Raw genomic sequence first — 144,179 nt, 5'->3', positions numbered from 1 at the left:
ATCACAAGTGGGGAGACAAGAGTTGCTATTGTACTCATGTCCTTCTCATGGGCTTCCCATAGTCATCTGGCTGGCCACTGTCCCAAACAGCTCATGATCCATCCCAGGTTTATATTTCAATGGGGCAACGACGGGTGGATCTGTACTCAGGAACAAAAGGGGGAAAAACCCACTATGTAAAAATTACATCAATTTTTTCTCTCTCTCCAGCACCATCTGGTGTTGCATGTTTATAATGCATTCAAAACATTGTTTTTTTGACTAATGTACTGCAGCTGAGTCCCACGTGGATAAAATCCAAGTGGCTGCCCCATTGCATCAGTTGGCCTTTGGGAATTCTGACTAAGATGCTACAGTACCTGTTAAAAGTTTTCCGATTGAGTGCTCTATAAAGCTTTACAAATATAATAAAACATATAACTCGCCTCCCATCACCATTTTCTCACAGCCTCGTGCAGAACACACATGGCATCAGTTTGCTGTGCTTTGCCCTGCCTCCACCTCACATCTTTGGCTCTTAGTCACACGATATAGCAAATTCATACCACAATGACATGGATGTTCCAAGAAGTGGTAATTCAACTGTTCTGGGAAAGATAGCAAGGTCTGCAGTACCCAAAACCATTCATCTAAGTGGAGAGAGGATTAATTGTATACCCCCATTTATGAGTGTACATAATCTGATACGATGTTGGCGGGAGGTGGTTTGTAGTTTAGGGGCTAGAGTGTTGGACTGAGACTTGGGTTCAAATCCCCGCTCAGTCATGAAGCCCACTGGGTGACCTTGGGCCACTTGCTGTCTCACAACCTCAGAGTTGTTGTGAGGCTGTAGAGAAGTGTACACCATCTTGAGCTCCATGGAGGAAGGGTGGGGTAGAAATGCAATAAGTACATAAGAAATAAAAGTCCTATATCTGATTTAAATGTCACCCAAAGTTGCGGCTTTTAAAACTCCCTTTTAAAAAAGAAAAGAAAAAGAAGAAAAAATAAATTAAATTAAATCTTTACTTCCATTTTTCATTGAATGATCCATAAAACACTGGCTGCTCTGGAGGGATGAAAGGGAGATTTCTCCTCATGCTAATTATAAAAATGCCAGGCTTGGAAGGGTGGGGGAAGAGAGTCAGGTTATGATTTCTTGCATTAAACAAATTTTATAGCTGCAAAGAGTTTTAGTGGCTCTATTTGCAGATTTGGACGAGTGCCAGCTTGCTGTCATTAAATCTGTCGATCTTAAGTCTCAGCTGCACTTATTCAAAGTGGATATAAATAAAACTTTGGAGCCTATTAAAGGAGCCAGTCATGTTTTAGGGTGGCCTTCAAGACCACTTGTTGGGGGCTTTTCTTTCTAAGCCTGGCTCAGCGTGGATTCAGACAACCCTCCTTCTCTTTACAAATGTTTCATTCAGTGGAAAGTGCAGTCTGTTCATCCAAAGAGGTTCAGTGATGGATTGTTCAAACACCACTTATAGGTACCATTGGGTGTCAGGAGTGGCATTCCAATTTTCCTGCCACTCAGAGTTTGCTAGTGACACATAGTGGGACGCAGGTGGCACTGTGGTCTAAACCACTGAGCCTCTTGGGCTTGCCAATCGGAAGGTCGGCAGTTCGAATCCCCACAAGAGGGTGAGCTCCCGTTGCTCTGTCCCAGATCCTGCCAGCTTAACAGCTCGAAAGCATGCTAGTGCAAGTAGATAAATAGGTACCACTGTAGCGGAGAAGGTAAGCAGCGTTTCCATGCACTCTGGTTTCCGTCACGTTGTTCCGTTGCACCAAAAGCAGTTTAGTCATGCTAGCCACATGACCCGGAAAGCTGTCTGTGGACAAACACTGGCTCCCTCAGCCTGCAAGCGAGATGAGCGCTGCAACCCCATAGTCACCTTTGACTGGACTTAACCATCCAGGGATCCCTTACCTTTAGTGACATACGACAGAAAGAAGGAGACAATATGGAGAATTAAAGTTAGAATCCACTCATGCATTTTTTAAAGCATCGAATCTGAAGTTTGGTCATTGCGGCATTGGAAAGCACTGATTAATTTCCAATTTGCTCATGATATTGCAACCAGGTTACAATTAGGGATGCTTTGATTATTCCCTTGTTTTGCTTTTCAGGGTAAAAAGAAATCTGCTCAGCAGTACTTTTTCCTGAGAATAACTTTGTACTGCTGAGAACGTTCAGGCTTCTATTGCCATTTTCTCCCCCCCCTCCCCCCAACTACTCTGTTGTTTCTTTGATGGCACTTTCAGCCCTGAGTAGGACTTCATTCTCCTTCATAGGATGATCAAACCTCACTGGAGATGCCCAATGACAGAATTGTAGAATTGGAAGGGACTCTTAGGTTCATTTAGTCCAATATGGAATATGTAGCTGTCGAACCTGCAACCTTGGCATCATCAGCACCACATTCTAACCAGCTGAGCTATCATGCACAGCTGTCCGTGGACAAACACTGTGGCTACCGCCTGAGCTTGCAGAAGGTTAAATTAAGCTAAATTAAATTAAATTGAGAAGTAGAGACATCACCTTGCCAACAAAGGTTTGTATAGTTAAAGCTATGGTTTTCCCAGTAGTGATGTATGGAAGTGAGAGCTGGACCATAAAGAAGGCTGATCGCCGAAGAAATGATGCTTTTGAATTATGGTGCTGGAGGAGACTCTTGAGAGTCCCATGGACTGCAAGAAGATCAAACCTCTCCATTCTGAAAGAAATCAGCCCTGAGTGCTCACTGGAAGGACAGATTGTGAAGCTGAGGCTCCAGTACTTTGGCCACCTCATGAGAAGAGAAGACTCCCTGGAGAAGACCCTGATGTTGGGAAAGATGGAGGGCACAGGGAGAAGGGGATGACAGAGGACGAGATGGTTGGACAGTGTTCTCAAAGCGACCAGCATGAGTTTGACCAAACTGCGGGAGGCAGTGGAGGACAGAGGTGCCTGGCGTTCTCTGGTCCATGGGGTCACGAAGAGTCGGACACGACTAAACGACTAAACAACAACAACAACAAATTAAGCTAGCTTGGAGTGAGGGCACAGATCACTGGAGGCAAAATGTAGCTAATTTAGAGTGAGGGCAATATTTCCTGAACAGGTCACAGAAGTGATACTAGTCAACCAGGAACAGGAGAGGAAGCACTGCTTTGTGAATAGGCCACCACTTTAATCCTTTTTGCAGCAAAGCAATTCCAGAAAAATCACTGAAAGTGATGTGCTTTTCAATTCTGAGACCAGTCTTTCTGACAACCCCCTCCCCTTTGATTCAGCCAAAGTTACAATAGTTAAAGTGTTTTTCTGTCATGGTGCCAGGTATGACAGACAAGAACTACTTCGGTGCTTGCAGAAAAATTGATGACACAGTTGCCGAAAGCTCTCTCAGGTGAGGCGAAATATATTTTAAATGCCAAGTAATGAAATAAAAAAAAATGTTTTTGTTCTTAAAGGGATGAGGAGAGAGGGAGAAAGCTTTAAATTAAAAATGAGATTTGAGCATAAAGTGAGGGCAAACATCAGCATTTAGTAACTACAAACATTAAGGCCAGCCCAAGATACCAGCCGCCTTATCCAAAATAAGATCAATGGTTTGGGATGAATGGATTTGTCAATGTTGGTTTCTCCTTTTTCCATCTTAGATTTGTGAACATTTGTGCACGAGTGTGTTTTTTAAAAATGTCCTCATTAAAATTCACCACCAATTTTCTCCTAATATACACATTTCCACAAGGAGATTTCCTTAATGTAATGTATTTTATAAGTTATGTTCACTAATGTATGGATTTTTATGCAGACTTTCCCCTAATGCACACATTATTTGCTTTGAGAACTGACTGCAAAATTTAAAGAAGTACAGTGGTACCTTGGTTCTCGAACGTAACCAGTTCCAGAAGTCCATTCGACTTCCGGAACATTTGAAAACCAAGTCGCGGCTTCCGATTGGTGCAGGTGCCCCGGAAACAATAGCCGACAGTCACATCGGACATTCACCTTTCAAAAAACGTTCAAAAACCAGAACACTTACTTCTGGGTTTTTGGTGTTCAGGAGCAAAAATGTTCGAGTACCGAGGTGTTTGAGAACCAAGGTTCCACTGTACAGATTTTAGAAGAATATCTGTGTTTCCATTTGCATATTGCTTCAGAAACTGCAAATTATGTAGTTTCACATTAAAATCCACATTGAAATGAATTTCTCCATTACCAATGCTCCAAACAGCTAGAGTCCCATCCCTAACCAAAGGCACCAGGAATTGAACCAATGACCTTTTTGCATGCACAATAGATGCGCTACTATTGAGCTATGGTCTTTCCCCTTGATATTTTTCATGTACATGAGGGAAAGGGAGTCAAAGAGACGGGACAAAATGAGAGGCAGTCAGTTCTGAGGGATCCAGTGAAGGCGTCATCGAAACTTGGTGCCAGAAGGCTGGATTCACTAAGGCACAAATCCATTTCATTCAAAAACCAAGCACTCGTTTCTTCTCAAACTCTCTCTCCAAGACTGGTGTGACCTGCAAGAGGTTCTGGATGAAGGTTCCATACACATATTTTTTTGTCCCTCTAATCAGGAATGAAGGAGCAAGATGTGCCCAAACAGAATTGAACAACCCCTTTCAGCCCAAGGGTTGCATTCCCTAATGTGCAACCTTCTGAGGGTCACAGGACATTGGTGATGGTGCTGGGGAACCAGAGTAGTGGATGCAAATCTGCATACAGTGGCTCACTCCATGCATGAACAGCTCTCTTCATCATCTATTCAAGCATTATCATACTTTAATGATACATTCCAGAAGAAGAAGAAGAAGAAGAAGAAGAAGAAGAAGAAGAAGAAGAAGAAGAAGAAGAAGAAGAGGAGTTTGGATTTGATATCCCGCCTTTCACTCCCTTTAAGGAGTCTCAAAGCGGCTAACATTCTCCTTTCCCTTCCTCCCCCACAACAAACACTCTGTGAGGTGAGTGGGGCTGAGAGACTTCAAAGAAGTGTGACTGGCCCAAGGTCACCCAGCAGCTGCATGTGGAGGAGCGGAGACACGAACCCGGTTCCCCAGATTACGAGACTACCGCTCTTAACCACTACACCACACTGGCTCTCCAGCCAGACCAATACACTCAAGGGAAGCACCAGACCCTCCAAGTGTCCCCATTTTCCAGGGACAGTCCCGGATTTACAGAAGCCATCTTGGTTTCTGATTTGATCCCAGAATGTCCAATTTTTCCTTAGGATATCCCTATTTTGAACAGAGAAATGTTGGAGGGTATGCATTTTTCCAACTCTCCAACTCTCCAGCCATTATTTGTAAAATAATAATAATAATAATAATAATAATAATAATAATAATAATAATAATAAATGTTGGAAGCTGCCCAGAGTGGCTGGGACACCCCAGTCAAATGGCTGGGGTATAAATAGTACAAATTATTATTATTATTATTATTATTATTAGTAGTAGTAGTAGTAGTAGTATTAAAGGTAAAGGTACCCCTGCCAATACGGGCCAGTCGTGTCCGACTCTAGGGTTGTACGCCCATCTCACTTAAGAGGCCGGGGGGCAGCACTGTCCAGAGACACTTCCGGGTCACGTGGCCAGCGTGATGAAGCTGCTCTGGCGAGCCAGCACCAGCGCAGCACACGGAAACGCCGTTTACCTTCCCGCTATAAAGCGGTACCTATTTATCTACTTGCACTTAGGGGTGCTTTCGAACTGCTAGGTGGGCAGGAGCTGGGACCGAAAAACGGGAGCTCACCCCGCCGCGGGGATTTGAACCGCCGACCGTACAATCAGCAAGTCCTAGGCACTGAGGTTTTACCCACAGCGCCACCCGCGTCCCATATTATTATTATTAATGACATCCATATTTTCATCAGAGAAATGCTGGAGAGTATGAGACATTGAGCAGGGCAGGAGAGCATTGTTGTCTTGTAAGTGGGGACATGTCCTGGAAAGAGTTTCAAGGGCCAGATAGAAAGGTCTGGAGGGCCACCCCTGTGCTAGAGGTTCCTTATGTCTCTGTTTCATGCGATGCACCAAAACCATGTCTTTATTAAATCGCATCACCTGCAACACATGCAACCAGCTGAAAGCCAGACTCCCCCCCCCATCAGAGCTTGTCATCCTACTGAGGTCATGGAATCCCCCCAAGCCACTGAGCCTCCATTGTATGGCTTTTATCTTTCGACCTAATGGCCCCATCTTCCCATGAAGAGTTTTGACTTCACAAGACCTCTTTGCTGGCTGGGCAACAAGATTGGAGAAGGGAGCTGAAGGCACAGTTTCTGCAACTTAGAAAGCGAACTGTATTGAGTTGGTGGGGGGCAGGAAAGAAAGTAAGACATTATCACGTGACCAGTTCCTTCCAGGCCTTGGTATACGCTCTACAGATCATGGGTAGCCTTAAGGCCCCAGCTGGAGAGCAATCCAGTTTACAAACAAGGAAACTGTACATGCCCCCAAAGTCTTTGTGCATTATTGAAAAGGGCATCGGGCACCACACTGTGCCAAAGTAAGGAGACGAGATGTTTTCAAAGCTCCATACCCCTCAAATGGGTTGCTAATTCATGAAGAAAGCTACCTAATGCTTTGATCTCAGCAGACAAAAACATAACTGACTGAACAGTGTTACGGTAGAGCTTCTCTTGTGTGTCAGTCATAGAATCATAGGCCTCTGATAGAGCATCGCTTGCCCTCATTACCTTACAATGGCCCTGCTGCTTCAAGAGATATCTCAGGAGGCCTTCTTTCTTAGGTACCCCAACTTAGTGCCCTCCAGATGTTTTGGACCAGAGCTCTCATCACCCTCAGCCACTTTCAGATGAGACGAGTTGTAGTCCAAAATATCTGGAAGTCACCATGTTGGTGAAGGCTGCCGCAGGGTTATGTGTGTCAACTGGTTCACTGGTCATCCACAGCCTCAGGCTGCCTTGAAGGTGCGTTCTGCCTCGAGTGACACAGCAGTATCAACCAAACAGCAATTGTGTGTGTTCCATCTCTGAGCAGCTCTGCAACAGAGGCCACAGGAGCCCTTAAATAGGGCAAGGTGAGGGGCCACATCAGACGGTGCCAGGTTTAATATTCCACACCGCCAGTGGAAAGGATTTCAAATAGTAGGGGCCCCAATATGTGCCTTGCATCTGTGCATTAAAAAAAAGAAACATCAGTCTGTTTTTGTGCTGCTCTTTGCTCATTCTCCCCTCCCCTTAATCACCTTCATGTTCTGAGCCGCTCTATTTAAATGTAGTTCTGTACTACATATTCACTATAATGGGGAATCGCAAAACTGTTAAAACTTTTTCACCTTTTGGCCAAAGTGGATGAAATTTACAGGCCCAGAGTTCCTCCAGAGTGGATTAAGCCAATCAATACTGGATCCAGTTTCAGTATTGTTTCGTTTTATTTTAACATTGTTGAGGAGAATGATGGGTGACTGCCTTTATCCCCCATTATAAATTAACATTAGAGTTTCATTCAACATTAAGAGAGATTCTGAGGGGGGCGGGGATTAAAGTATTTTGCCTCCCTCTCCCTGGTCAAGAATATTAAGTGAAATGCTGCCACCCATTTTCACTACCCAAACTAGCATGGAGAATTTTAGGGTGCTATTTTTCACTGTCTTTCAGGGAAAGTTATCCAGTCTTCTCAGCAAATCCAACACCCAAAAACCCTATCAAAAGGAGAAATCAGGCAATGTTGAGGGGTGAAGGAGATAAAGGCCAGCTTGCTCCCCCTATCCCAACAGTGCAAGGCCTCCATCCTAAAATCCCACATCAGGTCCCAGATTGAGGAAGCTGTGCTCAGCCCTACAAATTAATATATATGTATCATTCTTGTCTTCGATCCACAACTTGTGCTTTGGGGTTACCCAAAGCAAACAAAACAACAGGATCATCATTCATGTATTCTGAGTTCCTCTTTGTTCCAACATGATTCATTGAGGCAGGGTTATTACATTAATCCTATCAGCAATCACTGGTACTATAGAGGTAGGTGTTTGGAGTAGAGCTCCAGGACCACCCTAAACAGAATGACCAGGAGGATCCCCAAATGAAGAAAAGACAGCTGCCTTGCCATATTCTGAATATGCATTACCACCAAAGAGCTCTCCCAATCTCCACAGTAGGACCATTAAATCCAGGGTCCAGAATTACCTAACTGCACCATGGTCAGCAAGATTGGTTCATCACATCACAAAGAATTCAGTGGGATAAATAAGCATTTACCTAACTCTTTAGCGGCCAGGACGTGGGTGGCGCTGTGGGTTAAACCACAGAGCCTTGGAATTGCCGATCAGAAGGTCAGCGGTTCGAATCCCTGCAATGGGGTGAGCTCCCATTGCTCGGTCCCTGCAACTGCCAACCTAGCAGTTCGAAAGCATGTCAAAGTGCAAGTAGATAAATAGGTACCACTCCAGCGGGAAGGTAAACTGCATTTCCATGCACTGCTCTGGTTCGCCAGAAGCGGCTTAGTCATTCTGGCCACATGACCCAGAAGCTGTACACCAGCTCCCTTGGCCAACAAAGCGAGATGAGCGCTGCAACCCCAGAGTTGGTCACAACTGGACCTAATGGTCAGGGGTCCCTTTACCTTTACCTTTAACTCTTTAGCACTGAAATCAATGAGGTTTAAAAATGTACTTAACATATGCAGCATCAAGACTATTTTCATTACAGACCAGTTTTTCCCCAACCTGGGCTCTTGAATTTTTTTTTGGTACTACAACTCCCATCAGCCCTAGCCAGCACAGCCATGCTATCTGAGGCTGATGGGACTTGTAGTCTAAGGCATCTAGAAGACACCAGGCTGGGGAAGGCTGATGCAGCCCTTCATAACAACAGACTTTATGGAAACACTTTGCTGTTTAATTAAGGAAGCCTTTTATTTGTTTTGCACATTGCTGTTTTTAATGGAAAGCTTGCACGCAAACACTCATTCACATCCTGCGTCTCCCAGAGCATTAAATCACTGCCGTGACGGCCAAGTCCATTTATTTAAACAAGAGAGCAGAAGTGGGCTTCAAGGAGTGCACCTTGTTTATGAGATACAAAACCCTATTAATTCCAGTAGAAGGTGCTCTGTGCAGTTAGTGGTTTCAGACTTTCACGATGGTACTCTCATATGGCATAGCAATAATTCCAGCGATAATTGCAGGAATGGGGTGAATTGTTCATTTGAGATATCAAGGCTAGGTTCTGCTGCGAAACTGTATGAAGTCACGCACAACACATCTCTACTTGCAAATCCAGAAGTTATTTTTTAAAAAAATTGCTTTTTAAATTTTAAATTCTATTTATAGACTAAAGGATCTTGAAGCTGTTCACATACACGATAAGTACCAAAAAACAAAAGAAACCCCACATCAAATTATTCACATAACAAAACACATAGCCAATATCCATATCCAAAAATTGATTTATTGATTGAATTTAGATACCGCCCTATACCTGCAGGTTTCAGGGTGGTTCCCAGGGCGGCTCATACACATAATATAAAATGAATATAATAATAATAATAATTTTTTATTTATACACCACCCTTCCTGGTTTGGAAAACCGGACTCTGGGTGGCTAACAACAAATTTAAAACACTTAATTGATGCAACAAAAAACAGCATGAAATTCAGTATAAAACATGAATAACAATAAATTCAGAATTCAATAATCAATTTAGGGGGGAAATCCATCCAATAAACATTAGATGATCACCAGGGCTAACTGGCTAAATTAGTCCTATTTGGGCCAGCGAGGAGACCGGGGGAGAATTAGCTGTGGGATCCCAAAGCGGGTAATCTTCATAAAAAGGGGAGGGGGAGGGAAGGAGGGGGCATAAAAGATCAGGCTAAGTTCAAATTGAAAGCCAGGCGGAAAAGCTCTGTCTCACAGGCCCTGTGGAAGGAAGTTAAATCCTGCAGGGCCCTGGTCTCATGGGACAGAGCGTTCCACCAGGTCGGAGCCATCACTGAGAAATCAGCAGTGTGATATAAAATTTCAAGCACCACAACATACGGTCATCCAAACAGTCTCACTCATTTCACACAGCCACTACTATAATTCACTACCTCAAACATTACCTTTATCAACCACAGATACCCAACAATACTACAACTCACATACAAAGTGTCACTGTCAAGCAAACACAATAAAATACACTTCTAATATCTGAAGCAGTCATGGTCACCTACCTCATTCCTATGTTTTCCAGCTCCTACCTTTTCCATGCAGAAAGCTTGTATCTCTTGTGTTACTTTTCTTTAGAGTTCAGTTTAGGTTCCACCCATTCTGAGGCATTATCAGATATGATTATCAAATGGACCGGTCTCCTAAGATGCATTATCCCACAGTTTCCAGCTCATTTACCCATCACTTTCCTTCAGGGAAAATAGGTTTGTTATAGAGGACCTCTCAATAAACTAAGATTGTGCAACCATAATTTGCCAGTATGTGACTGACTCCCACACCAAAATAGCAAGAGTCTGGAATAATAATAATAATAATAATAATAATAATAATAATAATAATAATAATAGATTATTTATATCCTGCCTTCCCCAGCCGAAGCTGGGCTCAGAGCACCCTCGATCAGTTCTCTCTGAAGAGCATGAGAAGATTTGACCTTCTCGTATGCTGTCTGTGACCATACATCTCTTTGAATGACTCAGAGAGAAGAAAAGGGTTGCACTGTACAAATATTTGTTTTAAAGGCCATCTGGGATCTGGATTTGATGCTTCCATTTGAAGGTGGAGGTGCTGAAAGCAGGACATGAGCAAACCAATACCTGTTCTCAAGAGACTGTGCCAGGCATTGTTAAAAAAAACAACACATATTAGCATGCTTCGTAGATTTTGGCCAAAGCAAGGAGAGGTGAAAGAGACTGACGTAGCTGGACCAAGAAGCAAGAGGGTTGTTTAATGATGTGCTGGACTATGCAGGGGAAATATGGAAAAGGAGCAAATCAGTGCCTTGGAATGAAACTGTTTTTTGATTGATGCAAATCTAGACTTCCTTGGGGGGGGGGGAGAATTGCTTTGAATTTCTCCAGCATACGTGACCCCTCCAGAGGTACTAACAGTGTATAAACAATACTGGTGAACAGTATGTTGTAGAAATAGCAGCAATATGAGGAGATGTGAACCCTTGTCTCTCTTATATTAATAAGCATCATTAAGAGAGAGAGAAAGCCTTCATATTGAGCTATATAAGGTGCTGGTTTGTAGCTGGATAAGGTTTGTCCATGGAGATAGCTGGCACCATAAGTCCTCCTTTTGGGAAGCTAATATTTAAAGCCAACAGAGGGCAAGGGCTCTATGTGTTGGAACACATGCTTTGCATGCAGAAGGTCCCGGATTTAATCCCTGGTGTCTCCGTGTGTCTGGGTAGAGCAGGGAAAGACTCCTGCCAGAGACTCTGGAGAGCCGCTGCCAATCAGTGTTGGCATTACTGGGGAAAATGGACCAGTGATCTGACTAGGTATAAGGCAGCTTCCTAAATTTCCATTTTCTAATCCAAGCTTCATCATTTCAGGACCAAGGACAGGGACCATAATGTGTTGCACCTAGTGAGGTCAATCCAGTAATGTTCTATATTCCATCACAGTTAAGTTCTAAATTCGATCACAAGACTATTATCAATTACAGACAGAAACATGTCATGCTTTCTCTCCCCACCCCATTCCAAATTTTGCTTAACATCCAGCTTGATGAGAAGTTCTGGGGAAATTGAAAACTTGTGCATGGCTTTGTGTCTTTTTGAGCCTAACAAAAGTACAGTGGTACCTCGGGTTACATATGCTTAAGGTTACATACGCTTCAAGTTACAGACTCCGCTAACCCAGAAATAGTGCTTCAGGTTAAGAACTTTGCTTCAGGATGAGAACAGAAATCGTGCTCCAGTGGTGCAGCAGCAGCAGCAGGAGGCCCCATTAGCTAAAGTGGTGCTTCAGGTTAAGAACAGTTTCAGGTTAAGTACGGACCTCCAGAGCAAATTAAGTACTTAACCCTAGGTACTGTATTAACAAAATGTCTTTGGGATTCCCCACCACCCACCCAACAGAACAACATTCAGTTGTGTGTGGAACTCCTGGATCCTTTGTGTAACTTATGAATCCATCTAATTTCACCCCCCCCCTTTTCTTCCCCATCTTTTTTCTTTCTTTTTTAAAATAATTATATTTTATTAATTTTCCATACAATCGTACCACATTACAATTTCTGTTAAACTTTTCAGTTTTTGACTTCCTTCAGCTTCTCTGCCAATCAATCAAAATCTAATTTCTTTAAATGCACATTTCCGAATTTTGATATTGCCTTTACACCTGCCCCCCTCTTATATTTTGCTTTTTTACAATATTTCTTATTTTGTTACAGAGCTTCTCTAAATGCCACTAACTTCCCCATCTTTTTTCTCCCCCTTTCTCCCATCCACCACTGAGAGCCAGTGTGGTGTTGTGGTTTGAGTGTCAGACTGGGACCTGGGAGACCAGGGTTCAATCCCCACTCAGCCATGGAGCTCACTGGGTGATCTTGGACCAGTCACTGCTTTCCAGTCTAACCTACCCTATAGAGTTGGTGTGGGGATTAAATGAGAAGGGGGAGAACCATGGATGCCATCTTGGGCTCCTTGGAGAAAAATGTGGGATATAAATGCAAGAAATAAATCTAGACATGAATTTCAACTTGGTTTCCAGGTCTTCTCACATACATATGTGGTTCAAAGGTTTATGTCTTGCTTCATTCAGTGCAATGTGAATGGAACATGCTGCTTGCAATGCTTATTTGCATTGCAGATTTGCACTGTTCTGCATGAACAACCACTGTTCACATATCATCATCTGAAACGTCAAAAGCAATTTAAAGATGGAGACGACTGACCATATTATCTTCAGAGTTGAAGGAATTTGAAAGAAGAATCATTGCTGGTTTTGTATACAGTCATCCAAGTTTTCTCTCTAGAAAACAGGTGTTTCAGGTTTCTATATTGTTTCCAAAGCCTGAAAAACCTGTTTAACTGGAAGCAACATGACAAATAAACAGGTATGTATATTGTATATCAAGGGACATGGGTGGCACTGTGGGTTAAACCACAGAGCCTAGGACTTGCCGATCAGAAGGTCACAGTTCGAATCCCCGTGACGGGGTGAGCTCCTGTTGCTCGGTCCCTGCTCCTGCCAACCTAGCAGTTCGAAAGCACGTCAAAGTGCAAGCAGATAAATAGGTACCGCTCCAACGGGAAGGTAAACGGCGTTTCTGTGCACTGCTCTGGTTCTCCAGAAGCGGCTTAGTCATGCTGGCCACATGACCCAGAAGCTGTACGCCGGCTCCCTTGGCCAATAAAGCGAGATGAGCGCCGCAACCCCAGAGTCAGCCACGACTGGACCTAATGGTCAGGGGTCCCTTTACCTTTTATATTGTGTATCGTAGGAAACAGAGACTCTCTCAAGTCAACCCTTTTCAACTCTACAAGCTGTCTCCAGTCTAAGGATGCAATCCCATGCACTCTTATCAGGAAGTACCGGTAAGCTCCATTGAACTCAATGATATATACATGCATATGATTGCTCCATGAGTCTCATGTACAAAAATGCTCTTACAGTCTGAACTGATGCCTGTTTACATAGAAATATGTTCAACTGAGTTTAAATGGAGTACATCCTATTAGATTCAGTTAAACTTATTTCTATGTAAACATGTATTGATTTAGACTCTCAAGTAAATGTGGATAGGATTTCAGCCTTTGCCAGTCTCATCCACCCCAGGTGAAGGTAAATGTTTGAAAGACACCTGTATCTCTTTCTCCTCAAGCTGTCTGCCTATAAGCCTTAAAAAATGCAAAGGATTGACCTATAGGACTTTGGAGGCAATCTTTAGAGCACTTATTTTAGAACAGCCCCATCGACTGCTCTGAAATAAGTCACCTGAGATCTGCAGTATTTGGCAGAGAATGAAAACAAGGCGATCTCTCATTCCTGCAAAGTTTTGACTGGAGTTTGCTGCAGAGCAGCTCCTGCACATTCCCTGGAATAATATCATAAGCACTAAAGCAGGTAAAAGAAATCCACACATGAAACTTATTCCCATGCTAAAGGTAAAAGTAAAGGACCCCTGACAATTAAGTCCAGTCGCGAACGACTCTGGGGTTGCAGCACTCATCTCGCTTTACTGGTCGAAGAAGCTGATGCTTGTCCACAGACAGTTTTTCCGGGACATGTGGCCAGCATGACTAAGCCACTTCTGGCAAAACCAGAGCAGTGCAAGGAAATGCTGTTTACCTTCCCGCCGGAGTGGTACCTATTTATCTACTTGCACTTTGACGTGCTTTCGAACTGCTAGGTTGGCAGGAGCTGGGACTGAGCAACCGGAGCTCACCCTGTTGCGGGGATTCGAACTGCTGACCTTCCGATCAGCAAGCCCTAGGCTCAGTGGTTTAGATCACAGCACCACCTGCAGTGGAGCATTTTGAAAAGTTTGGGAGCCAAGGACTTATTGCCACTGGCCATGTTCCCTAGAGGCTGGCTGGCTGGCAACTCACAGATCCCCTGGTTTAAATTAGGATAGAAAATCTTGCCCTCACTCTCGATTGGCTTCGTGCTAAAGCTATAGATGGTGTTGCCGCATGGTAATGTAGCATCATCACAAAGTCAATCAGAATGAGGGCAATGCCTCCTGCCTTCAGTGTAGGGCAGCATTCTCCAACCTTGGATTCCTATAAGCTGTTGGGCCCATGACTAAGTACCAGTGATACTGAAATAGGACAAAATTAGCTGCTCATCCCACCCTCCACCCATCATCCTAAGCCAGCAGAACTAATGAGACATATGGTCCAATAATCCCCAGAGACCCAAAATTCAGAAAAGCGTCTCTGGAGAGAGCTATTTTCCACTGCCACTGTTGGAGCCAATACTCTGAATGCCAGTTATTGGGAATCTTAAATTGTGTTCAGGTTCTGCTGTCAGGCTTCCCATAGGCATCAGGTTGACCACAGAGATAACAGAGTGCTGTGCTAGAAGGACTTTTGGCCTCACCCAGCAGAGCCCTTCTAGTGTTCTTAACTTAGGGGACTCTGGGGAAGGAAAGAGTAGTGCCAGAGACCAAGATTCTTGGAAGCACCATAGCTGCCTCTGGTAAGACATTGAAACATGTAGTAGCAGTGAACTGCTAAGCCAAGAGGTGTTTTAGGAAAACTTCCCATCCCAGTTTTCTGCCACCACCTTCAATTTCCCCCCAAAAGATCCAGCAGAACCTTTTGACCCAGCTTTACCATTGCCCCATTTTTCAGGAGGACAGATGTGGAAAGGACAATGCTATTGCCCCAACAGCACAGAAGGAATCCAGGCTACAGCAGTTCTAGTAACTAGAAAACTGGCCCTCAGTCATCTACCGTATTTTTTGTGCTAGATAATATTTAAGGTTGAATCTCTGCTATTTTATTAGCATCCTAGCTGTGGTTGGAAACACAGACCTTGAGTTCATTCATCCCATTGGTTTTATGGAGAAAATAAGGAGTTAGGATGATATGAGGTTCACCACTAAAAATTTGCCTTCATCTACTTTACCTTCCTTTCCTTTATTTGCTTCTCCTCATACCTCTGTCATCACCAAGAAGAATTTTCCTGGGCAGACCTCAGATACATATATAATGCTTGCAAGTTTTTATGCCAGTGCTTAGACGTGTTGAGAATACACTGGCCAATGCTGGATTTATAATAAGGCAAAAGATTACTGGGAAACATTTTTATATAAAAAACCCCCAGAAGCTTTTCTTTGGGGAATTGTAGGATCAAAGTTACCTAAACAATATAAAAACTTATTTATGTATGCAATCATGACCACAAAAATGGTATTTGCCCAAAGATGGAAGGAAGAAGTCCCAACGAGAGAAGATTGATTACAGAAATTAATGGACTATGCAGAAATGGCGAAACTTCCTAAAACTCAAGACGACAAAGTCTTTAATAGGGAATAGAAATCGTTTACTGAATATTTACAAACTTATTGTAAACAAATCAAGACATTAGCAGGATTAATGTAAAAACATGCAGTTTTTTAAAAAAAATTATGAAACAGATGGGAAAAATATGGAAATGCAGGGGGGAAAGAGTAAATATAAGGAACGGCAGAAAGAGGGGCAGGGAAGTCGAATTATGATATGTGATGACCATTTTGTTTTTGTTTGAATTGTTTATTTGTCACAAATGAAAACTCTCTCTCTCTCTCTCTCTCTCTCTCTCTCTCTCTCTCTCTCTCTCTCTCTCACTGTGTGTGTGTGTGTGTTATATTGCAACCTCAACTTCCCCGTCTGGAGTCAAACAGGATCCTTTTCTTTTTCCTTTGGCTAATCTGCATGAAACTCTTTGAATGTCAGAAACGCACCTTGTAAATGCTAAGTATTATTCATGCAGGTGACTGAGAGCCAGACTAGATGCTATGCAGGAGGGAGGGCACAAAAAGGGAAGGGGCTCCCCCTCAATGAAGATGATAGCTAGCACTGTAGATGGCTTTGAAAGGGGATTAGGCAGAGAGGGAAAGATAGGTTGTAGATACCTGTAGATTGTTTTATCTCAGGTTTTACTGCCCCCCTCCTCCTCCAGTTGGTTCATGTTTGATCTTTCGTTAACCTCCTGACTCCATGATGACCACATATAAGGTAATACAGTAATCAGAATGGATTTGTTTCCCAGGAGTAGTAAACTCTAAATTTCTTTGTTTTTTTCCAGCCAGCAGTCTTACTAGACTATTTGTTTTCTGCACTCTGCTGCAATATATACCAAGTTCCAAGACCAGGAACACAAGAGGCTGTCTTATACTGAGGTCAGTATTGTCTGTGGTGACTGGCAGAAGTTCTGCAGGGTTTCAGGGATGAGTTCCTCCCAAACCTACCTGGAGATACCAGGGATTGAACCTGGGACCTTCTGGATTAGCTGTAGTTCCTGAGTCTCCTTCAAAGGTATCCCTTATACATAAGGAAGCACTGCTTTCCACATTAAGAATGTAAGAAGAGCAGGATGGATCAGGTCAGTGGTCTACTTAGTCCAGCATCCTGTTCTCTTAGCAACCAATCAGATGTCTGTGGGACCCAAACATGAGAACACTCTGCCCTCCTATGGCTTCCAGCAACTGGTTTTCAGACGAATGAATGAATGAATGAATCTTTATTTGCATCAGCCATGGGCCATAGCAACAACACAGCAATGCAGTATACAAAGAACAGAAATAAAAAGTCGATTATATAAAACGCACTTTAGGGTCAGTAGTCAAATAGTGGACCTTATTCTGATTGCCCCAGCTAAAAACCTTGCAACCTTTGCTGTCATCTGCTCCTCTTGATCTTCCAGAAGAAAGGACACTGCGGCAGTGGTTGGGCGACCCAGAATGGACAATAAGAGAGGGGTGATAATCTCATTCCTCAAGTCTTTATAAAGAGTGCAAGCCAGAAGGGTATGCGCCACTGATTCGGTACTGCTATCTCCACAGGGACATAAGCGTTTTTCATGTGGAATCTGTAGGAATCGTCCCTCAAGTACAGCCGAGGGCAATACATTCAATCTTGCAAGAGGTTTTCAGAAGCTTTGATGCCTCCAACTGCAGAGGCAGAGTATACCTACTCTGGCTAGTAGCCACTTTTTCGTCCATGAATTTGTCCAGTCCTCTTTTTAAGCCATCCGTGTTGGTGGCCATTACTGCCTCCTGCGGAAGCCACCGTTTAACGACGCATTGCTTCGTTAGCATTACGCCATTGCTTTCCCCCATCGATGCATGAAGTCCGGGAGGCTGCATTCAAATGCAGTCACTTGTTCCTGCAAGGCAGCTGCGTAGACCCAAGGGCAAATGTACGTGCATTTCACTCAACATGATGTAATGGCTGGAGAGATGCAGCGCCATATATCAAATCACAGAAAGTGTAATGTCAGCTGAAAATTCTGAAAACATTGTCTTGTTTTAAAAGGACACACTGTCTTTTAAAGAGCTTGCTCCCTCTCCCTCTTGCTTATTCTCTCCCTCCCGCCGGTACTTAGGAGGTGATTCATAGACCACTGATCTTGGCATTGTCTGGAGATGTCACAAAATCATCCTCTCATTTCTGTTAACTGCAAGGCTGCCTTGCTGCCCGGGCTCTAGGGAGTCGCTGGAATGGAGGTTCTTGTGAACTGTTGCTTCAACCTCTGAACTCCTTGCCAGTTTTCTGTTTTGACAGAAACGTTTGCCCTCGGTGAAAGGCAAGTTTGTCCTATTCGCCTTCTGAAGCTGAGCCTAGGCCCATTTCCACATGTCCTTTATCTGTTCCTCATGTGTCTGCCTGTCTTCTCCTTGTGTTTCCTCCTCAAATGACATTTAGATTGTCAGCTCCTTGTGGAGAGAAATCTGTGTACATCTCTCTCTCTCTCTCTCTCTCTCTCTCTCTCTCTCTCTCTCTCTCGTGTGTGTGTGTGTGTGTGTGTGTGTTTGTGTGTGTGTGTGTCCTTATTTTATTCTGAAGCAAGAGGTGGGGAACCTCAGGTCCAGGGACAAAATGTTGTTGCTGTTTAGTCGTGTCCGACTCTTCGTGACCCCATGGACCAGTTCACACCAGGCACTCCTGTCTTCCTCTGTCTCCCACAGTTTGGTCAAACTCATGCTGGTAGCTTTGAGAACACCGTCCAACCATCTCGTCCTCTGTCGTCCCCTTCTCCTTGTGCCCTCAATCTTTCCCAGCATCAGGGTCTTTTCCAGGGAGTCTTCTCTTCTCCTGAGGTGGCCAAAGTATTGGAGCCTCAGCTTCAGGATCTGTCCTTCCAGTGAGCACTCAGGGCTGATTGCCTTAAGAATGGATAGGTTTGATCTTCTTGCAGTCCATGGGACTGTCAAAAGTCTCCTCCAGCACCAAAATTCGAAAGCATCAATTCTTCAGCAATCAGCCTTCTTTATGGTCCAGCTCTCAGGGACAGAATACAGCCCTCCAAACCTCTCTCTCTCGGGACTGTCTCCTAGCTGCACCCTTCCCCAGGACATCTGACCCTCTCTCCACACCACCTCCATCACTGATTCTTCTCAACACGCATCTCAAATGCATTTTCCTGGGTGGAAGGTGTCCTTGAGCTGTGGTAATGCTGCTTACTTGCCTGGCTGGAGAAAGCTGGGTGGGTGTGTAGTGAGGCTCTTAGAAACAGCTGGCTTTTGCATGACCAGGACCCCATCTGCACTGTCCCCTGAAGCAGTATCACACCACTTTCAAAAAGCCATGGCTTCTCCCAAGGAATCCTGGGAACTGTAGTTTGTTAAGGGTGCTGAGAGTTGTCAGGAGACCTTTCCCCATTCCCCTCACAGAACTACAATTCCCAGAGTTCCCTTGGAAAAGGAATTGATTGCCCTTAAAGCTCTGTAAGGGAAGAAGAGTTTGGATTTGATATCCCGCTTTATCACTACCCGAAGGAGTCTCAAAGTGGCTAACATTCTCCTTTCCCTTCCTCCCCCACAACAAACACTCTGTGAGGTGAGTGGGGCTGAGAGACTTCAGATAAGTGGAGGATGAAGAAGAAGAAGAGGAGGAGGAGTTTGGATTTGATATCCCGCCTTTCACGCCCTTTAAGGAGTCTCAAAGCGGCTCACATTCTCCTTTCCCTTCCTCCCCCACAACAAACACTCTGTGAGGTGAGTGGGGCTGAGAGACTTCAGAGAAGTGTGACTAGCCCAAGGTCACCCAGCAGCTGCATGTGGAAGAGCGGAGACTTGAACCCAGTTCCCCAGATTACGAGACTACCACTCTTAACCACTACACCACACTGGCTCTCAGTGGATCTCTGAATCGTCCCTTTACTCTTGCAAATAGTTATACTGGCTCTCACTGGATCTCTGAATCGTCCCTTTACTCTTGCAAATAGTTATATAAGGATGAGAAGCTGTTCTTTTTTCAGAGGTACAAGAAATGGGGGGGGGGAGAGTGGGAACCAATGACTGCGGCAGGCTGCCAATAAAATGTATGAAGGCAATTTCTGCGTTTAAGGCATTTCCTCGTGGAGGCCACTTCAGTGCATTGGTTTCTTGTCACAGTCCATAGTGAGGATGACAAATCTGACTAATTCATGTTCCCCCAGTCAAACGACTTGTCAGTGTTCTCATAATAATATATAAGCCTCTGAACCAACATCAATCAGCATCTGCAGGCTTCTTTCTCAATCTTTCCTCTCGGAAGGGAGGAAATGCAGCAGAAAGCATGGAGCTGGGATCTGAGAGCCATCGAACCAGCTGATCGTACATGCAAGGCCAGGAAAGGGAAAGAAATGCATTTGTGAATGTGGAGGAGAAGATGGCATTGCGACGGCAAGGCAGTAGTCTGAGAGGGGTGTATTTTCCACATTTCCAGATTTAATATACTGTGTATATATATAGGAAAAGGTCCCAGCTATTCTCCCATGCAATCATTAAATCAGAAGGGTAGATCGGGGACTGGGGTTCACTTTATTCTCCAGTCCAGTAGGAAGAAGTATGTGTATTTGGCCATAAAACTCAGTTCCTCACGGCTGTGAACTGCTTGGCATTGAGGGATTCATAGTCACAAATCATGATGGGGGAGGGAAAGCATTTAGTTCACATTTTATTTTATTTATATAAAAAAATTACATAATAAAGGTAAAGGGACCCCTGACCATTAGGTCCAGTTGTGGCCAACTTTGGGGTTGCAGCACTCATCTCGCTTTATTGGCCAAGGGAGCCAGTGTACAGCTTCCGCGTCATGTGGCCAGCATGACTAAGCTGCTTCTGGCGAACCAGAGCAGCACACAGAAACGCCATTTACCTTCCCGCCAGAGCGGTACCTATTTATCTTCTTGCACTTTCAAACTGCTAGGTTTGCAGGAGCAGGGACCAAGCAACAGGAGCTCACCCCGTCGTGGGGATTCGAACCACCAACCTTCTGATCAGCAAGTCCTAGGCTCTGTGGTTTAATCCACAGCGCCACCCACATCCCATATATATATATATATATATATATATATATATATATATATATATATATATATAATATATCATAAAAGTATTGGCATGTTTACAACAATTATATGTAAAGCCATACAACAGAAACCATGTAAGAATGTGAAAATCAACTGTCGATTATGGAAAGGTGCATTCTTAATTGCCTGCAAAAGCCTGAAGGAATAGGAAAGTTTTCAGCAGGAATTAAAAAGTTGAAACAGAAGGCAACCGTTATATTTAAAGGAGAGCCTAGCTAATGCACACTATCCTAAAGACTCCACAGACCAAAGCCCAGCCATCTCTCAAAATTCACATTTTTTGGAATGTGGCATTGTGGTCCTCCAGCCAAGTAGTGTTTACAAAACTGTATATACTGGGGCAAAGTGTGCATAAAAATGTATATATTGGTAAAAATAACTACAACAGATGCATTATATTAAGGAAAGTTGCTCTGCCAAAAAAAGTATGTTCGGTAAAATTGCATGCAAAAGTTGTATGTTACAAGGAATTTATAGTAAACTCTGAATTTTCATGTGGACTTAATATTATTAAAAAAATCACACATTATAAAAATGGGGAGAATTTATTGAGAAACTGTAATTGACAGATTCACAGACACCTAGTTACAAATTGTGTTCATCTGGGCTGACCCAAACCAGCTGATTGTTTTTCGTGAAGATTCTCAGCAGGACAAGAAAACCAAAACCTCATTTTATAAATGTTTTTTCAGCACTCTGAACAAACATTTGTTTGTTGAAATTGCTCTCACTCTCCATCGCCTTGATTCACCCTCACTGAAGTCATAGCACAATCAAATCTGATTGGCCATTTAGCACTGCAGGCCATTTGCAGGCCATTTAAGGGAGCTGGGCATGTTTAGCCTGGAGAAGAGGAGGTTAAGGGGTGATATAATAGCCATGTTCAAATATATAAAAGGATGTCACATAGAGGAGGGAGAAAGGTTGTTTTCTGCTGCTCCAGAGAAGCGGACACGGAGCAATGGATCCAAACTACAAGAAAGAAGATTCCACCTAAACATTAGGAAGAACTTCCTGACAGTAAGAGCTGTTCGACAGTGGAATTTGCTGCCAAGGAGTGTGGTGGAGTCTCCTTCTTTGGAGGTCTTTAAGCAGAGGCTTGACAACCATATGTCAGGAGTGCTCTGATGGTGTTTCCTGCTTGGCAGGGGGTTGGACTCGATGGCCCTTGTGGTCTCTTCCAACTCTATGATTCTATGATTCTATGACTGTGGTGCTGTCCTGTTCGCTATGTGATTCCTGATGGGGGTGAAATCCCTCGTGCAACTAATCTGGGGCAGAGAAAGAAGATGTCATGGAGGAGAGGAAGTGCTAAATAAGCTTCAGACAGAGGAAACAATGAACAAGGTCAAAAAAAAGGTAAATAGTTTTGGGCACTGCTGGCCACTACAATTGGCAGATATTCCAGATGAACTTCTGGAATGGCATAGGTAAAGGTAAAGGGATCCCTGACCATTAGGTCCAGTCGTGACCGACTCGGGTTGCGGCACTCATCTCGCTTTACTGGCCGAGGGAGCTGGCGTACAGCTTCCAGGTCATGTGGCCAGCATGACTAAGCCGCTTCTGGCAAACCAGAGCAGCGCAGGGAAACACTGTTTACCTTCCCACTGGAGCGGTACCTATTTATCTACTTGCACTTTGACATGCTTTCAAACTGCTAGGTTGGCAGGAGCTGGGACCAAGCAACAGGAGCTCACCCTGTTGTGGGGATTTGAACTGCCTACGTTCCAATCGGCAAGGCCTAGGCTCTGTGGTTTAACCCACAGTACCACCTGCATCCTTGCTTAGCAACTTCTTACAGAGCTGCTCCACTGGATAATGGACACTCCAGCTCTGATTCTGAATCCCCATAGTTGTCCTGGTTCTAATAACAAGGCTGGGTCAAGTCAACCATGTTTTTCTCCCCTTAAAGATATGCGGGATAATTTCAGGGATCCTCTGGAAGGGAAGTTACAGCAACAAGTTATCTGGTGCTTTGTACCATTTTAATTAAGTTTCCTAGAACAGTGCTGGTGAGACTGGGATCCACTGGTAGATATTTGATTGATTAATGCAGGGGTCAGCAAACTTTTTCAGCATGGGGCCTGTCCACCATCCCTCAGACCTTGTGGTGGGATGGTCTATATTTTGGAGAGAGAGAAAAAGAACCAATTCCTATGCCCCACAAACAACCCAGAGATGCATTTTAAATCAAAGCACACATTCTGCTCATGTTAAAACATACTGATTCCCAGACCGTCCATGGGCCAGATTGAGAAGGCAGATTCTGCCCCCGGGCCTTAGTTTGCCTATCCATGGATTAATGTTTCGCCAAAAATTGAAAAGGGCAGGAGCAAAATGACCCCTCTGCTCTAAATTATACTGTTGAAATTAAGGTTTGGGGTAGCCAGGAATGGATTTTTGCATGGAAGTGGAATACCAGTTCTGGTATTCAGAACAAAGTGTTGGGCTCAGACACTTTAGTTCTATGTCTTTGCACCTGGCCCTGGTTGATGGATCTTGGGATTCTAGCAAAAAATGAAGTAGATTGCACAAACCTGAAAGTCTGCCCACCTTATGGATCCAAATTCAAGATGGTGCCTGATCACCAACCATCACAGGCTTCTATCAAATCTATGCATGGATTTCTAAGAGGAAAAAAACATTATGGAAGTGGTCAAGATAATGGGACCATTCAAATTGCTCCTTAAAAGCCTTACCCCTTACATGCAGCACCATCTTCTGAAAGGCTCAAATCATGGGGAAAAAGATAAGGGTTAATCCCTATCCCTATCCATTGAGTCCCGCTAGTTTTAGTCATTGTCTTCTCAAAACAGTAGCTACTAAGAGAGTGTCACAAAAACAATGGGGTCGCTCCTCCCGCCTCATTCCGTCTTCCATATTTGAAGCACCATCTGAGATGCAAATCCACACAGAGGACCTTCTAGAGAGCAACTTGAATGTTTCCATATTTAAGATGGTGCCTGGGAGGGGTAATTTTTGTGGCCTGATTTGGCAGGCTGGAGGGGCAGAATATAATGTCCCCTATGCTATTTCCAACCATCCAAGCATCTACACACGCGCACACACACACACACACACACACACACACACACACACACTTCTTTTTAGTCTTTGGTGATCACTCGTGGCTGGGTAAGACTGTCTTCCATAAACACAGTTTTTACAATGAGTCCGCAAGTGACAGTGGAGGCCAATTCTGGATCCACACGTCCTTCCACAGTGGGGACATTGGTTTCAGGGTGGGAGTTGACCCTTCGTTGGACTGCTCATGTTGTGCGGGTGCCTGATTATCGTCTTCCAAAGCAACTACTCTTTTCTGAACTTAAAAATGGAAAGCATAATGCTGGTGGTCAACAAAAGAGGTTTAAAGACACACACACACAGGAATTGGCACTGAAGAGCAAGCTTACCTTGAATGATTCAAGAAGACTCCATATTATTTTTTCGAAATGCTGACTTGTACATTTCCAGCATTGTCCAACTGTTAATACCTTTGGCACCAATTATCACTTCATTGCCAGAATGATAACTTTACATCCGTGCATGCACATTGTCCTAAGAATAGGATCAATGTCAGAACGTTGCATAATGCATCTTGCAGCAGAGTTGTGCTAGCGCGAGTCAGTAAAACTTTCTACTAATGCGTTTTACAACGTATCCGATATTAGAGAGATGAAAAATGTGTCTGCATCCAGTAATAATTCCATTAATTATGAATAAAGCATTTACAAATGACATCCTTATTTAAAAACGGTGATGAACTCATTTGGTTTTAATGCAAAAGGCAATATGTAATTTGCAATCCCCGTCGAAAGCATTGCTTGGCGGATGGGGGCAAGGCGGTTTATGAGCATTGCACCATTAAGGGAGGAATATATCACTGGATGGCGACGTGAGGGGGGGGGAAGCAAATGGCAGCAAAACAAGACCAGTGATGTTTCAGGTGCAGGACAGAGATGGACTATTTAAAGATGTTGAGGGGAGTTTGAAGGCTTCAGCTTGTCCCAGCCGCTGACCTTAAAACTGGGACCGAGGCCAACAAAGCACTATCTTAAGCCCATTTTCTGAAAAAACAAACTGCTTTGTTTTTATCTGCAAGTGTATTATCAGGTGGGTTACTCAGCAAAAGAATATTCCATTAAGCACTGCACATATTTCATTCATCTCAACGGGGCTTGTGCTGGATCCCCATGGAAACTCAAATGATTTGAATGGAAACCATGAAGACGCCATCTTGGATGGAAAGTGTCCCAGTTTTCTTGTTGGTTTTGCTTTCGTAATAGAGGAGATTGGTCTGTAAACTGCTGTGGTCAGCTGAAATGGAAATAACCCACTGCCTTTATCCAGTCATTTTTTTCCTAATAAAGGGACCTTAGAGGTTGTGGGATGTTTGTGTGTTATTTTTAAATGCTTCATTACTACTGGATGTGAAGTGTTGTAGGGCAGAGGGACTTACTCATGCACCACTAACACTGAATAATCCAGTTCCTGTCCCAGTTCTAAATAACTAGAGATGGTCTTTTTCAACCATTCAGGGGTGTGGTTTTTTGGAGGGGGGGTGGAGTAGTGGAGAATGAAACCCTCCTGGAAAATCAGGCAGATGGAAAATAAATTTTTTGGAAAATTTCAGTAGAGGGTTATTGCTTGAGGTGCTGGGCCCAGGGGTAACCCATGAAACTGTGTAACCCATGAGACTGGTTCAGGACTGGTCCAGAATCTGAAGATTCTGCTAGGAGTCAGTCCGACAGAGCCAAGGCAGGACACAAGGCAAGGACAGGTACAGGATCTCAGGCAGGATCTAGCATACAGCAATGTTGCTCCCGCAACCTGGGGCAGAGTCCGACAGCCTATTATCTTTGTTGGGGTAGCAGCCAGTCCTGATCCCCGGTGACTCACCTCCGTGTTTCGCCCGAAGGTGAGCACTCCTCCTGCGAGTACTCAGGTCTCTCCTTCTCTTAGACCTTAGTCTCTGCAGCTAGGGAGACGTCAGTAGGCTACTAGACCCAGGGGCCACCTCAGCCTCCCCAACCAAACTGGTAGTGGAGCAGCTGTAAGTGATAGCTCAGCTGAAGGCAACGAGGTAATCCCCACACCTGGAGCCAGGGCAGGCTCCAGCCCCTGACTCGGCCCAGCTGGTGTTTGTTGCAGGAGAACCTGTGCAGACTAGGACTCTTCAGGATCAGGCCCCAGACTTGGTTCAAGTGATGCCTGAGGCAAAGGACCCGGTGCAGACTGAGTCTCCTCTGGTTCCGAGTCTGAGCCCGAGTCCCAGGCCATCACACTTACCTTCCTTGACCACACAAAGTGGCCAAGGTTTTTTTTCTGATTCCCTCCCTGCTTGCTTTGAAAACCTTTTAAAAATTCCACTCACATTAGTAGATGGCTGGCCTCACAGCTTCCCAACAGCCAGTGGCCACTTTAACCCATTGGGACTAGCAGGCAGGGGAGTAGGAAGGGGGGTGCAGGGTTGCAGTCTGCCCTGGGTGTCATCCCTGAGAGGGTGACAAAATGGCACACCGTGGGGGGTGGCACTTACCGAGGGGCCTGTCCTGCAGCATGCCCAAACCACTAGTCTCTCCTGGGAGTGATGTGGTGGCTTGGGATCCCCTCGCTGCCCAGAATGGCAGTGTGGGGCTTGCGTCCAACAGGTGGACTCCGTGGGCAGGGTAGAAGGAGGGAGACCAACAGTCAGTGGAGCCGGAGCCAATAGCCAGAGCCAATAGCCAACTAAATCTAGTTTAGTCTTCCCTGCTGAGTTCTACAAGGGAAACCCTGAGACTAAGGAGGAGAAAGATGTTGACAACCTCTGGGTTGGCTGAATATAAGAAGGCAGGCTGATAGGGCTTGTTCAGCTGCAGGTCAGCACAGATACTCAGAGACGAGTTAATTCCTTATTCAAGGAAACAGAATACAAACAACAAAACCTACCAGCAAGACTGGCTCCCAGTAAAGCAGTTGCCAGAACTGATGACCTGTGCCTCCCACGTCCCATCCAGGTGTTTAAATTCCATCGAGGAGGGGGCCCCTGTGCTCTTTGTTCTGCTACATGCAAGGTCCTCCATCCCTTTGGAGACAAGGGAGGAGAATAGTTTGATGCAGTAGGACTGGATGGCTCCTGTGACTCTGCTGCAATCTCTGTCCCCTCCTCCTCCTTAGCTGCCTGTTCTGCATCTGCAGTGCTTTCTGCCTCTTCTTCCTCTCTCTCACTTAAGCCTGTTGCTTGTCCAGCACCCAACCATTCTGCCCCATCTTCATCCTCTGACCTGTCTTCAGTGTCCCACCACCAATCTGCTGGCTCTGGTCCTTCCTCCTCTGAGGCTTCCCTTCCCACCACTCCTCACATCTAGCCAGTCCCTGACACTTGGGTGGGTTGAGGGTAGACTGAGGTAGAATGCCTTGGGAGTGTGCCATATGACACTGAATTGTATCTTTCCCAGTACATTCCAATAAGTGTTGATGGTACAAGACTCCAGTACTGGTTGCACTCCCCAGTGAAAACTACCAACTCCCTTTTGAAAATCCTGAGAAATTTATTTTTCCGTCCTGAAGAAAATAGCAGAAAGTCAATCTGATGTTTTGCAGGAAGGGGAGAATATTTTGAGGAAACTAGGGCAGGAATTTTTGACCAGCTTTATAAATAACAGTGCTAATAAATAAAGAAGTCATTTGTGATAAACAAAAGAAACTCACAGCTTCCACCTGAATGGAAATTGCCCATCAGAGGCTTATTAGCCTGATGTTCTGTTAAGATGGTTCACCTTGTAATTTCTGTTAATCGTTACTAATTTGCAGATCATTCCCCAATTAATTGGCTGCAAGCAGTACAACATTGTCAGGGTACTCAGGATGCCATAAAATTAATTATGGGCAAAATGGCAAAATTGTGGAGATAGATACCTAAGAGTGGCAAACAGGGAATGTGTGTTGATTGGACAGTTGCTTACTATCAAGCGCCACAAAACTTCTGTTCTGAAGCTTGTCTCAGCAATAAGCACTCAGTTATGTGTTCCATGATCATCCCACCCTTTTAAAAACAAAACAAACAAACAAAACAAAAACATGTTCTGAAACCTTCCAAAGATCTTCTAGAAATTTCTCCCAAAGAAATGAGATCATAGCAATTTAGTACATTGGCCTTCAACTGATGGATTATTGTTATACGACCAAGTTATTTATCGGTGGCAATCTAAGCCAAGATATCTGCAGAGGCAGATTTAGGGCAGTGCAACCAGTTCCGTCACACTGGGCATTGAGCCTAAGGGAAGCCGCAGGGTGCTGCAGCTATGACATAGTGAATTGAGCAGAATGGAAGGTGAGAGGTGGGAGGGGTGCTAACTTTTGGCCTCCCAGAGGGCACTGCTGAAGTCTGAAAGACCCAAGTCCACCCCTGATATCTGATTGAAGATATATTCAGGGAGGCAAGTAGACTAGAGGATGCAATAGGAAAGTGAACCTCATAAACTAAACCTAAATGGAGCCAGTGTGGTGTAGTGGTTCAGAGCGGTGGACTCGTAATCTGAGGAACCGGGTTCACGTCTCCGCTTCTCCACATGCAGCTGCTGGGTGACCTTGGGCCAGTCACACTTCTCTGACGTCTCTAAGCCCCTCTCACCTCACAGAGTGTTTGTTGTGGGGGAGGAAGGGAAAGGAGAATGTGAGCCGCTTTGAGACTCCTTAAAGGGAGTGAAAGGTGGGATATCAAATCCAAACTCCTCCTCCTCCTCCTCCTCCTCCTCCTCCTCCTCCTCCTCTTCTTCTTCTTCTTCTTCTTCTTCTTCTTCTTCTTCTTCTTCTTCTTCTTCTTCTTCTTCTTCTTCTTCTTCTTCTTCTTCTTCTAAATTAAGAGACCAGTGGGGATCTCCAATGCTTTGTGGAAACAGCTCTCTCTCTCTCTCTCTCTCTCTCTCTCTCTCTCTCTCTCTCTCTCTCTCTCTCAAAAGCCCTAAAATGATGCTGCAACCAGGGCATTCCAAGATTAAGAAAATGGGGACACTTTGGTTGGAGGGGAAATTCGGTTCGGTTTTCATTTGAAAAACTGAATCTTCTCACTTCACTGCTACAAGTGAGCAGACCCCTATCTTTCTCCATCCCTTGAAAAGTTCAGAGAAATGATCTTCCCAACTTCATCACCAACTTCATTGCCCATTGACCAACTTCATTGGTTTCACATCTGTGATGTTAGATCTGTGGTGGCCTATTGAAACAGCTAATGAAGGCTGGAGTCATCAAATGAGAGGCATCCATGTGGGAATCTGGCCCAGGTATTGAGTTAACAGATTCTGAGAAGTCAAGTGATGATCATGAATGTGTGAACTAGACAACCCAATTCATCTTGGCTAGAAATCTATATCCAGAACCAGAATTTTCCTCCTCCTCCACCACCACTACTACATTATTATTTGCAGATATTCTGTGCCTCAGTGTATCCTCTAAACAGTTATTTCCCCCCAATGTTTCCATATATTAGGCTCAAATTACTTTCATGCTTCTCACTCTTGTTTGAAAATTTAAGTCTGCAAAATCTCTTGATGCTCACACTAACCGCTGAAAATCAATGTCCACTGATTTGTTTTTAAAACAACAACAGCAAATGCAGCAAAGAAATAAATAAAAATTGTAGGAATTGTTTCTGGTTTGACTGAAAGAATTTTTGCATAAACTCTTGTGTCTGCTTCGAAGCTGAAAGCAGGTAGGTGCTTGTGCAGTTCTGAAGTCCTCCTTCACATGAAATGTCTTTGAAATGCCAGATATCCCCATAAATGGGGAGCAACCTTGCTCCATGGCCCTTGCTGACACAGGATTTATTCATCAAGGTTTTCAGCAACTTACTGAAGCACCTGTGTGGCAGTCGTTGCAAGGGGGTTGTAAAAATTCTATTTCCTCCCACTATCCAAAGTGAAGCATAAACCATCCATTTGAAAAGTGGAGTATAACCATTTACATTTTAATCTCGCAGAAAACGATTTAGTTTCTGACAAACTGAGTTTTCTTGGGTGTATGTTATGGAAGGAAAGGATGGGGGGAGGGAAGGGGGGGCACACTGGATTGTGGAAGAAGAAGAAATTTATGGGAATAGATTGGAAAGCAGGTTGTTCCATGAAAAGAAAATGAGAAGTGAGACTTTGAACATGACATCATATATTTGGTGTTTAGTAATACAGGAGAAAGTTTGCATTTGTCAATAAGAGAGTAGCTGAGGGATGGATTAGCCTGTTTCAATTATTGGTCAGTTCTCTATCATGAGTCCATTCCATCTCATATTTTGCAGATTTTTTAAAAAAATGCATCAGAACATTACCACGTTTTTCCATATATAAGACGACCCCCTTTTTTTAACCCCAAATTAAGAAATTAAGTTGTTTAGCTTTAGGGGGGGGGAAAGGTCACTTCCACCAATCGCTCACCCACCTGCCCGCCACTGCCAATCACTTGCCACAGCCACTGCCAATTGCACACCTCGCCGCAGCCGCCAATTGTCTGCCCGCTCGCTGCCACCAACAGCCCACCTGCCCACTTGCCTCAGCCACCAATCGCCTGCCCAATTGCCACAGCCAATTGCGATCTGGCCTTGCCGCAGCCACCAATCACCCGCCCAATCACTGCTGCCAATCTCCTGCTTGCTGCTGCCATTAATCACACATTGTGCCCCCTCTGCATTAACTATTTGTGTATAAGACGACACCCAATTTTTGCCTAATTTTTTTTTGCAAAAAGCATTGTCTTATACACGGGAAAATACGGTATTGTACAAATACATTGAAATTGTTCGTTTGCATGGGGTATTATTTTCAGACTTGGCATATGAGAAGGATCGGTTTGTGTGTTCACATTGTAGCTCTTTCGTTTCGAGTTGAAAGGTCTGTACCAGCTCCTTGGAAGAGCCTGCTGCAAGCTATGAATTATGCATGGAAACGAGAGAGAAAAAAGGGGAAGAAAAAGGAAGGAAGGAAGAATCCCAGCCCTATACACAGAGGGAATATGCAAAGTGCAAAGCAATCACGTCTTTGGTGTACTATGATATTTGCTTTGTGATCTTATGCAACACTACACAATAGCCAAACAACCCAGTGCTCAGTCACAGGCAGTTAAACCTCTTTAATCCCACACAGTGCTATAAAAAATCTTGCAAAATATATGACCCACCAACAAAAGGAAAACACTGGAAATTTTCATATCCAGCCCCCTTGAAAGAGAGTGTGTATATGTATATAATTTCCTTTACTTTGTAGATAGCTGTGTAAAGACTCTTAAGGGCCGTATTATCAAACGCCCTAAAGGCTGCTCTCTCGCTCTCTCTCTCTCTCTCTCTCTCTCTCTCTCTCTCTCTCTCTCTCATCTTCCCTATTCTTTTTCTCTCTCATACTCGTTATCTATTCATATTGAGCATACTCAAGACCTGCTGCTGTTAATAGGCAGTACAATAGGTTGCCTGGGGTGGCAGATTCCCAGGCACCAAGCTGTCCAAAGTGCAGATTGCACTGAATGTGTGGGGCATCCGAGGTTTGCAGAGGCTGGGAAGATTCTTACTGGGAATGCAGTGCAGGGAGGGAAAGTTTGCCTTTTCACTCCTGAGTCATGGTACCAGAAAGCCTCCCTTACCACCATGTGCCACATTGAAGATAGTTGCCCACTGGCAACAAACGGAACTCCCCTGCCCCAAGTGATGCGGCAGCTAAAAAAGCCAATGCAATTCTGGGCTGCATCAATAGGAGTATAGCATCTAGATCAAGGGAAATAATAGTGCCACTGTATTCTGCTCTGGTCAGACCTCACCTGGAGTACTGTGTCCAGTTCTGGGCACCACAGTTCAAGAAGGACACTGACAAACTGGAACGTGTCCAGAGGAGGGCAACCAAAATGGTCAAAGGCCTGGAAACGATGCCCTATGAGGAACGGCTAAGGGAGCTGGCCATGTTTAGCCTGGAGAAGAGGAGGTTAAGGGGTGATATGATAGCCATGTTCAAATATATAAAAGGATGTCACATAGAGGAGGGAGAAAGGTTGTTTTCTGCTGCTCCAGAGAAGCGGACACGGAGCAATGGATCCAAACTACAAGAAAGAAGATTCCACCTAAACATTAGGAAGAACTTCCTGACAGTAAGAGCTGTTCGACAGTGGAATTTGCTGCCAAGGAGTGTGGTGGAGTCTCCTTCTTTGGAGGTCTTTAAGCAGAGGCTTGACAACCATATGCCAGGAGTGCTCTGATGGTGTTTCCTGCTTGGCAGGGGGTTGGACTCGATGGCCCTTGTGGTCTCTTCCAACTCTATGATTCTATGATTCTAAGTAATCTAGCCACATTGGAGGGTGAGGATCTGTCCATTTCAGTCTCTCGTTTTTTCCCAATCTTACACTTCTCCACATTCCTACAGCAGTTAGTGACATATTTTGTAAGAGTCCTTGTGAAATTTCATCAGCGTTGTAGCATGAAACTATTCTAATGCATGCATATCCATGTGCATTTTCGTCCAATATATCCATTTTTGCAAAACGATCTCACCCAGTATAATGGAAGGTATGGGAACTATCTAGGACCCACGTACCTACGGGACTGCTTCTCCTGGTATGCCCCATGGAGGACCTTAAGGTCCACAAATGACAACATTTTGGAGGTCCCAAGTCGCAAGGTGGTTAGATTGGTCTCAACTAGGGCCAGGGCCTTTTCAGTACTGGCCCTGACTTGGTGGAACGCTCTGTCACAAGAGACTAGGGCCCTGCGGGACTTGACATCTTTCCATAGGGCCTGCAAGACAGAGCTGTTCTGCCTGGCCTTTGGTTTGGACTCAGACTGACCCTTATGTTTTCCTCCCCTTGTGGTCTTGATTTATGGGCTGCTTTTAAAATGAGGTTGCATTTTAAATTGCATTTTAACCTGTATCTTAAATTGGTTCCCCCCCCATTATGTTTTTTACTGTGATTTTATTGGTGGTAAAGGTAAAGGGACCCCTGAACATTAGGTCCAGTCATGGCCAACTCTGGGGTTGTGACGCTCATCTCGCTTTATTGGCCGAGGGAGCCAGTGAACAGCTTCTGAGTCATGTGGCCAGCATGACTAAGCCACTTCTGGTGAACTAGAGCAGTGCACGGAAACATGGTTTACCTTCCCGCCTTATCTACTTGCACTTTGACATGCTTTCAAACTGCTAGGTTGGCAGGAGCAGGGACCGAGCAACGGGAGCTCACACCGTCACGGGTATTCGAACCACCGAACTTCTGATCGGCAGGTCCTAGGCTCTGTGGTTTAAACCAAAGTGCCACCCACGTACCTATTGGTGTTATTGGTGTTAGCTGCCCTATTATTATTATTATTATTATTATTAACAAATGCTGCACAGTGCAGTGGTTAAACAACTCTAGGCCTGAGCAACAAGTTGCTACATCAAGACATCATCTGGGAAAATTGTTTAGCTCTCTACCCTTCATGCAGTTGCCCTTCATGCAGTTCCAAGGTCCAGTCCCCAAGACCTCCAGCTTAAAGGTTCTCTGGTGGGGGAAATGGGACCCTGTTGCAGGCTCCTCACAGGCATCTGGTTGGTCACCAGGAGGACAGGAAGCTGGACTAGATGGACCCCTGGCCTGATCCAGCAGGTGCTTCTTATGTTCTCATATCCCGCCTGATCCCTAAGGTATTTTGGGGAAGCCACTGTTGATTAAGGAGATGGAGCCATGCTATTCTAAGCTGCATCAACAGAAGTCTAGTGTCCAGATCAAGGGAAGTAATAGTCCCACTCTATTCTGCCTTGGTTGGACCACACCTCGAGTGCTGTGTTCAATTCTGGATGCTGGACCATGTGCAGAGGAGGGCAAACAAGATGATGAAGGGTCTGGAAACCAAGTCTTATGAGCAACGGTTGAAGGAGCTGGGTATGTTTAACCTGGAAAAGAGGAGACTGGGAGAAGATATGATGGACATCTTCGAATATCTCAAGGGCTGTCACATTGAAGAGGGAGCAAGCTTGTTTCCTTCTGCTCTGTTCAGGAGTTACAAGAAAGGAGATTTCAACCGAACATCAGGGAAACACTAAGAGCTGTTTGACAGAGGAACAGTCTCCCTCGGGAGGTTGTGGACTCTTCTTCCTTGGAGGTTTTTAAGCAGAGGTTGGATGGCCATCTGTCATGAATGCTTTAAGTTGAGATTCCTGCATTGCAGGGGGTTGGTCAAGATGACCTGTGGGGTCAATTCCAACTCTACACTTCTATGATTCTGTGATTCTCCATCTTATAAAATTAGAATTCATGGGCAGCCAATGAAATTGCCTGTTGGAAGATGAAAGACAAATGAAAGAACTTACTTCTTCATGCAGCACATAAACTATGGAATTCATTCTCACCGGAAGCAGTGATGGCCAGCAGCTAAGGTAGCTTTAAAAGAGGATTGGACCAATTCATGGAGAAGAAGGCTAACCATGGCTACTAGTCATGATAGCTATCCTCTATCTGGAAGCAGTACTACTTCTGAATATCTGTTGCGGGAAGCTAATTTGGGGGATTGCTCTTGTATGTGGGTCCTGCTTCCAGGTTTCCCACAGGTATCAGATCAACCACTGTGAGAACAGGATGCTGGACCACATGGGCAATTGGCCTGATCCAAAAGGCTTGTCTTATGTTCTCATGTTGGTGGTCTCCCATAGCTTGGATGCATAGCTCATATCCCCAGGGAAACTTGCATTTAGTAGTATGGGCCCTGTTTTACAGAACCCCCTTCCAGTTAAGGTCAGACAAGTCCCCTTCCCTGCTGAACATGTTTGTGCAATAGATTAGGAGTTCTGAAAATCCTACACGTATTCCAAATAGACAACTGCAAGAGAAGGATCTGACTTCTAGGGAAAGAATTGGCATGATGGCGCCAAGGGAAGATGAAAAAAAGCAGATTCTCCTGTTGAAGCTTGCTATTAAAGCTGGCTTCCCCATTCATTCCCTTTCCACAATATGCATTCAGCTCTTTGTCTGAATGGGGAGAGGGGAGGGGGAATCCAACATGTTTTTCCAAAAGAGATATGTTGTGTGCAGAAAATTCTCTTTTAGGCTAAAGGTCATATTCACCGCCCAGAATTGGCTTTGAATAGGGAGATGTTAGGGAAATAATCAGGCACAGGTGAACCTCACATTTGATCTCAAAAGTCTACTTATTATTTTGGGCATGTCATTTAAATGCTATTTGCCGGAACAGCTTGATTCCCTCTAGGAGCTGGCTGCAATGTGCTCCTTGGTTTTTGTTTTCTTTGAAGTTGGGAAGTAGCGCAATAGAATAATACAAGTTCCTATATGCCTGCGTTTGCCCAATATGTTTTACTTGCATAGAAAATGTAGAACTTCTGGGATTTGCTTATATTCCTCAAGTTTTTCCGAGCCACAGGCGAAGCAAAATAAGAAAGACATTTTCATGTATCACAATGTGGCATGCACTGGAAATATATTTATGTCTTGAGACACTCAAAGTATATTCAGAGAGGCTAACTAAAAAATAAAAATCCATACTGATCATCATTCCCTAAACTCCAAAGACCTGGCTGTGGAGTTAATAAGTCTGTAACATGAAGCGTCTGTAACCTGAAGCATCTGTAACCCGAGGTACCACTGTAAAGGATTCCACCCAAGGCCATAAACCGCCAAAGTTGTGATGAATTGCTACGGGGAAGACAAAACCTTCCAATGCAGGAAAATTTCTTCCTGATCCTTCAACAGCAACCAGTCAAAGACCGTAGCAGAGCCCTCTAAACAGGAATAAAAAAGTTAACCTGCAAACAATAAACATTAAACAAAGGGAGGGGAGGGAGGGTAAATCTCCAGAGCCGACTGCCTGCCTATTGTCGGCTCCACCCCCTATTTATAAATGGGGCTGGCCCCACCTCCCAGCAATGAAACTTGATTACTGAGGCTGGGCGGGAACCTCCAAAAATTAACCCTGAGAGGCAAGCCAGCCCCTGTTTGTCAGTAAGCTTCCTGGGAACTGTAGCACCACATGTGATCCCTCAAAGGGCACCCACAATTGCATGTGGTAATTGGGCAGAAATGGCATTGGGCAGCACCAGCATGGTGAAGGGGACCACAAAAGGGGGCATAAGGCAAATCTTTAAAAAAATATATTTATTTATTTTTACAAAGTTTTACATAACAAATTTAAATTCAAACACATCATTTGATTTAGGATTCTCTGAATCCCCTGATTTCCCTCTGCCCTTCCATGGTTACCATTGTCAATCTTTTTTGTTTTTTCACCTGCTTATCTTATTTTCTCTAATTTGTTAAAAACAACAATAATCCATTTTTCCATAGTTTTTCGTACATTACAAGCATTACTCAAATCCTGCCAAAGTTTTTAGTTGTTTACAGTGTTCTCTTAAGTACATTATAAATTTCTCCCATTCCTTCTTAAGATTCTTCTCTTCCTGGTTTCTGATTTTCCCAGTCAATTTCGCCATTTTGGGGTAGTCCATCATCTTCATCAGTCATTCCTCTCTGGTTGGAACTTTATCTTCTTTCCATCTCTGGGCCAGTAGTATCCTCACTGCTGTCATTGCGTACATGAATAGTCGTTTCTGCTCCCTCGGAATCTCTGTACCTAAAATGGCTAACCAAAAAAGCCTCTGGTTTTTTTCCACAAATGTAATTTTAAACATTTTTTTCAACTCATTGTAAATCATTTCCCAGAATGCTTTAGTTATCTTGCACGTCCACCACACATGGTAGAAGGTGCCTTCTTTCTCCTTAAATTTCCAGCAAACATTGGAAGCAGTTCTATACATTTTTGCTAGTTTTACAGGTGTTACATACCACCAATACATCATTTCCATGTAGTTTTCTTTCAATGCACAGCAAGCTGTAAATTTTAAGTCTTCCCTCCATAATTTTCCCCAAGATTATTCCCAATATTATGCCCAATATCTTGTGCCTATTTTATCATTACTGATTTGACTTCTTCGTCCTTAGTATGCCACAGCCAAGGCAAGTCTTAAGCTTGTGTTAGGGTCTCTGGCTGGCTGGCATCTCTCACTCTGGTCACACCTGAGACACCCTTTTTGTACTATGTTAGGGTTCAACGCCGGGTGATTCCCATGGAGGGCGTTTGAGCACTTCCCAGTCCCAATGGAGGGCCATTCCATCAGCAAGCACTGAGAGGAATGAGGGAATGGTCCTTGCATTACTGCCATGGCAACCCTGCTTCCCATTGTAGGCAATAAAGCAGGCTTCCTCAAACTCGGCCCTCCAGATGTTCTGTTCCACCTAAACAGATGTGTAGAGCTGTTGTACGTCATGAGTCTGTTTACATTCCAGCACAGCTTGCTGGGAACTTCCGTTTGTGTATTGCTTTTGCTCTGTGCTTACTGCTGTTTGCTTGGACACGAAGGGAAGCAGACATGTTTTTCCTTTCTCCTGCTGCTGAATGAATGCTTGGAAATATGCTTACATATGCCTCTGTCCACTACTTCCGTTGCAAAGAGTTCTTATCTCTGCTGGCTTGCATACTCAGTCTCTAAAGGTTTCTAAGGCTTGAGTCACAGTTTTGATGCTGTTCCGAGGAACTGGAGTTCGCCCGGCTGCCAGCCGGTGGCTGGAGCCAGCTGGGGGTCTGCCAATTGCCCTCGTCTCCCTGGATGCATCCCAACAGTTTTGAGACTACAATTCCCATCATTCCTGATCACTCGTCTCCTGCTAGCTAGGGATTATGGGAGTTGTAGGCCAAAAACATCTGGAGGGCCAAGTTTGAGGAAGCCTTCAATAAAGATTTGGCCTGATTTCAACCAACACCTGTGTCCTACCTCAGTTATTTCACCACTTTTTTGGGGTCGCAGGTTGCATGTGCTGGGCCAACCACTATACCCATAGAAGCACAAAGACCAGCTGGAATCCCTGAGTAGTGTTATGGAATCATAGAATTGTGGAGTTGTGAAGGGACCCTGAGGATTGTCTAGTTCATGGGTAGGCAAACTAAGGCCTGGGGGCCTGATCCAGCCCAATTGCCTTCTAAATCCAGCCTGCGGATGGTCCGGGAATCTGCATGTTTTTACGTGAGTAGAATGTGTCCTTTCATTTAAAATGCATCTCTGGGTTATTTGTTGGGCATAGGAATTCATTCATTCCCCCCCAAAAAATATAGTCAAGCTATGAGGGACAGTGGACTAGTCCCCTGCTGAAAAAAAATGCTGATCTCTGGTCTAATCCAACCGTCTGCAATGCAGGAAGATGCAGCTGTCCCATGCGGGGATCAAACCCACGACCTTGGTATTATCAGCCCCACGCTCAAACCAACTGAGCTATCCCGGCTGCAGACATTATGCATGCTTGTAAATCCCCCTAGATTTTGATCCCATATTCCATCCACACACAGCACCTGAATCCCCCCCCCCCATTTCTATTTTATGTGGAATTTGGCAGCAAATGTAATTAGGATAAAGTGGGGAGAGGTGGTGTGGGTTCACAAATATTCAGACTCCTGGAGAATAGCAGTCAAAAATGCAAAAGCTACGAGTTCTTCAGAAGGCAACGGAAGCATGTGGCAAGGAGAGAAAGGAAAAGGATGGTGGAAACTTATAAATCACAGCTATTTTAGTTCTGAGGGTTGGGGATTGATTAAGCTCTGGACCAGGAAAGATATTATAGATTTGTAGGCTGGAAACTCACTCACTTTCTATTTTCTTTTTTTTCCCTCCCCCCTGCCCCCGGCTGACTAGACCAGTCCTGCATGTCAGCATTTTCACTGAAAAGTAATCTTCTTCTGTTTAGCATCATTGCAGCCTATTAAACAAATGGTACTTATGCTGCTGCTCAGCCTTGCATCTAGGTGGCTGTTGGACTGGTCTGCATGGCAGTTTCAGATGAACATGAGCATCTGGAGTGAAATGCTTTATGGGCCGGCGGAATGACAGGAGGCAACCTTATAAGAGGGAGGCTGTTTGAGAGCACTGAGGCATCACCCCTGAAGCAAGCTGGCCATGTGTAAATAAGCATAAAGGGCACTATGATCCCATCATCATGTCTGCTATGAAGGATTTTCCTGTAATACTAGAACTCAGGGACATCCAATGACGTTGAAGGTTGGAAGATTCACAGCAGACAAATTGAAGTATTTCTTCTATGCTGGCTTCGTCATGTCTACAGAAGGTGCCAGGAACCCCAGGGATGTTCTCTTCAGGCACCAGGCCCTTTGGCACACCAGCTGTGCATTACAAAGATGTTTGGGATTGTGAAATTGTTGGCTGGCAACATCAACCCCACTGGGAGAGACTCCATCAGGCAAGGCCTCCTTCCACCTGCTTTGCCCCACCCTCTGGCCCTAGGAGTCCTCATAAGGGAGCTGTTCCTGGAGGAAGAACTGTGAGGGGAGAGACTCCATCAGGCAAGGACTCCTTCCACCTGCCTTGCCCCACCCTCTGGCCCTAGGAGTCCTCATTAGGAAGCTGTTCCTGGAGGAAGAACTGAAGGGAGAGACTCCATCAGGCAAGGCCTCTTTCCACCTGCCTTGCCCCACCATCTGGCCATGGGTCTTCTCATAAGGAAGCTGGTCCTGGAGGAAGAACTTGAGGGGAGAGACTTCATCAGGCAAGGACTCCTTGCACCTGCCTTGCCCCACCCTCTGGCCGTGGGTCTTCTCATAAGGAAGCTGTTCCTGGAGGAAGAACTTGAGGGGAGAGACTCCATCAGGCAAGGCCTCTTTCCACCTGCCTTGCCCCACCATCTGGCCATGGGTCTTCTCATAAGGAAGCTGGTCCTGGAGGAAGAACTTGAGGGGAGAGACTTCATCAGGCAAGGACTCCTTGCACCTGCCTTGCCCCACCCTCTGGCCGTGGGTCTTCTCATAAGGAAGCTGTTCCTGGAGGAAGAACTTGAGGGGAGAGACTCCATCAGGCAAGGCCTCTTTCTACCTGCCTTGCTCTACCCTCTGCTTCTCAATGTGTATTGTATTGTTTTATGTACTCTGGCTTGCCATTGTTTTATTGATTATAGTTTAGATATTATTGTAACTGTGGAGTGGATTTCTGCTTAACTTTTATATGTTGATATTATTATTTTATACTATTCTAATGATTGTTGAATGTTACTTTTTTGATGGAGGTTGCCTATTTTAAAGTTATGTTTTATTATCACATTTTTGTATTGCATTAGATTGTTGTAGGATGTTCATTTTTTGTTTCTTCAGCTTGTAAACCGCCTTGAGTATTGTAAGATAGAAAGGCGGTATACAAATTAAAAATGATGATGATGATGATGATGATGTGTGGGAATCCTTTGCAGATGACCGCAGTGCCTGGAAACAGACAGTCAGGTAATGCATCCTTAGCAGTGACCAGAGGTAGAATGACCTCTGGGAGGAGCACAGAGAAAAGAAATGTCACACTGCCTCTGTATCAGCACAACCAAATGCCTTCATTTGCCCCAGCTGCAACATAACGTGTCTCTCCCATATCAGTCCCTACAGCAGGCACTGTAACCTTCAAACAGTTTGACTTCAACTCCATTGTTTCTCCATTGTCTCCTGAGACAGATGGATGCCAATCAACGTCCAACTGCGCATAGGCAAACTACCACATTCATAGTAGTGCAGGGTGCCAACTTGGAAGGCACAAAATAGGGTGAGACAAACTCATGGCCCTGGGGGTAACCCGAGGAACACGGTCCAGGTCTGTTCTAGAATCCGAAGGTTCCGCTAAGAGTCAGTCTGATGGGGCCAAGGCAGGGGGCGAGGCAGGAAACCAGGCAAGGACAGGCTTTAGATCAGGATCAGCATAATGTGTGCTAAATGAGTCAGGACCACAATACCTCAGGGACCACCTCTCTCCATGTGAACCTATCTGGACCCTTCAATCATCATCTGAGGCCCTTCTTCATGTGCCTCCTTCATAAGACGTCCAGAGGTTGGCAACACAAGAACAGGCTTTTCAGCAGTGGCTGTTTGTGGACTGCTCTCCCCAGGGAGGCCTGCCTGGCACCTTCATTTAGGCACCCATGGTGTGTTTTTTGTTTTTTTTTGGGGGGGGGTATTGGTTTGTTTTGTTCTTGTGTATTTTGTGCTTCTATCATGTATTTCTTTGATAATAATAATAATAATAATAATAATAATAATAATAATAATTTATTATTTATACCCCGCCCATCTGGCTGAGTTTCCCCAGCCACTCTGGGCGGCTCCCAATCAGTGTTAAAAACAGTACAGCATTACATATTAAAAACTTCCCTGAACAGGGCTGCCTTAAGATGTTTTCTGAATGTCAGGTAATTCTTTATCTCTTTGACATCTGATGGGAGGGCGTTCCACAGGGCGGGCGCCACTACCGAGAAGGCCCTCTGTCTGGTTCCCTGTAGCCTCACTTCTCGCAATGACGGAACCGCCAGAAGGCCCTCGGCACTGGATCTCAGTGTCCGGGCTGAATGATGGGGGTGGAGACGCTCCTTCAGGTATACAGGACCGAGGCCATTTAGGGCTTTAAAGGTCAGCACCAACACTTTGAATCGTGCTCGGAAACGTACTGGGAGCCAGTTCAGATCTCTCAGAACTGGTGTTATGTGGTCCCGGCGGCCACTCCCAGTCACCAGTCTAGCTGCCGCATTCTGGATTAATTGCAGTTTCCGGGTCACCTTCAAAGGTAGCCCCACGTAGAGTGCGTTGCAGTAGTCCAAGCGTGAGATAACTAGAGCATGCACCACTCTGGCGAGACAGTCCGCGGGGAGGTAGGGTCTTAGCCTGCGTACCAGATGGAGCTGGTAGACAGCTGCCCTGGACACAGATTTGACCTGTGCCTCCATGGACAGCTGTGAGTCCAAAATGACTCCCAGGCTGCGCACCTGGTCCTTCAGGGGCACAGTTACCCCATTCAGGACCAGGGAATCCTCCACACCTGCCCACCTCCTGTCCCCCAAAAACAATACTTCTGTCTTGTCAGGATTCAACCTCAATCTGTTAGCCGCCATCCATCCTCCAACCGCCTCCAGGCACTCACACAGGACCTTCACCGCCTTCACTGGTTCTGATTTAAAGGAGAGGTAGAGCTGGGTGTCATCTGAATCTCCCTGCAACCTAGGGAAGAAGAAGAAGAAGAAGAAGAAGAAGAAGAAGAAGAAGAAGAAGAAGAAGAAGAAGAAGAAGAAGACACCTACCAGCAGCCTTGCTGCAGTGCTGTACTGTATTCTGCTTCAGTTGCAGCTTCCATACTATTTTTAAGCTAAGCCCCATATAGAGGGCATTGCAATGGTCCAATATGGAGGTTCCCAGAGCATGGATCACTGTGTCTAGGCTATCGCTATGCAGGAGGGGTTGTAGCTGGTGAACCAGCAAGAGCTGAAAATATGCACTCTTAGACAACATGGCCACCTGTGCCTTAAGCAACATAGATGGGTTAATGAGTATCTTCAGCTACTCATATGCTTCCTTCAGGACACTGCAACCCCATCCATAGCTGGCCATCTCTCTACTTCTGAGCAAACATCCATAGAACTCAGACTCCTTGAGTTGAAAACGGGCACTCAAAAATTCAAGGGCAGATCTTTGCATTTGCCATTTCCCAGTCAACTTTGAATGGTTGAAATTGAAAATGTGAGCACTTTGCTGAATATTTATGAAATTTGTCTCAGATCTGCTCCGAGAGCAAAATATTTGCAAACCCCAGGAGAAGGTTACAGGAGGTCAGAAGAGGAACCCTGCTGGATGGGATCAAAAGCCCCTCCAGCCCCTCGCCCCCTCAAGGGGACAACATCCCCTAATTGGAGTCTCCAGGCTTACCTTGTTACGGCTGCTAAATTAGTGGCGGCTTCTCCTCGCACGGCAAAACATTTCTAAGTAGATTTGAGAGCCGCTCAGCTGCCCTGCTGACTAATACAATGTCTATCCTTATTGATTCTTACCCACTTCAGATTACTTTTGTATTGAATTATTTCAAATCATAATGCAAAAGAAATCGCAGGCTCTAGCTAGGCAGAGCAAATGCCATGATGAATGAGAATCCCAGGCTACCGTAGAGCCATCAGGATGCCGTTCCTTAATTGGTGCAATCAGAGGGGTGGAAAATAATTAGAAATACATAAAAGAGAGGTGGAGCGTAATAATGTTTTTCCTAAGTGACGTAAAATTGGCGAGAGGAAAAATGATTAAACTACCTAGTTTACCAAGAAGGACTGGAGTAAATGAGCAGCAAACAGGAATGGGAGAGGCTAACTCAGAGATCCGTTTTTCATTGTAATCAGTTACAGAGGAATTAAGTGTGTGTATTAAAAGGGGTAGATGTGTAGTTCTCACTAGCCGGGCTCAGAAATGGACTATGGAGCAGCTCATGAAAGCATCCTGCAAATGACAGGTGAGCTTTTAAAGCTCTGAACTGCTTTTTGGCTCAGATGAAGCCAGAACAATTTTCCTGGATTCCCATTGTTATCCATTTCTGCTAGCCCATTGCTGAAGAATTGGATCCATATTGTCTTCACGGCTTGGTGGCATCACCCACCTGTCATTCACCTGACATCACAGTGACATCAGGTGACCAGTGTGATGCACGGTGCTTTGAAGCCCCAACAAGCAGCTGATAGATGGGACTTCAAAGTGCCGCTCTCAGCTAGCACCACCAAACATTTGATCATTAGGACTTGCAAAGAGTTTTGTGGGGTACTTTGTGCACAGGACTTTGCAGGTGCCACTGGTCAGCTGACTGCTGATGCCTGAAAACTCCTTTTGGCTGAGCTGCAGCTATATCTGCCCCACAAGTGACATCATACATGACATCAGGTTGCGGCAGACATCTGAACTGGCCAAAATGGCCTTGTGGGTTAAATGTGGAGGACCTCATAAGAACCAACTGTCTTGCGGAGGCTGCATATAGAGTCTCCTAGTACTTGGCATGGGGTGGATTTTAATTTGTGATGAATACTTTTAATTGACAAATTGTACCAATTAATTGATTCTAGAACTGGGGAGCCAGTCTCTCAGACTTGGGCAGCAGTAGCGTTCAAATTTCCGCTCAGCTACAAAACTCACGGAATGCAGTTGGAACAGGCCATGGGCAAGGTCTCCTTGGCTAGGAATGAACTGGCTCAGAAACCAATCAAGTTATTCATGCCTGCCGTCAAAATTTGAGAATTATATTGGCTTGTTTCTGAGCCATTTTAAGTTTGATTGGTGCACCCCTCCACTGACCTAACAAAACTCCACCCCTTCCCTCCCACTTTATTTTGCAGCCACAGCTTTTCACTTACAGAGCAGTTACTATGCAGTCACAGAAGTGGTTTCTGTGCTACGTAATCTTCTGATTGGCTTCTCCCTGATTAACTGGATTGACGTTGTTCATCAGTCTGAATTGTAGGTGCTAGTGTTGTAGTGACCTCTAAAACTTCCTCATGTCCCCAAAGTGCAGTCCAGCTCAGTCTAAAGTTGGCCATGTGAATCAGATCTTAATTAAAATTCTTCCAAGGAAATAAACTATTGGACCACCCTAAAATAGCTTCTGACTGAGCTTGGCTGCAAATGTCAATAGCCCCTATTACAAATTGTTGCATGCCACCCCAATCTCTGAATGATGCGAGATTCCAGGGGTTTCAGGTGTTCACCCAGGGTTAATGTTTCCTTTTGGAAATGAAGCACAACACAGGCTGTGGTGTCTTTATGATATATGGTTTATTTACACAGATATACAACCTGAGCCTGCAATTAAGGGGTTAACAGCATCAACACCTCAAAAGAGTCTTGTTTCTCCCATAGCCACAGCCTTGGATTCAAGCAGAGATCTGGAGTGGTTTTTTCTTTCTGCTTGTCTTGCTTCTAGCTCTTTCACACTCATTTTTAACTTGGAACTCTGTGTTTTGTCCTTCTAACTATCTCAGAGCTGGAGGAGGGGCCAGTGTGGTGTAGTGGTTAAGAGCGGTAGACTTGTAATCTGGGGAACCGGGTTTGCGTCTCCGCTCCTCCAAATGCAGCTGCTGGGTGACCTTGGGCTAGTCACACTTCTCTGAAGTCTTTCAGCCCCACTTGCCTCACAGAGTGTTTGTTGTGGGGGAGGAAGGGAAAGGAGAATGTTAGCCGCTTTGAGACTCCTTCAGGTAGTGATAAAGTGGGATATCAATATTCCACCATGCAGCACAAAACCTCCAGATAAAAACCTGGCGAACCAAAGGCTTATATCGCCTAATAGACTTTTATAAAAATAACAAACCCTTGTCAACACAAGAAATACAAGACAAACTAGAAGACACCCAAATGCCCTGGTTAACACAACACCAACTACATGCCCTCTTAAACAACCCAACAGTAAAATCAGCAGCAACTAGGCCCCTGACAACCTTTGAAAACCTCCTCCTAACAACAAAGGGAAATGGTAAAGGGATGGTATCCGCAATATACAAAATACTACTCCAAAGTCCCGCATTTCCCCTAGACGCAATCAAAAAACAATGGGAGAATGACATAGGCTATGAGATTAACCCCACTCAATGGACCAGAATGTGGTCTAAACCCCCCTTTAAATCCATATCAATGAAAAGAAAATAACTCACTCTGAAACTCACCTACAGGTGGTACCTAACACCAAGGAAACTAGCGCTAATACACCCAGGAACCTCACCAAAATGCTGGAGAGGATGCATCTCCACAGGCACATACCTTCACATGTGGTGGGAGTGTCCCAAAATCCAACTATTCTGGACAACAGCCATACAAGAAATATGTAAAATAACTAAGCAAGTATTAGACTTCACCCCAGAATTGGCCCTACTAAACATCTTCCAAGACAACAATGCCCATTTACACCACAAAGAACTCATAACCCACCTACTTTCAGCAGCCAGAAACACCATAACCAGACACTGGAGAGACCTGTCAGGAGTAAGCATGGACCAATGGTACCAAATAGTATGGGAAACAGCCCTACTAGAAAAATTAACTAATAAACTGAAACTGACACGGGGACAAACAGAAGAAGACACCTTCACCCCGGTATGGCTCCCCTTTATCACATACACAGCCCAACAGGACAATGACATTAATCCACCAACAGCATACAAATCAATATGGCTAACCTGATCCAAAACACCCACCCACCCCACTCACACACAAAAACAAAGATCACCACAGCCAATCACAAACAAACAATCACATCCTAGGCCAACCCCAACCTCTCTCACCACCAAAGGAACACAAGTGAACAACACAAGCACGCTGACACCAAACTACATACATTAAGCATAATAGAAACACCGCTACCCGACCCCACCCCCATCCATCTCCCCTCCCTCCACCCCCTTTCTTTCTTTCTTTCTTTTTCTTTATTTTTTTTTTCTTCTCCCCCTAATGCCTCAACAATTGAAATGGATTTGTAAAAATGTTACATGGGGGAAAAAAATAAATACGAGGCATTACACTTACACTGTAAAACAAGAAAACCCTTAATAATAAAAAAAAAACTAAATCTAAACTCCTCCTCTTCTTCTTCTTCTCACATTTGCTATCTGGCACAGAGCTGCCTTGTTTTCTTAATGTCCCATCATTCTAGGCAATAACCTCATCCAGAAGATAGCCTGGCTTATAGTGTAACACCTGCAGGGGTTAAAAGGTCCGTCAGGCACCCACAAACTCATAACAATAGGAATAGGTTATAGAATTGAATCCAATGAGCTTGAATATATAGGCTTGAATCCAATGAGCCTTTTCACCATTTCTGTGAAGCTGGACCCTTGAGGAGCATCACATACTGCAACTCTGCCCCTCTGCAGAATTTGAGGGTGACCACAAGAGATTGCAGCAGGAAGCTCCCTTGGAAAGCTCCATCATGTGATGACAACTTTCTTTATGATTCCAAGAACCCAAACCTATCTGTAGAATTAACCCTAGATTTCAGCAAACCTTTGGGAAAGGTGCTCTGAGTAGGCCCACATTCTGGCCACTGTCATCATTGACCATCCGCTTGTCCATTGCCTTCACTGACCATTCATCTTACTTCTACCTCCAGCTGCTACTCCTTCGCATTGCATAGCCACAACTCATGGGCTTGAAGAGGCAGCAAGGCTGAGGAGAAGAGCCCATGGACTCATCAGAGTCAACAGTGAGCACCATGCTTGGGGTGTAAGCCATGATAGATGCCCAGTGATGCCAGCTCCTGGCTCTGGCTCCATCCAGGTGTGCAGCAGCATCTCACGGAAGCGACTCATGTTCAAGCACCTTTGGACCTCCTTCAGCTGATGTTCACCTTCCTCTCCATCTTATCTATTCACCCTTGGAATCGCCTCCCGGGCTTCTTACCTCTACCACACCTACCATCTTCCTCTTGTTGCCATTGCTTGCTCTGATTTTAACAAGCACAGAGACAGGACCGCCATGGTCCAGATGGCGGGGGCCATGTGGTCCAGATGTTAAGGCCATGTGGTCCAGATAGGCAGACCCTATGGGCCACATCTACCCCATGGGCTAGAGTTTGCCCACCCCTAATGGCATAATGGGACTTGGCAGGAAACAGTTCCATTTTAGCTGCCTATTGTCTTTAACATTGCAAAGAAATTGCAGGGCCTAAAGCCAGGCATCTAAAAACTAAGGGAGACTGGGTGGACCTTAGCATTTAAATTCTAAGGCCAGCGAGCAATTCTGGAAAGCGAACAGCATAAGTATTACCTACAGAATGACACGGGCTTTTCAAATAATACCCTGTGGATGCAACTAAGCAATTTTGGAGCCTTCAGTGGAAACCGACAGGCAGGCCTTAGCTGCTTATTGGAATGTGATCCTCTTTTTACACTGTTGTTGAATAGATTATTTTTGTCACATAGCCAATGTGTTTAACCCATCATCAAAACCCACGGAATGTTTGTTTTCCAACTTCTAACACTTCAAGCGGTTGCTTCCTGAATTAACAATGAATTACGGAGTTCAGAACTCCCAGACAGCTGATGTTAACAAAGAAAAACGGTCTGTCTTTTGCAGAGAATAGTACGCTGGGGGGGGGGGGGCTGGAAGACGCTGCTGGTAAACTAAAAAGCAGGAAAGATCATCCAAGCAAATCACAGTGGAACTATTTTTGAGTGAAAGACATATTGCTTGCTGGTTGCCAGCAGGGATTTCTTGGACACTAAACTGAAACAGAAGATGGGGGGTGGGGCTAATTTCATGGCAAACTTCGTCAGAGCAAAATGAGGGGCCCTTTTATTTTATTTTCAACCAGCCGGCTAATCTAGTTGAGGGTAGCCAATAGATCTCAAACCCTTGGTGAGTTACAGACTTGCAAAGATAGGCTTCAGTAGATTGAGCAGATAAGACCCATAGCGGGTTCAATGCTCAAGAAGGCAAATGAGCTGGTAGAGGGAAATGAGAGGCAGATGGGGCTCATCAACCTGGGAAGGTAGCCTATCTAGCAGCAGGAAAACTCTGACCCAAAACCTCCACTGCCTTCTCTTCGTGAGTCAACCTTATACAAATCCCAAAAAGAAGAAGAAGAAGAGTTTGGATTTGATATCCTGCTTTATCACTACCCGAAGGAGTCTCAAAGTGGCTAACATTCTCCTTTTCCTGCCTCTCCCACAACAAACACTCTGTGAGGTGAGTGAGGCTGAGAGACTTCATAGAAGTGTGACTAGCCCAAGGTCACCCAGCATCTGCATGTGGAGGAGCGGGGAATCGAACCCGGTTCACCAGATTATGAGTCTACCACTCTTAACCACTACACCACAAAAAGAGCCCTGCAGCCAAAGAAAAACTGGCTTTGCTTTCCATTTGATCACATCAGAGAGGCTGAGAGAGGGATCTTCTTGTTTAAGCAGCCCAGGACCTCCATACATTGCCCAGGCTTGCACCCCCAGGGAGGTCACTTAAGTGCTACAAATGCACCAAAAACAATACAGGGAAGCAGTGGTTACAAGTTATAACTTCATCCTGATTTGCACAAGGTACGAATGCTACAGGTCACCTTTTTTGGTGGGAGAGATCATCATGTAAACAAATCTCTCCCGTATTGGCCTCTACAACTGTGGGCACAGCAGGTGCTGCAACCTTCCAACAGTTTGCCTTCACCCACAAAGGCACACTCCTCCACTGTCTCCTGAGGCAGATGGGTGCCAACAACAATATTACGGAACAGCCGAGGTATTGTTTCACTCTCAAAGTGATCTCTGATGAGTTGGGATCAACCATATGGCCAGGACAGGAGTGGGCTTCCTGTGCCCTCAGTGACATCAGCACAAAGCTGCATTTGATTGGCTATCCTGCATAGTGCTCTGGTGTCATCACATCTAGTATGTGGTCTCAAAGGTTACTTAAGGAGGAACAGTGTGTGTGTGTGTGTGTGTGTGTGTGTGTGTAGGGGGAAATGGCCACTGAACCTAGCAGAGAAAAACAGAAGGGAAAAAGTGGCTTCATACAATTGTAAGCAGCCCTGAAACTGTCAGCAGGAAATCGACACGGAAGCCTTGATTGGAACTAGGGCCCCACTCCACAGTTATCATTTCTTTAGGATAGAACTGGGAGCCAGTGTGGTGTAGTGGTTAAGAGCGGTAGACTCGTGATCTGGTGAACCGGGTTTGATTCCCTGCTCCTCCACATGCAGCTGCTGGGTGACCTTGGGCTACTCACACTTCTCTGAAGTCTCTCAGCCCCACTCACCTCACAGAGTGTTTGTTGTGGGGGAGGAAGGGAAAGGAGATTGTTAGCCGCTTTGAGACTCCTTCAGGTAGTAATAAAGCGGGATATCAAATCCAAATTCTTCCTCTTCCTCTTCCTCCCTGTTTAAAAGGAGGCGTGGGGAATCTTCTACAGCCCAAGGGCCAAGTATTCTTGTGAATAAACTCCCAGTGGTTTGCTGGTGCCAGGGCTGAAAGTGGGTAGAGCAAGAGTCAATGTGGGTGGGACAATGGATATGAATCTGATAGTAGGCTAGATTCTACCTTTGCAAAAGTCAGAGATTTCAACACACACACACACACACACACACAATTCTCCTTCCAGGTAAGCAAGAGACATCACCATAGTCTGACGATGTTGGAGTTTGGTGCCTATATTTTGAAGAAATAAATAATCTGGTAAGATTGCTGGCTGGAGGAATAAAGAAGGCTTATTACTTTTGGCAAACAAAGCCATACTAAGTACAAGCTTTCTGCGGGCATGACAGAAAAGGAAGGTTTAATGCTAACTGATGGAGGGGGAAGGAAGGAAGTAAAGCAAGAGAGAAAGAGAGAGAGAGAGAGAGAGAGAGAGAGAGAGAGAGAGAGAGAGAGAGAGCGCACAATCTAAAAGTAGTTACTCAAGAAGGAATCAGTAAGGAAAAATAGGTTGCCTTTCTGTCTATCTCCCCCAACTGGTCCAGGCAATGTATTACAAGCATTGCTGCTTTACCCCCAACATAAGACCGATTCCAAACAGCCAAAAGCAGCCCAGGAGAGTCCCAAGAGCTGGAGAGAGAGGCCTGGCAGGCCAGATTCTGCTCATGGGATGAAGGTTCCCCACCCCTATTAGAAAGCATGAATAATGTAATGTGTAATTTGGCCGTCACTCGAATTGCAAGGGAGGTATTTCTTCTTGAACAGCTGATTGCAAGAAGCCGCTTCACCGCCTAAAACAAACAGGCCTCTCCTAATAAATAAAGCTGACTCGCTTGCCATGAGATTGGAGCCTGCCACAGTCTCCAGGGAAGGATTATGAACAACGTGTTAACAGCTCAAAACATTTACATCTTGCCGTGAGTTCTAAATAAACCATAGGAATGTGTGCATGGCTGAAATCTTCCTGGAATGAATTTTCGTATTCATTTCTTATTAATGAGGAAGAGAAAGGCAAGGCTAAGGTTGGATTTCATCCTAAGTAATTAGCAATGACCTACCCTGCTGGGGCCAGAGGAAATCATTCTGCACCGTGAGCTATAAAACACACAAGCGCCATTTCTTCCCATTTGGTAGATGCGATAGTTACAGCTGTCTTCCCACTGGGGTTTTGCACTTTGGCCCTGACCTTTTGGAGCTCGAGTTTAACCGGGATGCATTATTAAGTTCATGATTTCCTTGGGATTCTGAAGCTATTCACTGCAGGCTTGAGTGATCTTTGAGCACCCTAGTAAAGTCTCACTGCTCTTGGGATCACTTCCTTCAGGGAAAGGACCACAGCTCAGTGATAGAGCATTGCATGCAGAAGGTCCAAGGTTCACTCTCTGGAATCTCTGGCTAGGGCTAGGAATGCCCAAAATCCTGGAGGACCAATGCCAGTCAGTGTAGACCAGAGTTTCTCAAACTTGGGTTTCCAGCTGTTTTTTGGACTACAACTCCCATCATCCCTACCTAGCAGGAACAGGGGTCAGAGATGATGGGAACTGTAGTCCAAAAACAGCTGGAGACCCAAGTCTTGGAAACCCTGGTGTAGACAATACTGAACTGGAAGGACTAATGGCCTGAATACTGAGACAAGCTATGGCCCAAAGGCAGCCCACGCTCTTTCCAAGTCTGGTGGAGAGCCAGTGTGGTGTAGTGGTTAAGAGCGGTAGTCTCATAATCTGGGGAACCGGGTTCGCGTCTCCGCTCCTCCACATGCAGCTGCTGGGTGACCTTGGGCCAGTCACGCTTCTTTGAAGTCTCTCAGCCCCACTCACCTCACAGAGTGTTTGTTGTGGGGGAGGAAGGGAAAGGAGAATGTTAGCCGCTTTGAGACTCCTTAAAGGGAGTGAAAGGCGGGATATCAAATCCAAACTCCTCCTCTTCTTCTTCTTCTTCCCAGACCTCAGAAGACCATGCTGGTCACTTACAACTCAAATTCTAAACTTGTGATAGCTTGAATGCTGAGTGTCTAGCCGTGTGGCAATTCTGAAACCCTGAGGCTGGTAAACATACACAGTCAAATTGAGGAACTTTGTTAGGAACAAAGGTGGGAGAAGGCAGGCAGAAGGTCACAGAAGAATACAAAATAAACCTGAGTACTATGGCACCACAGCTGAACCTAATACTAGCCAATTCACTGCACTCACTGTTGTTCAAATTTACTGACAAAGAATGAGCAATGCTGGTCAGCTTCATAGAAGATCGTGTCCTGGATCTCTGATGCTGGAAAGGGAATTGGATCCCTTGATGTTGGTAGGGGGGGGAAGCTGCAATAAGCAGTTCAGCTTTTTTAAAGGCTTGCTCCCCTCTAATTGGGGTGGTGTGTCTTGGCTTGGCTGTTCCTGGCAGGCCCCCCCTTAAGTACCCATCTTGCATATAATGAGGACTGGCCAGAGATATGCTTAGAGAAATGGGATGATCAAGGCTCTTCTCCACCTGTGTGGCTTTCTCTTAATTGCTTTGAATATACTGAGTATAGTAGGAGCCCAGAATAATTTCTCCCGGTTCTCTCTGAGCAATCCAGGATGGCCTTGCACAAGCCAACGAAGTTGCTTTACATCAACCCTTTGTGCGCAGGAGCCAGATCTGAAGGATATATAGCTCCACTACAGTGGTACCTCGGGTTACATACGCTTCAGGTTACATACGCTTCAGGTTACAGACTCAGCTAACCCAGAAATAGTACCTCGGGTTAAGAACTTTCCTTCAGAATGAGAACAGAAATCGTGCTCCGGCGGCGCAGCAGCAGCAGGAGGCCCCATTAGCTAAAGTGGTGCTTCAGGTTAAGAACAGTTTCAGGTTAAGAACAGACCTCCGAAACGAATTAAGTACTTAAGCCGAGGTACCACTGTATAATCACACTGGAAACAACTGGCAGAAAAGTGACTTCTGTTCCTTTAACAGTTACATTGTAGAAGAAGGAATCATAGCTGAGTGGCTGCTGCTTTGGGAGACATGAGCCTCAAATGAAGAATAGCACTACGACACCCATAAGCCCCAGCAAGGATGGTCAATGGCCAGGGATGGCTGGAGCTGTGGTTTCACAGCATCTGGAAGGCCAACAGTTCCCAACACCTGTGCTATGCCGTAGCTGCAAGGTTGCTAGCCATGGTCCTGAACTCACTCCATAAATGTTGAGGGCATTACCTGTACCATGTCTAGGGTTCTGAAGCCACCCCACTCTAGACCAGTGACAGCCAAACACCTTAAATCAGGGGTGGCCAATTCCCAAGAGACTGCAATCTACTCACAGAGTTAAAAACTGGCAGTGATCTACCCATTTTGGGGGGTTCAGATCAAAGCTGTTGAGCTTTATTCAGGAAGGAAACCCTGTTTTGGGGGGTCCAGGTGTTTTTTTTAGGGAGGAGGGAAGCCCCGTTTTTTTGGGGGGGGGCTCATCCTACACTTGAATAGGACCCTGGCAGAGACACATGCCCGACTGGCATGTTCTCTCCCTCCTGGTCGATCGTTCGGGAGCTTCAAAAGCTTTCTTCAGCCCAGACATCACAGGCACCCTACTGGTGAGGATGACAGTGACAAGGCAAACCCGCAAAAACCAAGATGCCAATGATTGGATCTGACATGTGGGTTCCAAAGTCACAGAGCGATACTCTCGGCAAACATAGTTTGCAAGGTCTTTCCCTGGATTCAGACAGAGTTTCTGATGAAACAAAAAAAATTCCTTCCAGTAGCACCTTAAAGACCAACTAAGTTAGTTCTTGGTATGAGCTTTCGTGTGCATGCACACTTCTTCAGATAAACCTGGAAAAAGCCAGGATGCCAATGGATGGGTCTGACATGTGGGTTGAGACTTCACGAGGCAGGAAGCATAGATTCTTCCTCGGGTATGGTGATTGGTGATGGCTTGTACAGCGTACTAAAACCTAATACCAAGCTGATTTTACTCACTGGGGATGTTGAGTGCAGAGAAGAGTGGGAAGGAAATGTGTGTATTTTCCTAGGCTACCCCATTGCTGAAGACTTAGATACTAAAACCAACCCTCGGTTCTTCCTCTGTGGCACTGGGTCTGTGGCCCCGATCCCTGGGCCCATGACCGTTGTCAGGAGCTCGTCCTACACTCCAGTAGGACCCTGGAGGGAACATGCCAAGTGGGCATGTGTCTCTACCAGGGTCCTACTCGAGTGTAGGACAAGCTCCTGACAGTGCAGGTCAGAGTTTTTCAGCTTTTTTTTAGGGAGGAAGAAAGCCCTGTTTTGGGGGGTGCAGGGCTTCTTTGGGGGGTGCCAGTGATCTACCAGCGATCTACCAAAGACGTTCAGTGATGTGCAGGTAGATCACAATCTACCTGTTGGACGTGCCTGCCTTAACTCATGCCCTCTCCATTAAACCATTGGTCCACCTAGATCAGTATCTAGTCTGACTGGCTGGGGTCTCCAGGGTTTTGAGCAGCTGTTTCTCCTATCTGTACCTGGACAGGTTAGGGATTGATCATACAGGCTTCTGCATGCAAGTCAAATGCAATGCCATTGAGTTATGGCCCTTTTAATTTGGACCCCCTTCCCTCTCCCTCTTTTTTCTGGGGCCGGGGTAGTTCTTCAGTATTGAAAGACGCTGAAATGAAACTTGCCACAGCTGCTTTGACCCGCAGCCTGTGCTTTGTCCATGACATTTCTGCCCTCAGCCTGCCCTTCAAGTATACCCTCTCCTTAGTTGCAACGTGTTTTGGGACTGGCCAAGGCTGCCCTCTTCCGACACACTGGGGTATTTCAGGTCATCTTTAATGCAGCATTGTAGCTTTGCAAATATGAACGTTCTTCCAGCTACAGACTGAAGGCGAAAGACTGCTTGGAACTGAGCTCCTAATGACAGGCTCCCTGCAAATATTTGCCTTTTGGCACAGGATCAATCTCAGTTAAGTTAATGGAGTGAGTGACTTGACAAAAGTATCAGGATCGGCTAAAGAAGGGCTGGATGATTTTCAAGCTTCTGAGTTTAACTTTGCTTTTTAGCAGAATCCTGTTGCAAAACACATGCACTTCTTTAAGCATTTTTTATTGTTGTTTATACATGGTTTAAGGGAACCTACAGACTATCAATGTTTTTAAATAGCATTCATTCGCATACAGTGGTACCTCGGGTTAAGTACTTAATTAGTTCTGGAGGTCTGTTCTTAACCTGAAACTGTTCTTAACCTGAAGCACCACTTTAGCTAATGGGGCCTCCCGCTGCTGCTGGAGCATGATTTCTGTTCTCAACCTGAAGCAAAGTTCTTAACCTGAAATACTATTTCTGGATTAGTGGAGTCTGTAACCTGAAGCGTATGTAACTTGAAGCGTATGTAACCCGAGGTACCACTATACTAGAAAATGTTGTTGCAATGCTGCTGCTGCTGCTGCTGATGATGATGATGATGATGATGAAGATGATGATGAGGATGATGAGGATGATGATGATGATGATGATGACGACGACGACACACATCTGACTGGAGTGCCCCAGCCACTCTGGGCGGCTCCCAACAAAAAATAGTAAAAACACAATACAAGATAAAACACTAAAAATCACATAGCTGTTTACCTGTTTGACATCTGCTGGGAAGGTGTTCCACAGAGCGGGTGCAGCTACCAAAAAAGGCCCTCTGCCTAGTTCCTCACTTCTTGCAATAAGGGAATCACCAGAAGGCCCTCAGAGCTGGACTTTGTATGGGAAATGCATCTGGAAGACAAAACTTATGGAGGAGTTAGTGATCTGACATTACCCTTCCTGCCTCTGTTCCTTCCCCCTCCCTCGCTCTTGTTAAGTTTTTTGATGGTGTGAGAACAGTCTTTAATGTCCTGAGAATGTTGGGAGGAGGTGAAGTCCCACACACAGCTGCCTTAATCAGTTGTGGAGGATAATGCTGGGTACCTTCTTTGATGTTGGACATCGTTTTGAGAAAGTGAGGCATTGTGGGGGTGGCTAATAAATGATCTGCGTGTAGCCAATCTTGGAAACCACACTGTCTATCTATAAAATTGGATGATTTGGGCAGAGCTTCTTTGAAGCTCGTGCATGGACTGATTGGCTGCAGGGCCGTGCAAACTGAGGTTACCTGGGGGAGCTGCTTTGTCACTTCTTGGAATGGCTTCCAAGTGGCAAATTGAAGTGCTTGCTTGGTATGTATACATTGCTGATTTAGAATAAAATCTTTAATCTTCTCACTCACTTGTGTATTTTCTACTGCTTCTGAATCACATTTTAAGAGATTTAGGTAGGTAGCCATGTTGGTCTGACGCAGTCGAAATAAATAAAAAAAATTGTCCAGTAGCACCTTAGAGACCAATTAAGTTTTTGACAGAATTACAAGCCTGGTATATGAAGGGAACGCAGTGGATGTAGCCTACCTTGATTTCAGCAAGGCATTCGACAAGGTGCCCCATGATATTCTTGTAAAGAAGCTGGTAAAATGCGGTCTTGACTATGCTACCACTCAGTGGATTTGTAACTGGCTGACTGACCGAACCCAAAGGGTGCTCATCAATGGTTCCTCTTCATCCTGGAGAAGAGTGACAAGTGGGGTGCCACAGGGTTCTGTCTTGGGCCCGGTCTTATTCAACATCTTTATCAATGACTTGGATGATGGACTCAAGGGCATCCTGATCAAATTTGCAGATGACACCAAACTGGGAGAGGTGGCTAACACTCCAGAGGACAGGATCACACTTCAAAACGACCTTGACAGATTAGAGAACTGGGCCAAAACAAACAAGATGAATTTTAACAGGGAGAAATGTAAAGTATTGCACTTGGGCAAAAAAAATTGAGAGGCACAAATACAAGATGGGTGACACCTGGCTTGAGAGCAGTACATGTGAAAAGGATCTAGGAGTCTTGGTTGACCACAAACTTGACATGAGCCAACAGTGTGACGCGGCAGCTAAAAAAGCCAATGCAATTCTGGGCTGCATCAATAGGAGTATAGCATCTAGATCAAGGGAAGTAATAATGCCACTGTATTCTGCTCTGGTCAGACCTCACCTGGAGTACCGTGTCCAGTTCTGGGCACCACAGTTCAAGAAGGACACTGACAAACTGGAACGTGTCCAGAGGAGGGCAACCAAAATGGTCAAAGGCCTGGAAACGATGCCTTATGAGATACGGCTAAGGGAGCTGGGCATGTTTAGCCTGGAGAAGAGGAGGTTAAGGAGTGATATAATAGCCATGTTCAAATATATAAAAGGATGTCACATAGAGGAGGGAGAAAGGTTGTTTTCTGCTGCTCCAGAGAAGCGGACACGGAGCAATGGATCCAAACTACAAGAAAGAAGATTCCACCTAAACATTAGGAAGAACTTCCTGACAGTAAGAGCTGTTTGACAGTGGCATTTGGTGCCAAGGAGTGTGGTGGAGTCTCCTTCTTTGGAGGTCTTTAAGCAGAGGCTTGACAACCATATGTCAGGAGTGCTCTGATGGTGTTTCCTGCTTGGCAGGGGGTTGGACTCGATGGCCCTTGTGGTCTCTTCCAACTCTATGATTCTATGATTCTAAGTTTGTGCTGGGTATAAGCTTTCATGTGCATGCACACTTCTTCAGGTGCTACTGGACATTTTATTTATTTATTTCATTTTAAAAGAACCACCTTGCCTTTGGCAAGACAGACCTCAGTGTCCATGCTGAACAATGGCGGTGGAGACACTCCTTCAGGTCTACAGGGCCTCTATGAACAGCTTGAGTCCAAAATGACTCCCAGGCTGTACACCTGATCCTTTAGGGGAACAGTTACCGCATTCAGGACCAGGGAGTCCTCCAGACCTGTCCGCCCCCACCCCCATCTTCCCAGAAACAGTACTTCTGTCTGTATAACATATCATTTTCAATGATCATTTAACATAATTTCATATCCTATACAATTTTTTGACTTCCATCAATCACATCTGAAAAATTTTCAATCTTTTTCACTTAATTTACATTTCTTAATTTCACTACTACTTTTAATAATCTTAACTAATAACTCTCCACATAAGCTTCCTTGCAATATTTCATATGTTCCTCCTTTCAAAACTTCTTGTAATCCTACCAGCGTAATCTGTTGATTACAATTTCTTTTCAAATAGTTCACATATTTATTCCAGTCCTCTGAGAATCTCTGGTCCCGCAGGTTTCGAATCCTTCCTGTCATCTTATCTAATTCTGCAGGGTCCATTAATTTCGTCTGCCATTCGTCGGTAATTCTTCTTGTTTCCATTTAATAAAAAAATTTAAAAAATAACAATACAAAAATGTATATATGTGTCTTGCCAAAGGCAAGGCGGTTCTTTTAAAATGAGATTCAGAAGCAAAACAAAGCACACAAGTGAGTGAGAAGATTAAAGATTTTAATTCCAAGAACAGCGAGCAAAGTATACACACTAAGCAAGCTCTGCAATCGGCCACTTGGAAGCCCTCAAGAAGTGACAAAGTGGCTCCCCCAGGTAGCCTCAGTTTGCATTACCCTGCGGCCAATCAGTCTGTGCATGAGCTTCAAAGAAACTCTGCCCAAACCATCCGATTTTATGGATAGCCAGTGTGGCCTGCCAGACTGGCTACATGCAGGACCCGCCCCCTCCCAATGCCTCACTTTAAGATATGAAATTATGTTAAATGATTGTTGAAAATGATATGTTATACAGACAGAAGTACTGTTTCTGGGAAGATGGGGGTGGGGGCGGACAGGTCTGGAGGACTCCCTGGTCCTGAATGCGGTAAAGCCATTTCTGACCCCATGGGGGAAGAGAGGGTGTTGCGGTCTTGCCCCTCCCCCCAAGCGCGGGGGCTGGCCTGCTGCCCCCGCGAGAGTTGGGGGAATCCCTGGGCGTGCCTTCCACCCGTCCGCCAATCGGCCGGCTGGGGGAGGCGTGGCCTTGGCATACTTAAGGCCAGGCACGCCCAGGGACCACCCTCTTTACTCCTGGCCAGCTGAGAGGTTTTGATCTCTTACCTGGTCTTCCTCAAGCCTGTTCAAGCGTCGTGGCGAGCTGAAATCACTAGCGGGACCTCGGTCTTTGCTGGAGCTGGAATCATGATCCCACGCTTGGAAAGGGTAACACGCGCTTGCCGGGTCTCCCTTCTCTGTGCGGTTCATTTAAACCTCCTTGCTCTTTGGAGCCGATTCCTCCCCTTGCCTGCTGTCACTTCCCCCTTACCTCTGCGGATCTCCGTGCTGGTTGCTATAGAAGCTTGTGGGCGTCACGTGGTGAAGGCTCAGAAGCCATTTTAGCTAAGGTGCCCAGGGACCACCCTCTTTACTCCTGGCCAGCTGAATGCGGTAACTGTTCCCCTAAAGGATCAGGTGTACAGCCTGGGAGTCATTTTGGACTCAAGCTGTTCATAGAGGCCCTGTAGACCTGAAGGAGTGTCTCCACCGCCATTGTTCAGCCTGGACACAGAGGTCTGTCTTGCCAAAGGCAAGGTGGTTCTTTTAAAAGGAAATAAATAAATAAAATGTCCAGTAGCAGCTGTAGAAGTGTGCATGCACATGAAAGCTTATACCCAGAACAAACTTAATTGGTCTCTAAGGTGCTACTGGACAATTTTTTATTTATTTCGACTGCGTCAGACCAACATGGCAACCTACCTAAATCTCTTAAAATGTGATTCAGAAGCAGTAGAAAATACACAAGTGAGTGAGAAGATTAAAGATTTTATTCTAAATCAGCAATGTATACATACCAAGCAAGCACTTCAATCTGCCACTTGGAAGCCATTCCAAGAAGTGACAAAGCAGCTCCCCCAGGTAACCTCAGTTTGCACGGCCCTGCAGCCAATCAGTCCATGCACGAGCTTCAAAGAAGCTCTGCCCAAATCATCCAATTTTATAGATAGTGTGGTTTCCAAGATTGGCTACACGCAGATCATTTATTAGCCACCCCCACAATGCCTCACTTTCTCAAAACGATGTCCAACATCAAAGAAGGTACCCAGCATTATCCTCCACAACTGATTAAGGCAGCTGTGTGTGGGACTTCACCTTCTCCCAACATTCTCAGGACATTAAAGACTGTTCTCACACCATCAAAAAACTTAACAAGAGCGAGGGAGGGGGAAGGAATAGAGGCAGGAAGGGTAATGTCAGATCACTAACTCCTTGATACATTTTTGTCTTCCAGATGCAAAAACAAAAGCTATCACCTCTGTGCTGTGTTGGTGCTTGGGACTCAACAGTCAAAGGACTCAACAGGAAGCCTCTGATTAGCGGGGGGGGGGGCTCTATTTACAAATGGAACACACTCAGCAGGGAGCAGAACATGTTCAGCTTCCAAGGCAAAGTTCACAAACCAAAACCCTACTTCCGGGTTTGCAGCGTTCTTATTCCAAGCTGTTCATAAACTAAGCTGTTCTTAAACCAAGGTTGTTGTTGTTTAGTTATTTTGTCGTGTCTGACTCTTTGTGACCCCAGGGACCAGAGCACGCCAGGCACTCCTGTCTTCCACTGCCTCCCGCAGTTTGGTCAAACTCATGCTGGTAGCTTTGAGAACACTGTCCAACCATCTCGTCCTCTGTCGTCCCCTTCTCCTTGTGCCCTCCATCTTTCTCAACATCAGGGTCTTCTCCAGGGAGTCTTCTCTTCTCATGAGGTGGGCAAAGTACTGGAGCCTCAGTTTCACGATCTGTCCTTCCAGTGAGCACTCAGGGCTGATTTCCTTCAGAATGGAGAGGTTTGATCTTCTTGCAGTCCATGGGACTCTCAAGAGTCTCCTCCAGCACCATAATTCAAAAGCATCAATTCTTCGGCGATCAGCCTTCTTTATGGTCCAGCTCTCACTTCCATACATCACTACTGTATAAATATGAACCATGATTTACTTCTTGACCAGTAGGTGGCAGTCACAACAGAGCTTCTACCTATCTATTCTATCTGCAGAAGGGTGCATGCACACGAAAGCTTGTAGCAGAACCAACTTAGTTGGTCCAAGGTGCCACTTGACATTTTTAAATTTTTTTTTTCAACAGAGCTTTATGCTACTAAAGTGCAGAAAAAAGATGAGAAGCATTTATTAATTGTAAAAGGGTGTTTATACAGTGCATGTTGATGATGAGACAAACCTGCCCTGTGCAGAAGGGGAACCATCCAAGTAGCTATTTCCCCAGATGCTGAGCATGGATATATTTTTTAATTTATTTATTTTGCAGAAAACTCACATGGAAAGCCTAGATCTATGGTTATCCTATGCTTAATAGCCCGGGTACCAAGTGCCACTGAAATCAATGACACTTCTGAGTAGACGTAAGCTTGCACTGTAATTGCAATTCTCTTTCCAAAAAAGAGTACAAATTCTCAAGTTTGATTCTTGTATCTTTCTGAGCATCAGGCAGATGGAGGCTTTGGGGTGGAAATCGACAACATGTTGCATCTCCATTCCTATCACAACAGGTGGGTGGGTGGGTGGGGTGTCACATTGGCTTTGTGGTTTTTGTGCAATCTGGAGACACTCTCCTCTAGGTTTCTGCTGAGTCTGCTCCCCTGCCAAACAGCTCTTACTGTCAGAAAGTTTCACAACCTGTTTTTATGCATATCAGACCAAAATGTGACACACCCACTCAGTGTAGAGCTGCCAGCTAGTGTATTTTGCACAGAAAAAAAGGCCAGGAAGCATTTGTAAACAAACACAATTATCAAATTATGTCTCGCTCTTGCTTTGTGTATGTATTATTTTTGTGTGGAAGAGTTTTCAACAGAGTTTGAATGGCCACCTGTTGTGTATGATCTGTCTGAGATTCCTGCATTGGATGCGGTTGGACTAGATCTCTTCCAACTCTATAATTCTATGACATAGCTGTCAACTTACAGATTTGAAAATAAGGGACCAGCAGCCTCAAAAATAAGAGATCAGCAGCCAAAATAAGGGATTTTGCTTCGCTTATACAGAAATCCACCACTGATGGAGCCATGCTGCTTTTGCTGTGACTGATTGGGTTTTCCAGGGGGTTGGACTAGATGATCCTAAGGGTCTACAACTCCCACCAAAGAAGAGTGGCAGACAAAACTGATGAATGACATCGAGATGGCAAAGCTTACAGACAGAATTAGAAACCAGGAAGAGGACCTCTTTAATAAAGAATGGGGAAAGTTTATAATTTAGTTGAAAAGCTGTTGTAAAGAGTTACATACATTGGTAGGATTGACAGAAAGCTTGTAGTAAAATTTGAACTATGGATGGACAAATGATTTATAAAAATAGAGTTATGAAAGGGATGCAGAGGGGGAAATCACTACATTAAGATGCTGCACTGGTTGGAGGGGATGCTAAGCAGCACGTTGGGGCTGCCGTCATCCTGGTGCAAGGAGTTCCATCGGCCCTTCCCCACCCAAGAGAGGGAGGGGAGGGAGGGAGACTCTCGCCCACGCCACCCGCAAGCCCGGCATGAGGCGGTTGTGGCGCTGCGACAGCCACTGAAGCGCCACCCTTCTGCGTGCCTCCCTATCCCCCTCCTCTTCCTCCTCCCTCAGGCCGCCTTCTCAGCCACCACTGTCGCTGCCGCCTCCGGCTTCCCCTGGCAGCACGGCAGAAGTCTCGCAAGAGAGGGGCTGCCTGCCCACCCGCCGCCACCCGTCTCCTCACGACGCACCCCTGAAGGGGGAAAGGGAGAGACGGAGACATGGCAGCTCGTGCGCAAACTCTCTCGTGCAGCGGAGGACCCCGAGCCGCCCCTTCCCTCCCAAGCCGGGCGAGCATGAAACCCGGGAAATTTAAGGGACATCATCAGTAAGGGAGAGCAGCAGGACATGGTGCTGGAATAAGGGAGTTTCCCACCAAATAAGGGACGGTTGACAGCTATGTTCTATGATTCTGTAATTTGGAAATCCTCAACCTTCAATGCACTTTTCCCTTTTCCCTCCACTTGGTGGAGTAGTGAGATGTACAAACAAACAAAAAAGTCTATTCTTTGGCTTAACTTCAATAACCATTTGGCCAGCGGCATCTTATGGGGTGCTCTGTAAGGAGCCAATGCAAAGCAGCTTTCATTCCTTTCCTCTTTTTTTCTTTTTTCTTTTTTTCTTTTTTGTATCCCAGGCTGAAAACCTGGCACACGACCCAAACCTGGCAAGGACTTTCAACAGGTGCTAGTAATGAATGCCGGACTGCTTTATGCCCCCCTGGGCAGATTATGCAGGTATTTGGTTAAGCCAGACCAATTTTACGAGCCACCAGCACAGGAAATGGAATGAGCAAGCAGAACACACAAGAATTATAAAGAAGGGAAACTGCTGACTTCGGCATACCCAGACTCGCACGGCAAAACATTTTTTGAGTTTATATGCAAGGCTTAACACACATCATCGTGGCTCAACTGGGAATGAGCACAGCAACCTAATTTGGGGCTGGGTCACCTTTTGAACATGCTGATAAATAAGTCCATTCCATCCCTTTTATGTACAGTGGTACCTCGGGTTACAGATGCTTCAGGTTACAGACTCTGCTAACCCAGAAATAGTACCTAGGGTTAAGAACTTTGCTTCAGGATGAGAACAGAAATCGTGCTGCAGTGGCGCGGCAGCAGCAGGAGGCCCCATTAGCTAAAGTGGTGCTTCAGGTTAAGAACAGTTTCAGGTTAAGAACAGACCTACGGAACGAATTACCGTATTTTTTGCTCTATAAGACGCACTTTTCCCCTCCTAAAAAGTAAGGGGAAATGTGTATGAGTCTTATGGAGCGAATGCAGGCAGGAGGCTCTGTTCAGCACTCCCTTTAAAGAGCTGTGTGGAGCTCTTGGGGGCTTTTCCCCGAGGAGGGAGAAGGGCTGCGTGGAGCACACATGCTCCACGCGCTCTTTAAAGGGAGCGCAGCTCTTGGAGGAGCCTTAGCCATGCACAGCCTCTCCCGGGCAGGGGATAAAGGCTCCCCTTGCCCGGGAGAGGCTGCGTGTGGCTAAGCCAGAAGCCAGGACAGCCAGTGGGATAGCAGCACAGCGATCCTGCTGGCTGTCCTGGCTTCTGGCTTACCCATGTGCAGCCTTTCCCAGGTAAGGGGAGCCTTCATGCCGCTGCCTGAGAGAGGCTGCGCACAGCTATCCCATAAGCCAGGACAGCAAGCAGGATTGCTGCGCAGCAGTCCCGCTTGCTGTCCTGGCTTCTGGGATTCAGAATTCACACACCCGCCCCCGTTTTTTCCTCTTCCAAAAACTAGGTGTGTCTTATGGTCTGATGCATCTTATAAAGCGAAAAATACGGTAAGTTCTTAACCCGAGGTACCACTGTACCTGCATAGTTTTTACTGTCTGCACCACAGGAAGGTCACTTCAGTGCTGCGAACGCAGCAGTTTGACTTAGAATCATAGCATCATAGAGTTGGAAGAGACCACAAGGGCCATCGAGTCCAACCCCCTGCCAAGCAGGAAACACCATCAGAGCACTCCTGATATATGGTTGTCAAGCCTCTGCTTAAAGACCTCCAAAGAAGGAGACTCCTTGGCAGCAAATTCCACTGTCGAACAGCTCTTACTGTCAGGAAGTTCTTCCTAATGTTTAGGTGGAATCTTCTTTCTTGTAGTTTGGATCCATTGCTCCGTGTCCGCTTCTCTGGAGCAGCAGAAAACAGCCTTTCTCCCTCCTCTATGTGACATCCTTTTATATATTTGAACATGGCTATCATATCACCCCTTAACCTCCTCTTCTCCAGGCTAAACATGCCCAGCTCCCTTAGCCGTTCCTCATAAGACTTCACCCCCGAAGGCACACTCTCTCGAGATACGCAGGTGCCAACAACAGCATGCTTGGTTTTTATATTCTGGCGATGGATGTGGAGGGGCACCCTATTGTAATACTGCAATGGTTGGTTAGATTGCACTTCCCAAAGCTATATCCTTTACACAGAGGCAGAGCTAGCTGCTCTGGCACCCGTGTGTGGGTCTAGCATCCCAGGGGGGCGGGGTGGTGATGTCACCCCCCCAGGGATGACACCCGGGGTGGACTGCACCCACCGCACCTCCCTTCCTCCCCCAGTGCCTTTGCATGTGGCTTGCGACACCCCCTCCACCAAGGAGCAGCCTCCTTGCTCTTATTGCAAAGTGAACCAAACTGAAGCATAGAGCAGAAGACTCTTCATCTCCGAGTTTGAACCCCATGTTGGCATGTTGGGCAAACATTCCTGCATTGCAGAGGGAAGAGTACATAAGGGTTTATAATAATAATAATAATAATAATAATAATAATAATAATAATAATAATAATATATTTCCACCCCACCCATCTGGGCGGCTTCCAACAAAATATTAAAATACAATAGTCCTTCAGAGATTAAAAGCTTCCCTAAACACTGCTGCCTTATTTCAAAAAGTGACAATCCGGATACAAAAGTTGAGCGTTTTTTGGTTTTGTTTTTTCAAGATCTTGAAAAGGTACAGCATCCCAAGACTAGGTGACCTAGATGACTAGATCACTAGATGACCCTTGAGGTACCTTCCAAGTCTACAATTCTATAAAAAAAATGGTCAAGGACCACTGGACAGTTAAGTCCAGTCAAAGGCGACTATGGGGTTGTGGCACTCCTCTCGCTTTCAGGCCAAGCAAGGGAGCCAGCGTTTGTCCACATGTGGCCAACAGGACTAAACCACTTCTGGCACAATGGAACACCATGACAGAAACCAGAGGGCGTGGAAATGCCATTTACCTTCCCGCTGCAGCAGTACCTATTTATCTACTTGCACTGGTGTGCTTTCAAACTGCTAGGTTGGCAGGAGCTGGGACAGAGCAATGGGAGCTCACCGTTGAGGGGATTCGAACCGCCAACCTTCCGATCGGCAAACCTGAGAGACTCAGTGGTTTAGACCACAGCGCCGCCCTTAAGCCAAAAGAATTGAGTGAGTCCTAAAAACCTCTCACAGGTATCAAAGGAAAGGACATATATTGTGTGAGCATGATTTAAAAAAACAAAACAAAACATACAGGGAATATTAGAACGGAGTGTCTTTGCAAGCTCTTGAGCTGGCAGCTTGCCAACCAGCATTCTCGCAGCTTTATTAAGGAGGAGCTGCTGTAGTCGTAATTAACAAAGGATAAGGAGTAACTATTCTTCCCAAAGTCGCCTTGCACACATCCCCTTTCGTTGCCAGCACAGAAAACATATGGCAAAACCTGCTAATATTGTGTTAATGGAGGCTGCTTTCTTCTCAGCTAGTGATAAATGAAGAGCGATTTCCTCAAGTCAATGCTCTACTTTCTCTTTCTTTCTTTCCTTTTTCATTTTAGACAAAAAAATTGGCAATGGGTCCTTTTTCTGGACCTTGGCACGATAACACTCCTGCTTGCATTGCCCTCCCCCCACCAGCCTGGAATAGATGAAAGCAGCTGCAGAGTTGCCCTCTGTGGATACCCTTGGGCACAGTTCAGTTTTCTTATTGGCTAGGACAGGAAATTATCCATTTTGCACCCCCACCCCCCAATATGTTACAGACACGTAAGCCCATGTGTGCACATTGGGCGGGGGAAGGAAAATATGCATTTACAAAGATGTAAAATGTGTATAAAAACTAGAGAGGGGATGATAGAAGCATATACTACGGAGGCAAAAAATATTGCTAAAGTAGCGGTATACTCCCACAAGAGATTAAAAAGCCGAATAGTGGTGAGCACGAGTTTGTAATGGTAAAGGGACCCCTGACCATTAGGTCCAGTCGTGGCTGACTCTGTGGTTGCGGCGCTCATCTCGCTTTATTGGCCGAGGGAGCCGGCGTACAGCTTCTGGGTCATGTGGCCAGCAGGACTGAGCCGCTTCTAGTGAACCAGAGCAGTGCACGGAAACGCCGTTTACCTTCCTGCCGGAGCGGTACCTATTTATCTACTTGCACTTTGATGTGCTTCCGAACTGCTAGGTTGGCAGGAACAGGGACTGAGCAACAGGAGCTCACCCCGTCACAGGGATTCGAACCACCAACCTTCTGATCAGCAAGTCCTAGGCTCTGTGGTTTAACCCACAGCGCCACCCGCATCCCATGAGCACGAGTTTAGTCTGCAACAAAATGTAGCAGCGTGGAATGTTCTTGGCAGGGTTCCAGTCAACCATGTCCTTTCCAGGATACTCGGTTCCATTATTCCTCTCACCTGGCTATTCATCACACCCAGTATTCCATGTCCAGAGCTTGCTTATTCCTCATTGGGCTGTTTGGGGTTGTTTCTCCCGCTCTAGTCCTTAGGGTCTTCCCCCCTAATGATAGTTTTGAAGTTCTGCAAAGTGTTTCTCCTAGCACACTGATAGCTCCCACTTGTGGTGGCGCCCCTCATGCCCAAACACTGGAAAGAAAGAGAACGAGGCAGCCCAGGACACCCTAATAATTGTTAGAATTCCTGCTCCATGATTGCAGTCATAGGATTTTTGTCTATCACATGACGGTGTATGTTTTGACTCCACAGAGTGGGAAGTGACGGAGACAGGATATTTGTGTTACTGTGAAATGTGACTATTGTCCTTTGTTCTTTTTCTCTCTTTGCTGTCTGATGCTAGAGAGAGAGGGAGCCATGTTGTAAATAAAAGTAGATTAGCCAAAGTGCTGAGTTGCTGAGGTCTGTCACGCAAGCTGCACAGACTCTGCGGATCCCTAAGTGTGCCTGTGTCTGTTGGCATCGGTCGCTGTGATGTTCGGGCTGAAGAAAGCTTTTGAAACTCCCGAACGATTGACCAGGAGGGAGAGAACATGCCAGTCGGGCATGTGTCTCTACCAGGTCCTATTCGAGTGTAGGCTGAGCTCCTGATAATAATGACTAAAATAGTCCGAACCTGCAGAAATGCAAATTAAATGTGGGGTGCAAAATGTACCACATGATTTCAGACCTCAACTGAGAACAAGCCACACCCACAGGCGCAAGAGACCAGAAACTTTGCTTTCCTCCTCCTATTTTCAAAATCAATAGATTAGAGGTGGGGTTTTTGAAAGGGTGCCATCCAGGAAAGTATCAAGGGTGCTGTTCAGTCGTTAGAAGGCTTGAGGCAACAGATCAATGTCATATGTTTGCCTCTGAGCAAAGTAGGATAGTGCGTGGTTGGGATCTCCTATGGTGCACTCAGCTAGCCTGTAAATAATGATTAAAAAATAAAAGGGGGGAGGGAAGGAGATTTGGAACCCAGCACAAAAGACCTGAGGATCAGGTCCTCTGAGCTAGCTGAAAACAACACCTTACCTTTGTTGTTGCCATCCATCTCTCTTGAGAGGCAATGGAGTGTGCCTCTGGGGGTGAAGCCAAACCATTGCATTAGCAGCCCTGAAATGACCTCTCTGGGGCAGAGGCCTGGTCTGTTTGTATGAAACTCCTGGGCTGCCCAGAATAACAATACTCCCTTCTCGACCTCACTGATGTGGTCCAAAGGAAAGCAGAGCAACACATTTGTCACCAGCTGGGCTGTTGGAGTTGCCAGAAGTAGGCGTAAAAGGCGCTCTCATGGGGTCAAATCCCCTGTTCCTGGGGTGACTTAAAGCCAATGAAATAACAGCCAGGGGTGGACAGTTAGAAGAAGTTTACTTTCAGGCTTAAGCGTAAAGGCACAGGTGTGCTAAAACACCAAAAGTCTGCGCACCCTGCTCATATTTATAGTTTTTCTACAAAGTTTCATGTGAACACAACATGTTATGAATTCAGGTAGGTAGGTAGCTGTGTTGGTCTGATGCAGTCAAAATAAATTTTATTTTTTTTTAATGTCCAGTAGCACCTTAGAGACCAACTAAGTTTGTTCTAGGAATAATAATAATAATAATAATAATAATAATAATAATAATAATAATAATTTATTTATACCCTGTCCATCTGGTTTGGTTTCCCCAGCCACGCTGGGCAGCTTCCAACCGAATATTAAAATACAATAATCTATTAAACATTAAAAACTCCCCTAAACAGGGCTGCCTTCAGATGTCTTCTATAAGGTATAAGCTTTCGTGTGCATGCACACTTCTTCAGATACACTGAAACGGAGGTCACCAGACCCTTATATATAAGGGTTTGTTCTTATATACCTATACAAACTTAGTTGGTCCCTAAGGTGCTACTGGACAATTTTTTTAATTTTCCTGTTGTGAATATGCGTAAGCTACTTGAACCATGGTCAACGCATATGTACATTTCATTGGTTACAGAAACACGCTCCTAGCTTCGTTAAACAATGCCACAGCAATGGGGAACTTTAAGCAAAGTCGCAACGTTAACTTGGCCTGTTGTCCACATCAGTTCCTTTGAAGTTCCTTTGTACTCTTCTGAAGGTCAGCTTATTCTCACTGCAACGCACCGAATGATAAGAAAGTGAGGGGCCAAAAGATGGGTGTTATGCTTAGCAAATCATAGAAAATATAGTTTCTATACCCATGTTTTTTTTGGGGGGGGGTGCAGGGAGAAATGAAAAACTGCAGTTTGAGCAACTAGGGGAGAAGGCAACTTATTTACCTTGCCCCTATTCAGATCAGCACCATCCAACTGTCGTTTTCAAAATTTTATTTATGATTTTCAGATTTATACATTTCGTTAATTTGACAACCATTTTAACATTTCAAAACTTGACTTCCTTCCACCTCTTTCTGTGGTTCCTTAAATTATTTTTTAATATCTTCTGCATATCCAAATTAATTAGCTTATTTCTCCATCTACTTTAAATATATACTCTTATCAAACTGTTGCTGAGTCTGAAGAAACACACGCAGGGGACAGAATTCATCAGTAAAAGTTGGCAGAGGTTTGAAAAGCGTAAAATGGTTGCAAAGTCCAGGAATCTTGCAGGGTCCCCAGCAAAGCTTGAAACATAGCTGAAACGACCTCATCCAGTGCAAATAAGCAGAAACACAAATAGGCTGTACAAAAGAAAGGGAGTGAGAATACAGAGCAGCTCAGAGCAGGATATTTATCTCCTACACAGAGCGGGTTTTTTTGACCTTGAGTCTCACATGACTAAAACAACAACTGCAGGTCTGTCGATCGAGACAGTTCCAGTGAGTTCCAGAAGGTTTGAGAATGTTCTAATGAAAAAGGTATTTAAATCTACCTTCCTGAAGAAACCAGAGGCCTTTCTCCTGGGCATGGTCGGCCAATTGGTGTCAAAGAAGGATAGAACTTTCTTCATGTATGCTACAACAGCAGCAAGAATACTCATTGCAATGTACTGGAAGACACAGGATCTACCCACTCTGGAAGAATGGCAGATTAAGGTGATGGACTATATGGGATTGGCAGAAATGACTGGCAGAATCCGAGACCAGGGAGAAGAGTCGGCGGAAGAAGATTGAAAGAAATTCAAACACTATCTCAGAAATATTGCAAAATTAATGAATGTTAGAATGATGTCGGATAGAAATTAAGTGGTTTCCAGCTGTAATGTTTTAAGAGAATATGAAAAAAAAAGGTTTAGAAGCAGGTTAAAACTTATTGATAAGGATTTGCTGAACTAACAATTTGAATTGGAATACAAAAATGGGAGGTATGAGGAGGTCTGGGAAATAAGTTAATGGAAAATAAGTTATGGAAACTTTATGTGTTTTTAATTATTTTTCTTTTTGTATTTTTGTTATTTTTTCTTTTTTCTTTTTGATTTTTATTGTATTAATATTGAAAACTTTAATAAATATCTTTTAAAAAAGAGAGAATGTTCTGCCCCCAAGCACATCCCAAAGACTAGAGTTCCCAGTAAGTCCCACTATCTCCAGTGGAGGCTGGTACATTGCGGCGAGACTCTGTTCCACTCCACCTTTGCCCAGCCCTCACCTGCCTGCCTTCTTCCTTGCAACCAGCACAGAGGACGACCCTAGCTGTGAGCTTCCTCCTCCTTCATAGTTTCCCCTTGTAGAATTCAGCAGGGAGGCAGATGGGGACAGAAATGGAATTAATTGGCTCAGCCTATCCTTGGCTCCCTCTACGACTACACAGCCTCCCTGTCTTTCACCCTACCAGTAATTTTCCAGGTCTCTGCTTAGTGCAGGCTGCCAGACGGAGGGAACTGCTGATATTAAACGGCAATATAGAGGGGGACCGCCCCGGGGAATATACCCATTTCTCCAAGGCTGGGGGAAGCGTTATAGATTATATCTTAATCTCAAGATTTGCTCACAGCTTTGTAAGGAAGTTCCAAGTGGGCCACAATACTCTGAGTGATCACCTACCTCTAATTTTAGAGCTTGCAGGTCGGCCTTTTGACTATTCTATTGCCGAGCCACAATATATACCTTCTGTAAATTTGGATATACCTGCCCCCAAAAGACTCAAATGGTCCCCAATACTGAATGAAAATCTAACCCTCCTTCTTCAGTCAGTGGAGTTAAAGCTTATTCGCTCCGCTATTGTATCAGGCAATTCAGTAGATGCGATTATGGAACGCTTTAAATTACTTTTGGAAAGATTGAAACCCCATTTAACAACAGTGATACATAGCTCCGCTACAAAGAGGGCAAAGGACGGAGCTAGCTGGTTTGACCTGGAGTGCAGGCAAACAAGGAGACAAACGAGAACAGCCTACCAGAGATACAGGAAATCAGGGACTGCCCTCCTACTTAATGCTTATATTTATCTGAGACGGTCTTACAAACAATTACTAAGGAGAAAGAAACTGGAAGCTGAAAGAGCCGCATGGCACAGTTTGGTTAAGGCATCGCACGAGAAAGATACTACTTGCTTTTGGCGAACCATATCTGGTCTACTGGACCAGGAGCGTACTAATTCCATCTGTACAGTGGAACCAATGGAGTGGTTGCGCCATTTTCAATCTTTGTTCTATGACCAGGAAGCCCAACATTACAAACTATGCATTCAATTGGAGGACCTACCTCATTGGCCACCAGTAACTGCAAAGGAAGTTGAGAATTTAATCGCACAATTAAAGAACAACAAGGCCCCAGGGAATGATTACATCCCTGCCGAACTTCTGAAGTCCAACATTGGCTGGTGGGCCCCCCTGCTGGCGTCTTTATTTTCTTGGATCGACTCAACGGGTTTACTCCCAGATGGTTGGACTGAGGCAATAATTATCCCAATCTATAAAAAAGGACCCATGACAGACCCGGCGAGTTATAGACCAATCAGCCTTCTGCCTATACCCAGCAAACTATATGCCAAACATCTTTATATCAAGCTAACTAGCTGGCTGGAAAGTGAAGCTATTCTAGCGGAAGAGCAAGCGGGTTTCAGGCAAGGCAGATCCACCATAGACCATTGCTTCACCCTAGCCTATTTAATTGACAAATATGCCAAAAAATCCCGTGGGGTGTTATATGCAGCCTTTATCGATCTAAAGGCTGCTTTCGATTCAATTCCACGTGTAAGACTCTGGGATAAATTGAGCACATCAAGTATAGACAAAAGACTATTATTTCTGATCAGCTGTTTATATAAAGACACGGTGCTGCATGTAAGAACTTCGTTAAATGGCCATCGTATAGGACCAGTTCCTGTCAATAAGGGGGTCAAGCAAGGTTGCATCCTGGCCCCAGTTCTATTCAACATCTACATCAATGATATGGTTAACTGTTTGTCATCTCCGGACTTCCACGCCCCCAAACTGGCTGACAAATCAATATCAGTGCTTTTGTACGCTGATGATGCGATACTCCTATCTCGAACAAGAATAGGCTTAAATAGGCTCATAGGTGAATTTTCAGCATACTGTAGGAGAGAGCAACTTGCAATAAACTATCAGAAAACCAAAATTATGGTTTTTGCAAGGAAACACAGACAGTACAGCTGGAGGATGGATAACCAGACAATTGAACAGGTTAAAGCCTTCAAATATCTGGGTATCGTTTTCCAGTTGACCGGGTCCTGGGATGTCCATCAAAAATGTGCCAAAGAAAAAGCAGCTCAAAGTATCAAGATGCTGTCCCGCTTCTTTTACACGAAGGGGGGCAGATACATCCCAGCAGCCCTTGAAGTTTTTCAAGCAAAACCTCTGGCGCAGTTACTGTACGGGGCACAAATCTGGACGGGGAACCACTGCTCCAGTCTTGAAACTGTTCAGTCTAAATTTCTAAGGCAGATATTCGGCGTCCCCTCCTGTGTTCCAAACGCAGCATTACGACTCGAGGCCTGCCTTCCATCTGTGGAAACTCGGACCTGGCAGAGAACATTCAACTATTGGCTTCGTCTTAATCTGAATCCACCTGGTATACTGCCTCTAGTAATGCAAGACCCTCACAAAAGCAAGTGGTTCAAAACTGTGCATCAAAAACTCCTTACATGCGGTCTGCATTCACAGTCCCTACTATCAATGGGCCTCATTAAAGCAAAGAGTCTAATAGGCCAGCGCCTGAAAGACATTGAACGACAAAACAACCTGACTATCTTAAAGAAACTGTGCCCATGGTATACCTACTTTCCCCCTTCTCATTTTGACTCTCCAGCTTCATATTTATTTAAACTAACCATCCCAAAATACAGACGTGCCTTTACATTGGCTAGATGGGATGTTCTTCCCTCTGCTGTACTCGAAGGTCGTTACCAAAAGACTCCATTTGAAAAACGACTTTGCCCATGTGGAGATGGTAACACGGAAACAGTGCCCCACGTCCTTCTATCTTGCCCCCTTTACAAAGACCTAAGGAATGAGATTATTACTCCACTCATTCTCTCCAACCCCGGCCGTTCACCAGACATTACACTGTATTTTCTATTATCTGATACGGATAGTCAGATAACAGAGAAGGTCGCGAGGTACATCGAGAGAGCTGCGAAATTGAGGGCCACCATCTGAGTGACAGACTTGTTCATCTGACGGACCTCCTTTTGCTTGTTCTTTTCTTCCTTTTATCCCTATTTTCACTTTTAACTCTTGTATAGCTGTGGCCTGTTGGCTTTGCTAATAAAGTTTTGATTTGATTTCCCAATGGGCACCAATCAACACTGTCCAGCTCTAGCTGTGCACAATAGTGAGTATATCGGAGCTTTTTGGGGCCACAGCAGATTTGAAGTAAAGGATCGGCTATTAGGCTACCCTGGGTGTGTGTTTTAACTAATTAGATAAATCACAAAGGGGCTGCTTCAGAGGTGGGGCTCCAGGAGACGGGTGTTCAACTGCCAGGCTAGACATGAGCTTTAAGCTAGCCTTTGCATCTAGCATGCAGGGTTTTTTTAAATTAAAATTATGAATGAAGTGGGGTGGGGTGCTTGCAGGCATGGAGGGTGGAATTTAACCCTTTCCTTCCTTGCTTTGATCCTGTGAAATATCCCTCTCCTGCAGTTGGTGTTTGTAGAGAAAGGGCATCCACAATGGGAATTTCCTCCTTGTGCAAATATTTCGCTCCAGGTTACAGTTTTCCTTCTCAGGACCACAGCAAGGGACAAAAGGGTTAAACTCCATGCTACTCCATGATCTCATTAAATTTTACCCCCCCCCCCAAGCAAAAGCAATTTGCTTTTTTTTAAAAAAAAAGCCAAACCTTGTGCATTAAATGCAATGGCATATTTAACATCAGTCTAATTGAGCTCTGAGTGTTTCCTGCCTTATGCTATCCCTGCTGCAAATTGCACTCTGTCTTACACACACACACACACACACACACACACACAGGACTCAAGCAGCTGTGTGTATTGAGGCAGGGGTGGAGCTACAGATGCTCTCACAGATTTTCCACCTCATCTCCAGTTTTGTCCTAAAAGGACCTTGGCTATGAACTGCAAAGCCCCCAAGTGACACATCCCACTTGCGTCACCAGGTGTCACTAAACTCGCCAGGTGTCAATGAACAATGCACTATTCCCTCTGCCTCATTTGCAACAGAAATATAATGCCTTGCAATTTTAAGGGCTACCGCCACAAACCGAGTACAGTATTGTAAATTGTGTGAAGTGCCTGAACACTGAATGAATGAATGAATGAATGTTTATTATTACGGACAAACAGCCAGCATAGGTCTGAACATTCAAACATTTGAGATCACTACTAGGTAGAGCTTCATTTATTTACTTTTTATTTTTTTAAAAAAAGCTTAGTTTGCTCAGACTCGGGTTCCCTGAAACAGTAGCCATGCAAATGCTTCTGGTAAGCAAAGCAGAAAGGTGACAGCTTCTATCTCCTTGTCCCCATTTCCCCCCCATTCATACAAAGGTGAACTGGTCCTGAACATGGAAGTTTCATTTAGCTGTCATGGCAAATGCTCGTCCATTTGCTGAATTATTCCCACAAGCAAAAATGAAAAGAGGAAGGGCTGTGGCTCTGTGGGGTGCAGCAAGACGTCCTGGGTTCAATCCTCAGTTTCTTCACATAGGACTGGAGAGAGACCACTGCCCAAAGCCCCAGAGAATCCATCCCTCACCATTGGCTATGCTGTCTGATGCTGATGGGAATTGGAGTCTAACAGCAGCTGGAAGGTCATAGATTCTCCATCCCTGCTTTCTACCACCTTTCAGTGCAAACCTCTTATTTTTGGTCCAGATTGATGCTGCTCTCCTCTTCCTTTCTTTTTCAGAAATGCCATCTTAACTTGCATCCAGTGCCACATTCTATGGTATGAATTATATGTTAAGAACATAAGCTGAGCTTGATCAGTCCTACCTAGCCAACACTCCTGTTTCCAACGATGGACAGTCAGATAGATCTGGGAAACCCATAAGCAGAGCTAGAAAGCAAAAGCGCCCTGCCCCACACTGTTGTCCAGTTGCCCTGGAAAATGGAGGGGTTGGAGTAGACGACCCTTGAGGTCCCTTCTAACTCTACAATTCTATTTTTCTACAGCCACTTCTTAGCTGTCCATGCATTTATTCTGGCTCCCTCTCAAAGTCATCTCTAGCAACAGCCTGGTTAGAGATGTGGGTCAACCCCACACTGGCTGTAAAGAACCAAACAGACTCATCATGCACATCTGGGCTGGGTATCAAATGCTAGGTACCTAACAATGGGCCCAGCACACTCAGTGCAATGAATGCAGGATACCAGCGAAATTAAAAGACGCCTGCTTCTTAGGAGAAAAGCAATGACAAACCTAGACAGCATCTTAAAAAGCAGAGACATCACCTTGCCAACAAAAGTCCGTATAATTAAAGCTATGGTTTCCCCAATAGTGATGTATGGAAGTGAGAGCCGGACCATAAAGAAGGCTGATCGCCAAAGAATTGATGCTTTTGAATTCTGGTGCTGGAGGAGACTCTTGAGAGTCCCATGGACTGCAAGAAGATCAAACATGTCCATTCTGAAGGAAATCAGCCCTGAGTGCTCACTGGAAGGACAGATCATGAAGCTGAGGCTCCAATACTTTGGCCACCTCATGAGAAGACTCCCTGGAAAAGACCCTGATGTAGGGAAATATGGAGGGGACAAGGAGAAGGGGACGACAGAGGACGAGATGGTTGGATAGTGTTCTCGAAGCTACCAGCATGAGTTTGACCAAACTGTGGGAGGCAGTGGAAGACAGGAGTGCCTGGCTGCTCTGGTCCATGGGGTCACAAAGAGTCAGACACGACTAAACGACTAAACAACAACACCAGCACCAAATCTTGCTGCAGGGTGTTCCACAAGTTAATTTTGACCCTGCCCTGAATCTACTGTCCATGGATGGCTTAAACTTTATTGCAGGAAGTTTCACCAGTTAATTTTGTGCCTGCTCTGAATCTACTGCCCATGCATTGCTGCCCTCCCACCTTAATCTTGTTGCAAGGAGTTCCACGAGTTCATGTTGTGCCTGAATCTACTCCCCGCGCGTGGCTTGTCTTCACCTCGTCTTGGCTCTGCCCTGATTCATTCCCTCCCCGCCTCGCCTCTGTAAGCCCTTCCTCCCCCGGCGCGCTTATTATTATCTGCAGCCACACACGTACTCTAGGAGCTGTCACTTTCGGTTCAAAGGTACGTGCCGGCTTCTTCGCCATTGGCTCGGCTAAGATAAGGCCACCACCTCAGAGGCGCCTGGGTTGGCTTGGTGAAGCATCAGTCATGCCAGGTGGGTGGGATTAAAGAGGGATTGAATGGAAGGGAGGGGAGAAAGCGAGAGATGAAGAACTGATTAAGGAAGAGAGAGGAGCAGCATCTCCGGGGTCCCCACCCCGCCAAAAAACACACACACCAAACCCGACCAGGTAGACGGGATGCGGGATAGGGAACGCAACGGGTGGTCTTGAGAAATGCGGACGGCAATTTCCGATGCTGTATATGTAATATTCTTAGTAGTGGGCTTAGAGGGGGGAAAAATGCATGTTGGCCAGCCTGTTTTCCTGCTAAATTCCAAGAAGGATCAGAGGTGTGATCCTGATCCCTATAAACACACCCGCACCCTGTGGACTCTGCATTTAACAAATGTCCAGTCCGAGAGGGGCAAATACGGTCGGATGAGGAGCCGTTGTTGTAGGAGTCAGAGGGAAGGCAAGCAAAAGGGTGGTTGAGAGAGATAGAGAATGCCAGAAAAGCGTGCATGTTTCCGATGATCGGGACGAAATCCACACGTGAGAAGTGGAATCCCCCCACCCAGGGGGAAAAAGAGACCATGAATGAATGCCTATATGGACTGGGGAGAGGGTGACTGAGAACCTCGCCAGCTTTTCCTTTGTCACGTCGTATTGTGGGCATCAGCTACTGTCTCCTGATGGGGGAATTTGGGTTGTGTCTGGGGTGGGGAGAGGACAGATCCGTGGGGTGGGGATCTGGCGCGCGCGTCCGCCGCACATCTGCCCAGCCCAACCAAGAAGCCCTGGATTTATGATTCAGCATCAGCCAAGGAGCTCTTGTGGGCTGGCGAGGGGGGTGAGATGTCTGGTGAATAGGGGAATGAACCGGGGAAGCGACGGGGGTTTCCTCGCAAACCCAGCGATCTCCTCGGTCTTTCTTTGTGCGGCGGAACATTTCTGGCGAGGGCGAGGCGGATCAGGTGGCTGAGTTATTTTGGAACCCGGTTTGCCTGAATGGAGCTGCGACGCTTGCATTCTTCAGTGCCTTAAAAAAAAAAAATCTACCTTTTGACTCCCTTTTGTATTTCTCGAGGTATGAGGGCTGGTTCTGGCGCCTCAGGTAGATGCGCTCTGCACATGTTCAGAAACGCTACTTTGTATTGCTGCTCTTTGCATCTTCCAATGCGCGCGCGCGAGGGGGGGGAGAATCGCCTTTGGAGTTTAACCCCCTGAGGAATTACGGGGGGGGGGCTCCCTGACTGTGGAAGAGGGAAGGGGGCGAGATGGGCTACCAGGGATCAAACTTTAGAATTGTAGTGCTGGAAGGAACCCCGGGGGTCATCTAGCCCGACCCCCTGCAATGCAGGAATCTTTCGGCCAAAGTGAGACTCGAACCCAGGACCCTGAGATTAAGAGTCTCATGCTTTATCGACTGAGCTATCCCAGAGCGAGGGACTACGTTTGGAAAGACGGGGCTGCAAAAACAATCAAGATTTTTTTTTCTTATTTTTTATAAAAAAAATCAGAACTACAGAATGTTCTGAATGGGCTTTGATTGAGAGGGTCAGAGCAATCGCGATCGTCCTAAATTTCTTTCGAAACTGGCAAGGAAATTGAGATGGGTTGGCCCTCAGTGGCGATTAGGCAGTAGTCTAGACGTGCGTCAAAAGGGGCGCCCTCTAAGAAACATTGGGAGCTGCCTTATATCGCGTTAGATCGTTGGCCCATCTTAGCTCAGTATGGTCTACACGGACTGGCAGCGGTTCTCCAGCATCTCAGGCAGGCGTCTCACCAAACCAGGGGTACCAACTTGGATAAAATAGGGGGGGGGGCAAGTAAGCCGCGCCCGCATAATCGACCATATGACGCGGTGCATGAATGGCAGTGCCCATGAACTTTGGACTGGCCCGGCCCCCTCAAATCCTTAATAGGGGAGAGACCCCTTGGCTCCCTAGGAGTACAGTGGTACCTCGGGTTATATACGCTTCAGGTTACAGACTCCGCTAACCCAGAAATAGTACCTCGAGTTAAGAACTTTGCTTCAGGATGAGAACAGAAATCGTGCTCCGGTGGCGCGGCAGCAGCAGGAGGCCCCATTAGCTAAAGTGATGCTTCAGGTTAAGAACAGTTTCAGGTTAAGTACGGACCTCCGGAACGAATTAAGTACTTAACCCGAGGAACCACTGTATATTGAACCTGGGACTTGCTCCTGCTTGCAAGGCAGGCTCTCTCTCTCTGCCCCTGGGATAAGGCTGCGCTTCGGTAGGGCTGGAGAGGCTGGGTCTCCCCCGAGCTTAGACAATCCGGATTCACTGCGGCTGCCAGCCCACGTGGGAGCGTGGGAAGCGAAGCGCAACAGCAGCACCCCCCCCCCCGCAATCCCCCACGGGGTGGTGGGGTCCCTGCCTTGCCTGCCTGCCTGCCGGTGGGAAACGCTTGGCGATGCGGGAGAGAAAGAGAGAGGGATGTGGCTGGAGGGAGGGGTTCTCGAGGGCGGGGGCAGGTTAGGGGCTTAATTGAATTGCGGCGCCTCGGAGGAGGGAGGGGCGCGGGGGAGGCGCGCTCGCGGGTCTCTAGCGTCCGCCGCCCGGGGTTATGTTCGGTCATCCACCTGTGCGCTCCGCTTCTGCGGCTGCTCGCCGGCACGCACAGGAAGCCGCGGGCTGCTGCTGCCTCCCCCGCCCTCCGCTGGTTTGGAGAAACCGGGTAGCCGACTCTCCTCGGCCACCGATCGGCCTTGTGGAGCGACGTGGTGCTGCATATTTCAATGAAATGAAGCCTCCGCCTGCCACGTTTGTGGGACGTGCAGAGCCCCAGGGTGGCTGCGCTGGAGAAGTCGTGGGAACTGCAACTGGCAGCCGGAGGGCGCGTTCACACGACCCCTGTGGAGCATTTGAGGGCACCGGGCTGGTACACACACACCGCATGTGCGTGGGTGTGGGCCCGGCCTGAAGTGGTTGCCTGAGCCCACTGATAGGCAACTGGCAGCCTTGGAGCTAAATGCAGCCCGCAGCTGATTGATTAGCTCTTGGCCCCATTGCTCACCCTTGTGTCTTCGAGTAGATAGAGCTATGCACCCTTTTGGTCCTAGTCGGTGTCTTCACATGATTCACAAGGGAGAAAAAAGACCTGGGAATATGCCACATCGTCTTGACAACAGGCAACACCCTATTTGGGGAACTGTAATGTTTGACAGTTTGACCCACCTGGGACACGGGTGGCGCTGTGGATTAAACCACAGAGCCTAGGACTTGCCAATCAGAAGGTCACGGTTCGAATCCCTGTGATGGGGTGAGCTCCGGTTCCTTGGTCCCTGCTCCTGCCAACCTAGCAGTTCAAAAGCACGTCAAAGTGCAAGTAGATAAATAGGTACCACTCCGGCGGGAAGGTAAACAGTGTTTCTGTGCGCTGCTCTGGTTTGCCAGAAGCGGCTTAGTCATGCTGGCCACATGACCTGGAAGCTGTACGCCGGCTCCCTCGGCCAATAAAGCAAGATGAGTACCGCAACCCCAGAGTCGGTCACGACTGGACCTAATGGTCAAGGGTCCCTTTACCTAATGTTTGAAATGGTTTTAGATTTGTATTTCAAATTGTTGTCACCCACCCTTACGATGAAGGGCAGGAAATAAGTCAAAATCGTCGCCGTCGTCAGCTGGGGCCTCTAAAACTAGTAGGATCCTGATTCTTTGGGAACTGGCTCTTGTGCAGCTGAGGAAGTGTTTGAATGTGCAGGGATGCAATGAACATAGACTGAACTATGAAGAAATAAACTCTGGCATCATGCCTTCTTGGAGGCCAGCTTTGCAAACTGTAGCTGGAAGGTTGCATATTCCATGGCTGCCTTGCTCTGAAATGCGAAAGGGGCTGCCAACTTTTTTCCTGGCAAGGCTCCTGTGTCTTTAAATGCAAATAATAATAATAATTCTGCAGCATGTGAAGACTTCCCACATTACAAAAGTTTCATATGCTCAATTTCCCCCTGTGCGTCAGCTGTGAAAGGCTCAGGAGCCTTGCCAGGCAAAATAGTTGGCAGCCCTAGCTTGAGGCTAGCTTTGAAACTTCGCTTGCAGCTGGGCAACAACTAATGGAAGGCTCTTCTGCAAATTCAGCCATGCACAAGCCCAATTAAATCAATGTGGTTAAGTGCACCTAGCAGTAGCACAGGGTTGGGTTATTCCCGACCTCGCTTGAGGGGGAGGCTTTCGTGAGATAAGTTGAACAAACAACCTAATCGCAGAGGCACTTGAGGTTTCTCATGCTCTTGTGCATCACTAATACTCATGGCTAATTGTCTGTGGGTAGGTGGGAGCTGGAGGTGACTCATGAAAGGTCTCTATTTCATTCAGATTGAAAGCGCAGAACCTTGAGTGAGGTCACTTGGTTGGGGGGAAACTGAATCACATGTGGGGAAATTCAGCTCAGGCAATAGTGAGTGGAGCATGAAGAGATGGGCAAAGCATTCCTAGTGGGTGTGGAAGGAGAATCATATATAATTTTAAAGTTGGAAGGGACCACGAGGGTCATCTAGTCCAGCCCCCTGCTTTGCAGGAATCTTTTGCCCAGCCTGGGGATGTGGGTGGCACTGTGGGTTAAACCACAGAGCCTAGGAGTTGCCGATTAGAAGGTCGGCGGTTCGAATCCCCACGATGGGGTGACCTCCCCATGCTCAGTCCCTGCTCCTGTCAACCTAGCAGTTTGAAAGCACGTCAAAGTGCAAGTAGATAAATAGGTACCGCTCTGGCGGGAAGGTAAACAGTGCTTCCGTGCGCTGCACTGGTTTGCCAGAAGCGGCTTAGTCATGCCGGCCACATGACCCGGAAGCTGTACACCGGCTCCCTTGGCCAATAAAGCGAGATGAACGCCACAACCCCAGAGTCGGCCACGACTGGACCTAATGGTCAGGGGTCCCCTTTTTGCTCAGCTTGAGGCTAGACCCCTGAGATTAAGAGTCTCATGCTCTACTGACTGAGCTATTCCACCTCTTCACTGGCCTGCACCAGGCAGGGAGAAGACTGGGCGGTCTTTCCGAGGACCTTCTGGTCTTTCCGAGGACATGTCGGGGGAAGTGAGTGGAGCTTTGAATGTAGTGCAGGGGTAGGCAACCTAAGGCCCGGGGGCCGGGTGTGGCCCAATCACCTTCTCAGTCCAGCCCACGGACAGTCTGGGAATCAGCATGTTTTTACATGAGTAGAATGTTTCCTTTTATTTAAAATGCATCTCTGGGTTATTTGTGTGGCATAGAAATTCGTTCATTTTTCCCCTTCAAAATATAGTCTGACCCACCACGTGGTCTGAGGGACGGTGGACCGGCCCACGGCTGAAAAAGGTTTGCTGACCCCTGATCTAGTGGATCCACGGCCTTTCCCCACAACAGATCCTATCTATGGAACACTGGCAGCAGTGCTGCACCCGTGGCAGAGCCTGTGCCTGTGGACCTCCCTATGTGCTCGCAGCAGAGCAGTTCCATCCACACCATGCAATGGCTATGTAGCTGCCCTTGAGCATGGGATTACTCACACAATCATGGTGCACAAGAGGCAATGGTCATGAGGCTAATGGATGCAGTAAAAAAAACACTCTTTGTAATCTGCTAGTAATAATACTAAGTTTTTATTTATACCCCACCCTTCCTGGTTCAAAAGCCGGGCTCAGGGCGGCTAACAACAGATTTAAAACACTTAGGTACTTATAAAAGCAGCATAAAATACAGTATAAAAGCATGAATAACAATAAAATTCAAAGTTCAAAAATCAATTTAGGGGAAATCCATCTAATAAATATTGGATAATCACCAGGGCTAGCTGGCTGAATTAGTCCTACTTGGGCCAGCGAGGAGGCCAGGGGAGAATTAGCTGTGGGGTCTCAGAGTGGGTAATCTTCATAAAAGGGGAGGGGGAAGGAAGAGAAGGGAAATAAAAGATCAGGCTGAATTCAAATTAAAAGCCAGATGGAATGGCTCTGTCTTACAGGCGCCAGGGAAGGAGGTTAAATCCTGAAGGGCCCTAGTCTTCCAGAGTATTCCACCAGGTTGGAGCCATCACTGAGAAGGCCCTGGCCCTGGTGGAGGATAGCTGACTTCCTTAGGGCCCGGGACTTCTAAACTATGGTTCTTCATGGACCTTAAGGTCATCTGCTGCAGCAAAATGAGAGATTCCCAGAAACCATACGCCGAAGGAGTGGTTTTCAGCCAGTGTGCTGTGGCACCCTGGGGTGCCAAGGGCAACACTGGCCTCTGTCCTTCTTTCCTTCCCTCCCTCCTCTGATTCCCTCTCATGTTTCTGCCTCCCAAAGGCTTGCACAGCTGTTTGTTGCAGCAGCCCTGGCTATTAGCTCTGCAAGCGAAGGGGTCCTCTGGGAGGCAACTCTCCTTGGGGGGGGGGTGTGGGGAGAGACCTGGGATGGCAGTAGCAGCTGGCCAAGGACTCCCAAGGAGAGGGGAAAGGAGAGGAGGCTGAGGGAACACTCCACAAGGGAGGGTGTTTTGAAAGGGGTGAGGGGCTGCTAGCTCAGCAGGCAAGGGGTGACATAACTGGGCTCCTGAGCCCCACAGGGGTGCAGCAGAAAGATTGTAGTTGGTTAAGGGAGCCATGGACTCAAAAAGTTTGGAAACCTCTGGGTACTTACATGAAACTATTAATAAAACACAAAGCACTTATATCTGGTAACAGCAAGGTTATAGCAACCTTTACCATTAAAAGAAACCTTCAGGTTCTCAATCTATTTAGTTCTATATTTGATTTTTTAATTAATTGGTTAATTAACTAATATTTCGCCTTTTCCCCATTATGGAAGTCAAGACGGCATTGCAGGAGGTTGGACTAGATGGTCCTTCAAACTCTACAATTCTATGATCCTATGATTCCTTCAGGTTCCCAGGAGGTCTCCTGGCCCATGAAAGGTTACTACATCATGCACCATATTGCACCATAAGTCCTGAACCGCCAAGAGCCGACTCCGTTCTTCTACCAGCTACAATTCTAGCTGTGCATGTAATCTTGGGCAAATCCAGCGGGTTCTAATGTCGGCAGCCTCCATATTCTCTCAGTAAATTGCCGCATGAAGTTTGGAAATAATTTTGGCAGCGGTAACAGCGTTATAAGGCCTGGCAATTGCCCCTGTTGCTCCTTATCCACCGACAGCCCAGGTGGAAAAGGCGTGGCTCAGGATCCCCACACACCCAAAGTGTTGAAAAACCTCCACTTTCCACAGGTCCCCCAGCCCCAATTCTAACTGTAATCAGTAGCAGAAGATGCTGCTCAGGCCCCTGGGGTGGGGCGAGGGCAGAGCAGTGGGTGGGGGCGGGGGGCAGGGCACGCCGTGGGGCCTCCAGAGTCTGCCTGCCTCCTCCCACTTAGCCGCCCTACAGTTGCGGGGTTTGGGCAGCAAGGAGCCTGCGTGTGCCCAAGCTACCGCATGTCTCCCAGGAGAGACACGTGGCTTGGGCGCGCTGCAGGCCCGCAGTGAGTGCCGCCTGGCATTTTGTCCCCCCCCCCTCAGTGGTGACACCCGGGGCGGCCTGCACCCACCACGCCCTCCTTCCTCTGCCCCTGACTGTAGTAGCAAGTTGAGCGGCTTAAAAAGGGTCATCGTTGGAGCAAGGCTCCAGTGGAAACATGCCTAAGGCTTCAGAGGAATCGCTGTCCGTTCTCGTGATCTCTGCTAGTCATGCACAATGGGAGCTGGCAATGTGCATCTGTCATCAGCTTGACCTTAACTACAATGTCATCATGAATGGTGCAAGCCGTATCTTCTTCACCCATTCCAAACAGAGAGAGAGAGGGAGGTTTATACCTCCTGACTAGCGTCCGCCTTACTTTGTAAGGGTCGGAATGCGAATACTTCCGGAAAATGTTGCTTGCCTTGTCGAAAATCTCCCTCAACTACCCTCATCCCACCAGAAGTGCTTTCATAATAGGGGTGGTAGTAACAAAGGATTGGCTGCACCTGAACTGAGTGCCAGTGTTGAATTTTTTTTAATTATTATTTTTTTTATTTTATTTTACCAACAACCTAAACACAAACAGTGAAAACCCCCAGGCGGCTGATACATTGGGTATACATAATCAATAATAACATATTCAAATCAACCATATGTACAATTCTATATACCTTAACACTCCTCCCGCCACAAGGTTTATTTAACTTTAAACATTTTAATTGCCCCAAATTGTTCAAACCTACCCAAATAATTCAGTATCTTCTCAAACCAATCAGAGTGCCACTGTTGAATAAAGGAACTGGAGGAAATGGTGGATTGGGCCTATCAGTTTTAAATCTGCCTTTGAATTTTGGGTGTGCGATGAGTTTTGTATTTGTTGTATCTTATGAAAAGAGAAACTTTTCTTATGGAATGGCATAAATGGTGTCGGTAAAGGAACTCTGCATCACTCCACTGACATATTTTACTAGCCTTGCTGGAAATCCTCTGACTTCCCTCCCAATTCATGCAATGTTTTGCCAATACGGGGAATCCCCAAACTCATTTTGGATCTTGCTTTAGGCAACTTTGCAGCAGCCACCATAAACTGACTCATTCATTCTGCCCCAACCCAGGGCGTATGTGTGCATTAGACCACAACTTCTTGTTTCTTCTTCCGTGTATGTGAGATCAGTTGTCTTCAGGCCTCTGGCAGGATTCCTAATGCACACAAGTATTAAAGTGAAGAAAAAGCTGCTTTTTGTGTGACCTCTGTTTATCCACAAAACATTTTAAGCTTATACGGACATCTAATTTCATGTCATTTCTCAGTTCCATAATCTGTCTCAGACCCTCCAAGTCTGGAGGGACAGTCCAGGGACAGTCCCAGATTTACAGAAGCTGTCCCGATTTTTAATTTGATCCCAAAATGTCCCACTTTTCCTTAGGATGGCCCTATTTTCATTGGAGAAATGTTGGAGGTTATGGAGTTATGCAACCCCCAAGCCAAGGAGATAAGTAACTTTCCAACCTTTAGAAGTCAGCTGAATGCAATGCTGTATAGGGAAGCTTTTTAATGTTTAATGTTTTATTATGTTTTTATATATGTTGGAAGCTGCCCAGAGTGACTGGGGCAACCCAGCCAAATGGACAGGGTATAAATAATAAAATTGTTGTTGTTGAATAAGATGCCCCTATTTTCATCAGAGAAATGTTTGAGGGTATGTGTGTCTTTCCTCTCCAGACTCGGGTGTTCCCAAGGTATTTTCTGTTGATCCTGGAGTATGCAATTGAAACTCTACATAGGGGTTTGTAACTTAATTGGTTTATTAACAAGGGACTCGGCTACATTAGTAAAGAAACAGCGATTTGAATGCACTATAAACACGCAACACCAGATGGCACCAGAGAGCAGGAAATTTTAAAATGCGGTTATCCATAGGGATTTCTTTCTTTTGTCACAACAATCTAATTTTTGACTTATTTATAGTGGGGGGTTTTCCTGTCTCTAGATCCACCCAAGGTTATATACAGTTCTCTAGCAGGGCTCCTACTACAAGCCTGCCCCCCCTCCCTTCAGTATACCTGACAAAAGCCCAAGCTATTTCCCACAAACATGCCACTTTGTGCCTCTGGCTTGAGAATGAATGGAACTAGCTCTCTGCCACTTTTGAAAGAGTTCAAGAGTGACATGAGGAGATGCTATGTTCTATGGACAACATGTAGGCGATAAACAAATTATTTATGTGAATCCCTTTATTTCACTTCTTTCCTGATATTGGGAAACAGATTGCCATTACAGTTGTACCTTGGAAGTTGAACAGAATATATTCCAGAAGTCCGTTCAACTTCCAAAATGTTCGAAAACCAAATTGTGGCTTCTGATTGGCTGCAAGAAGCTCCTGCAGCCAATTGGAAGCAGCGGAAGCCCTGTCGGATGCTCGGGTTCCGAAAGAACATTCGCAAACCAGAACAATCACTTCTGGGTTTGTGGCATTTGGGAGCCAAAACGTCCGAGTTCCAGGGTGTTCGAGATCCAAAGTACGACTGTATTTTCATGTCTTGGTTGATCTGGCTGGCTGCAAATTTCAAGAGCTATCGCCATTCTTTTGGAACCCTGAAAGGGGTAAAGCTTGAGTGTCAAAGCAATAAACAACTACCTGACATTCAGAAGACATCTTAAGGCAGCCCTGTTCAGGGAAGTTTTTAACGTGTGATATTTTACTGTATTTTTGGTTTCTATGGAAGCCGCCCAGAGTGGCTGGGGAGGCCCAGCCAGATGGGCGGGGTATAAATAATAAATTATTATTATTATTATTATTATTATTATTATTATTATTATTATTATTATCCAGAGTCCAATTTGAAGTGATGGAGCTGCCTCTTGTATGTCCCTCTCTGAGCTACTCCTAAAGGTCAGGGGTGCTTCCAGAATGGCGTGGAATCTGGAGTGGGCGTGGTCTGCATCTGGAGGAGGAAAAATGCAGGAGTTAAGGATCTCCTGCCCTTTACATGCATCGAAGTACCTTCTTTTCACATCAAGGGATTTCTGAATTCCACCCAGGGTCAGTCACTAAGTTGGTCTGAAAGGTGGGATATAAAACAGAGTGGGTTATTATGGGATTCCTTCTAGGACCCAACCAGAAGTGCATTGCCAGGCCATCAAATCCCTAAGGCTAGCCTGGATGGGTCAGAAAAAGGAAATAGCATGGGACAGGGTGAGCAAGACAGCTCTTGTGGGGTGACCTTTCCTCCACCCCCTTTTTTCTTTAAAATGCAATCAAAGCTGAAATGTACGCTTTTGAAGGATTTGCAATTTCCGAAGAAACATATCCCTCTGCGACAGCTGCTGTGCAATGCTGCTGTTTCTCAAGGGTATGAGATCTGGTTTGACAAAATGTCCATCTCTCCCAGAGATGCAAAATGAGCCCCTTGGAATGCCAACAGATGTTTGTGCCTGGCAACGGAAACATTATATACGCTTATCTTGGGAAGAAAATGTTGTGTCCGTTTGGCAGTGTGATGTGTGTGTTTTTTTTAAAAGGAATACAGTATTTTTTTCCCACCCCTTGGCACTGGGAACAAAATTTATGCCTAATATTTCAAAAAGGCCTCCTGGGGAGGAAGGAAGGAAGGAAGGAAGGAAGGAAGGAAGGAAGGAAGGAAGGAAGGAAGGAAGGAAGGAAGGAAGGTAGACACCTCTCTTCCCAATGCTCCACTTCCCCAGAGACCTCAAGGGGCAGGTCCATGCCATACATCTAAAATGCCCCCAATACCCATTTAAAGCACATGTGCATTGGATGAACTTTAATTGTAAGGTGTGCATATGGTTGGTGCATTTGTGCTTGCAGTCAGTTTCATTTCATTTTCATTTACTAAACTTCTTCTTCTTTGGCGATGACTCATAGCCAAGTAAGATTGTCTTCCATAAACACAGTTTTAACAGTGACTGTGGAGGCCGATTCTGGATCCACACATCCTTTCGCAGTGGGGACATGGGTTTCCGGGTGTGAGTTGATCATGGTGAGGATTTCCTTCCTCTTAGCATGTTTCTTCTTTTCGTCCTGAGTTCAAGTGTCTTCAAAGCCCATGACACCTTTGGTAAAGGCTGTTCTCCAACTGGAGCACTCGCAGGCCAGTGTTTCCCAGTTGTCAGGTGTTTATGCTACATTTTAAAACATTTGCCTTGAGAAAGTCTTTAAACCTCTTTTGTTGACCACCAGCATTATGCTTCCCATTTTTAAGTTTGGAATAGAGTACAGTCATACCTCGGGTTACAGATGCTTCAGGTGGCGCAATTTTGGGTTGCGCACTGCGCTGAACCCGGAAGTACTGGAATGGGTTACTTCTGGCTTTCAGCACTTGCGCATGCACAGAAGCGCTAAATCATGCTTTGTGCATGCGCAGAAGCGCCGAATCACAACCTATGCATGTGGGTCGCGGGTTGTGAACATGCCTCCCGCACGGATCACGTTCGCAACTCGAGCGTCCACTGTAGTTGCTTTGGAGGACGATAATCAGGCATCCGCACAACATGACCAGTCCATTGAAGTTGATGTTGAAGTATAATTGCTTCAACACTGGTGATCTTATTATTCACTTGTCACCCAAAGGTCTACAAGCAATTAACAGCAAAAAAGGAGATACATATTACCATGGGGGGGGGATCAGTGTGTGTGTTATACAATACACTAATATTTTATATATTGGGGGTACTCAAGAGTACGCAGTACCCGCAACTTTTTCCCCTAAAAGAAAAGCACTGGTTAGAAGTGTAGGACTTACTGTAACAACTTTATGGTGAATACTGGCACCTCTTTTTCTAGAAGAAAAGCACTGCATAGAACATAACACCCTTAAAAAAAAATACTCAAATAATAAACAAAGCAATTCTCAGACCCACTCATTAACAAATCCAAAACCTCACCTTCCCCCCTAGTCCAAAAATCATTCACATCGAAACATCACTTTCCCCGTTTCACCTCACCACCCAGAAGTCTGGGGTCAAGTCCATTTATTACAAACCAGTGGTGGGTTGGATAGTTTCTCATCCAACTTTGGTGGTCATTGGTTATGTTCCAGTCGTGCTCCTTTAACTCAGTGGCAGGCAACTATCTTTAACCGAAGGATGGAGGCTCTTAGAGTAGATTATAATCTAGCTTGCAAAAGCCAGATGTTTCGGTGCACTTCCACGCACACAGATGTTTCTACAGCCAGCCATGCATAGAGGGTATTATCAGTTCAAGGACATGTACCAGCCAGGGAAAAGCACTTTGACAGGAGCAATGCCCCTGAACAAGGCTAGATCCAAGGATCCCTCCAAGGTGGCAATGTGTTTCTTTACCTCCTCGTTTTATTCTCACAACTACCTTGTGAGGTAGATTAGGCTGAGAGGCAGCAACTGACTCCAAGTGAGCTCCATGCCACAGTGGGGATTTGAACCCTGGTCTCCCAGGTCCTAGTCCGGCACTCGAACCACTACACCACACTGGATCTCAATAACAAATAGGAAAAAAGAAAGAAGCTGAGGGACTAGAGGGCATACACAACCCTTGTATACTTAAAGGCATAGGCAACCCAACTCCTACAACGAAGAGTGAAAGTCTAATTTTCATTTGCCAAGTGAGTGAGCCTTGCAATTGGTCATGTCAGGTTGATAGAACAAAATGCATTGAGCACAATCTCTCACAAGCAATTGAAATGGAAAGAGTAAAAAAAAAAAAAGTCACGAAAGTTCAAAGACATTTGGCAGAAAAGCTTTGCACGTCAATAATTGTTCTCTCCCCATTCAACCAATCAACCAACCAACAAGTCTGTTTTGTTTTTCACTGATATTGTTCCTGGGAAGAATTGGAGGAAAGTGTTTAGCTGGCAGTGGGAAGTGTATTTGGCTTTTGTATGCAAACGTTCTTTGTCAGACACTTTGGTAATATCTGTGACATATATATTTGGGCCGTCTTGCAATTTACAAGGCTCAGGTGACCTTTTTTTCCTCATTTTGTGGCCAGTCTCTTGCCGGTGGAGTTGCACAGATAGTTTTAAACCAGGGGTCAGCAAACTTTTTCAGCCAGGGGACCTGTCCACTGTCCCTCAGACCTTGTGGGGGCCAGACTATATGGGGGAGGAGGAATGAACGAATTCCTATGCCCCACAAATAACCCATTTTTAAATAAAAGCACACATTCTACTCATGTAAAAAAAAACACACAGATTCCCACACCGTCCGTGAGCCGGATTTAGAAGGTGATTGGGCCGGATCCGGCCCCCGGGTCTTAGTTTGCCTACCCATGGTTTAGGTGTTGCTTGAAAGACACACGTTGTGGTTTTTAAAGGAAGGAGATATCAGAGTATTTGCACGGCCTCCAGCTATGGCTTTTGAGCATTTCCTTTTTTGTACTCTACATACTGTTTCTTGGTGTGCTCTCCATACTAGACATGAGCTCCAACTATATATTCTGCTGGTGAATTACTGAAATTCTCTCTGTGAACAATTCTTAAGATTCTTTATCAAAGGGCTTGTTCATAGGATGACATTGGTCAGTGATCACTGCTTTTGTGCTGGTTTCCCAGCCTGCTGGGCTCAAAAAATGCCTGGATTTTCATATGTACGCCGGACCTGCACAGAGACTTCTGAATTCTAGCACTTGGCAGTGACATCATCATCGAGCGCCAGAGCATGGAGGTCCTAGACCCGTAACATATGCAAAATACATCAGGACTCCATTTTCACTGCTCTGCTTCTTGCATGCTAAATACCAGAGGCAGAAGGGAAGGCCAAAAAGGTCCAATTCACAGGGTGGAGAGCATAGATTTCTGAGATAGCTCTAGTGGTTTTTTGCATGTAGGCTAAAGGGAAGGAGGTTTCTGCTAAAATAGGTAATGACCCTAATATATACCAGAATGTGAAATAATATAGAAACAGGAAGACAAACACACCCAACTTACTCATTCTGGTTACTTTCATCCACCCCCATCGTTCAGCCCGGACACTGAGGTCCAGCTCCGAGGGCCTTCTGGCAGTTCCCTCACCACTAGAAGTGAGGTTACAGGGAGCCAGGCAGAGGGCCTTCTAGGTAGTGGCACCCACCCTGTGGAATGCCCTACCATCAGATGCCAAGGAGATAAGTAACTATACAACCTTTAGAAGACCTCTGAAGGCAGCCCCGTATAGGGAATTTTTTACATGCTTAATGTTTTTATGTATGCTGGAAGCCTCCAAGAGTGCCTGGTGCAACCCAGTCAGATGGGCAGGGAACAAATAATAATTTTTGTTGTTGCTGCTGCTGCTTCTGCTGTTATCCTAATCCACTCCACAGTAGCATTATTTGAACATAACACAAACCATGGTTTCTGAGAACTATGGCACACAAACCATGGAGCTTCCAAATGTACTGAAATATACTCGAGTGTGGATTTCATGCTCTTTATTCAGCTCATAATAGTGAAGAATGCCAGTTCCCCCCAAATGTCTGCTTTATATACATTATTTACACAATGGGCCCCACGTCATTGGCTAATTCCAGGATTCTCCTGTAGGCCAATCAGTTTGCGGATTCACTTCCACCTGGAGCTGAATTGGGTGGCTCCAGCGGACCAATCAGACTGCTGCATTCTGGATCCTATTGTGCTAGGACCAATCAGGCTGCTGCATTTTGGATCCTATTCAACTCAGTACATAACATGTACAGACCAACTATGGTTGAAGGCTGGTTGTCTGTTTCCATTTCCCATTTCCTTGGTGCTGTAGATTCTAGACTCAATACTTACCAGAGGCAGTGCACCTGCCTTAAATTTCATACAATAAAACTTGGTACAGGCCACTGACAACCCCAATTTCCAGTTCTGGTTAGCTTGTTGTTGTTGTTTAGTCGTTTAGTTGTGTCCAACTCTTCGTGACCCCATGGACCAGAGCACGCTGGGCACTCCTGCCTTCCACTGCCTCCCGCAGTTTGGTCAAACTCATGCTGGTAGCTTTGAGAACACTGTCCAACCATCTCATCCTCTGTCGTCCCCTTCTTCTTGTGCCCTCCATCTTTCCCAACATCAGGGTCTTTTCCAGGGAGTCTTCTCTTCTCATGAGGTGGCCAAAGTATTGGAGCCTCAGCTTAACCATCTGTCCTTCCAGTGAGCGCTCAGGGCTGATTTCCTTCAGAATGGATAGGTTTGATCTTCTTGCAGTCCATGGGACTCTCAAGAGTCTCCTGCAGCACCATAATTCAAAAGCATCAATTTTTTGGCAATCAGCCTTCTTTATGGTCCAGCTCTCACTTCCATACATCACTACTGGGAAAACCATAGCTTTAATTATACGGACCTTTGTTGGCAAGGTGATGTCTCTGCTTTTAAAGCAATGACAAACCTAGACAGAATCTGGTTAGCTACATCTTTCAATTCGCACATTGCCCCAAACCATAGTTTCGTTTTCTTAGCCATGCATGCAACAGAAGTCCCCTTTCTCCTCATGCCTTTTCCCATCCCAAATGTGCTCTGGGTTTAGTGGGTGTGCAATGGGGGAGGAGAGGCGAGGAGCTCCATTGCGGAAGCAGAAGTCCTTGCACTAACAATGGGGCGAGTGACTTAGCACTGCTTTGGATACAAGCCCATTGTTTGGAATTGCTACAGTATCTGAGCTGAGCCAGTGTGCAGCCTACTTCATCAGAAGTGTATCTATTTTCTATCTGATAACTGTTGGAAAGCATGCAAATGTTTCCACAAAAGCTGATGCTTTGTTTACACAAAGATGGTGAATCATTATCTCTTTAATTTGCTTTGCCCTGGGAGGAGAGCCAGAAACCACGATCGAGATAAAGGCTTTCCTTTGTTCATGTTTTCAAATACATAAGAAGCTTCCTTTGCAAATGGTGGGGTCCAAACAGCACTGGCCTGCCCGTTCATACTGGGCTCGGTTCAAGGTGTTGACTTCTACATATAACGCCCTGAATGGCTTAGGGAACCAAAACCTTAAAGGGCAACCTCTGCTGGTCTGGACCTTGAGATTTGCAACAGAGGTCTTTTTTCATGGTTCCACCAATAGGAGTAACCCATGGTTGCAGTGTCATAGGATGGGCGATTTCAGTGGTGGTGGTGCCCTGGTTACGGATCTTGCCCACCCCACTTTGGAGGTCCAGGTCTCTCTGGTTAGTGGTCTTTTGGTGTCAGCTTAAGATGTATATTTCCAACCTGGTGTTTTTCTGTCTATTTTATCTGCATTTTTCTGTCTATTCCTAAATTGCTGGAGCGGCGGTATACATAGGAACCAACTCCCCCCATAAAATATCTGATTGGGGGGCCAGCCCTCCAATATTTTATTCAAGTTGGCACCCCTGGCGGTATATATTTTGAAGTGAATGTTGTTTGTTTTAATCTCTAACCCGATTGTGCTGTTTGGTATGGCTTTCTGTTTGAATTTGTTATTTTGCACACCACTCTGGGATCTCATGGCTGAGCTGGCTTAGCAACAAGCATTGTGTATATTTTAACAAACTGAATAGAGTGAAATATAATATTATGAGTCATGGGAGCATGGAAAGTGTGTATAAACTTCACAGTGCTTAGCTTGTTTTTGTTTTTGGTTCCTATTTTGTTAATATTGTTTTATAGATTATAAATGCTGTAATGATTTGTCAATAACAACTTTTTCCGCGATTGCTGCTTTATTAATAGTGCTTTACAGATGATTTTACTGAAGGTTTGTTAATTATTTTATACGATTTATGCTGTACTTGCAATGCTCTGACTGGGGCTGATGGGGATTCTGGAGGGGCACAGATTCTTTGTTCTAGAACAGGCTTCCTCAACCTCGGCCCTCCAGATGTTTTGAGACTACAATTCCCATCATCCCTGACCACTGGTCCTGCTAGCTAGGGATCATGGGAGTTGTAGGCCAAAAACATCTGGAGGGCTGAGATTGAGGAAGCCTGTTCTAGAAGGACCAAAATGAAGGATGCCCACTTTTATTCTGGTTGTCTTGGGAACTGATCTGGCAACAGGAACTAATGCAGCCCACCCATGTCATTTGTTGCAATCTGCTAGGTGTTTAGAATCTCCCATTCCTTCTTTGGCTTGCAGTCCCAAGCAGGCAGTGAAAACATGAGACTGATAGTGTCCCTGGTGAGCTATTACGACACGATCGGTATGGGCTGTGTTCTGCCTTGCAGGTCTCGAGTTATGCAGAACTCCGTGCAACTCTTGTCAATGGACTGGTTGGCTCTGTCAGGCTCCAGAAGCTGGACTAATTTGTTTGGTCAGCTCACATCTCATAGCATGTTAGAATCAATGTTTTATAAACAGTTCCAGTTCAGTGAATGTGACGTGAAATGAGCTGTGCATCCTATCCCATTGCATGCTGCCAAAATAAATCTATTGATTACGGATTGGAAACAAAATAAAGAGCAGGGCGGGGGGGAGGTTGTCATCTGACTCCTCTCTCCCAGTACATTTTTAAAAGTGCATCATTCATGCTTGGAGACAACAAATGGTCTCCAATACTTTTAGTGATGGTTGAGAACATTTGCTGGTCATTCAATTTGCAGTTTTTATCCTTTTTCTTTCTATTTAGGTGGCAACTTAGGATTTGTTTTATTGTTCTGTGTTGCCTTGAAGCCATTTCAAGTGCAAGACATGGTATAGCTTCCATCATTGCTGGTTTTATGTTTCTCTAGATTTTATTATTATTTTATTATTATTTATTGACGTTATATACTGCCCTATAGGGATGCAGGTGGCACTGTGGGTTAAACAACTGAGCCTAGGACTTGCTGATCAGAAGGTCAGCAGTTTGAATCCCCGCAACGGGGTGAGCTCCCGTTGCTCAGTCCCTGCTCCTGCCAACCTAGCAGTTCGAAAGCACGTCAAAGTGCAAGTAGATAAATAGGTACCGCTCTGGCGGGAAGGTAAACGGTGTTTCCGTGTGCTGCTCTGGTTCACCAGAAGCAGCTTAGTCATGCTGGCCACATGACCCGGAAGCTGTACGCCGGCTCCCTCTGCCAATAAAGCGAGATGAGCGCCACAACCCCAGAGTCAGCCACGACTGGACCTAATGGTCAGGGGTCCCTTTACCTTTACTTATAGCGTCCTGTACCCGGAGGCATAGTTACCAGGTAGGAGGCATCTGGTTCGCCATTGTGAGAACGGGATGCTGGGCCTGATCCATTAGCTCTTGTGTTATTATGATGATAATAATGCTTATCCATAAGCATACTTAACATTTGCAGAGTGATTTTTCTTCTTCTGATGTCTTGATAACCACACACATTTTTTCAATGAGGTTATATATACAGCTCCCTGGCAAAGCTATTATTACAAGTCTGTAACAGGTTTCCCTCTGCTGAAAGGTAGAGAGGTAGAAGGAATCTGGAGTCTGAGCTCCACTTCAAAGGAGAGTGCACTGCGAATTCAGTTTAAATTTTGCTTATAATAATAATAATTTATTATTTATACCCCGCCCATCTGGCTGGGCCTCCCCAGCCACTCTGGGTGGCTTCCATAGAAACCAGCCACTCTGGGCAGCTTCCACCACAAACCCAGACTATGGGTTATATAACATCTTTCCCCATCACAAGTCCCTCTAGATGTTATGGATGCAGCTTCCAATATCCCTAGCTGGGGCTGATGGGAGTTATAGCTCAAAACATCTGGAGGTAAAGGCAAAGGACCCTTGTACGGTTAAGTCCAGTCAAAGGTGACTATGGGGTTGCAGCGCTCATCTCACTTTCATGGTGAGGGAGCCAGCTTTCCGGGTCATGTGGCCAGCATGGCTAAACCGCTTCTGGCACAATAGAACACTGTGACGCAAACCAGAGCACACAGAAACACCATTTACCTTCCCACTGCGGTGGTACCTATTTATCTAATTGCACTGGTGTGCTTTTGAACTGCTAGGTTGGTAGGAGCAGGGACAGAGCAACGGGAAGCTCATCCCGGCACAGGGATTCGAACCGCTGACCTTCTGCTTGGCAAGCCCAAGAAGCACAGTGGTTTAGACCACAAAGCCACCCGCGTCCCACATCTGGAGGGTATTAGGTTGGTTGGGGAATGCTGATATGGAAGATGATCACACTATTCAGTTTGTGACCCATGCTACACTACAGGGCTGGAGAACAGTTGGCTACAACTCCTGCCATCTCTTACCAATGGCCAATGGGAGTTGGAGTCCAACAATATTTAGAAGCCCAGCAGTTCCTCATCTGTCAGGAGTGAGCCAGCAGTAAATGCAAGTTGAAGTCGGCTCTTTATTTGCAGCAACAGGATCTGCACAGGGTTTGTCAGGCCTACAGAGCACAACAACTCGTATCCGGAAGTCTTGTTCCCATGAAGCAGTTGCTGAGGCTAAAGGTCCCCGTCTCCCCACAACTGCCTATGTCCCTCCTCTCCAGGGTTTCCCCCCACCCAAGCAATCAGAGGCTGTGCCTGTGCAATGCCGATCTCTTCTCCACACTTTCCATGCCTCTTCTGGTTCTGGGAGACAAGTGGCAAGGGAAGAAGAAGAAGAAGAAGAAGAAGAAGAAGAAGAAGAAGAAGAAGAAGAAGAAGAAGAAGAATAGTAGTAGTAGTAGTAGTAGTAGTAGTTTGGATTTGATATCCCGCTTTATCACTACCCGAAGGAGTTTCAAAGTGGCTAACAATCTCCTTTCCCTTCCTCCCCCACAACAAACCCTCTGTGAGGTGAGTGGGGCTGAGAGACTTCAGAGAAGTGTGACTTCAGAGAAGGTTACCCAGCAGCTGCATGTGGAGGAGTGGGGAATCAAACCCGGTTCACCAGATTATGAGTCCACCGCTCTTAACCACTACACCACACTGGCTCTTGTCACACCTGGTGGGGGAGATACTTGTGACTCTTTACCAGCCTGACTCATCTCTGCTTCTTGGTCTCTCACCACCCAATTTACTGCCTCTGATTCTGGACCTCTCTGCCACAGACTCTCCCAGCTCACTTAGCCCCGTTACCTCCTCAGCTTCCAGCATCTCTTCCCCCCACTCCAACCAATCGATGACACAATGTGTGATTTAGCATTATGTGCAGTCCCAGTGCATGAGTCACTTCGGCCAACATTCTCCAACTTATAGTCCTACTGAAGCCAAGGAGCCGTTCTTTGATTTAAGAAATGCCAGAACTCATTGACAGCACTGAAGCTGGCTCTGAGGTCATAACACTTTGCTTTCCATTGTGCCCTGTTGAAGCCTGCCTATATTCTGCCAAGACTGTCAGAATCTTGTCCATCATCTTCAGGACTTTCTGAAACAAGATCATGCCTTTCTGCACCAACTCTTCCCCTTGGCCTTTTTATGGTGATTTACGAAGTTTCAGGGGAGGTGCCCCGGAAGAGAGCCCCTGCACCCCCATCGAAGCCTTTCTAGGCCCAGTTTGATGACCTAGAAAGATCCTCAAAAATGTTCCTTTGCCGCAATCCCTGTAGAATTACTTTAGGAAACCAGATACTGCAAATTAATTTGCACAATTAATGAGGCGTGTGTTGCTGCTGATAAAGAATCAATTACTAGCAAGCATCTGGGTGGTGAACCTCTTTCTCCAAAGAAACCCATAAGAGTAAACAAACCTTTTGGCTCTTTTCATTTCCCTTCTCTAAACAAGATTTGGTTCTGCTTTTAGCTCTCCTGAGAGTCGTGGATATAAATTTATCTTCGTGGTTTTCATTACAAAGGCCAGATACTTATCTAAGATTGATGGCTATTAATAGAATAGTTACAACGATGAAAGTTAAGTATTACTGAGTCTAGCACTGTTCAGGTAACAACACCATTCAGTAAGGCCCAAAGTGTCATTAATTTCAGACTATTTAAACTCTACAGTTACTTTCTTGCCCAGCCACGCTAATTGTTATGAAAATAAATGGTTTCCTGTAAGCCCAGCCTGGATACCAGCTACCACTTAGCTAGAGTTCATTCAACACCTTTGCAATATCTGCAGCACAGTTATTGCTCTGGAGTGTATTTTTATTATACTTACGCTTGCCATAAACCTTACATGCTTCCTCGTTGCTGTTAGGTGCATTATATATAAGCACTTTTGCACATTAATGGTTTTGTGTCTTCATTGTATGTTGCCACCTGGTGAAAGCAAACATAATGGGTTTGTCATGTGAACTTTAACCACTTAATTAACTGATTAAATCTGCATATATTTGCATATGAATTAAACAGAAGTTCCGAGAAAAGAAAGACATCCATTTTTTTAAAAAGATGACTCACATTAGAAAGTAATGTTAATCTGTCTTAGCATTTTAACTGTTGTATGTCTTAAATTAACTGTTGTAATTTTTTCTTGATTTGTCCTAGTATTATTATTACAGGCGTACCTTGGTTGTTGAACGCCTTGGTACTCGTACGTTTCAGCTCTCGAACGATCGAAACCCGGACGTGAGTGTTCTGGTTTTCAAACTTTTTTTGGAAGTTTTAACATCTGATGTGGCTTCCGTGGCTTCCGACTGGATGCAGGAGGTTCCTGCAGCCAATCAGAAGCTGCGCCTTGGTTTCTGAACATTTTGGAAGTCGAACGGACTTCCAGAACAGATTCCGTTTGACTTCCAAGGTACAACTGTATTATGATGATGTATTTGTATAAAGACCTTGCATCACAAAGGCATCATATTTACAACTATGCTCATAAAAGGTAACACAGACAGACAGACAGACAGACAGACAAGAGTCATGCAAACAACTTAAAAACAGCATTCCCCCCCCCCAAAAAAAGGGATTCATCACATAATCTACTGTGTGATGGGCTCTGTAGTCATCATAATATGCATGGATGTGTTGCAAAAAGGTGCAGTCTTCTTTTGAAAGGTTTTAACTACTAACTAGTGCATTAAATGCATGCTTTCTCAAAAGTGAAACCCACGTTGTTTCACAAAACATACTTCCTGGTAACGAAACCTACTTCCTGGTAAATGTGCATAAGATTGCAGCCTATTACTCAAACCAGAAGTGGATCCTTTTTCTTCTACTTCTTCTTTTCATATCCTCTACTGCATCTCCAGTCCCAGCAAATTGCTAATAAACTTTAATTCTTCCAGCAAAAGTGCATTAGTTGCTCCAAAGCACTAATGGCTTCTAATGACTCTGCCAAATCAAATCACAGCCCTTGATTCAGCAAGAACAGGCTGTATATTCTCACTGGTCTCGCTCAGGTTCTTCGTGAGCACGTCCAAAAATAGCAGGCTCAATGCTGCCTTGAAGACGCAGCTCTCTGAGAACATCCAACAAAAAGAAATCAGCTTTCAAGGAAATGACGGGCTGCAGCCTTACTTGCCTAGGAATAAACTCTCAAAAGACTCAAAGGGACTTTCTTTGAGAAAGGCATATGGTAGGATTGCAGGAAAAGTTTCCAAAGTTTTTCTTTTCTTTTATTCCATTAAATCTATTTACGGCTGCAACAGTTAATTGATCAACTTTCTCAGCTGAAAAAATCTTTTGCTTGTCCCAAGTTAATCAGGCTGAAAATCTTTATTTTATTTTTCTGTAACTTGGTCTTATTCTGATACAAAACTGAATTGCAGAGAGGAACCAAGAGTGAGTAATTTCTTTTGGCTCAAAGGGCCACATTGACCTAATGGGCAGCCTTCTGGGGGCCACATGTTAATTTGCTGGTGGAACAACAAATATTATTATTATATATTTATTTATATCCTGTCCTTTTTTTATTGACAAGGACTGAAGGCGGCTTACAGATAAAACAGGAACATCTAAAAATATCATGCTTTTCTGAATTTTTAAATGGAAAACCCGAGCACACGGAAACACCGTTTACCTTCCCACCGCAGTGGTACCTATTTATCTACTTGCACTGGTGTGCTTTCAAACTAGGTTGACAGGCGCTGGGACAGAGCAACAGAGTCACGGGGATTTGAACTGCTGACCTTCCAATCAGCCAGCCTAAGAGGCTCAGTGGTTTAGACCACAGAGCCACCCGCGTCCCTTTTGCTGCTGTGAGAAGGGGATGCTGAACTAGATGGTCTTTGGCCTTTTCCAGCAGGGAACATCTTATGTTCAGTGGTGAGATTTGGACTTAGAATTTGGGATTTGCAACTTCTGGAGTTTTCCCCTATCAATTTCAGTCATTTGGGGAGACCCAGAGCTCTGGGTTAGAGAACAGAATCCGGTGATCCTTTCCTGAAGTGGAGGTCACCAATGTATCCCCATAGGTCTTCACATACCCACAGAGGTCACCCTTGGTCGCCTACCCTGCCCCTCCCTGCTCTGAAACCAGGCTCAAAAACGGCACTTTGTTGTACCCCACAGTTTGTGGTGTATGTTTGTGGTGCCGGCAACAACTTATCTTGTCTGCGAATGTATCCGAAAGGGCCAAAAAGGGTTGGTGACCCCTTCTCCTAAAGAAGAGAGGGGGTCACCCTTGCAGGGGGTTGGACTAGATGACCCTTTGGTCCCTTCCAACTTCACGATTCTATGACTCTAAGAAAAATAAAGATCAATTTAGGTGACACTTTGAACCACTTGGTTGCTTGACGGAAACTCAGGTGTGGCTTACCAAAATGAGCAATGCAATAGCAGAACTGGGAACTGACTCATCTCCCCCCTTTCTGTGGTCTCAGATGCACATTGCAGGGCTTTAGAGATTAAAGAAGTAGCCTTGTGGCCGAGACCTGCTGTCTCCCAATTTGTACAGTATCCAAGCTAACAGGTGTTACTTGCCTTTTCAGTCCCTTGAGTTGATTCCATAATGGCTTCAGGTTACAGACTCCGCTAACCCAGAAATAGAACCTCGGGTTAGGAACTTTGTTTCAGGATGAGAACAGAAATTGTGCTCTGACGGCGTGGCAGCAGCAGGAGGCTCCATTAGCTAAAGTGGTGCTTCAGGTTAAGAACAGTTTCAGGTTAAGAACGGACCCCCAGAACGAATTAAGTACTTAACCCAAGGTACCACTGTATTTAACATGCATCTCTGGGTTATTTGTGGGGCCTGCCTGGTGTTTTTACATGAGTAGAATGTGCCCTTTTATTTAAAATGCATCTCTGGGTTATTTGTGGGGCATAGGAATTCGTTCATCCCCCCCAAAAAAAATATAGTCTGGCCTCCCACAAGGTCTGAGGGACAGTGGACCGGCCCCCTGCTGAAAAAGGTTGCTGACCCCTGTTTCTAGTCCAACCCCCGGCAGTCCAGGAATCTCAACTAGAGTATCCATGACTTATGACCACCCAACCTCTGCTTTAGAACTTCCTTGGAAGGAGAGTCCACAACCTCCCAAAGGAGACTATTCCACTGTCAAAGAGCTGTCACTCTCAGAAGGCTATTCTTGATGTTTAGTGGGCATTTCCTTTCTTGTCACTTAAAGCTTGCTCCATCTTCCCTGTGAAAGCCCTTCAGGGAGCCCTATCATATCTCCTCTCAGTCTCCTCTTTTCCAAGCTAAACGTGCCTAGCTCCCTTGCCCCTTCCATGGAGGGGCCATGGATTGAATTACATTGCCAGCCAACGTAAACATTACTGAGCTGGAGAGACCAATGGCTTGACTGAATATAAAACAGCTCCTTACCTTCTTATGAGAAGGGTCACCACCCATTGCTAGATATAGGCAACATGCCATAAAGCTGCTAAGGAGCTAGAAAGTGTTGGTCAGGAAGATGGCCTGAGAGGGGAGGATGCAGCGCTTTGTTGCATAGCCAAAAGCTGCTGGCAAGAAAGTGAAATTATATAGAGGCAGCAGAGAACAGACTACTCATGTTGGTGCCAGGGAAAGAGCCTGTTAAGAGTCTTAGTCCTGAAGGCCTTCGAAAGACTTGAGGCTCTAATAATAATAATAATTTATTATTTATACCCCGCCCATCCCCAGCCGCTCTGGGCGGCTTCCAACAGAATATTAAAATACAATAGTCTATTAAACATTAAAAGCTTCCCTAAACAGGGCTGCCTTCAGATGTCTTCTAAATGTCTGGTAGTTGTTTTTCTCTTGGGTGGGCATTCCACAGGGCAGGTGCCACTACTGAGGAGGCCGTCTGCCTAGTTCCCTGTAACTTGGCTTCTCGCAGCGAGGGAACCGCCAGAAGGCCCTCGGCACTGGACCTTAGTGTTCGGGCTGAACGATGGGGGTGGAGATGCTCCTTCAGGTATACTGGGCTGAGGCCGTTTGGGGCTTTAAAGGTCAGCACCAGCACTTTGAATTGTGCTCGTAGACATTGTGCCCATGTCGTAGCATCCCCATAGTTCCACAATTTCAGTGGTTACCAAGCTGCAAATGTACAAATCTGAGTTGGGTTCTCTGATGCTTTTGCAGGTAATTCTGCATCTCACTTTTCTCCTCCTCCTCATATTCAAGGCCTCCCATTATATTCTGCCACATCATCCAATGCGGGAACTAATTTCACTTTGCAGGGCATAAGCCTCTCCCCGCTATGAGAAAACACAAGATAAGAGCGGATCTCATTTGCTATAGTAATTCCTTATCAAAGTCACAAAGCCAGCGAGAGTGAAAGAGAAGATTACCTACCACTGAGAAATGCCTTGGGAAATAGGATTATTTTACATGCCATTTGGCAGCTAACTCATAACATTCATCGCGCTGAGTAGTTGCATCTGAGTTTTCAGGGAGGGATTTTAATTGGCCCTGTGACTTGTTATGCTGATTAAAACGATAATCTCTGATGAAAAGCTTAAACCGCTGCTTCCAAGGCCAGTGGGGTTAGGGGACAAGTTGTGGGGTTTTTACAATTAATATTTATTGGGTTTTCAATGTTGCCAGTTTCTGCCCCCACATTGCACTCATCTTCAAGCTGCTATGTACCGTATTTTTCGCTCCATAAGACGCACCAGACTATAAGACACACCTAGTTTTTGGAGGAGGAAAATAAGAAAAAAAAATATTCTGAATCGCAGAAGCCAGAACACACAGCGATCCCTCTTGCTGTTCTGGCTTCTGGAATAGCTGCACGAAGCCTCTTCAGGGCAGGGGGAACATTCTTCCTGCTGCCCTGAAGAGGCTCTATGTTGCTATCCCAGAAGCCAGAACAGCAAGAGGGATCGCTGCGCAGCGAAAGCAGCAATCCCTCTTGCTGTTCTGGTTTCTGGGATAGCTGCGCAGCCTGTATTTGCTCCATAAGACGCAAACACATTTCCCCTTACTTTTTAGGAGGGAAAAAGTGTGTCTTATAGAGCAAAAAATACGGTAAGTCTAAAGCAGGGACTGCTAATGTGGCACAGTGAGGCAGTTATAGTGGTTAGCTTTTCATCTTTGAAAAATGTCTAGAACCAAATGAAGAAATTGGAAAAGTGATGCTCCTCTCTCTTTGCCCCACCATCCTCTTTCGGTATAATATTTTTTTCAAGGCTCAGATTAATTGTGCCGGATCTGACTTTTACCCAGTTTCCTTGGGAAAGTGGTATGCATATCCACACACTTTCTGCCTCCCAGGATGGGCAAAAAAGTGATCAGAGGCAATGGTGCTCACTCACTCAAAAATCCAAGTGTGCCAACAGGCCCAAAGGGTGTGGCTATCCCTCTTTTAATGGGTTGCCTGATGCACGTAGCCCTCATAATCTTCTCACAATGTTTAAAGAAAGGAAGAGAGTAAAGTTTGCTGTGTGAGAATTAGTTACCAACTTAAAATAAAAATAAAAATCAGAGGCTACATTGGTGCCTTTAACAGCAGTCTTATCTGGAGATGTTAACAACTGATGATGCATTGTTTCCATGCCAAGAAAACCCCCATTTGCTAATTTCTGCAGAATCAGGCTACTGTTAAAAGGTACAGGAGCAGACCGCGTTGAGGTCTCCCTCTTCTGTCAATTACTACTGGTTGGGAGATCCTCTGGAGCTGATTTTGGGGTACACAGTGAAGAAGGAGGAGGAGTGTGTTATGTACTGAAGTTCTCACCCTGGGCCTGCAGGGGGATACTGTAGATAGTTATGCAAATAAGGGATCGAAAGTGATTGGATAGTTTTAGAAAATAGTTACAGTTACGTTGTACTGGAGCTCTATATAAGCAGGCTGACTGAACCCTTCAGTTCAGTTCTGTTCTGGCCTTGGAATAAACAAGAGCTGTTTGAAGAATCGCTGTGTCGTCTGTTACACTTAAGACAGTGTAATTTGAAATCCTGCTGTGCTAGCAGAACCCACCGGTTGCAGCAATAGAAACCTTATGCTTGGCCTCCTTTTGAAATTCTTCAAGGTGTTTTGAAAGACTAAATTCAATCTTGAGAGATGTTTCAAGAGCAACATCATCATCATCACTGATACACTGCCCTATATCTGCAGGTCTCAGGGCAGTTTACTAACATCGTGGTGGGCAAGGATGCTAGACAAAGACAGTCTAGTATTTTGAAATAGAAACTTAAATATCATACAGTTACAGAAGAAGTGTGCATGCACACAAAAGCTTATACCCAGAACAAACTTAGTTGGCCTCTAACGTGCTACTGGACAATTTTTTAATTTTTTATTTCAATTGTGTCAGACCAACAAATCTACCTACCTGAATCTAGAATCAACAATTAAAAACTCCCATGAACAGATCTGCTTTCAGATGCCTTCTAAAAGTCAAATCATTGCTTATCTGTTTGACATCTGATGGGAGGGTGTCCCACAGGGCGGGTGCCACTATAGAGAAGACCCTCTGTCTGGTTCCCCGTGGCTTCACGTCTCACAGCGAGGGAACTGGCAGGAGGCCCTCGGAGCTGGAGCTCAGTAACTGGGTTGGATGATGGAGATGGAGATGCTTCTTCAGGTATACAGGGCTGAGGCCGTTTATCTAGTGGCACTAATTTCCATCTCCATTGCAAAGGAAATTGTGCATCCCAAACCATTTCCGTGGACTGCATGGGTATTGCAATCTGTGCTTATATGTGGACCGAAAGCAACATCATCTAAAGGCATCTTAGGGGAAGAGTTGTGGCTCAGCATTAGAATTCCTGGTTTGTAGGGAGAAGGTCCCAGGTTCAGTCTCTCACATCTCCAGGAAGGTTTGGGAGAGACTTCTGTCTGAAACTCTGGAGAGCTGTTGCCATTCGGTGTAGACAATCCTGGGCCAGATGGACCAATCAGATGGTCTGACTCGTGCAGAAACAGAGGTAGCTGCCTTCTACCAAGTCATTCCATTGGACCATTTAGCACACTGTTGTCTACTCTGGCTAATGCAAGACAGCTTCCTATGTCCCTAATGAGTTAGAAAGTGTGGCATTTCTGCAAACTTTTAAGCAGTATTTTAATAAAGTCATGCAAATTACTGCAAAATATATTTGTACCCCAGTCTTGCACTGCCCGCGACTTTGAGATGGGACAGAGAGTAAACCTATTTATTAACAATCAGAACACTCCACAAAAGGAACCTTTTCTATTCTGAAGACAGCTTAAAAGCCCAGGAAAATGATCCATTATATATCACTCTTTCCCCCCAAAAATAACATATCCATGGAATGCATGAATTCCATTTGGGCTTCTCTTCTAAAACATTGTTTTCTCCCCCCCCCCCCGCATTTCTTTCATCCTTATCCTTTTTGCGGGGGAAGTATTGCTTCTCCTGATAGTGTCCTTGTATTACAAGTGTCCCCATAGGATTAACCTGACCTATTTCAAAGGAGAAATAGAGAAACATCCTTAATGAAATGATCCTAAATATGAACTAGTTGCATAACAGCCCTACATTTCATCAGCTGCTAATGTGTGACATCCTACCTGCTTCCTACCACAACCATGTGCTGTGCACAGTTGACTATAAAGAAATGCTAGTGGATCAGATCCTACTCATGTGTAGGAGCTCCACACAGTAAGAACATCCGTGGTCTGCATAGAAACCATGTGCAGTGCCCAGCTGCTGCAGAAAGTGGCTTAAAAGTGCTAAAAGTGCTTCTTCTTCTTCTTTGACGATCACTTGTAGCTGAGTAAGATTGTCTTCCACAAACACGGTCTTAACAGTGAGTCCATGACTGACTGTGGAGGCCAATTCTGGATCCACACGTCCTTCCACAGTGGGGACATAGGTTTCTGGGCAGGAGTTGATCATGGTGAGGGTTTGCCAAGTATACTTTCCTCTTAGCGTGTTTCTTCTTTTTGTCCTGAGTTCAAGTGTCTTCAAAGGCCATGACACCTTTGGTAAAGGCTGTTCTCCAATTAGAGCTCTCGCAGACCAGTGTTTCCCAGTTGTCGGTGTCTATTCTCCATTTTTAAAGATTTGCCTTGAGAGAGTCTTTAAACCTCTTTCGTTGACCACCAGCATTATGCTTTCCATTTTTAAGTTCGGAATAGAGTAGTTGCTTTGGAAAACAATAATCAGGCATTTGCACAACATGACCAGTCCAACGAAGTTGATGTTGAAGAATCATTGCTTTGACACTGGTGACCTTTGCTTCTTCCACTACACTGGCATTAGTTTGCCTGTGTTCCCAAGAGATGTTTAAATTATTTTGAAGACACCATTGATGGAATCTTTTGAGGAGTTGGAGATGGGGATTTAAGTGGTCCATGTAAGGTTGGTAGTGCAATAGCTTTGTAAACCAGCATTTTGGTTTCCCTGTGAATTTCCCAGTCCTCAAACACCCTGCACTTCAATAGGGAGAAAGCTGCACTTGCAGAGCTCAAGTGATGCTGGATTTCGGCATCAATGTCGGCCCTTGTGGAAAGATAACTGCCCAGGTAGGAGAAGTGATTGACACTTTCCATTGTTGCACCATTGAGTTGGATTGGTTAGATTTGTTGTTGCAGAAAGTGGGTGCAATGTCTGGGGCTAAAATTGCAACCACACCATGGCCTGACCTGTGAGAAGCACATAGAATCACATAGTTGTAGATTTGGAAGCGACCCCATAAGTCACACGGTCCAACCCTCTGCAATGCACGAATCTCAACAAAATCACAATAGCTGACCAGATGTCTATGGGAAGCCAGTGATCAGGACCTCAGCAGAACCTCACCAATGGTTTCCTACAACTGGCATTCAGAGGCATATAGCCAGGAGGCAGGGCATAGCCAACATAGCTAGTAGTCATTGTCAGCCTTATCATCCATGAATTTGTGTAACTCTTTTTTTACAGCCATCCAAGTTGGTGGTCACTCACTAGGTGACCTTGGGACAGTCACGTACTGTGTAAAGATTCTCAGTTGCATTTAGGTTTTCCTCCCCATTGTGTCTACATTTAAATTTTATAATATTTCTATTTCTACATGCATTTGTGTTGGTTACGCTTACTACTTTTACTGTATATTGTATGTGTTTCTATCAGGCATAGTCAAACTCGGCCCTCCAGATGTTTTGAGACTACAATTCCCATCATCCCTGACCACTGGTCCTGTTAGCTAGGGATGATGGGAGTTGTAATCCCAAAACATCTGGAGGGCCGAGTTTGCCTATTTTAATTTACTTATTATTTACTTATTTATTAAAAAGATAAAATGCATGGTTGGGAGTGTTGCTTCATGGAGGAAAATCAGGATAAGAATGTAATGTGATAAAATAAAAAGTGCACCTCCTCATTCCATCTGATTATCTCTTTCCAGAATGAAGCTGTTTCAGGGTCTCAGCACTGCCTGTATACCCATCGGTGCACTTATTGCAAATTCTCCCCTTCTGGAAGCCGAGACCTCCGCCCACTGTTAGAAGAACACAAGCCAGCCTGGGGAAGGGAGAGAGAAGAAAAAGAAAAAAGCACAACACACCTCTTGGCTCCTCTTTGATGGCAATGCCTCACAACTTGGCAGGAGAAAATGGCTACAACTTTACCCAGAAACTCATTTTCTCCAGCCCGTCCAACCCAGCGGAGAACAGCCTTACTTTTGATACGACCAGTCCCAAGGAATCTTGCAACACTTCCGAGAGCAATGGCACTTTATACTCCAGCGCAAACAGCCCTTCGGACTCCTGCATTAAACCCCTCTGTGACGAGGGACCCGAAAACAAGAGCCAGTTCAGCAAAGGCATTAAATACGTCTCCTCAGAAGGAGAAGTGCTGGTTTGCGGATGGGGAGCCTTCACACCGAGTTGTTTACAGTTCTTCAACACGCCCAAGGGGGTCTTGTTCTTCCTCTGCGTGGCTTCTTTCCTCCAGGGGATGACCGTGAACGGCTTCATTAATACGGTCATCACCTCCATAGAGCGGCGGTTCGATCTCCGGAGCTACGAGAGTGGGCTGATCGCCAGCTCTTACGACATCGCCGCCTGCGTGTGCTTGACGTTTGTCAGTTACTTTGGGGGGAATGGGCACAAACCGCGGTGGCTGGGTTGGGGGGTGTTGATCATGGGCATTGGGTCAGTCATCTTTGCGCTGCCCCAGTTCACCACCAGCCAATACGAAGTACACTTCTCAGAGGAGATTGGCATGTGCTCCTCCAATCAGAGCGTGGGGTGCACAGAAAACGTCTCCAGCCTCTCCAGTTACCGGTTTGTCTTCATGCTTGGACAGTTCCTACACGGGATCGGAGCAACGCCATTATACACTCTTGGAGTGACCTATTTGGATGAAAATGTCAAGTCCAACTATTCCCCCGTGTATATTGGTAAGTGTCAGGCTTCAGGGAATTGGTTTCCTCCCTCCGTGCCAGTAGATAAGCAGAACAAAGGGAAAGGAGTCTTCTTACCAGTTAGAAACTTTAATAATCACAGCCAGAGAACAAAGAACCCATCTCTAAGAAAGGGCAGTGCTCCCAATTAAGAATCCCACCCTTTTACGTCCCTATGGCTCCATGTCACTGCTACGTCTTGTAATCTGAGCTTGTCCCCTCTGTGATTTGTGTCCTTTCTTTTCTGCCACTTTCTCAGCTCTTCTTGACCTTGGGGAGAGCGGATGAATGCTTTCCAGAGACAGTGGATCTGTTAACCCTCTCTCTCCCAGTGTTTCATCTCCTAGCTGTTCCCCATCCAGTATTTCCCAGCTACTGCCTTCTGAAACTGTGCCCCTCTGCAAACCACTGTTCCAAATCTATACTGTCCTCCTGCTCCTGGGAAGATTCAGGAGCAGGGGGAGGAGGAGGCTCCCACCATTCCTCCTCAGTACAGCCCTCCTCTGTCATGGAGGGCATGTTGGTATTGCTTTCTCCTTCCCACACACCTGCCCCATTGGATAGATTTGGAGGGTAGGATAAGATATTAGTTATTATTTATCCTTATATTGCCTCCTTGTGCAAGAGCACCAGCTGTCTAGCAGACTACATCCTTAGCTCCACAAGGCAAGCCTGATCCTTGCAGCATTGTCACACAATGCTCTTCCCCGCCCCATCTCAATGAATTATAGTACACACAAAAGGAAGCATTAGTCACAGGTGTAGCAATTAGCCAGCTTGAGTGCTGAAGAGCTGTGCAATGCAAAGGAGTTAATGAGTTCTCCCTCTGCGACTGCCTGCGTATCATTCATCAGCCACAAAATGGAATCAAGAAACATCCCTCCTCTTGTCATCTACAGAAGGGGTAAGCCCTAAGATTTATTCAGGCACAGTGAATTAATTGCAGTCCTATTATTATTATTTCTACTACTAATACTACCATTAATTTTATAATTGCCTTCTAAGCCACCATCTCAGTGCAATTTGCACAGAGGATTATTAAGTCTTAAATTCAGTTCTCCACATTTCAATTTCTGTTTGCAATTTTTTTTTTAAAAAAAAGCAAGTCTTTATGAGAATTCATCAGTGTTTGAGTGCAAAATTCTCCAAATGTGCATCTTTGTATGTAATTTTCGCATTTCCCTCTGAAACAATACATTTTTATGTGATTTTTTCACACTTTAATGCAGGATATGCATTTTTGGATACATTGCTTGGTTGGAGAACTGCCAAAGTTGGAGCAGTCTGAATTTCAAAGGATGGCTGTGTTTCATTTCTTGTACTGTTTCAGAGAGTGAGAATTACACAGATTCGCCTTTAAATGTAATCTGAATCAAATTTCTCCTCTGTCTCTGGACCCACCTATGGCAAAAATTAATAAGCGAACAGCACTTAAGCTTTCCCTTTGCAGTACTAATGTGGGCGAACGAACATCTGTTCCCCAGTGATAGTGAGAGAATGTTGGGAACTTGGAGAAACTGATGGCACATCTGCAATGAATCCCCCCCCCCAAAAAAAATCTGAACTTCAGCAAAACTTTAGAATTCAGAACTGACTTTTTGAACTTTGAACCTTTTCAAGTATCTCTCTTGATATCTTTTTCAGCTATTTTCTACACTGCTGCCATATTGGGTCCTGCAGCTGGCTATCTGGTTGGAGGGATCTTTCTGAACATTTACACCGAAATCGGAAGACAGTAAGTTTAGCATTCTTTATCTTGGACACAGCAAATTCTTGTTAAACCTTTTACCTAGGCTTTTTGTTTTTTTAAAGTAAAGACACAATTCTATGATCCTATGATCAGCTTCAATTGGCTGCAACTTTCTAGCCCCAGTAGATGATAGCCCCGTAGCGGTGATGGTTGTGTTCTTCCTAAACTGCTGATTTTATTTATTTTATTTATTAAATATTAGCTTCTCTCTGCAAGAGCTTAAGAACTGTGAAGGCCTCTATCATCAGTCATAGGAAGCTCCAATGACATCCATTCAGAATCTTAGCCCATTCACTTCTGATGACTTGGACCATATTGAAGCATGCATAGCTCATTAATATATATATATAATATCCCTCCCTCCCCGGCCAAAGCAGGGCTCAGAGCAGCTAACAACAGTAAAAGTGACACAGCTTACATAAAATCACAACAATTAATTGAAATACATTCTAAAATCAATTCATACTAAAATCCAATCAGAATCAAATTAATGGCAAGCATTGGGCTAGAGTTCTATGAGGATTACCAAGGGAGGGGGTCAGACTGTGCCTTAGCCAAAGGCCTGGCAGAACAGCTCTGTCCTGCAGGCCCTGTGGAAAGAGGTCAAGTCCCGCAGGGCCCTAGTCTCTTGTGAAAGAGCGTTCCACCAGATCGGGGCCACAGCCAAAAAAGCCCTGGCTCTGCTTGAGGCCAGCCTAACCTCCCTGTGGCCCGGGATCTCCAAGATGTTTTTGTTTGAAGACCGTAAGGTCCTCCATGGGACATACCAGGAGAGGTGGTCCTGTAGGTATGAGGGTCCTAGGCTGTATAGGGCTTTCAAAAGAGGGTGAGGTTATCAATGGCTACCAGTCCTGCTGGCTATGTTCTACCTCCACTGTTGGAGACAACATGCCTCTGAATCCTAGTTGCTGAGAATCACAAGTAGGGAGAAGGTGTTGTTGCTTCCCAGAGGCTTCTGGTTGGCCAATGTGACAACATAGTGCTGGATTAGATGGGTCTTTGGCCTGATCCAGCAAGGTTCTCCTGATACTCTTATTATATTCCATGTAGAAAGTCTCAGGTTCAGTCTTTGGACCAGGCAGGGCTGGAGACAGCAGCCTGGAACCAGGAACTAGAAGTTGGGGATAAAAAGGAATCCAGAGCATAGGGTAAGCCAGGTGGCAGAACAGGAGAACATCAGGGCTGGAGAGGTAAAGGGCTGGAGAGACATCAGGATAATCAGGTGAACCAGGAGCAAAAACATCACAATTCAGGTACATTCCAGGTACTATGGCATCCTAACCATTACAGTACAACTGTGGTACTCTAGATGCTAAAGGAGATGCCATATTTGCATGGCAGAACAGATGACTTGGATGTGGAAGGTCACATGTGATTTCCCGTTGGTAGGGCTTGGGGGGGGGGACTTCTGGCCATCCCCTGGACAGCTACCAACTATAACATTAGACAATAATGGTCCAGGTAACCAAATGGTTCCTTTTGGAAGGTTTATCTGTTCATGGTTGTTTCTACAAGGAAGTCCCATGCAAAAATTTTTGTTCAACATAAGGGTGATTCAAGGGTTCTCTCTGGGGTCAAGGGCACCTTTGGGAAGACAGAAGGATAATACCTTGCTATTTTCAGGAGCGCTTTTATCTCTGGCCAAAGCACTGCTCACGGAGTGATTACTGCAGCAATAAGCAATTAAGTGGTCCTACGAATTAAGGGCATATGCCAAATGCACAGATAATTTTGGTTAAAAAGAAAGGGAGGCCATTTTACCTGTGCTGATAATTTTGCTAAAGCAATTGGCAGATATTAAAAACTCTGCTCACTCGCTCTGTTTTGGTATTTCGATCTTGTGTAGAAACTTTCATCTTACATTAATTTAAGCAGTTGAGCCTGCAATCTATTAAGCAGTTGAGCTTTGACGTGAGCCCAGCCTGCTAAATTCCAAATCAAGTGGAATTCAGGTTCATTTCTAATCATTGCAAAATGCTTCCCTCACTTCCAAAAGTCTCTACCTGTCTGAGAAGTAGGGGCACTATGACATCATAATATTTTTGTCTAGTTCATCCCTGGCTTGTTCTTGGCTGACGTCAGTTTGTCAGAATACGGGAAGAGAATTGTCATAAATGAGTAACCTTCCTCCTCTGCCCTTTACCTGCAGAATTGATCTTACACCGGACAATACTCTGTGGGTTGGAGCTTGGTGGATTGGATTCCTGGGTGCAGGGGCTGGATCCCTTTTGATCTCGATCCCCATCTTGGGCTACCCTCATCGCCTGCCAGGTAGGTCAAGAGTGTCCCAACTAAACTCATTTTGCAGCGCAGCAGCCCATGCCCTTCTCAAGAGAGTGGAAGGCTGCCAAGTGGCAGGGATACTAATACTGAACCCCTCCTGTCCTGATGAGGAGCAGGAGAAGCCATAGCATAGCATTGTTGCACCTGCTTTGCATGCAGAAAATCCCAGGTTCAGTTCCATGGCATCTCCAGGTAGGGCTGGGAATGTCCCCAGCTTGAAACTTTAGAGAGCTTCTGCAAGCCAGTGTAGGCAATACAGGACTTCATGGACAAACAAAGTGGCCCAGAATAAGGCAGTTTCCCATGACGCTCTTAAGGACGTGGTCAGATTCTATTTCAGAATGTGGCTGGACAATACAGATAGGCAGCATAACAAATGGTAAGGCTTGGGAAATAGTTCTTTCTGCTTACCATTCTGTTAATCAAAATACAAAATAACCAGTGGTTTTGTTTGTACGTTATGCTCCACCAAGCCATGGCCTAGCACGGATGTACCAGCTAGCTGGCGGCGGACCGACTGAATCCTGGAGCCCTGGGAGACAAATAGGGAAAGGAAACAGAATTTGCAGAACAGCGTGCCTTTGTTAATCTGCCATTGTTATGCCCTGTGTGTTATCATTTGAACCTCGGTCATGCTGTGCATATTTGCCTGTGGAGGGGGAGAAATGAAAGCAATGCAAATTCTCTCCCCCACATCTTCCTCCTCCGGCGTCTCTTTTGCTCAGTCGCCTTCCTTCGCCTCTCGGGCCTTGTCCCAAATCACTTTGAAACAAGCTGACGAGCTTTTTGCAACTTGCTTGATGACACACACATGGTGTCCTAAGATTCCCTCACCCTCCCTTTTCATTGTGTGAAACTTTTGGATAGCCTAGCTCAGAGCAGACAAGGCACTGAAATTCTCCATTCAGCTTCTGGATCATGTCTGCTGCTGCCTTTTATGCCATATTTTTCCTGCTCACCTCCTTCTGATGCGTCAACTGACCTTCTCTTGGTCTGCTGGAGTTGCAGATAATGTTTCATGCACTGAACTCTACACGGGAGGGTTGGTATCTTGCTGCTGAGCACATGATTTGCATGTAAAAAGGTCCCAGGGTTCAGTTCCTGACATTTGCAAGCAGAGCTACGAAATACCTTTGTCTAGAGCAGTGTTTCCCAACCTTTTTTGGGCCAAGGCACACTTTTTTCATGAAAAAAATCTCGAGGCACACCACCATTAGAAAATGTTTAAAAAATTAACTCTGTGCCTATATTGACTATATATAAAGTAACTCTCTTTAATAGGAATCAAATAAACACAAAGAAAGTATTTTATAATTACATTATTATGAAATAGTAAGTAAACAGAAATATGAAAAATTATAAAATACTTTATTCAGTGCGCAACCTGGGCCTGTTTGGCTGAACACAAAGCTGATATTCTGGCTGGAATCAAAGAAAGACACACACGTAGCTCTTCGTCAACAGCTCTCAGTCTCTCTCTGTATTTAGTTTTTATAGCAATCATGCTTGAAAAGCTCAACTCACAGAGATATGTACTGGAAAATGGGAGCAATGGCAAAATAGCTTTGTTTGCCAGAAGGGGGAACTCCTTGGCAGTTTCCAACCAAAAACTGTCCAAAGGTAGATCAGCAAATCTCAGCTTGAAACCACGATTTTGGTTAGGTGCTTGTAAAACTAGCTTGTAAAAAAGGCTTAAGTGCTTGTAAAACTAAATTCCTCCAAACTTTTGACAGCACCGAATCTCAAACTTGGAAAAGGCAAGAACAGCAGAGCCATTCAGAGAGCAGTTGGCAAGGCTGTCATGAGAGAGAGAGAGAGAGAAACCCTCTTAAGTACTTGACTTCAGAGGAACTCTTGTACTGTCTTCCAGAGTAGAACTGCCGGATTCACTTCTTGGTGCACAAAACACGCACGCAGCAGGAATGCTATTTCTACTTCTACAACCTCCTTGCCACCTTTTGATTTAAAAGAGCAGCAACACTTGGCTGAGAGAAGACAACTTTCAGCTTTGATTTCTGCTTGCTCACTCACTTCCTCCTGCCCCCCCCCCGCTCCAAATGCTGTCTGCCAAAAGTCACTCGCCACCCAAATCTCTCCATGCTCCTGAATGCACTCAGCCCTTCATTTCTAGGGAGGAAAAAAACTAAATAATAATAATTTATTATTTGTACCCCACCCATCTGGCTCGGTTTCCCCGGCCACTCTGGGCGGCTTGCAACAAAACACTAAAATACAATAACCTATTAAACATGAAAAGCTTCCCTAAACAGGGCTGCCTTCAGATGTCTTCTGAAAGTTTGGTAGTTATTTTTCTCTTTGACATCTGGTGGGAAGGCCGCCTGCGAGGTCTTGCCCTTGCACCCTGCGCAAGACCCACCTCGCCACCTATGAACAACCACGAAAAACCCCCGACTAAGTGCAAGGTGCATTTATTTTCCTTGGTGCCGCCAAGACATTCCCGGAGAGAAACTGGCGCCGTAACCACAGCAGCCCCTTTTTGCTCCCACCTCTTGGGAAAATCTAAATTTGACTCCTGCCGCCCCCAAACAACTGAGAAGCGGCATGGGCTCGAGTTCGCGTGAGAAGAAGAAACACTCTGCACGTGCCCAGAGGCACTCCGCTTTTCTTTCTGAGCCCGCCGCGATGCACTCTGTACATGCTCGCGGGCGTGCCTGCCTGTCTTTCCAGCCCCCGCAGGGCCCCCCCGGCTCACCTGAGGCCCCGCCGCGCTTCTGCTGCCTGCGGTGGTCGCTCTCGTAGAAGCCGAGCGTCTCGGCGGTGCGCTGCTGCTGCTGCTTCCCGGGGCCGGGCGACGGCGGGCTGGAGGCGGGCGGCGCGGAGCGAGCCGGGGACGGCTGAGGGGAGCGGCACTCGCCGCCCGTGAAGCTGCTCCGCCGCTGCTGCCCGGAGCCCGGCAGGAGCAGGGAGAGCTCCGGGGGGCCGCCGCCGCCGCCCCCCCACCGCCCGCCTTCCCCGCTCCCGGCGGAGGCGGCATCGGCGACGCCCGCCATCTTCACGTGAGCGGCAGCCACAAACTCCGCTCCGCGCGGCGGAGGCGGCGGCTGCTGCTGCTGCTGAGGGAAGCCTCCGCTGGCCCGCCGGAGCACGTCATTGCCGCGCGACAAGGAGCGCACCAGACGGGCCCACCTCTCCAGCGCGCGCGAGCGGCGAGCGGTCCTGGCGGCCATCTTGACGGAGGCAGGAGGGGCGTTGCCATAGCAACCGCCCCCGCGCAGCCTGCTGCTGCTTCTCCTCCTCCTGTCGCCCAGCCCGAAGCCTCACAGCGACGACGCGGAGGGCGGGCGGGAGCGAAGGGAAGCGGGCCCAGCCTCCTCTGGCAGAGTTTCAGCCCGAATAACACCACCACCGCCGCCGCCCCGCCTCTCGCCGCCCGCCTCGCCCGCCTCCCTCCCACAGCACACTAGGCAACCTCTCGCGGCACACTAGTGTGCCGCGGCACACCGGTTGGGAAACACTGGTCTAGAGAGTCTTTGCCACTGCTGGTTGGTGTAAGGGGGAAAGCCTGTGGTCTTCCATGAGTTGGTGGCACGCCTGTGTAGGCAGCAAAACCAGGACATTGATTGAGTCTCTGTTGGGCCACCATAGATAGCTGATGACTTGCGGCCCAATCCTATCCTGTGAACAGTGGTGGACCTACATTTTTGTGGCCCCAAAGCTTGAACTGTCATGGGGGCCTCTTCACAACAACAATGAGGTCTGGGTAACCACTGCTACCTGTTTCAGTGGGGTTGTTCCATGACAGATCAGCACACCTTTACAATATCTGTGCTACTGACTCTCAAACTTTGAGATTGCAGACCCTCCAACGGTCCCTATTTTCCAGGGACAGTCCCGGATTCACAGAAGCCATCCCGGTTTCTGATCTGATCCCATAATGCCCTGCTTTGCCTTAGGATGTCCTTCTTTTCATCAGAAAAATGTTGGAGGGTATGTTAGGACATCTCTATTTTCAACAAAGAAATATTGGAGGATATGGAATTATGTGACCCCCGAGCCAAGGAGATAAATAACTATACAACTTTTAGAAGGCATCTGAAGGCAGCCCTGTATAGGGAAGGTTTTTTTAAAAAAATAATAATTAATGTTTCATTATGTTTTTGTATATGTTGGAAATTACCCAGAGCGGCTGGGGCCACCCAATCAGATGGGTGGGGTATAAATAATAAAATTATTATTATTATGGAATAGGAAGTCCTTATTTTCATCTGAGAAAATTTGGAAGGTATGGGATTGTGGAAATATTTGCAACAAAAAATTAATGAATTTGGGTCGTGCCACTCACATTGGGTCTGCTAGACCCCAGAATTTTAAGCAATGTGAACTAAAGTTGCTTCTGCGTCCCTGAAGCTTAAATTTAATTAGTTTCATAGTAGATCCTCTCCTGATTGTGAATAGGATACACTGAGAGATAGGGACTAGCCCATGGCCTCTCAGCGATATTCATGGGGAAGTGTGGATTTGAATGCTGTTCTCCCCTGTCCCAGATGCATACTCTAGCCAATGACACTGTTGTTGTTTAGTCGTTTAGTCGTGTCCGACTCTTCGTGACCCCATGGACCAGAGCACGCCAGGCACTCCTGCCTTCCACGGCCTCCCGCAGTTTAGTCAAACTCATGCTAGTAGCTTCGAGAACACTATCCACCCATCTCGTCCTCTGTCGTCCCCTTCTCCTTGTGCCCTCCATCTTTCCCAACATCAGGGTCTTTTCCAGGGAGTCTTCTCTTCTCATGAGGTGGCCAAAGTATTGGAGCCTCAGCTTCAGGATGTGTCCTTCCAGTGAGCACTCAGGGCTGATTTCCTATCAGAATGGATAGGTTTGATCTTCTTGCAGTCCATGGGACTCTCAAGAGTCTCCTCCAGCACCATAATTCAAAAGCATCAATTCTTCGGCGATCAGCCTTCTTTATGGTCCAGCTCTCACTTCCATACATCACTACTGGGAAAACCATAGCTTGAACTATACGAACCTTTGTTGGCAAGGTGATGTCTCTGCTTTTTAAGATGCTGTCTAGATTTGTCATTGCTTTTCTCCCAATGACACTAAACAGGCTCAAAAATGCACGGAGATCAGAGTTCGGAACTGCAAACAGGCTGATATTTGGAAAGGGGACACAGGGCACTCTGTACAACCCCCAGCCATTTCAACACTGCATGGAGGACATTTCTGAATTGGGACGAGTCCCCAATCTGGCCAAATCCCCCGGCTGCAAGGTGCACACTGAATTTTGTATGTTTTCAGGTTCTCAGCGCTACATAGTCATGAGAGTTTCAGAGGCCCATCAGCTGAAAGACGGCAGCCACAAAACAGCCTCAGATCCCGACTTTGGAAAGACGGTTAAAGACCTGCCACGGTGAGAATTTCTTGTACCTGTCGTTCAGATAACTGTGTATTTTATTGGGGGAGGGAGTGTTATCTTAACAATTTATTTCTTAACTGCCTTTAAACTCTGCTACAGCCTTGCTCCTTCCCCCTGGATCTTCAACCACAAACAACTTAATGTTCTCCCACATTGTGGTGTGGGAAATGGATGTTACAGATTGGGGAATAAATTTGATTCACTTTCTCAATTAAATGTGAATCTTCCTAATTTGCACTTTCCATAACAAAATGGACACCATCCTTCAAAATTCACACTTCTCAGAATCTTTTCAGCACTGTTCTCCGCTTAAGTATGGTAATTTGAGCAAGAATGCAAATACTAGAATAAAGTGTGAATAAAAATGCATATATGTGTGAAAATAACATACCAAAAATGTGTTATATTGCAGAATGTTGCTTTACCAAAACAAATGTGTCTATTAGACAATACTGCATACAAAAATCTGGGTATTAGGAGAAATTTGTACAAAAATACTATAGTATACATTTTCATGAGATCTTTTTATATATATATGAAAAATTTCAAACTAGTGTAGAAATGTTGAAAACTGTACTTATGATTGGAAAAATGAAAAACTGAGGGAAATCGAAATTGACATATTCACCACTGCCTTACACTGGCCATTATTGCCCATTGAGTACAATCCATTGCTATTGGCTAACACGTCCTTTGCCAACCATATATTTTGAGGTACAACTCCCATCCTCATGATGGGAGATATCTTCCATATCATCTAGTCTAGAGAACACCAAGTTAGGAAAGGCTGCCTTAAGCAAAAGACATTTATTTCCATGGCGATTCATAATTATTGCAGTATAGCATTTTGTAGGCACAACCTATAAAACCAAGTCCTCCTGATTTCACTGGGAACTGGTCAACCTGAAAGTGCATCGCTTTGACTAGAGCAGCCTTTGCTAACCTGCTGCTTTCCAGATGCTTTGGACTACAATTCCCATCAGCCCCAGGCAGGCTGAGCTAAGTGACATGAGAGCTAAAGAGAAGCACTGAATAGTAGGATGTGCTTGGACATCACAGGGGAGTTCAGATGACCCCTGCTGCAGCAGACATTGGGAGAGTACACCTGGAGGGATCTCCAGGTTCTGCAAGCCAGTCAGTCTCCCTCTCTATGCTTCTGGCCAACACGTGAAGTGATTTGACATCCATACTGGTGTAAGGGCCCAATCCTGGCCCAATCAAGACTCCCCCCTTACATGGAAGAGCTGGATGACATCACTGAAAGTGATGCCGGACAGTGCAGTCAAGCTTATAAAGTAACAAGATGGTCTCTTCTACAGATCTCAGGATCCAAGAGGGTCTGTAGGCAGGAGATGGTCTTTTAGATGTCTGGGCCCTGAGTCATTCAGAGGACAGTCCTCTGTGAAGTAGGATTCATGACCACCCTAGTTGATTAGATTTCTCCCCCATCCGCATATGATCAAGGTAGAATCATTACTACATGACATTCTTTACACCCACATTTCCAATGCACTGCTAAGCGTTCTTACGCACCACATGTATTTTATTATTTATTTATTTTGAACAATGCCTAAACTGCTTAATCAAAGCTCAGTCAGTGGAGCAGGAGACTCTCAATTTCGGAGTTATGGGTTTGACCCCCACCTTGGGAAAAAACGGAACCAGAATTAGTTAGCTCTGCTTGTCATTAGCTCTGGCTCCACCTATCATTGGCTCTGCCACTGCCTGTCATTGACTTGGTTCCTCCTCCTCCTCCTGGCCTCTCTGCCTTTTAGTGGGACGCAGGTGGTGCTGTGAGTTAAACCACAGAGCCTAGGGCTTACCGATCAGAAGGTTGGCGGTTCGAATCCCAATGACAGGGTGAGCTTCTGTTGCTCAGTCCCTGCTCCTGCCAACCTAGCAATTCGAAAGCACGAAGTGCAAGTAGATAAATAGGTACCACTCCAGCGGGAAGGTAAATGGCGTTTCCGTGCGCTGCTCTGGTTCGCCAAACGCGGCTTAGTCATGCTGGCCACGTGACCTGGAAGATGTACGCTGGCTCCCTCAGCCAATAAAGCGAGGTGAGTGCTGCAACCCCAGAGTCGGTCATGACTGGACCTAATGGTCAGGGGGCCCTTTACCTTTACCCGTCACCCCTACCCAATACCCAGACACACACGTACCTGGGTGTTTACAAATAGGTATGGATGTGCATCTTCTGCCAGAAATACTGGCTTTTGCCTCACCAGCCTCAATAGGAACCAGCCAACACTGGGTTTGCATAATAAAATCGAAGGTAAAACACAGCTAAAACTCACAGTAACTATATTAAAATGTGCACAAAATATTTCTCATTCAAACGAAGATAAGTAAAAATATAGGCAACAGCAGTCTATGCCTTGGTAGGCCTGCTGAAATAAATAATAATAGAGGATAATAAAGGATGCCGATGGGCTTAAGCACCCATAAGTCTGCTCTGGCGTGTGGCCCACCTGGGTTGGTTGCCAGACAATTTGTATGTATTATGCAGAAAGAGTATCCTGAAGAAATTTCAGCCTACTTATTGAGTGAAATTCTTGACTTGGTGCCACTTTCCAAGATTATGGCTCAGTTCTTCTATAAGGAAATTAAATTCAGAAATAGCATTTAAATGCTGGTCGGCGTATGACCCAAACAACAGAGATGCAAAAAAGAAGCCGAGAACTCAAGAGTTTGCTATACTTTTCACTCCAGGTGCTTATCTTCAAGTGCTTATCCACCGGTGATTTACAGGCTTTCTAGCTTCAGGGAGCCTTCCCTCAGAATAAAAACGACACAGCACAAAAGGAAAGGGGGCAGGGAAGGAAAAGGAAAACGGCAAACTCAGGGTGGAAGTCAACATAGCATTAAGGTGATTGTGCTGCCAGCGCAAACGTTTCTGCTTGGCTGATGGTATGATCTCCCTCTCACCCCCCTCCCTGTGCGATGTTCTGGGGGTTTTCCAGAGTTGATTTGGGGGAGCCATGGGGGTACATGGAGGAAGAGGAGGGTGTGGAAGGCTCCATTGCACTACTGAGACAGGGTAGTTGCATTCTTCCCTTAGACACCAAAGTTAAATAGTAGTTCCTATACTGAAGCCTGCAGAAATAGTTTCTGCTCCCTGGTTTCCAACAGTTTGACCACCGTGAGAGCAATTTGCTGGACTAGCTGGGCCTGATCCACCAGGCTTTTCTTATTTTCTCATGCACTCCTCTGATTGACATATTTCTGGTGTTGCTAATTTCTTTTTCCTAAATTCATATAGAATGGAAACATTGCAAAGCACTGTCCCCCGCAAAGCACAACAAATTGAATGAAATCTGGTACAAGCAAGTCTTGTTCTCAAAGTAACATTTAAGAACAAGATTAGCTTTCTGTGGATTTCGCTGGTGAGAGACATGTAATTCTCACTAACTGTTGTGTTCCTGAGCCACATGCCTATCTGAGAAAACACCCGGGGAGAGAGGATAGTTCAACAGCTGTTCTTACAGAACATCATCAAAAAGGGTCAGAGAAGGTCAGCCTCTTCTCAGCTGTTTCTCAGTCGATAACCGAAAACTTGACACTATCTTTCCTTTCATTTTCCTGCATCTAGTGTTTACTGAAGATGATGAAGATGAAATAGAAGGGAGTCAATGTTGCATTTTTGTAAATTAACTAGTGGCTGCCACCTCTGCTTTGTTGTTCTCCAACCCTAACTACCCCTGACTTCATGCAAATGCAGAATTCTGATGAGATGCTACAAACTCTCCAATGGGGGCTGCGTGGTGACAGCCTTACATGTATATTTATATAGGAAGAAAGCAATAGTTATGACCTAGCCTGCTGGGGCTGATGGGGGGCTGTAGTCCAAAATATCTAGAGGGTACCAGGTTGGTGAAAGCCCATTCACCATAACTAGTTCTACAAATTGTTCCCATGAAAATTAGAATAACTTTAAAGTTCTGGATTGTATGGGTTGTGCCCCAAGACAGTTAAAGTTTGTAAACAAATAATTGTTTCATGCTTCAAAACAATGCCATTTTTGCAGACCATGGGTTGGTAGGACTGCCATATGCCCAGTTTTTCCCAGACACGTCCAGAAATTTGGCCAGAAAATCTTGTTTTTGGCAAATCAGCAAAATGTCCAGGGGAACCCAGATGTATGGCAAGAGGAGGATGATGATGATGATGATATAATTTAAAAATTCAAAAAAAGGCCAAAAAGGGAGGGGGGAAACAGCTCAACAGCTTTGTCCAGATTTTCACTTTTGGGAATATGGCAACCCTATGTGTTGGTCCTACCACAAAGGAATGCAAAGCACTGCTCTACATCAGGCATGACCAGTGTGGTGCCCCTGGGCACACGGTGGCCACCCCTGTCTCCTCCCCACCTCACTGAAATTACGTTTGAATCAAGCATCCTATTGTAGCCAAAGGAATGCAGTGGTACCTCAGTTTACAGACACTTCAGGTTACAGACTCCGCTAACCCAGAAATAGTACCTCGGGTTAAGAACTTTGCTTCAGGATGAGAACAGAAATCATGTGGTGGCGGCAGCAGGAGGCCCCATTAGCTAAAGTGGTACCTCAGGTTAAGACCAGTTTCAGGTTAAGAATGGACCTCCAAAACAAATTAAGTGGTACCTGAGGTACCACTGTAGCTTGCAGTTTGTTCTGAGTTGTGGTGTAGTGTAGCACCAATGACAGTTACTGTGGCTTGCAAGTGTGCCCCCAAAGATTAGTAGACCTGTCTTTCCTACAGCCATGGACCAGCTTATCAGCAACATCTTCCTCCTTCCTTTTCTAAGCACTTCTCAGAAGGCAGAGCTAGACACACCTGTATTCCAAGGCAAGGCAGATACACCTGTATTTGAAGGAGTCAACACTTGTCACATCAGTGCAGTGGTTCAGTATGAGTTGTGGTGATGGCTCAAAAGCCAGGAGATCTCATCCCATGGATCAGGTTGCTGATACTACTTTTGGGATTTTATTTCTCCATTGCTGGATGTGTGATTGTTTCCATCACATGTCTGTGTTGACATTCCATACTGTTAGAGTCATGAGAACGGAAGTTCAGTTACACTGTTCCATTATGTTGTACTATTGCTTTTAGTCTGTTTTCTCTCTCGGAGAAGAAGGAGAGAGGAGCCATGTTCCTTTGCTCTGTAACACTTGTATGTACAGTGGTACCTTGGGTTAAGAACAAAATTTGTTCTGGAAGTCCATTCTTAACCTGAAACTGTTCTTAACCTGAAGCACTACTTTAGCTAATGGGGCCTCCCGCAGCTGCCGCACCACCACTGCGTGATTTCTGTTCTCATCCTGAAGCAAAGTTCTTAACCGGAGTTACTATTTCTGGGTTAGCGGAGTCTGTAACCTGAAGCGTTTCTAACTGTACAGTGGTACCTCGAGTTACAAATGCTTCAGGTTACAAACTCCACTAACCTGGAAGAGTTACCCCAAGTTGAGAACTTTGCCCCAGGATGAGAATGGAAATTGTGTGCTGGCAGTGCAGCGTCAGCAAGGGGTCCCATTAGCGAAAGCACGCCTCTAGTTAAGAAGAGTTTCAGGTTAAGAACAGACCTCCAGAACGAATCAAGTTTGTAAATAGAGATACTGCTGTAATAAAGTAGCTTAGATTCCACACCCCAAATGCCTAGCTTCTGCTTGGACTATGCTATCAGATTGGGTACATATATATTCGGATATAAGTCACAGAAGCGCATTGGGAAAGAGTGATGAAGGGTCGCTTGTGGGGGAGAACGCAGCAACAAATACAAGTCTTCCCTGGACTGCAACTGTGCTGTCAATTCCATTGCAAAAGGGGCAAAGGACTTCATAAAGTTGTATAACATAGAGATTCAACTTGGTGAAGAAGAAATCCTGTTGAATTTGGTTGCTCTTCATATCCGAGAGAGGGATAGATAATTGGGACCATCTTAGTTCCCCAAGGCCTTTTCTGTACCCAGGAGAAAGATTCACAGCTGGAATCAATTTCTGGAGAAAAATACAGAAATAATTGCCACATGTCATATATGCTAAAATATCTTTCGACACCCGTCCTGCAGAGGGCTTATTCAGATGTCTAGTTCCTGGGTACAATTTAATTATTTGGTGCTTATTTCCACATGCATTAATGTCAGTGTTCTGTGTTTTCCTATCTAGTTTTCTTTAAATTGGGGGTGGGGAACCTTTTTTGGAGGGGAATAAAGGGCCACGTTTCCTTGATTAAAAGCTGTTGGGGGCCACATTCCAGTTGTCAGAATGGGTGGGGGCAGTTGCAAACACAACCATATACCTTTATGCCAATCACAAGTTCATGCAGAAAACAATTTCCATGGAAACAGAGACATCTATTTAATTCTCAGTAAATCCACTTAAGTTCCAGTTTCCATTTTCTCCACATACATTCTCACATCAAGTTGTTAAAAAAGAAACACGAACTCTTTATCTGCCCTGACCGTGCAAAAGTCCAAAATAAACAAGTGATGCCTGCATAAGGATAAATGAGTAAGATAAATGAATAGCCAGATTTCAAGTCTTGCCATACAGCTTTCCAAAATTTCAAAATGCAAGTGCATCTCCAAAATTGCATGCATGCAGCTACAAGACACATGGATGGCTTTTGGCAGATTGCAAGGAACACAAGTCATCCTCTCTGCTGAGACACTTCCTCCTCTGCTTTGGTCTTCTTGCAGAACTTCTTGCAGAGGATCCCCTCAAAGTGTTTCTTATTGAACAGCTGGAGGGTAAGAAGGAACCGCCTGGTTCAGCACCAGGATTTCCACATATCTGTGTCAGTGGCTCTGGGATTCCCTAGAAGAATGTTAAATGTTGCACAGAAGGCCAAAATGAACCAGTGGGTGTAAGTTAATTGGGATAGAAGGGACACGGGTGGCGCTGTGGTCTAAACCACTGAGCCTCTTGGGCTTGCCGATCAGAAGGCCAGTGGTTCGAATCCCCACAGCGGGGTGAGCTCCAGTTGCTCTGTCCCAACTCCTGCTAACCTAGCAATTCAAAAGCACACCAGTGCAAGTAGATAAATAGGTACCACTGCAGCAGGGAGGTAAATGGCATTTCTGTGCGCTCTGGTTTCTGTCATGGTGTTCCATTGTGCCAGAAGCAGTTTAGTCATGCTGGCCACATGACTCGGAAAGCTGTTTGCAGACAAACGCCAGTTCCATCAGCCTGAAAGCAAGATGAGCACCACAACCCCATAGTTGCCTTTGACTGGACATAACTGTCCAGGGACCCTTTACCTTTACCTAGAGGTGCAGCGTGGTGCAAGTTTTGGAGTGCTGGACTATGACTGGGGAGGACCAAGTTTCAGATCTCTGCCCGGCCATGGAAACTCACTCTTTCAGCCTAGCCTACGTCACAAGGATACTGTGAAGATGAGAGGGGGACTATGGGCTTATTGGAAGAAAAATGGGACAAAAATGTTATACATATATGTAAAGTATACAAGAAATTGGAAGAAACCAGGCTACCACATAGAATTACCAATCAAAGCATTTACAATTAATATGGGACTTGAATGGGAGTTCAAATGATTGAGCTTGTTTCAACATGCTGGTTTCCCTCTGCTCTTGGATCAATGCAGGTCAGTGCTGCTCCTCCTGAAGAACCCAACCTTCATCTTCCTTTGCTTAGCTGGAGCAACAGAAGCCACACTCATTGCTGGGATGTCCACCTTCGGCCCCAAGTTTCTGGAATCCCAGTTTAGCTTAAGTGCCTCGGAAGCAGCAACCTTGTTTGGTAAGGAAATATTTGTTAGGGGCCATTGCAGGTTGCTTACACCTTCTTAAGCGATTGGGCGTGTACGGCCCGGTTCGCACAACATGCTAAGCCAAACGTTGGTACAGTGAGACCCGCATGAATGGAAGTGTCCCTGAACAGAGGCTGGCAGCCACTTTGCTGCCAACCAGTCCTTTTTGCTGCTGCACTGTGTTGCATACCCCACAAATGTCCAGGGAAAACTGGTATACCCCATTTCCCCCTGTGATAGCCCAGCAGCCATTTTGGTCACCGTGAACTCGCACAATTTTGCCCTGAGAACTCACCCCATCTTCTGGGTTCTGTTATCTTGCCCAGGTCACGTGAGTACCGATGGAAAGATGTGTGTCCCGGTTTTGCAACTCAACATGTTAGAGGGTATGGCGTTTGGCTTGGCTTGGTGTGTTGTCTGAACTGGTAGGGGTGCCAGCTTGAATAAAATATTGGGGGAGGGGAGAGAGAGATCGGTTCTATTATGCAAATTGTATGCCAACATGCATCCTTTTTGGCCAGAGGAGTGTTCATAGATTTTATCTTTCTTTTCTGTAAAGTGGAAGCGGTCACCCCACCCAGAAGCCCCTATAATAATAATAAAAAATTATTTATATCCCGCCCTCCCCAGCCGAAGCTGGGCTCACAGCGGCTAACAACAGTAAAAGTAACACAATTTACATAAAATCACAATCAATTAATTGAAATACATTCTAAAATCAATTCATTCTTCAGAGTCAAATTAATGGCAACCATTGGGCTAGAGTTCTGAGCATTACCAAAGGAGGGGGTCAGACTATTCATAATATTTAATAATAATAATACTGCGAGCTCAGGAAGGTCTGCCTGGGTGAACAGAATTACTCCAGAAATGAGGAGTACAGTGTAACCATGGAAGTTTCTCACCTCTAGCTCTGGGTCTGGAATAGCAGAGGGCAAATCCAAAGGGTGTTGGCTCTAGCCTGGTGCCAGGCTGCACAACCAGCTTCCCTAGTGGTTACAGTCACCAGGTAGCCAACTCCTAAATGGCACCCCACACAGTAAATGGCTGTGTGATTTGTATTCAAAGCTGCTTAAATGGTAGTTCCTAGCTGGTGTCCCATCCAGATACTGGCCAGGGCGAGCTTTTTTTGTTTGCATTCCTAATGATGTATGTTCCAGCTGGCATCAAGTTGGTTTTATGCAATCCTGCTTTCAGTAAAGTCTCAGGTTGGAGACGCTGCTTCGTTTCCCAATTGGCTCATGTCCCTTTTGCTCCCTGCTGATCTGGGTCCCCTCTGCCAAACACTCATTTCACGTGCTGTAGCAAAGCGTGCCCCTCCAGCTTGCAAAAAATGTGATGACATTGAAGAAGCAGAGCAACTAATAAAGCAGAATGGTTTGGGGGTGGCCCCGTGCAAATGCACCACTAATGCACAATTATCGCATCAAATGCAAGTTGCAGAGTCTGCCCATCCACTAAAAAATACCCCACCAGCCTGGAGGGACCCAATTGCATCGCAAGCCTTCTGAGGCTATTTGTTTCGTTGAACATATACTAGTTATTCCTTCCAGTGTTCCTGCAGCCTGTGTTCGAGATCAGAGGGAGATCTGTCCTATCACAAAGGGATTCTTAGTCTGTGCTGCCAAGAGCTTCCTCTGTGTTGTCAGACGGGTGCGATTGCAAAAGATAAAGGGGAGCACCTTAACCACATAAGTGATCTTGCCGATTTCTTCTCCTTTTGGAAGGCTACCTCGTGGTTCCAGCCGGAGGAGGAGGCACATTCCTCGGAGGCTTCATCGTGAACAAATTTAAGCTGCGCTGTTCGGGGATTATCAAGTTCTGTTTGTTTTGCACCATGTCCAGCTTGCTGGCCATTTTCATCTTTTTCATCGACTGCCCCAACATGCCCATGGCTGGAGTGACACAGATGTATGACAGAAGGTAGGAGACATGATAAGCCATGTCACTCTGCTGATGCTATTGATGCTGAGGAAACTCAGGATTATTAATGTATGAAATTGAGACCAGGGTTCGCATCCCCACTCAGCCATGAAGCTCCCTGGGTGACCTCGGGCCAGTAACCTCGGACTTGCAGCCTAGTTAAAATGGAAGGATGGTGTGCTGGTGCCGGGAAGGTTACCGTTGGTGTAGTCAAAGTCCAGTCCTGGGTCACTAGCCTGGAAACAGTTCACAAGGAGCAAGGCGAGGTCCGAAGCAGGAAGCCGGGCGGGGACAGGAACACTGGAGGGTCAGGTTTGGGTCCGGGCAGGAACAGGTACTCAACAACGACGTTGCTCCCGCAACCTGGGACCGGGCTGACTGGCCTTTATCTTCTCTGAGGCCAGGGGCGGTCCCGGCCCCCAGGAGACCCGCCTCTCCTGGCCTTAAGGCGAGCACTCCTCCTGGGAGAAACCAGTTCCCTTCGCCTCTCTGCCCTGAGCCTCTGCAGTTCAGGAGAGGCCGAAGGGTTACTGGGCCCAGGGGGAGACTCACCTGTAGGCACTGAGTCCTCAACCACCTCTGGAGCCAGAGTGGATTCACCTGGTGCCTGCTCCTGAGGATCCGGCACAGGTGCAGGCGCTTCAGAATCAAGGCCCTGCCCCAGTTCAGCCGGCCCTGGAGGCGGGGACTCCTGTGCAGGCTGGGATTCCTCCAGTTCAGCCTCTGAATTGGATTCCCAGGCCATCACAGTTGGAGAGAGAAACTATGGGAAACTTCCCCTGGGAAGAGGGATTGGTTGTTAAACCCCTCTGAAAATTGTAGTTCTGTGGGGAGCTGTGGCGATCACACAGGGCCCCCGGATGTTTGACGGTCTATTGACCCTGTGCCACCACTGTGATTGCTTTTTCCGCTGCCACCACCCCATTTCTCACAGGGACACACGGAGTCCAGACAGATGTTAACATTAACAAATAATCAAGTTTATTTTTAAATGCAGGAACAAGCTTATGGTTTCAGTTAATTTTTCTTGGCCGTTTCTTAATCTTAGTTTCTTACTGACCTATCTGTTCTTAACAACTTTAAGCTGATTATTCCAACTATCTATCTGACTCCACCTGACAATTCCTCTTACTCTCTCACAATACAACTCGACCAACCCACACCTCCCTCTTCCTTCTTCAACTCCCAAACCTCAACTGACTTTCAAAACCTCCCACTCTAACTTTTACTCCTCCCTTGCATTCCCACTGGCCAATCACATCACACTCATTTAACCCTTTCCTTATGACCTACCTAGGAGGCAAACGCAACAGAGGCCTCCTAACAACTCTCAGGACCCTTAACAAACTGCAGCTCCCATAATCCTTTGGGGGAAGCCATGGCTGTCTAAAGTGGTGTCGTAATGCCTTAAATGTACCTTATGAATGTGGCTCATCTGTGGACACTTCGAGAGGCTAAATGTGGTGTTTGTTGGTAACTTCTATGCTTTGTCCAGCATCTTACCCGAAGGCCGCCTCAACCTGTCCGCCCCTTGCAATGTAGAGTGTGATTGTCTGCGAGAGATGTACAGCCCGGTGTGTGGAAATGATGGAATCATGTATTACTCCCCCTGCCATGCAGGATGCAAGAAGGTATCCACCAGCCACAACAGTGGGAAAAAGGTATGATCTACGGAAGAGATCTGCTCTGTCTTGTTGTCAGGGTCTGGGCAGAGGAGGAATGGTGGCATACAACCAAGGGAATGGGGGCAATTGGCAGGTCCCCAGCTGGCTCCAGCCCACCGGCCAGTGTGCCGGGCAATCTCCAGTCCTTCATAAAGCATCTGTGACTCACAGCTTCAAAAGCTGGAGCACACAACTCAGCAGAGACAACACACAAACAGAAGTGCCGGGAGAGTATGTGTGAGCATATTTACAAGCAGTTTATTCAGCGTAGGTAAAGGTAAAGGGACCCCTGGCCATTAGGTCCAGTCGTGGCCGACTCTGGGGTTGCGGTGCTCATCTCGCTTTATTGGCCAAGGGAGCCAGTGTACAGCTTCTGGGTCATGTGGCCAGCATGACTAAACAGCTTCTGGCAAACCAGAGCAGTGCATGGAAATGCCGTTAACCTTCCCGCTGGAGTAGTACCTATTTATCTACTTGCATTTTGATGTGCTTTCGAACTGGTAGGTTGGCGGAGCAGGGACTGAGCAACGGGAGCTCACCCCGTCGCGGGGATTCGAACCGCCGACCTTCTGATTGGCAAGTCCTAGGCTCTGTGGTTTAACCCACAGCGCCACCCATACATCAGGACAAAAGGAAACCATGTCTGATCCCTTTCATGTCCAAAGCAAGGCAGCATAAGCAAAAGTTATACACAAACAGAAGTTCCCAGCAAGCTGTGCTGGAGTGTAAACAGACATGTGACATACAACAATTCCACACGTCTGTTCTTAAGGTGGAACAGAATATTCTAACAGCCTCCCCAGCCTGACCCTTCCAGAGAAGAAGGAGATAATTCAGAATTATAACAGGGGTTTGAAGGAAGTCACAGCTCAAAGGCAGATGAGGGGAAGCTGGGAAATAATGGGAGAGAAGGAGGAAGAAGAAGAAGAAGAAGCACCAGGGGAGAGACAGCTGATGGACTCAGTGTCTTTATAAAGCATTCCAGACCCCCCCTCCCAGAACACATCGGGCCTTGAAAGTAGGAGAGCAAAGAACTCAAAGGCAAAAGGCCCTTTCCAGCATCCATAGTGATGACTCGTGAGGAAGTGGGATAGACGGAGGGAGTGGGGTTTAACTTGGAGCAACACCATTACTCCAAGAGGCTGCATTTCTAAGCCTCTCTCTGTGAATACTGAATAAAAAACATTGGTAAGAACTCTCCTTGTCTTATCCATTCCTGGCAATTTACCGTAGGGGTTGGATCCTCTGACGCCTGACACCTGTAGATACCATGAAGCCTGCTTCATCACAGTTTAGTCAAGCTGTGGACAGAGCTAAAATTAACTGGGAGGGAGGGGGTTCTAAAACAATTTCCCCTTCAAATGTGTGTGTGCATGTAATTTTTATTCATTTGCGTTAACACAAAGTGTAGAATCCATCTTGGAATGTATTAGGTGTGTGCCTCATTGGTTGCTCTATCTCAACATTGTCTATAATAGCTTCCGACATCCTGGTAACCACCAGATGTTTTTGGACTAGTCTGATGAAAGTTGTAGTCCAAAACATCTGGAGATCACCAGGTTGTCTGAAGCTGCTCAGTGCTGTTTGGAAGTGACTCTCTGGGATTTCAGACAGAGGTCTTCTCAAGTCCCACCTAGAGATGTCCAAGATGTCCAAGATGAACCTGGGACATTTTGCATGCAAAACACAGGTTCTGTCACCAAGTTGTGGTGCCACCTCAATATGCAAATGGAAAGCATCTTTGTTTGCTTCCCAGCATGTGGGAAAGTAGCATGTTTTGGCAGAGCGTGTGGATTGCTTCTAAATGGGACCTTCTCTTGTATGCTTGACAAGGTTTACCACGAGTGCAGCTGTATACTTGATGCTCCCGCTGCATCTGGCTTGGCGACCGCAGGAAAATGTAGCTCCTCGTGTGAGAGAAGGACCCTCCTCCTGCTTTTCATGTTTGTGGTCATCCTCTTCACATTCCTGAGCAGCATTCCTGCTCTGACGGCCACTTTACGGTAAGCCGCAAGGACCTGATCTCATTCTTCAGAGCTTGTCCCAGCAGAACCTCAACTCCCATCATCCCTGACCACTGACCTGTCATTGAAATTCTACTCCATATTGATCCAGAGCAGATTCCAATGTACAGTTAGCAGAGCAAAAACTTAAACACGTTGTAGGATTCTCAAAAAATAGACCAGAGGCAATTAATATTTCATCTAGCAGAGCTTTACTGCTACTGAAGGCAAATGAACATAATGGTCAAAAATCCAATACATTCAGGATTGCCACTGTCCATAAGAAATCCAGTTGCAGCAGACTTAACTTAAACTTACAATAACTTATAATAAGTCTAAGCATACAGAAGACCACACCATAGAGAAAAGAGATAGGAAGAGAAAGTGAGTGAAACCCATGCTCCTTCCAGCCTATTTTTATAGCCAGCATGACCTTGACTGAAAAAAGATAACAGAACCAGTTTAAGCCAGCTGTATTCAGCTTCTCTGAAAGAATAACCCAAACATCATGAACCTTCTGCTTGCATCTTTCACAGAGAAGCTTCCAGAACCCTCTTGAATTAAGTAGAATAGGAAAGATCTCTACACATCAGATCAATACTTTCTGTAACAGGGCTGTCTTTAGCGTATGTGCCACCGGGGTGCAAAGATCTGCCCAGCTCCCCCAAATTTAGTTTAGCTGCCCCCAAATTAACTTTTTTTAGCTTTTTTGGGAGAGGGAGGAAGTTGTTCACTCATCTGTAACAACGACGCAGCAGGGAAAAAAATATTTGATGCTGGGGGGGGGGGGACTTTCACTCCATTGCTTTTCACTGCCGCCAATCAAGAGGGAGCTGGTATACAACAGGTATACATTTGGTGTCCCCCAGAATTTGGCAGCCAGGTGCCCTGCACCCCTTGCACCCCCGGGTAAAGACGACCCTGTTCTGTAATAAGAAATGCAAACTGACATGACCATGCTGCCTGCAGCTACTGGGGTTCAGGCTTCAACAACAATTGAAGGGCCACACCCCTGACTTAACAGTCTGGTTTAATATTGGCTGCACATCTATATGCAACCAAGTCAGAGACACTTAGCAGCCAGATGGGCATGCTTGAGTTCCGTATAATGAGAATCACATAGCTTCCAGGATTTTGGAACATGTGTTGGACTGAATATCTGTGTCTCTTTCTTTCTGGTAGGCAGAAACAACTGCCATGACTTTGAGCCATCAGGATCTTTTTACAAAATTATATATCAGAGGCGTTTTAATATTTAACATGAGCCAGATCACTGTGCCCTTCTATTGAGACCCACAATTTGGTGATATTATGGGAAAGAGAGCTGCTGCGTTGCTCAAGGGTTGTTCCTGCTCGCCGTCATTTATAAATGTTTTGTCTTATGCTTCCTAGATGCGTCTCAGACAGGCAGCGATCGTTTGCTCTGGGGATCCAATGGATTGTTGTCCGGACACTTGGTACAGTATACAGCTAAGATCTAATAATCTACTCCTTGCATATGATGTTTATTGACATAACTCTTGCTCAAGATAAAATCATGTAGGCTATGAAGACATTCTATATGTCTGTAGAAGCAAAATACAACAACAACCCACAAATGCTGGACCAGTTGGCACATTGACCTTTAATATACAACTGCCTCCTTCTTATAAACAACCACCACCACAAAAACAAGTTAGCTGAGAAGGTAGGATGGTGTGTATTTGAACAGAAATGGTCAGCATCTGCAGACCTGCACACCTTTAGTCCAAGCATGTCTTTGACGACACCTTACTCTTTTTACTTTTGTTGCGGCAGTGATATTCCTATGACCCAATGCTTAGCACTGGGCCACCTCCCCATTCTGAAAAGACTATGGCATAGAGATCTCCATAAATTGGACTAGCTGGGCCTAGAGTCTGGCTCATTCTGTGTCCATTGTATTCTGCTCAGAGTAAAGGTAAAGGTAAAGGGGCCCCTGACCATTAGGTGCAGTCATGACTGACTCTGGGGTTGTGGCGCTCATCTCCCCTTATTGGCCAAGGGAGCCGGCGTACAGTTTCCAGGTCATGTGGCCAGCATGACTGAGCCACTTCTGGCAAACCAGAGCAGCACACGGAAACGCCATTTACCTTCCCACCAGAGTGGTACCTATTTATCTACTCGCACTTTGACGTGCTTTCGAACTGCTAGGTTGGCAGGAGCAGGGACCGAGCAACAGGAGCTCACCCCGTCACGGGGATTCGAACCACTGACCTTCTGATCGGCAACTCCTAGGCTCTGTGGTTTAACCCACAGCACCACCCACATCAGAGTACAACTATTGAAAAGATTGGACCCATGTAAGTCATGTCCATTAATTTCAATGGTTCTGCTCCGAGTATGGCTAACATTGGATCCTGCCCTCTATTTCTAGAGAGCACTGTTGCATTCTGAGGAATTAAAGTGCGGAGCAGAGATCCTTGTGCTGTGCCAACAGACTGGGAACTTTGATTCACCCAAGAAACACACATTTATGCTGTTATTCAAGGGAGTGTGCTTGTGTATATATAAAATACTGGTCTTGCAGCTGGCCTTTTAAAAGTTATCATAAAATGACCTAAGCAGGTATTGTTTTCCCAAGTCTTCCCCGGTGATAATTTCCATCTAATCACTGAAGCAGGATTTTCAGACCAAATTTAACGCCAACTAACACAACAGAAGGCTTCCCGCGGAGGTCCACAATACCAGCGTTTCCAGATATGCTAGAATTGGTTTGGGTGGAGATTTATCCAACAGCAGGCATCTCTCTCATTTCTGTCTTTGCATAGGTGGTATTCCAGGACCAATTGCTTTTGGCTCGATGATTGACAGGTCATGTCTCCTTTGGCAGAACCAGTGCGGTGAACAAGGATCTTGCTATGTCTACCAGAACTTTGCTATGAGTCGATACACTCTGGTCGCAGGTGTTATATACAAGGTAGTCCTAAATTATTTTCATCTCCACCATTTAGTGAACTTCAACAGAGAACTTTTCCAGCCCTCTGTTCAATCCTGCATCTGTCAGCATGAGGCACCATGAGGACTGGTCACTTGGCTTTGCAAGTTCATTCCCGGCATCTCTGGGTAGGTCTGGGAGAGTCTCCAGTCTGAAAACCTGGTGAGCTGCTGCCAGTCAGTGTAGACAATGTTGAGCTACATGGACCAGTGGTCTGACTCTCTATAAGTCAGTTTCTGCTGTTCCTAGGTGCACCTCTGCTGTGTGCCAAAACTAGGGCTGAGTCCTCACACACGTGTGGCTGGGTTGTACTAATTCAGGTTTCGCTTGCTGTTCATATGACTGAATGATTCTTCATTTAGAAGCTTAGCTCCACATGCAAAACTAAATGGGATCACACTCACTTGTAGTCTGAAGTGGTACAGCCCAGATGTGTCAGGGACTGGCTAGACAAGAAGGAATGGTGGGGGGCTACAGCTGGGGAACCCCCAGTGAGCAGTGCCCGATTTACATATAAGCTAAACAAGCTATAGCTTAGGGCTCCACTCTCTTGGAGGCCCCCAAAAAATCAAAGGAAAAAAACGGGGTGTACATTTCCAAAATATAAGATAAAAAACAAATAAAATAAAACCTACATACAGCAACAGTGTTTTGTGTTGTGTAGGCTCCTATTTTGTTATGTGCAAATGGCTTTAGATACCTATTAGGTCCATAAATTACCATATAGCATATATTCAACACAAAAAAACAGTGACAATTTGTTGTTGACAAAGGACAGCTGGACATACAAAGGGCCCCATTAGTAGCTGAGGGCCTCATCAAACCTAAATCTGGCCCTGCCAGTGAGGCATCTGAGTGGTAAGGCTCTGAGCCAGGAGAATGGTGGTGGGGTTCAGGAGACAGGCCAGAGCAGGAAGAGGGTCAGACGGGTTGGAGGCTGAGCAAGCAACAGGTTTAAGTGAGTCTGGGAAGAGGAGGAAGTGAGGAGGAAGAGGAGCTACTTGCCAGTTCCACTGCTTCCTTCTCCCATCCTCCTCTGTCCCCAAGAACCAGGAGGGTGTTACAAGTAGCAGAGAGAGCTACTCACAGAGAGCCCCTCCTTGAAGGAGTTTGCAGCTGTTGAGTGGGCAGCCAAGTGGGGAGGAGCCTTAGGAGGATGTAGGAGGCTCAGATCCTGGCAACTGCCTCACTTGGGCTAGTCCTGCCATGGAGTTCTCAGTTGGGGTTTTGTTTCTCTGAATGAAGAATAAAACTTACTGCTCATTTCCGAGTTTCTGTGCTGAACTGCAGCTGAACCAGCCCTGACGGGCATAGTTTGCCAGCTGTGTGAGAGCTAGGCACAAGTCACATACTCTGGCACATCTGAAATATGAAAAGCCACACCGCATCCTGGAGTTAGGAATGCAAGAATACCCTTGGTGGATTAAACCATGTGTGCCATAGGTTTGCCACCACTGCCATAGGTCTTCCCCTGATTTTGCTCCCAGTCTGTGTACTCGGAGGTTTCCTTCCTCTAGAAGTGGTGACCATTATGAAGACTGGCACAAACTTCAATGTTCTGGCACTGGGAGGGAGGAAGCCAGTAGTGCTAGGTGTTTATGGACCCCAAGTTGCACCAGCACCACCCAGCATGTCCAGAGCTATAGGGAAGGGCCATGGCTTGGGGAGAAAGCTCCTGCTTTGCATGTAGAAGGTCCCATCTCTGGTATCTCCAGGTAGGACTGGCAATGTCCCCTGCTTGAAACCTTGGAGAGCCAACACCAATCTTTGTAGATAATGATGAGAAAGATGGACCAGTGGTATAACTCAGTGCTTGGCAACTTCTGATACTCCTGGGATCAGGGGTGATGGGAGTTTTTTTCCAAAACAGGAGGGCACAAGGCTGGGGAACACTTTGGATGGCCCATCAAAAGGGACAACAGTGGTCTTTATTTTTGCCCTCCGCTGAGAAAATCAGGACTTACGGAAAGTCATCTCTGCCAAGCTAAGCAGTTGGCTCCTTACCTCTCTCGCCCTGACCTAGCCACTGTGATCCATGCCACGGTCACCTCCAGACTGGATTATTGTAACTTGCTCTACGTGGGGCTGCCCTTGAGACTGACCCAGAAACTCCAGCGGGTTCAGAATGCCGCGGCAAGACTCCTTACGGGGTCTTCACTGCAAGATCACATTCACCCGGTGCTATACCAGCTGCACTGGCTCCCGGTGGAGTACAGGATCAGGTTTAACGTGCTGGTTTTAACCTTTAAAGCCCTATACAGCCTAGAACCCTCGTACCTACAGGACAGCCTCTCCTGGTAGGTCCCACAGGGGAACTTATGGTCTTCAAATAAAAACATCTTGAAGGTCCCAGGCCATAGAGAGGTTAGGCTGGCCTCAACTAGAGCCAGGGCTTTTTCGGCTGTGGCCCCGATCTGGTGGAACGCTCTGTCACAAGAGACTAGGGCCCTGCGGGACTTGACATCTTTCCGCAGGGCCTGCAAGACAGAGTTGTTCCACCAGGCCTTTGGTCAGGGCACAGCCTGACTCCCTCCTTTGGCAATCTTCACAGAATCTCTAGCCCAATGGTTGGCATCAATTTGATTTGAATTAATTTTATAATGAATGATTTTAGTATGTGGTACTATTTTATTGTTGTTAGCCGCCCTGAGCCCGGCTTCGACTGGGGAGGGCGGGATATAAATAAAAAAAAATTTTATTATTATTATTACATAAGTTGATATCTTGGTGTCTTTCAGGTGATTGGATCCTTCTTCTTCCTGCTTGCTTGCGCGCTCTACAAGCCACCTCCCCCTGAATCTGTGCCGGGAAGCTCTGACGCATCTGAAAATGGCAACTGCGACGTCCAAGAGAACAAATACCCACAACAATCTCAAGACAACATATAGCACGGAGGATACGACAAGTGACTTTCACACCATTTCCAAGATACTATGTCTAAAGAATATGTACTCGTCTTTTCCTGTTAAATGATTGGTATTATTTTTCTTCATTTCCCCCTCCTCCGGGGAAGAATAATTTAATGGTATATAATTTAGTATTTTCTGAACAACAAAAGCACACTGCAAAACTTGTGCACTGGCCTTGCCACCTTAAAGCCTATCACCAGGGTTTGGGACCCTTTTTCCCGGTGTGGAAGATGGAGGTGCAATGATTTTGGAAAGGCCACAGCCAGTTTCAGATGTCTCTCACATGTGGCTGCTGCCATTTTGGAATGGAGCGCCGCCATTTTGAAATTTATTTATTTTTCTAAACCAAGATGACAGCACCTGTGAGGCACTGGAATGTGTTCTGCTTGGCTCTAGTGGGCAGCATTCACTTTACGAAGTGTCCCAGCCTTGCATTTAGAGACCAACTTTAAGCGTAACCTCAGCATGCCACAATGTTTTGTGGCGTCAACCAACCTCACAGTGTTAATTTATGTCAAGAAGGGCTAAACATAGCTTCAGACCATTCCTGTATAAAGCACTTAAAGAGGCAAACAGAGTTCACCCTATGGGCCGTGTGTGGACGCTGGTACAAGCTCTTCTCTGGTGTAAATGTAATTTGGCTGGTTTGTCGCTGCTCCTCAGGCAGGAAGTTCTGTGGTAACGTTCTTGGTCCTCTTCCTTTTAGGGGGGTTTTCTGCTCATCACTCGGGGGCTGCAACATTGCGGTGACTCACAGATATGTATTGGTCATATTTGACAGGCAGAATTTCCATATCGCCACACCTCAGAACATCATTTCTAACGGAAGCCAATCATATATTTAGCCATGAGTCACTAAGTGAGGAACATGCATTTGTGGTGGATCGGCCTTTTTATTTTTATTTTTTTTACTGTGAACAGTCCTCTTACCAACACAGCTCCTGTCTAGGCTTCTCTCTTGCAGCTGTTTTGTCTGTCATGTATATTTTGCTCTTGGTGCTCCAAGTGATTTCCCAGGCACTTGCTCTATCTTTCCCAGGCACTTGCTCTATCTTAAAAGGAAGGCCTTATACTTGCTGTCTACTGATGCCAAAAACGCACCATACATTTAAAGCACATGACTTTCCCCAAAGCATCCTGGGAGCAATAGTTTTTTTTTAAAGGGTGCTGGGAATTATAGTTCTGAGAGTGGCAAACTACAGTTCCCAGGATTCTTGGAGGAAACAATGTGCTTTAAATGTGTACACAGCATGGGTGGTTGGAGTTGGCATCCCATTCCCGCCAGAAACCATTTTACTGTTTCCGTACCCCTGTGAGTTCACTCCCCGATGTGGGTGTGTGGCTCCAGAATCAATTCTTTTTCAGGCCTGGACTGTGTGTACAGCTGTTTCTGGGGTGAGAAGCAGGACAGAGACAAATTCTTTCCTCATATTCGTTTATGCCTTTTCCCTCCTCTGGGATTTAAGCTGTCTGGAAAGCAAGCCTTATGAGGAACAGTTGAGGGAACTGGGTATGTTTATCCTGGAAAAGAGGAGAGGAGAATGAGAGGAGATGTGATAGCCATCTTCAAATATCTCACGGAGATATGGAGGAGGAAGGAGGGAGCAAGCTTGTTCTTCCTTGCTCTGGAGTGTGGGACCTGAACCAATGGCTTCAAGTTGCAAGCAAGGAGATTTCAACTAAAGATCAGGAAGAGCTTTATGACAGTAAGAACAGATTCCCACAAGAGGTGGTAGAATCTCCTTCCTTGGAGGTTTTTAAGCAGAGGTTGGATGGTTGTCTTATATCAGTGATGTCCAACACGCCAATCGCAATCTACTGGTCGATCGCGGGGCATCCCTGGTCGATCCTGGTCGATCACGTGATCCTGACCCCTCCCCCCCCCAAAGAAGCTCAACAGCTTTGGGTAGATCACTGCCAGTTTTTTATAGTGGAACTAGATCGCAGTCTCTTGGAAGCTGGACATCCCTGTCTTATATGATTTAGTTGAGACTGCTGCATTGTAATGAAGCTATTGAGACCGCTTTAAATTCCTGCTGCCCTTTCCCGACCCCTTTAACCCTGCCCCCAACTTTCCATCCACACCAGGCCACTGGGTCTTGGAAGCACAATTTTCATTTCCCATAATGCCTTGAGACATCGTGAAACATTAAAATGGTATCTCCAAGACACTACTTAGTTCTGGTCAAAGGATTACTGTTGACCACTGTCACTGCTAAGTAAGCCCATCAGGAGACCCCACTGCATAGCTGTCAACGTTTTCCTTTTTTTTAAAAGGGAAATTCCCTTAATCCGAATAGGATTCCTCGCAAGGAAAAGCCCCACTGACAGAGGACAGGGCCAATCAAAAGACATTTCCCAGAGAGCACCTTCCAACTAGGAGCTGACTTCAGCTCTTCAGCATGTGTGAAATAAGCACCCATGAGATCTCATGGGTGTATGAGAGAGATCGGTTCACGGTGAGGAGTACCGTTTTCTGATGAGCGTAAAGGAACTACTTCTTTCACCCTTCCTCACAATAGTTAGTAAAGGAGCATGACGAGACTTGTATTTCACCGTGCCAAAGGCCACAGTCAATTTCAAAACGAGGGGAAATTGTGTCAAGCACAGTTTCAATGGGGATTCAAAAAGAGAGGAAAAAATGAAAGCATGTTCAATTCTTCTACAGTTCTAGTTCGCCCCCAAACTGTCAGAAAAGTAGGGTGTTCTCTTGTTGGTGATTGCTTAAGTTTGCTTTAACTGGGATCAATTAATTTAAACAATTTGCCAAATCTTGGAGTACAACTTGTCAAGACTTGCATTTCTTCTGACTGCTGGGGTGGTGGTGGTATATTGAAATACTCCTCAATTAAGGAAATAATAATAATAGCTAGCATGGCAAGGAGAAGGCTAGGCTGAGCCCTTTCCCTTTGACATGCTAATTTGCATATGCGGGGAAGGAAACGAAGATGCTTTGGGATTTCATCTTGGGGGGGTGGGTTAGCGGTTGATGGTAGGATGTGAGGGAAGACCCAGAGTCTATCCTGGACACCACTTCCAGGTAAAAGAATCAGGCATCAGGTGATGGGAAAGACCTCCAGCTTGAGACCCTGGAGAACAGCTGCCAGCCAGAGTAGACAATATCACACAACTCTGTTGATTGTATCAATTGACTAAAATCCCCCAGCTCAGATCTCCTGATGATGTACAAAACCATATTTTTCTGGGATTTTAAAACAGCAGAAAATCCTTCTTCGCACAACACACAGAGAAGGTATGGAATTCGTTTATTGGTTACAGGAATTGAGCGGTATTGGCTTAGGCATTGGTCCTATCGACTATCTGGCTTCAGCCTGATTGCTTGAAGACAGGGAAGGGTTAACCGCCAGTGGGGGGAGTCCTGCTGATGCACATCAACTAGGAACTCCCCCAGGGTCACCGCTCAGGGGCGTGCCTTAGGCCCTCACCTCCATAGGCTTCGGACTGGGCCACACCCCTGGAATCCTTTACCAGACTACCCTTTGCTTTGGGGGAAAGTGATGGCGCTTCCCCCCCATCTACATAACAATACCCTTACCAATGCCTAAGTGCCAATGCCAAGGAAGTTGTGATGATTTGGCGAAAAACCAAATGGCTGGAGCCAATTTGCCAAGTGGAAAAAATTCCTACCAGGCCCCTTGACGGCGACCAACTGAAGTCCATAGCAATGTTAGAGAGCCAAACCGAAAGGGTGAGAAACAGGAGCAGCTAGAGCGAAGAAAGAGGAAAAGCCTCGGCCGTGCCAGCCCTAAATAGCGCGGGCCACGCCTCCCGGGCCAGCTGATTGGCTGGCAAGGGAGATGACGTGGCCAAGGATTCCCCTAGTCTCATGGGGGCTGGCTTGCAGCCCCTGCGCACATGGGGAGGGGGTGAAGCCCACAACCCCACCTCCTCTCCAGTCGGAAGTGGCTTTCTCGCGGGAGGCAGGGATGATCACCACCTGGATGGCTTTAAAAGAGGAGTAGACAAATTCATGGAAGAATAGGTAGCCCATATTTACTAATACTGATGCCCTCTCCACTATCAGAGGCGTTGTGCCTCTGAATAGCAGTCAGAAACCACAGGAGGTGAGAGCGATGTTGTTTTGAGGACAGGTCTCCTGTAAGCATCTGGTTGGCCACTGTGAGAACAGGACGATGGGCAGGATGAGACCCTAGCCTGAACCAGCAGGGCTCATATATTTAGAATCTATACAGACTTCTCTCTGGACAATTATGGATCCAAAAATATCTTCCCTATAGCAGGCTAATAATCTGACTTGCAAAGTTTCCACCTCCCGATATGTGATAAATGAAATTCTCCTCCCATGACTTTTTCCTCCCCGGTGGCTCTTGCAGCTGTCTTTGTCTTCCCTCCTCAAGTGTTAAGCCCTTTGTTTATATTGTACATACAGCCCTGATAGCTTCATGTTACTTACTTTGCAATGGAAGAAGGGTGAGAGAAGGGGAAAGATTATCTGCCTGGCCCTGTCAGAGGATCCAGCACAATGCCGCCGTCTCAAAACTCAAATGCTTAAACTTGAGAGTTGTTTTTCACCCGCTTTCCACCAAACTCTTTTCAGACTTGGCACTTCCGAGTCTGATCCCGATCCCTTTTCCCAGGGCTCAAAGAGAAGAACTACCATATTATGTAGCCACAACCTGATTTTGTCCTACTGTTTTAAGACGGACACCTTTTTTTCAATGTACTGTAATGAAGGTTTGAGTTACTGGTTGTGATTGTGGATTGTCACCTATGCTGATGCTTCCACTGGGAAACATGGTTGTTTTTTTTAAGAAAAAAAAATGGATCTATGCAATGTCTGGCTTGCTGTACTCTGTAAAGAAACTGATTTTAGATACATGCAAAAAAACAAAATCGGAATGGTCATGGTTTGTTCCCCGCCTCCCATTCACTAGGTATTCATGCTAAACACCTGTCACAATCACAGGGGTGCCGGCTGGGAATAGGTGTGGATGACATTGACATTTCCAGTTTCAACTCTTAAGTTTTGCTTGCACCATTTTTGCATCAGTTTGCCTTTAAAAAAAAAAAGTTCTCACAAAAATTCACCAGCATTTTAATGTGCCTTTCTGCTAATATTAGGGCTGTGCACCAAGTAAGGCTGAGGCCCAGATCCCGAACTGAAGTGCACTGATATGTCCCTATCTGGGCGTTGGCTGGGGCAGGATTAACCAAAAGCTGCACAAAACGATGTATTTATCTGGTTCTAAAAACATACACAAAACCAATTGAAGACACTTGATGCATCTGTTCCACTTCAGAAGCAAGACCAAGTGCTGAGAACTCCAGAATCTGGAGAGAAATTTAGGTGAGGGCGAATTTTGACCCATTCCTAAACGGGCATGCTAAATCAGCCACGAATCAACCTACTTTTTTTTTTGAAAGGATAACCTTTCTGCACTGGTTCCATATTGCCACTAGATGGTAGCAAAGACAACACTTTCATCAAATTGTCCTATTTGGGTAACTGGGAGTTCATTCTTACTGGGAATAGAAATGTGGAAACATAAAGCAGAACGGATTAGAAAGCTATTAAACAGCCCCCTGCCTCCATCCAAAACCATGGCCCACTGTCCATTGGATCTCCACATTAATCCACAATCTCCAAGAGTCACTGCAGGGATGGGCTTCTTGTATCACATCAAAAGGATGCAAAATAGATCTTTCAATATAACTCAAAACAAGTGAGCCATGCCACATCTGTAAGGAAAGTGTATGGACAAAATATTCAGGTGGTATATGAACATTTCCCAAGACCTGCTGGAGATTCTGTGTATTCACCAGGAAATGTCAACAAGTCCCTCTTCAATTAAGGATTGTGTGCGCATTCTCCATGCAGCCTGGGGAATGTGCAGAATGACCGGTTGTTGTGCACTTTACTGCTCAACTTACATAATACATTAACACAGCTCCTTGCTTTTTGGACTCTATCTTGGCTGTGTTGACTGTCATTATGAGTCCCTCCTGCAAAATGCAAAATGTTTGCATTCCTTCCAACATTTCTCAGATGAAAATAGGGATGTCCTACTCAATAACAACAACAACAACAACAACAGACTGCCCACCTGACTAAGTTGCCCCAGTCATCCTGGGCAGCTTTCAATATATATAAAAACATAATAAAACATTAAACATTTAAAAAACCATGCCTATACAAGGCTGTCTTCAGATGTCTTCTAAAGGTTGTATAGTTATTTATATCCTTGACTCAGGGGTCGCATAACTCCATAACCTCCAGTATTTCTCTGATGAAACTAGGGAAACCCTACCATTTCCTCCAACATTTATTCAATGAAAATAGGGATGTCCTAAGGAAAAGCGGGACATTCCGGTATCAACTCAGAAACTGGGATGGCTTCTGTAAATCCGGGACTGTCCCTGGAAAATAGGGACACTTGTGGGGAGTCTGTGTCTGTATCATCAGAGACAGCGCCAGAGGTCAATGCATCTTCACAACCACTCCGGCCTGTCTCTCTTGCATAAAGGTAAAGATAAAGGGAGCCCTGACCATTAGGTCCAGTCACAGACGACTCTGGGGTTGTGGTGCTCATCTCACTTTATTGGCCGAGGGAGCCGGCATACAGCTTCCGGGTCATGTGGCCGGCATGACTAAGCCGCTTCTGGTGAACCAGAGCAGCGCACGGAAATGCCGTTTACCTTCCCGCTGGAGTGGTACCTATTTATCTACTTGCACTTTGACGTGCTTTCGAACTGCTAGGTTGGCAGGAGCAGGGACTGAGCAACGGGAGCTCACCCCGTTGCGGGGATTCGAACCGCCAACCTTCTGATCGGCAAGTCCTAGGCTCTGTGGTTTAACCTACAGCGCCACCTGCATCCCAAAAGTGTATTTACAGACTTTTTTTCAGCATCAGCTATGGTTGATGAAGTGTGGGAATGTTCAGGGAGGCAGGAGAGGATATATTGTTTATTAATATCCTTCCTAACTTAAGCTAGCAAGTTCTATAACTTAGCAGAGTTTTGCATTCCCCTTTTAAACACACAGCAGATAGCTGGTTGCAGGCTTTTTAAAGCCTCTCAATATTAGGTTCCTGGTATTTTCCCTTATATCCCTCTTAAAAGAATAAACACACCACAATTTTGTGTAAAGTATATACAGTGGTACCTCTGGTTGTGAACAGGATCCATTCCGGAGGCCCGTTCGCAACATGAAAAGAGCGCAACTCGCAGCGGCGCATCTGCGGACGTGCGGGTTGCGAT

General features: G+C 45.7%; 1 protein-coding gene and 1 long non-coding RNA gene across 4 annotated transcripts; both read left to right on the top strand.

The window, feature by feature from the left end:
• Window positions 1-76,559: 76,559 nt before the first annotated feature.
• Window positions 76,560-137,001, top strand: SLCO4A1 (solute carrier organic anion transporter family member 4A1). Of its 3 annotated transcripts, none has more exons than XM_081916822.1 (12): window positions 76,560-76,649; window positions 107,330-108,325; window positions 109,973-110,063; window positions 112,228-112,349; window positions 117,622-117,733; window positions 125,321-125,475; window positions 127,213-127,408; window positions 128,904-129,069; window positions 130,906-131,075; window positions 132,468-132,532; window positions 133,865-134,013; window positions 136,770-137,001. In XM_081916822.1, exons 2-12 carry the CDS (start codon window positions 107,506-107,508, stop codon window positions 136,917-136,919), a joined length of 2,196 nt encoding a protein of 731 aa, XP_081772948.1. In that variant the 5' UTR covers window positions 76,560-76,649; window positions 107,330-107,505; the 3' UTR covers window positions 136,920-137,001. The 3 variants fall into 3 exon arrangements, with proteins under 3 accessions (XP_081772948.1, XP_081772949.1, XP_081772950.1); XM_081916823.1 differs by lacking the exon at window positions 76,560-76,649 and adding an exon at window positions 86,277-86,412; XM_081916824.1 differs by lacking the exon at window positions 76,560-76,649 and adding an exon at window positions 92,734-93,008.
• A 3,600-nt stretch (window positions 137,002-140,601) lies between these two features.
• LOC309371642 lies at window positions 140,602-141,815 on the top strand. Its single transcript, XR_014169237.1, has 2 exons — window positions 140,602-140,782; window positions 140,944-141,815. It is a non-coding gene; the product is annotated as an uncharacterized lncRNA (long non-coding RNA).
• The last annotated feature ends 2,364 nt before the right edge of the window (window positions 141,816-144,179 follow it).

This window comes from Podarcis melisellensis, assembly GCF_964234715.1.
Source record: "Podarcis melisellensis genome assembly, chromosome: 6".
Lineage (NCBI taxonomy): Eukaryota > Metazoa > Chordata > Lepidosauria > Squamata > Lacertidae > Podarcis > Podarcis melisellensis.
Note: the sequence above shows the minus strand (reverse complement) of the source record. Positions and strands in the feature narration are given on the sequence as shown.

Excerpts from the sequence above, each read along its gene's own strand:
- SLCO4A1 (XM_081916822.1), top strand. The coding sequence starts at position 107,506 with ATGGCAATGCCTCACAACTTGGCAGGAGAAAATGGCTACAACTTTACC. Across the intron at positions 110,064-112,227 it reads TACACCGAAATCGGAAGACA|AATTGATCTTACACCGGACA; the intron begins GTAAGTTTAGCA and ends CTTTACCTGCAG. Across the intron at positions 127,409-128,903 it reads ACACAGATGTATGACAGAAG|CATCTTACCCGAAGGCCGCC; the intron begins GTAGGAGACATG and ends TGCTTTGTCCAG.